The sequence below is a fragment of the Panthera leo genome, chromosome C1 (genome assembly GCF_018350215.1).
Source record: "Panthera leo isolate Ple1 chromosome C1, P.leo_Ple1_pat1.1, whole genome shotgun sequence".
Classification (NCBI taxonomy): Eukaryota; Metazoa; Chordata; class Mammalia; order Carnivora; family Felidae; genus Panthera; species Panthera leo.
Window position 1 is genome coordinate 94,408,694 of NC_056686.1, and position 123,321 is coordinate 94,532,014.

Below are 123,321 nucleotides of genomic sequence, written 5' to 3' on the forward strand. Positions count from 1 at the left end.
AGGATAATTCTACTTATTTGGAACAGTTGCACCTCCTGCCCTCCTTGAGTAGTACAATAGACACAGCAGATGGTAATTACCTACAGTGGAAATTGAGGTCTGCCGAGAGGCTAAGTGGTGTATCAGTGTCACACAGTCGTTCCTTTTCCAAATAGGGACTAGACTCTGTATCTTCTGAATCCTGGTCCAGTGTTCTCTCCTCACACCATAGTAGGTTTTTGTGGGCTAAAGCTATAAACCCAGATGCTCAAATCTTTTTCAGCCATAAAGGGAATCTGAAAAATGCTCAGATACTCCGTGTGTGCTTTCTTAGCTCCAGGTACATCGTCATCAGATCAAGGGTACATTTATAGTCAACCTCAGCTGGCCTGCCTCCTCTTTGATCCTATACCTAGTTGGGTGTCGGAATCACCTGAAGGAGCTTTAGAAATTACAGGTTCCCAGGTCCTATCTCTAGAGATGCTTTAGTCAGTTTGGGATGAGGCCTCAGAAAGTATTTTCAAAAGCTTCCCAGGACTCCAGTCCATGTTCTAAAACCTTCTGAGGTACAGCTAGGTTTAGGAACGGCGCTGGCTCTTAGAACCCGTGAAGAGTAGCAGCATCGCTACAGGTGGTGGGTGGACAGTGGAACATCTGCCGCCCGCAGCGTGTGTCTGTGCTCCACCCCCCGAAAACATTTGTGTTCTTCGTATAGAATTCAGGGGCCTCTGAGGGCCACGCTCACACACACACATTCAAAAGATGAGAGTTTTGAAAGGTAAGAGGCTTCTAAAAGTTTCCCATCCCTATCAGTGTTGAAACAGAAGCTGTCATTGGAAGTACAGAGGGAAGGTGGACCAGGTGACCACTCAACTCCTTTGGACCCTTAAGATTATAATACTCTTTTCTGAAAGGGGAAACGGCAATGCAGCAATCCCTCCACCGTTAGCTAAAGAGTTGAAATTGGTGTCTAAGGGGGCACCTGGGGGGCTCAGTCAGTGACGCGTCCAACTCTTGATTTTGTCTCAGCTCATGATCTCATGGTTCATGGGTTTGAGCCCTGCATCATGCTGTGTGCACTGACAGTGTGGAGCCTGCTGGGGATTCTCTCTGTCCCTCCCCTGCTGTCTCTCTCAAAAAATAAACAAACTCAGAAAAAAAGTTTAGGGATGCCCGGGTGGCTCAGTTGTTTAAGCATCCGACTTCAGCTCAGCTCACGACTTCACAGTTCGTGGGTTCGAGCCCCACGTCAGGTTCTGTGCTCAGAGCCTGGAAACTGCTTCAGATTTTGTGTCTCCTCTCTCTTCCCCTCCCCAGCTCACGCTCTGTCTCTCTCTCAAAGATAAATGTTTAAAAAAAAAATTTTTTTTTTAATTTTTAAAAGAGTTGAACTTGGTTTCTCAAAATAACCAAGTAGGAAGTTGGATGTCTACAACTGAAGGTTCCAAACCTTCAGTTGTGATGGGCAGACAGACCTGCCTATGGAAGCAATGTAGAGCTCTTCACTGGCTTCTGGGAACTGACATCTCCTACCTCGAGTTTCCCTGGAATGCAGATACTTCCGTGGCCAGCAGCCTTTCCTCCCGGATTCTGGAAGGCACACCCAACTAGACCCAAGAACTGCCGCCCTGTCCCAGTGCTGTTGCCGCTTCTCCCGGTATCCCTACCCTTCCTGTTAGAAGCAGAGCAGCTGACCCCCAGTCCAAACACAGCCCCAAAGTTCTGGGCCACAGTGGCCAGGTCTCCCACTCCCCATGCAGATTATTCTCCTATCTTTTTGCCTTGTGCTCCTGGTTTCTCCCCCCAGCGTGGAGGCCAAAGATAACACGTAAACAAGACTTTCATCTTTATTCTTATCTTCCTATGTCCACAGACCTCTTTTACGTGGAGAGACTAAGCCTTTGGGCCACAAGTACTTTCCCTGTTGAGGACTTCATCATAGTGGTTCCTGGAAGAGGGCATTCACAGCAACTTCTAAGGCTCCACAGCACCTGTGCTACTGTGCTGTGTCACCTGCGCAGAAAATGTAGCTTTGAGCCCAGCTCCGTGGGCATGGAGGTCCGAGCCTTCCACGGTCCTGGGAAAGCTGATTCCAGGGATCCCAGACCCAAGACACCAGCTTGACGCCAGACCTGGTTACCAGGACTCGGAAGAAGGCCGTGGGTTCTGGGGGCTGCGAGCTTTGCCAATCCCACCGTGCTGGCAGGGGCCAAAGTCCAAAACTGACCCGTGAGTCCAGTCCCCCGCTTTTGACCACAGCTCTTATTTCACAGTCTTTTCCCTTGATTTCTTCTGTTTCTTCTGTTCCTCGTATTCAAGTATCTTCTGTTGGAAGTAGCCTGTGGGTTCAGAAGCCGGTGTTAGAGGCATATAATCCGACCAGGTGGACGACGATGAGGTCAGGAACGGGGATCAGATATACCCTCTCTGTCTCTTCCACCACCACACCCACATTCCCGCCAGGACTCCCATGTTCTCACAGGCCTCTGGAGATCCAGGTATTCAATTTGGCCCCAATCTGGGGCTACAAATAGAATAGTTAGTAGAAATTAACTCCAGATTAAAACAAAGAGCAAGTTCTACCAAATGGCAGCCCAGAGGCATTTTCTGAGGCTTCAAGTTACTTTGTTCCAACCCCCCTGACAAGACTACATCTTATTTTGTGGGCCTCTAGACACCATGCTGTTCATCCTCGGGCCACACCTGACTTGGAGGCAGTGACCCTCTCTGGGCTTGGAATGATGGGGGCCGTCACCGCATACCTGCAGGAGGGTGCTTGCTCTTCTCAGCTTCCTGGATGAAAAGGGAGAAGAGCTGCGTCTTCACAAACTTCTTCACAAATCGGCGGTTGGTCTTGGAGGTCAGAGCCTTATAGAAGGCCCGTTCTTGGAAACGGCCTTGCCCGTTTGCCTCCCGCTTGATGTAGGAAGCATAGTGGCCCACAGTCTTGACAAAGAACTGCACAAATGGGCCCGAAACATGCTCGTTGAGCTGTTCGGAAGCTGCTGGAGATATACAAGAGGCCGTCTCAGAAGAACCACCCACTCTTGCCTCCAGGTGGCTTTCACCGCAGGGAAGCGGCCAGGGTAGGCCTCATAATTACCAATCAAAATAGGAGATTGGGTACGGGTTCTCCACCCCCGCTTAGGAAGAATGACATCTTGCACTCAGACTGGCCCTAGAATCTAGGCACCTGGGACTGGCCCAGGACTGCTGAGTGAGTCCATTTTAGTCTGGGCAGGGGTGGTCGGGAATCCTGCCCTCAGGCTCTGTGGAGAAACCCAAATAAGGAGGACCAAGGACTTACTCTCGAACTCATTGATCCCCTGGCCAAGAGACTCTAAGATGTCATCCTGAAGCTTGGGTGGTAGGATATCTTTTTCATCACCAACCTAGGACAGAACAGAGCTCAGACGTCAAGCTGTCAGGGAAGCGGTGTCTTCATAGGAGGTGTATCGGCAGATAGCGTGAGGAGGGTGTGAATTCTACACCCCAACTCTACCCCCAAATAATTGGCCATGTAAGAGAGAAACAACAGACACTGCCTCTGGGTCTTGAGTCCGAGTGTAAACATTAGCAAGTCTTCTCTATATCCCTGGGGTACTGGGTTTACAACCCTGCTTTAGAAGCATCAACACCGATCGCCTCATAGAATGGTCTTAGCGTGGGTTCTCCCCCAGCAAAAGCACTTCAACCACGTGGAAGGAGGTGGAGCATGGGAGAGATGAGTGTGATAGACCAGGTGGTGGGCCTGCAGGGGTGTCGGAGCCCAGATACTTACTGACATTAAGAAGGTTCCTTCACAAAGATTCACCAATAGGACCTGAAATAAATAGAGCGAATGGTTTTCCCTCTTCCCATCAGAGACCACAGGGGCACTTACCACCTGCATTTCTGCCTGTGGCCGTACCTGTCAGCCCAAATGGCAACAAGATCGGCAACTGCAATTCTCCTTTCCTGCGTGACACCCTCCTCTCTCACCCTTCCCCTCTTTGGAAACCCCAGTTCCCTTCCTGGGGAAAAGGAATGAGGGTGTAGGAAGGGGGTGGGGAGGAGCGCTAAGGTAGGAAGGAATACAACATGGGAGAAATCACAGCCAGTCACTCTTAATGAAACACGGATCACAGGAATGGCTTCTAGATCTGGAACATTTAGCACGCAGCACACACGATCAGGCTTTGCACATTTTCTCTCAGTTAATTCTCCCCACGGTCCTGTAGAGGCAGGCACTATCCCCATTTTGCAGGCGAGGGAACAAACAAGAAAGTTGTCCAAGGTCTTACGACTAGTAGAGCCCATTTCCAAGCCTAGATGGGTCCTACGTTCTGCATCCCTTTCTCCACCACCCTCCTTCAACTCCCTGCCCTCTGGTCAGATTTAGGACAGCAGTGGATGGCTTTTGATCTTTTGATGCTTGCAACAACTTTCTGTATGATCTCCTGATGTCCTAGTTTAAAAACTTCCTGGGAGCTCTGGACCTTCCCACGGGAAATGGGAAGAGAAGGAAATGAGCCCAGGGCAACAGGAATAGGGAAGGAGAGGTGGTGAGGAAACCATGTGTGTGTCTGCAGGCTGCAGGGAAGGCACGCACAGGGCTGGCAGTTGAGTTCTGCTACCGGCTCCCTCACTGTCCAAGGGGCCCTCGGTCCAGACTCGAGATTACAAATTGGCATCCTGCTGGTGGGATTCCAACCTGCTGATCTGTTTCTTTGATCCTCAGAGTACGTTTAAACAATTGAGTTGGTTTCCAATATTCAAAATGGGAAAAATCACTTAAACTTGGTTTTAGGACTCCTGAAAAGTCAGGAACTCTCACTGGTTGGTCCACATTTCCTTATTTTTTTTAAAACTTATTTTATGTTTATTTACTTTTGAGAGAGAGAGAGACAGAGGCATGAGCAGGGAAGGGGCAGAGAGAAGGAGACGCAGAATCCAAAGCAGGGTCCAGGCTTGAGCTGTCAGCACAGAGCCTGACACGGGGCTCGAACTCACAGATCACGAGATCATGACCTGAGCTGAAGTCAGACGCTTAACGGACAGAGCCACCCAGGCACCCCTGGTTGGTCCATGTTTCTAAAGGACCATGTTCAGATGGAACTGAGTGCAGCTGCCCCCTTTAGGTGGGGCACGTGCTCGACAGTTTGCCATGATCCACAAGCCTGGCTTGGTCATTTAAAGGCCTGCTGGGCCCCCCTTTGCAGTTTGGACTCTTGATCTTGCCAATATGGTGAATGATCCCTTGTATGCTCCGTTCTTCCAAATAAAAGGAAAGAGGGACCGGAAAGTGTGCCAAAAGACAGAGTAGGCACTGTAAATATCCATTATCAGAGGAGAAAACGTTGAACTAGTCCAGGCCTGAGATCACTTGACTACATAGGCTCACATGCCTTCATTCAGGGAAGGCGGTTCATTTCAGGGAGCTAAGAGTATGCATGAAGAATTTTTTTGTGAAGTTGTTCCCCAGAATCTTTCTAGTAATCGCTATATTACGGTCTGTTGAGTGATCCCTTCCAGAGAGCTTATGTGGGCCGCCAGAGAATCCCCCCACAGCGCCAGCGGCCCCTGGCCTTCCCCCTTCCTCAGCCCCTGCCCATTTCACAGAGCAGCTGCTGAGGACGAAAACAGGCCAAGGCTCTTGCACGGCAGGCCTTGGGGTGTCGTCCTGCCTGGCTGTCGGGGAGGAGTCGGAACTGCGGTGTCAGCAAGTTTCATAACTCCTAGGGTTGGGATATTTTAAGTCCTTGCTAAACGTGGGGCTAATACTCTGACCCAGTTAGTCACACGGCAAAGGCTCCTTCAAAAGCCCTGTCTACTCAGCACTTACGAGGAGGGCTGGGAAGGCCAGGGAAGTTAGGAAGGGAAGTAGCTGACTTCTTTACTTCCCAGCAACATGTTGTATAAGAGGGGCTTTGGTTCTATCTGTGCTAGGTTCCATTATTGCCTGTGTGGCCTCGAATAAGTCAACTCAGTTCTTGGGACCTCCATTGTTTCTTACGCAAATGGGGGAAATCTTCCCCCTCAGGCTGGTTCTTGCCTCTTCAGTAGCTTCCTACTAGACCTCACCTCTTCCCTTGGTCAGCCCTTTACACAGAAGTCAATGGTTAGCCAGTGTAGACATCCCTAAGTAACTCTCATAACTGAGATTATAGTAACGTGCGATCTTGGGAACAGGCAGAGTGCATGTTTTGAGTTGTTCTTCCAACACTGGAGATAGCTTTATGCTACCAATGCCCGTTTTCACCACGCAGCCCTCTGGGCGTGTCTGGGCCACCGCCAAGAAACCAGAAGCTGACAAAACCAAGGGGGATCTGGACCTATATCCTCATTAGCCAAGTGAGCTCTGAGGTTATCAGAGAGAGAACTCTTGTGGGGCATCTGGGTGGCTCAGTGGGTCCAGTGTCGGCCTCTTGATTTCGGTTCTGGTCATGATCTTGCAGTTTGAGTTCAAGCCCCGCGTCAGGCTCTGCACTGACAGTGTGGAGTGTGCTTGGGATCCGCTCTCCCTGCCCCGCCCCTGCTCGTGTACACATGCGCTCGCTCTCTCTAAATAAATAAGTAAACAAACCTTAAAAAAAAAAAGAAGAAGGTAACTCTCACTGCAAAACTCTGCATTTATCAAGGCTCTTCGTTTGCAGGAGGGCTACATTAGCTCCCTTGCAAGGAACACAAATGAATTCTAGTGGGGTGTGGTGGTGTATAGACCAGCTGCGTTTGTCCATTCAGATGAGTGAGGGGACACCCCAGGGCCTGCCCTTTGGAGCCAACCGACCTAGGACGGCTGGACGACCCCTGAATAAGCCGCCCCTGAAGCCCAGAAGGAAATCTTCTGGGAGGAGGAAGTAGCCACGTGCTGAGCATCAACCATGCGTTAGGCACCGGGCTATGAGCTTTCCTGCAGGCTCTTTCCCCCAGAACCCCTAGCACTTGAACACTGCCGTCCCCGTTTTGCAGAGAAGAAGCTCAGGCTGAAAGAGGGTAAGCAACTTGCTCCGAGTCACACGGCTGTTAGTGGCCCAGGTGTAGCGGAGCCCAGGTGCGAAGCCAGGTGTGCCCGGCTCCAAGCGACGCCCTCTTCCTGCGGCACCATACCTCTTCCATGGGGCTATCCATAACCTGCTGCCGAAAGCGCATTTGTACTCCGACCATGAAGGGAGTGGGGCAGCAGACAGTGTCCAAAAGGCTCTCGGGGACAACGGGGATGTAGGTGTGCGCCCAGCTGAAGGGGTAGAGCAGCGCGGCGGCAGCGTGGATGCACTGAGACAGGGTGCTGGGGACAGGGCACAGAGAACACGAGTCAGAGGGGCCTCCCTGCGCCTCCGCCACAACGCACCCCCCACGGCCCCCGCCGACGGCAGGAGCAAGTCTAGAGCCGTGTGGGTCGCAGAGCTTGGGACTACCGATGGCTGCGGGGAGGGAGCGCGGGGGACAGAAGCCAGGAGCGGCCGAGGCTCCTCTCATCCAGGATGGGGCCTCTGTCTGACCCTTCTTTTCCCGCCCAGTTGGTGCCCCTTCACCCCTCTGCACAAAAACACTAGTGGCTCCAGAGAGGGGGGAAGAGGAAATGCCTTCACTCCAGCAGCTTACTGAGTGAGCCCTTCTACACGCTCACCGCTGCGCTAAGGATGCGGACACCAGGAAGTACAAGGCGCTGACCCCGCTGAACAAACTCACAGTGTAGTTAAGGAGACAAACGTAAACAGTGAGGCACAGCAGAGAGGCGAAGCCGTGTTTCCTCCTTGTGGCTATCCACCCTCACCCATACGTAGTCTTTACCTCTCACGGCTCCCTCTGGCCACCGGAGGTTATTTAAAGTTAACAGGTTGGTGCCAGAGCGAGCTTGGGAAATTCCTAGATTCCAGGAACCTTTGCCTGGCAATTCCTACCCGGAAAGTCCCACAGAGGTGGCCCCTCCACCCTTCCAATGAAGCATTCCCCCGGATGATTCCTGCCTCGGTCACAGCTCAGGCAGACTCCTCACCACACCCCCCGACACACACACACACACACACACACACACACGGCCCGTTCTCTGTCCTCTCCACTCCTCTCCACGGCTTCTCCGTGGCTCCCCATTTCTCCAAACAACACCCAACCCGAGGCCAATCAAAACACAGATACAGAAACCGTGTTTCAGTTCTTGGAATGGAGCTTGCACTTCCTGAGTCACAAAGATTGAGTCCCTGAGGGTCTAGCCGGGCTTAGGCTGACTGGAAGTCTCCTCCCTGCCTGTGCTTCAGGGGTCTGACAAGCTCAGTGTGGGAAGGAAGTGGGGGGGCGGGGGGGCGGGGGGGAACCTCCCTGGAGAAAGTGAGCACCTGAGAGGCGAGTCCTGCCTGCCCTGGCCCGGGCCCAGGCCAGCAGGCACCTGGAATCACCTTCACTTCCCAAACACTGATCTCAGGGGAAAAGGAGGAAGCCCAGCTCCAGCCACAAGAGAAACTTCGTATTTTTCTACAGGGTTGAAAGTGGGAACACTATTTCCGGAGCAGAAGATGCCACCACTTCCCTCAAGGTTTTAGCCTACAACGAGTGCCTTTTTGGCGGTCACTGATTTTTATAGAATGTTCAGCCCAGAGACCTCCAACCCTACACGCTTCCTTTCCCCTAATACCCATGACATTCCCCTGACCCTCTGGCCTAACATTTGAGCCCCTAACCTAACCTCCTTTTCTTCTTCCCTAAAAGATAGAACCAGGGTTGTCAGTCCAGTATCCTTGGCTTTCTCCCTCCTCAGACATGAATAAAAGGTCAGCCTCCTACTGTTTTATGATATTTTCCTCCTCTTCTATCATATGTCTCCCCATGTCTTTCTCAGACTTGAGGCCCGTAAGAGGTAGAGACCAAGAAACGACAGTCCCCTTCTTTGACTATGTACAGGGATATATGCAGCTGTGAACTTATCATGAAGGATAACAGCTAGCTTTGGCACAGCAAAGGAAACCATCAACGAAATGAAAAGGCAACCTACTGAATGGGAGAAGATTTGAGGATGACATAACCAATAAAAGGTTAATATCTAAAACATATAACGAACTCACACAAGTCAACACCAAAAATCATCACAGTCATGTGATTAAAAAATGGGCAAATGACCTGAATAGCCATTTTCCTAAAGAAGACACACAGAGAAGATCCTCAGCACCACTAATCGTCAGGGAAATGCAAATGGAAACCACAATGAGATATAACCTCACACTAATCAGAACGGCTTGTATCAAGAACACAAGAGATAGCAAGTGGTGGAGAGGATATGGAGAAAAGGGAACTCTTTTCATTCACTGTTGGTGGGAATGGAAAGTGATGCAGCTACTGTGGAAAACAGTATGGAGGTCCCTCCAAAAGTTAAAAACCAAAATACCACAGAACCCAATAATTCTGCTGTGTGTATATCCAAAGAAAACAAAAACACTAATTTGAAAAGCTGTATGCACCCTTAGGTTTACCGCAGCACTCTTTTACAAGAGCCAAGATACGAAAACAACCTAAGCGTCCACCGATCGGTGAATGGATACAAAAGAGTGGATATATACACATACACAAAGGAATATTAGCCATACGAAAACAATGAAATCTTGCAATTTCTTTTTTTTTTTTTTAGTTTTTTTTTAACGTTTATTTATTTTTGAGACAGAGAGAGACAGAGCATGAACGGGGGAGGGTCAGAGAGAGAGAGGGAGACACAGAATCGGAAGCAGGCTCCAGGCTCTGAGCCGTCAGCACAGAGCCCGACGCGGGGCTCGAACTCATGGATGGCGAGATCGTGACCTGAGCTGAAGTCGGACACTTAGCCGATGGAGCCACCCAGGCGCCCCTTCAATTTCATACCAACATAGATAGACCTAGACCTTGTACTATGCTAAATGAAAGAAGTCAGACAGGGGCACCTGGATGGCTCAGTCGGTTGAGCGACCAACTTCGGCTCAGGTCATGATCTCAAGGTTTGTGAGTTCGAGCCCCGCGTCGGGCTCTGTGCTGACAGCTCAGAGCCTGGAGCCAGCTTCCGATTCTGTGTCTCCCTCTCTCTCTGCCCCTCCCCCGCTCATGCTCTGTCTCTCTCTGTCTCAGAAATAAATAAACATTAAAAAAAAAATTCGGAAGTCAGACAGAGAAAGACGAATACCGCCTGAGTTCACTTCTACGTGAACCTAAAAAACAATACAACAAACAGAAGCAGACACAGACCCATAAATACAGGGAACAAACTGGTGGTTGCCAGAGAGGAGGTGGGAGGGAGGATGGGCAAAATAAGTGAAGGGGGTTAAGAGGTACAAACTTCTGGTTATAAAAATAAGCAAGTCACGGAGATGAAAAGTACAGCGTAGGGAAGAGAGTCCACAACATTGTAATAATGTTGCAGAGTGACTGACCGTGACTACACCTATCTTGGGGAGCACCGAGGAACGTATAGAACTGTCGAATCAATATGTTGTACACCTGAAATTAATATAACACTCCGGGCTACGCGTATGCCCGGCAGGGAGGTGGTGCACTGTGTCATTTGATCCTCGACAGAAGCTTATGAGGTAGGCACGATCCTTATTGTGATTTTACAGATAAGGAGACTATGACTTCAAGAAGTCAAGAAACTACCCTAAGGGAAAGCACACAGTTAAAGGTAGAAGAATGGTTTGGACTTGAACCTTGCCCTGCTGATTTCAACACCTGTGCATTCAACCACTACAGATTCCTACATCCCCTAGGGTCAAAGACCATGTCTTATTTGTCTGTATCTTCCTGACGTTTGGCATCTGGCAGACAGCTGACACACAATAAATGTTTGTTGAATGAGTGAAAAAATGGATAGATGAGATGTGTCTGCCATTAAGGATGATGGGCTTGGGGCGCCTGGGTGGCTCAGTCGGTTGAGTGTCCGACTCTTGATTTTGGCTCACGTCATGATCTCAGTTTGTGGGATTGAGCGTCGAGTTGGGCTAAGCACTGATAGCATGGAGCCTGCTTGGGATTCTCTCTCTCTGTCTCTCTGCCCCTCCCCTGCTTGCACACTCCCTCTCTCTCTAATAAATAAATAAACTTAAAAAAAAAAAAAAAAAAAGGGATGATGGGCTTTTGACCTCCAAACCTATATACGCCTTCTTCCCCTCCCTAAGCCATCGGGAGCAGAATCCCATCTGCACCCACCCTGACTGGTCTCTGCCTGGAGCCAAATCTGGATCTTTCTTCACCCTTAGGCAGCAATCAAGTTTGGAGGCAGAAGCAGGGGAATTGCAACAGCTGTTTCTCTAGGAGGCTTAGTGCAAAATCAGACCTGGAGGCAGGAGGGTGGGCGTCAAGGTCCTACAGCCTGATTCCCTTAGAGAACCCTCCGGTCCGTCCCCTGAACCCAGGGGAGCCAGACGGCCCGGGAAGTGGCCCAGCGGCTGGACCCACCTGAGATCTTCTGCCAGGAAGATGATTCTTCTCTCCAGCACTGCAGAGGCAAATATCTGAAGGATCTGCTCAAAACGGAGACAGCGCAACAGAGATCTAAAATCCACGTGTTCTAGGTGGGAGTCCAGGGGCCGTGTCAGGGAGATGAACTGCAGGGGAACCAAGGAGAGAGAAGGTGTCACCACATTGAAACTCGCAGACCCTGGAACGCTGGGTCTCCACCTGCCTCCCCTCCACTCTCCTGGCTACATCTGATCCCGCCTCTCCCCTGCTGGAAGCACTTCGGTGGTTTCCCTTAGCTCTGAGGGTCATGCCGACCCTGTCCCCCTTTCCAGTCTGCTCGTCCTGCCTGAGGGTCCTCACAGGTCAGGTCACCCTTCTGCTTGTCTCCTCCTCCCTCCAGCCCAGAGGCCCGCCTAATTGGGCGTGTGTTTCCATCATTTTCTCATGGAGCATCTGGTTTCTCCCCTTTCGTCACTTTAAATTACATACTTATTTGTGTCTTTCCTTATTTAGCATCTGTCTCCTCCACTAGATTTTAAGCTCCAGGAGGTCAGGAATCCTATTCATTGTATTCACCGAGTTGTATCCAGAAAATTGCATCGCCTGGTGTAGGGCAAGCATTCTATGGAGACTGTGAAAAGGCCTAGCTCCTCCCCTCATTTTTACATAGGAAAGCCAAGGTTCAGAGAGGCAGGCCGACCTTCCACAGTCCCAGGGGGCAGGACTGGAAGAGACAGCCTCGTGCCTGCAGTGACAGCATCCCCGTGTGGCATGGGTGGGGACACAGGGGTGGGGAGGGATGATAACAAGTAGACAGATGGGAGGCCATGAGGGAGTGATACTGGACACACACATGGGAAGATAAGGGTGGTAATGGGGAGAAATGGCCGTTTGGGGCTGGGGGCACAGTCCATTCTAGCACCAGGAACCTTAGCTTACATGTTTTTTTTATTATAGATACAAGTCTTGGTGGCTCGAACAGTAAGTAGGTCCCTGGGAGCATCAGGTTGGGAGGGTCAGAAAACATGGGCTTGATTTTCAGCTCTGTCAATCCTTCTAGTCAGGCCCCGGTCCCGGCCTGGCTCAGTCTGGGTGTGTTAACCAGGGCGGGGGATGGCATAACTGTGACAGCGGTACCACCGAAGCTGGGGCTCACGCACTCCGTAACCCACCTCAGTGCCCGAGTCGGGGATGAAGCTCTTGAGGGTGACAGTCTTCCCGGGGGCAGGGAAGGCCGCCTCTCGGAGGCCCTGCATGAACGGGTAAATGACGGCCACGGAGATCTGGTGCCTCTTCTCCACCTCATCCAGGATCTGCAAGGAAACGGCTCAGAAGGATGCCACCGGGAAGTGGCAGAGAACCCCGTGCGTGCATCTTCCCGCCCTGCACTGATCCAGCCAATCCCCGTGGACCTTCTAGGCTTCCCTCTCTTCCCCGGCAGAGCCCAGTCTGCTGTTTCTCTCCTGCAGGAGGCCTGTAGCCTTCTTCCTTTCACCCTCTCCCTATCAGTCCGTTCCTCCCTTTTCCTGGCACCACGTAACCGCCTTCCCCCCGGCAGTCATCCCAGAGCCAACCACCGCACACAGCGGTACCATGTCTCGTCACGCTGGCATGCTGGGTGCAGTGGGAGCCTAGAACCCTGGGCCTCTTAGGTGTTACTCTGCCCTCCGACTTCCACTGGAGACTCGCCAGGGCCAGGGCCAGACTGCATCCCCGAGAACCCAGCCCAGATGAACACTCCACCAAGCAAAGGCTCACAGCGTCCTGCCCTCACCCTCTGAAGATCCTGCTGGGGGCAGAGCACATTGAAGCTCTTTCGTGGCCACCAAGACATGCCTGTCCGTTCTGAGGCCTGACTCAGGTGCACAGGCCCTGCAGTTAGCTCCAGAAGCCCTAGGGACCTCCCCCCTCAGAGGGCTCATGGGGAGTCTCGGGGCCCCCCTGTAGAGCAGCCGTCTTCACCCTTGTTCAGTGTTCTGCATTTCTCATGTCGCTTCATTCGAGCCTCGTGCCAGGCCCTAAGCCGGGGAGGTGAGCCATCACTGCACGCCCTTGACAGATGAGGAAACGGGAAACTCCCGCCCCCTAACCTGGGGCTTTCCCTGCTGTCCTGCTCCAGCTGCTTTCTTACCTGACCAGAGGGGGAGCGTGGGCTCTCTGCAGGGGAGAAAGTCCCAGTTTTCTCGAGCCCAAGCTCCTCTCTGCCTCAATTTCCCCAAGTGTGCCTAGGATCGACCCCGGCTGTGAGAAAAGAAGTCCACTGAGGGCCCAGGGAGCACAGACAGGTCAGGCGGCCAGGCCGACCTGGAGGCTGAACAGGTCAAACAGGCCCCAAGGAATCCCGCTGCACCTCTACCTTGGAGAACAGGCCGAAGCAGCCGATGCAGCTGATGATGCAGTAAACCTTGGGAAGGCGAGAGCCACGGCCGGCGGGCTGGGGAGGGACAGACAGGCTCCTTCAGTTCCGCAGCCTCCCCAGGGCTTCTCCCAACTGGGGCTGACTGGGCACACAGCTGGTGGCTGGGACTAGGGGACTCATGGGGAAAGGCGGGCCAGACGGAGAAGCCCCTGGCTGTGCAGAGCTTCTGTTCATGGCACAGGCAGCAGGGAGGCCAGAACAGCCACCACAGTCAAAAGAAGATGGCCTTGAGGGGGCCAAGCCCTGCCACCGTCAGCACCAGCACCATGTAGGGCCCGCAGAGAAAGGGAGCAAGTGTGCTGTAGAGATGAGGGAATGGCGAGGGAGGACAGCACTGTAAAAGTGACTTGGAGAATCCTCTTGAGACCCAAGAATCATCGTCCAGCCCCAGTCTATGCTCTGGGAGGCTCTGGGGGCCAAGGAGGCCAGGACTGGGTACAGAAGGTGGAGAAGGGATTAGGCAGGAGCCTCCCACACAGGGAGATGTCAGAAGCTTGGGGAGAGAAGAGACCAAAGCATGGCCAGCAAAGGTCCCCTGGGTGGGCAAGGAGGGGCAAGTGTCCCCGTTCCTGCAGGGTTGCAGAGGGCACTAACATGGCAGCAGGTGCTGGGCCGTGCGCTCCCCGCAACCACCACTGCCAAGGAGCCTTGGCTTTTGCAGCTGAAGCTTGAGCAAGCCCAGCTGTGGAGCCGAGCGGGCTGCAGAGAGGAGGGGGCAGTTCTGAGCAGCACAGACCAAGAGGCGCCTGCAGTATCCAATCTTCCTGCTCCCATCCACGTTGGTCAGAACGAAGGAAAAGGTCTCCCTGAAGAAGAGCACACACATGGTTTGCATTTGCCCACTAGACCCTAAAACAGGAAGGCGGCAGCCTCAGAGAGATGCTGAGCAGGGTCAGGGGGGCAGAGGGGAGCTGCTGATTAATCCTGAGGGTAATAATAACACCAGTAATTTATTACGTGCTTACTGGCTCCCAGCTCTAAACGCACCACCTCGTTTAATTGTCAAAACAACCCTTTGAGGTAGGTTCAATTACGATCCCCACTTGAAAGACAAAGGAACTGAGGCCGCAAAGGTGGTTCTTATCCAAGGTCATTCGACTCAAAAGTGGTAAAGCCAAAATGCGAACTCGGGCAGCCAAAAACCAGGGCTGATGCTGAAAGGGACTTTGCCACATTGTCTTCATTGAAGCCAAAGGCCTTCTGCTGAGTCCAGCTTCTTCCAAAAGCAGCCAAAACATGGCGACTGTCATTCCCAGGACAGGTGAGAGAACCTCGCCCTTCTCTGGACAGAGGTGACAGGCCGGTTGACCGAGTTGGCTAAGATCCCTGGCCTTGGGGGACTCCAGGAGAGATGTTTATAAATGGATTGACTACAGCCCCTCCCCATCAGGAGAGAAGCTGGTGAGAACTGGCATCCACACCAAGTGAGGGAGCCACAGGACCCACATGGCTCACACTTGTCCCTTCTCCCCCAGTCCCAGGTTCCTCTGTCCCAGGCCCGGGCAATTACCTGGGGTACTCAGTGAGCGGTGCCCACTCATTCCCATCTGGGAAGCAGAACAAGGGGATGGCACTGAGCAGCCGTTCCTCCTCCTCCTGCTGGCCCCGGAGCAGGTTCTCTCGCTATAGGAAACAGGGGAAAAGCCCAGTGAATTGTGGGGGCAGGGGCAGGAGGAGAGGGCTTGAGGGCTGGCAGGCTGCTCTTGAGGCTCTAAAGCAGTTTGAGAATAAGCTGTCCTGCTGGCATGGGGGCTCAACGTGCCTCTGCCTGTCACTCTGCACAGGGACTTCATTCAGGGTCTGACCAGCCCCACGGCTGAGTCTACATGAGCCTGAGTTAGACATCAGTATCCTAAGGACCCACATAGGCAGGAAGGGGGCCAGGGCCTCACTTGGTATAGAAAGGCCCAGAGGCTGCCTGGCCTCCTGGAGGGGCCACGTGAGAGAGCCACCACATTAGAGAGGACAGGTGGCCAGCTCAGTTACCAGGCCGGCAGGGTCAGTGAGGATGCCCTACGCCCGCCCCTGACTGCAGTGCGGGAGCAGACATGAAGGAGCCTGGTGTTTGGGCTGTGGCCACAGGCTGAGCCTGCCCACCAGCTGTGTGCCCGCCCCACCCTCTCCTTCCCACCCACCCCAGGGAGGGGATGCCCGCAAGGAGGTCTGGCAGAAGGTAAGCTTCTCTACAGAGAAGGATGACTAAGGATGGAATTTGGAAGAACTAGGAGGCCCCAAAAGGGGCAGAAGAACCAGCCTGGTCTCCTGGCCAGGGAGCCCAGGTCAGTTCCTCACAAAGAAGCCAGACCTAGATTCTGTGGGTGATAACAGGAAACAGGGCTGGGCCTGAAGGAAACAGGAGCGGAGGAGCGCTAGGCGGCTCTCGACCTGAGCCCTGGCACCGCCCCCCTCTCAAACACCCAAACCCGGGCTCCCCCTGCCCCCTCCTTCAGTCCTTACCTTGGGAAACTGGTAGGTGATGGTGGGCTCATAGTCATGCCCTGAACTCTTTTTTTTGAGGGAAACCACGAAGAGGTATTCAAAGAAGTGCTGCCCTCCAGCAAAGGTGGACAGACAGTGCTCCGGGGCCCTTTCTGGTTCCTTCACAGCTTCCCTCAGGTTGTCCTGGCGACTTCCTGAAACCAAGACACCAGACCCCACTTGGTATCTCCGCAGCCCATGCCCCAGGTGGAGCCTGTGTGGCTCCCGGCAAGTTGTGCACCTCGGGGCCGCCAGGCCAACGCTAAGGTCCCCGGAGGCTTCCCCGCTCCTCAGGGCCTGCAACAGGGTCAGAACCAACTGGGCAGTTTCCGTGCCTGCCCTGGGAGATTTGAAAACCCAGGGAGCCAAGAGGGGGACAGAAGCCACTGATTTGGACGCCAAGGAAAGGGACTGGGGAGCCACTTGGGAGGCCCTATGCCCCAGAGGCAGAGACTGTGCCCACCCACAGGTGCCCAGGCCAGTACCTGAAAGAGTAAGCCCTGAGTGGACATGTATCCAAAGCAGAACGGGTCCCAGAGCCACGTGCCTGTGACCACACAAACCCCCCCATGGGGGGGCATGACCAGCTCTAAAATCCAGTAGGGGAAGTATTCTGGTCTAGTCACACGGGGGACCAGGTGGAGGTCAAACTATAAAGATTCTACATGTAAGAAAAGGAAGAAGCATTTCAAGGAAGAAACAGCCCCATCCAAGAGGGTCACCCTAGAAAACAGGAAGTGGGTAATCCAGTCCAGACCTGCTCGGAGTTGGGGCAGCCGGTTGCGGAACAGCCTGAGCATCGTGCCTACCACTTGTCCTTCCATCTTCTCGAACCTGCAGGGCATTGGAGTGCTTCCCTTTCCTCCTACAGACCGGCTACAGAGAGTCTGAGAGAGGGGCCGCTTCAGTCTCCAACCACAACTCCGTGAAGCCAAGCCATGTGCTGCCTTCCAAACAGGGGACGGCAGTTTCCATGCTGAGCACGCAATGGCTGAGCAAGAAGGATGTGACGGGACCCAGGAAGGCAGCAGAAGGCCCGCACCAACAGAGGCAGCATCCTGGCACTGCAGCTCAGACCTCAGCTCCTCCCAAGAGCCCCAGGGTGTGGCGAGAGAAAAGGTCGTGAGCAAACACCTCCAAGGCCCAGCTGCTTTCTGGGCTAAGGGCTGTGAATTCTGGGCTGCGGATTGTGCAACGGGTTTATTTACAACTTCGGGACAGTGAAGAATGCCTAAGAGCATCAGACTGTGGGCACTGGAACTTCACCAGCCCCAGGACAGGGATCTTATATCCCCATAACTTTGACTCCTGACCTTTCACATCTCAACTTGGCCCACTACCGCCCCAAACCCCTGCAAGGCCCCATGCTGCATTCAGGAGTTTCCAGGACTTCAGGACTGCAAGCAAGAGGATAGGACCAAATATTCCCCACAGCCAGCATACCACTGCCTCCCTTGATTAAGATAAATAGACTCAGTCCATTAATTCTCTAAATGGAAAAAAACCGTTCTAGCATGAGAGAGTTCTGGAAATTGATACGAACGTAAAAGCCTCCTCTCCTGGAGGTAAAATAGAGAATAAATCCATCTCTGAGCTGGAGAGTTCCTGATACTTCAGGATGATCTACAGCGATGCATCTCTCACCGCACCTCCCCCCCTCCACCCCTGCAATATATCCGAAGTCTGACTTCTCTCATGGGAACCGTTCCAGGGCTCCAGCAAAGGATCCCACTTCCCAAATAGGAAGCACTGACTCAGGACAGTCTCCCTGGCCTACAGTAGGGGACGGACTGGTAGCCTCAGCAGCTTGAGGGGCATTCGGTGACAATAGAAAGCAACTGGGTGATCTCTGCCCTACCCCCACTCCTGCTCAGGCTTTTTTCCCCGTTGAGCCAGGTCAATAGTTCTGCCCAAGCTAAAAGCAGAGCCCCTTGGGCTCTAGTGGTATCTAGAGCCAGGAGGCTGGGGAAGAGAGAAAAATAACAATAAGTCACCTATGAATGAGTAAATGCCCAGGGTCAGAGAGGACTTTGTCAGAAAGCTGACTCTAAAAGGGGCCAGGAAGCAAAAGCGTTTGGTATCAGTGTTTGCCACTCCAGCAAAGAATTAGCAGCCTGCTGGAGGAAAGTGGGTTGCTTGAAAGGGGGAGATGGCTGCCTTCTTCTTAAGAGCTCCAGATTGGCTTTTGTGGGACTAGTAAAAGCCAGGACTCAGGGGCCCCAGACACGACTCGCGGGGAGAACCCACAAGTAAGGATGTGACAGATTCTGTCATGGTGAGGACAATGACCCAGAATACTCAGAACTGTCACCACGCCTTACAACCTGCACAGACTTGTTGCACAACCCTCACCACCTGAGGAACAAGCATCTTCCTCATACAAATGGGGAAACTGAGTCACAGAACAAGTCAGGGGCTATTCAGGGACTATTAACAGAATCGGGGGGGGGGGGTGGGTAGGAATTATGAGAGTCCCATGTCTATGCTCCTGCCTTTTAGATATAGTACACACCAAACATTCCACAAATGTGGGCTGCCCCCTGTTTGCAAAGGTCTTTGAGAACCCAAATCTTTTCACTGACCATTCCAGAACCTCAGGAAATTATGCCTTTCCCTGAACCCTTTGGGTTGCATTTTCAGCCCATTTCCTCCTGCTTTATCAGCAGAGCCAGGAGAACAGCAAAACTCACAAAATCAAACAAAAGAGATTACCAGACTTTTGGGCTGAAGCCCAAGAAGTCCAGAAAAGGATTGCTTTCTTCTCCCTTTCAAAGAGGTTTATCAACAGAAGAGAAAAGCTGAACAGAAAACATTCATCCTAGGGGCACCTGGGTGGCTCAGTCAGTTGAGTGTCCAACTTCGGTTCGGGTCATGATCTCGAGGTCTGTGAGTTTGAGCCCCGCGTCGGGCTCTGTGCTGACAGCTCAGAGCCTGGAGCCTGCTTCGGATTCTGTGTCTCCCTCTCTCTCTGTCCCTCCCCCGCTTGCACCCTGTCTCTCTCTGTCTCTCAAAAATAAATAAATAAATGTAAAAAAATTAAAAAAAAAAAAAAAAGAAAGAAAACATTCATCCTATTAATATAGGTCATCTCATTTAATCCCTGGTGCCCTGGAGTGCAATCACAGTCCTGAGTTTTTTAGTTGAGGAGGGAGCCACCCCTTCTAGGGAAGTCGAGAGTCTGGTTACACTTGTTCCTCCACCAGGAAGCCCCTCCCACGGCCACCTGACTAAAGTCACAAAACCAGCTAGACTATAGGTAAGGGGACTTTTTAGAACTTTGATGTAGAAGGCTGGCTCTCCCTTTTCTAGCTCAGCTGCTCTCCACTCAGGACCACCACCACTGCCACTTCTTCCCACCAGGATGATTTACACATGCGTGTACGTGCACACACATAAACACACGCACACACACACCTCTTACCACACAACTGCTCTGAGGCCAAAAGGGAAAAGAAGATGCGGGAACTCCCCAGAAAGGTGAAGGATGGCATGGAAGACGAAGAGAGCACACTCTCCTGGCCCAACAGGTGGCCAAGCAACACCGGCTGCTCACCTCACAGCTCCTCCTTGATGCCCAGACACCATGATCAGCCCACTTTGGGGGCTGGGGTGGGAACAATTGGAATGTCTCCTCTGGGCTGCCAAAATCAGAGCTCTGCCATTCACACAGCCTTCTGAGGATTGAGGGAGTCCAGGAAAGCCCAGGCCAGTACTCTCCAGAGAAAGGAGGACACCAGCGAGGTCAGAATGGCCGAACTCTGTGCCAACCCTTGCCGTCCAGAGCCCTGCCCCCATTCCGGTCTCTGAAATAGTCTGGGAGTGGGGGGGGGGGGGCGGGGGGGGGCAGGAGGGATGGCAGAAGGAGCACCTGTGTCTCACCCCAGATCTGCCCAATTCGGGGGCCTGGCGTAGGAAGGGGACTTTTCAACTGCCAATGTTAGAAGGCTGTCTGGGAGTGACCCGATTTACCTTCCAACCGACTCCTTTCTCCTCAGAATGTGCGACCTCTGGGCAAAGTATCTAAAGGACACTTCAGGACTGGCTACCGGCAAGCCGAAATAAATGTTTGTTGAATGAATGAAAACATGAATGAATTCCCAATTGTGTTCTTGCAAAGCCCAGCGCCCCTGCTAGGAAGAAAGGAAGTGACTTCTACTGGAGTCCCCACAACCCTGGACGGGAGGAATTCTTTCCCCCTCACCTGGGGGTGGGGGTGTCAGCGGCCAGGGCAGGCGTGCCCTGTCTGGTTCGCAGGCTCTAAGGCCCCGCAGAGCAGGCGCTCTCCCAGGTCTGCCGGGGGCCACACTCCCCGGGGCCCCGCCGCCCTCAGGTGGGGGCGGTCACGTCGGGGGAGCGGAGTTTCCGAGGAGCGCAGCTGGCGGGGCGGGGCGGGGCTGGGGTTCCAGGAGGGCGCCTCAAGCACACTGCGGTTGCACCACAAGCTTCCTGGCTGGGAGGACACGTGGCCCCGGGGCCCCACAACGGCTTCCTTCGGCCCGCCGCCTCCCCCTCGTCCCCGCGGGCCTGGGCGCCCCTCCGATCTCCGACCCCGGCGCCACCTCGCCACGTCCCCTCCACCTGCGCCCCCTCTCCGGCTCACCTGGCGCCAGGCCTGCGCTCCTAGTGGCCCTCACTCGCCCCCCCGTCGAACCTCCCCCCGCCACCCTCTCCCCCGGCCCCCGCCCCGCCAGCCTCGAGGCCCGGCCCCCGGCTTCCCCGCCCCCGCGCCCCGGCCCCGCACTAACCCCCGCGGCGGCGCTTCAGTCTCAGGCTGGCTCGGAGGCGGTGGCCGAGCCCATCCATGGCCCGGCGAGTGCCCGGCGCCGGTCCCGGGTCCGCGCCGGCCCCGCCCCCAGAGCTCGCCCTTCGCGGACCCGGCACTTTCGCTTTCACGAGGGGGGGTGGGGGGGAGGCCGAGGGCACAGGCCCGGGACCGGGCGGCGCACCTTCCGGACAGCGGGCCAAACCCCGGCGCACCTGGGCGGGCCGCCTCTGCCCTGGGCACCCCCCCCCCCCCGCCCCCGGCGGAGCGGCGTGGGGTGACAGAGGGCGCTCGACGCGCGTCCGGGAGGGGGCGGTGCCACCGCGCTCCCACCCTCCGTGGGGCGCCCCGGGAAGCTCGACTTGCCCGAGCCCGCAGTCCCCAAACGCGCGAGTGCGACGCGGTCACGCCCTACCTTCTCGGCACCGGCTGGGAGTGCCCTGTGGGCACCGGGGCCCTTTCCAGGTGGCTCCACTTATCTCAGAGTCGGCACACCTTCCACCCTTCCATCTCTCCCCACCCCGCAACTGCTGTAGCCTCTGGCCATTTCCTTCTGTGTCCTATGCTTTCTCTGTCCTTGCACCCATAGGGCACGTGTCCCTCGCTCTTTTCCCTATTTCACTTCCCTAAGAACCAACGAGCCAACGACAGCCCTTCGGGCTCCCGAGGAGGGACTGGAGGAACCCTTAGGGATCTGACCCTGACTTGCGTCCCGAGTGTGCTTGGGCAGCTCAGCAAAGTGGGAGTAAACCCTGCCCCGCCAGCCCACAGACATGTGAACGCTAAGGAACAGAAAGCTCTTTGTAGACTATCATGTGATACAAATGTAAGGGATGGTGATGGTGATGGTGATGATGATGGTGGTGATGGTGATGTCAGCTGCAGCTATCCACACTCCTGGTCTAATCCGAAATCCCCATAGAGCCTTTCAGCTCCTCCTCTGCCCTTCTCCTACTCATTGAATTCTGAACGAACACGCAGAGACTTCAAGCTTCAGTTGTCAGACATGAAAATTTGCATCTGATAAGCCCCACTTGCTTCTGGGCCACCTGCCTGGCTCTCCTCTTCCTCCCAGACCTGCCCCTGTAGGCTGGGAAGGGTGGGGCATGTGCAAAGTCTATCTGAAGTTTCTGCATTCAAAGAGGTTTTAGCCTCAGTTTCACTTGTGAGAGGCACAAGGCAGAAGACACTGGCAGAAATATGTCTGGGCTCTATAGAAAGGACGCTCAGACCTACACCTCCTTTCTGTCACCCACGCATGGCCTCCAGGTACCTCTCCTGTCGCAGACAGGGTGGGTGAGCAGGAGTGGAGAATCCAGCCCTGGTATTAAACTGTCTAGTCTTTGCCAGGAGGTTTTAAAAGTTGGCCTCTACTCTGGGCATATGCAATTTTGTACTTAATTACACAGTCTGTTTCTGTTCCCTATTCTCTGTGTGTTCCCACACGCAAGGACACCTCCTCCCCAAGTATCTCCTCTTGGCTGGTGTCTTATGCATCTCTGTGTAAGTACAACAGTTGTTCATGATCAACGTGTCCAGTCGGTTGAATATTGTCGTGCCTTAATTTTCTCAACCTATTTTATGGCGGTCCAGACCAAATCACTTCCTCCCTTTAAAAACAGGCAAAGAAATATGTGCACATGTACAACTAAAAAGCATACACAAATATTCATGGAAAGCCTACTTGAAATAGCCTCACACTGGAAATAATCTCAAGTGTCCATAAACAGTGAAATGGATGGACTGTGGCATATTCTTACAATGGAGTACTATGCAGCAGTGAAAAACATCAATAAACCACTGTGGCACACAACATGGCTAGTCACACAAATGTGATGTTGGGCCAAAGAACCAGACATGAAAGAGCACATAATGTAAGGTTCCATCAATATATAAAGTTAAAAACAAGCAAAACTAATATATATAGTATGAAAAGCCAGGATGATGGCAGATTTATGGAGGAAGGAGGAAATAATGACTGGAAGGATACCATAGGGCTTCTGGGTGCTGGAATGTCCTCATTCTTAACATAGTGGCAGATACATAAATGTGTTTACTGTGTGATCATTCTTTGTATTGTCCAGTTCTATGCATTTTTCTATATGTTTCTATATGTTTCATTTTTCTTAGAGAGAGAGAGAGGGCACAAGTGAGTGAAGGGCAGAAAGAGATAGATAGAAATGGGGCTCACCTGAAGTGGGACTCGTGTTTTTACCTGAAAGGGGGCTCGTGTTCACCTGATTCGGGGCTCAAGCTCACCCGACATGGGGCTCGAACTCACGAACTCTGAGATCATGACCTGAGCTGAAGTCAGATGCTCAATGACTAAGCCACCCATGTGCCCGGAGTTTAATTTTAAGAGACTTTAAAAAATACTCATCAGGACCGTAGGGTGACATAAATGGAGGTATAAGCCAGTTGAGAATGAGAAGGTACGGATAACTGTAGGAAAGTTAATTGTGGCATAGTTAGAGGGACATATGGGTTTGAAGCAGTGGGTTAAACATCTGAATAATGGAAACAAAGATGACCTTTTATATTACAACAAAGAGCTTCTGGAGCCGAAGGTCTCAAATCTCTCCCTTTTAGACAGGAGTTTGTGCTCTATATTTGGATAACCTTGAGATTACTCAACTACACTTTCCTTTTCTAGAGTTTTCCCCAAGAGGCATCAGCTGTGTCTCTTTTGCCTAACTCTGTGTCCCCAGGGCCTGGTAACAGTGTAGGCACACATGACGTAATCAGTAAATACTTGAGTGAATAAATGAATGAATGAGTCGAAGGGTAGTCTGCCCTAAACTTCCATCTCTACGGAGACAGAAAATCACTTGAAACGTTTTGTTCCCCTGGGTTCTACTGAGGTTGCTTAACACCCATTCTGCCTTTTACTTTGCTGGCAGCCTTTGGCCAGAGTTGTATCACATGGGTGGAATCTGAGCATCGTAGCCCCAGTCTCCTTTCTTGAGCCTCGTTTATAGTGGGCATGTGACCCAGCTCTGGCTGGTAAGGACATTATCTGTTCTAGTCGAGGAGTGATCTGCTGGGGATGTCTGGTATGGGTTTCCCTAGAAGGGATGGTGTTTTTCTGCCTCTGGCCATCACTGGGTTTGAGGAGGGCAAGAGCTGTGGAGGCAAAGCCAGCACATGCACAGAACAAAGCCAACGTGCTCTCAGAGTAAGGAGGCAGGAGCCCGGTGTGGCTGGCAGGAGCCGGGAGCACCTCTTGCTACCTTAGGTAATGGCTCTCTTGACAGATTAAGGCAGTGAGCTTTCTAAATACATTTTACATGGCTTCCAACACAAATACACACGCATGTAATATACAAAAACTACAGAAGTTTCACAGGACAATACCACTCCTACTCTTTGCAAGATAGTTCTCCTTTTTTCTCCCATTCTATTGTTGCATTTTTAAAAAGACATAACTGAGGGGCGCCTGGGTGACTCAGTTAAGCGTCCGACTTCAGCTCAGATCATGATATCATGGTGTGTGAGTTCAAGCCCCACATCGGTCTCTCTTCTGTCAGGGCAAAGCCCAATTCAGATCCTCTGTCCCCCTCTCTCTCTGCCCCTCCCCTCCTTGTGCTCTCTCTCTCTCTCTCTCTCTCTCTCTCAAAAAAAAGTAAACATTTTTAAAAAGACATAATTGAGGCACCCTAAAATCATTACACAAACCCAAAAATGTGTGTGACCTACAGCATAAAAAAATTGGGAGTTTTCTGGTACTTTTTCTGCAAACTCTGAAGTCCGACTACCTTGGGTTGGTATCCCAGATCTGCCAGTTACCAGCTTTGTTCAATTGCCCAAGCTTCTTCACCTCTCTGATTCTGTTTTCTTATTATCTGGTGGGAGTAAGAAGGGCACCGACTTCCTAAGGATTGTTGTTCTAAGGATTAAATGAGTTAATATATGTAAAGCAGTTGGAATGGGGAGCCATTGGGAGGTCTGAGCAGAAAACTGACAGGATCTCCCAAAGCTGACTTAGGCATGGTCCCTGCCCTCACAGAGTTTACATTCCTCTGGGGAAAATATAATGCAGAGGTACTGGGATGAAGAGAAACACATAGCGGTCTAGAAACATGAAGGAGAAACTTGCATTTTGGCTGGTAAAATAAAGTCTCATAATCTCCAGGAACTAGGACTGGGAGATAAAATGAATTTGGAAAATTCTATTTGCTTAAAAAATATAATACACTAAGTTTTAGAGCAATGTCAGGTACACGAAAATCGAAAGGAAAGTACAGTGCAGAGCATATTCCCTCACCTTCACCCTCACAATTTTCCCTATTATTAACATCTTGTATTTGTGTGGTACATTTGTTAGAATTGATAAGGCAATATTGATACACTATTATTAAGTGAGGTCTATAGTTTACATCAGTGTTCACTCTTTGTCCCATACTTTCTGTGGGTTTGGGCAAATGCACAGTAACATGTATTCATCATTACAGTATCATATGCAATGGTTTCACTGCCCTAAACCCCGCTCCCAAGCCTATGCTCCACCGACTTACTCATCCCTCCTTCCCTCCCGTGAAACCCCTGGAAACCCCTGATCCTTTTATTGTGTTCATAGTTTTGCCTTTTCCAGAATTCCATAGAATGGAAATCATGCAGTAGGTAGACTTTTAAGATTGACTTCTTTCACTTAACAATGTCTACTTACTTTTTACAAAACCTTTCTAGGGGCGCCTGGGTGGCTCAATCGGTTGAGCATCCCACTCTGGTTCAGGTCATGATCTCACAGTTTGTGAGTTCAAGCCCTGCGTTGGGCTCTGTGCTGACAGCTCAGAGTCTGGAGCCTGCTTCAGATTCTGTATCTCCTCCTCTCTCTGGCCCACCCATGCTCATGCTCTGTCTCTCTCTGTCTCCCAATAATAGTAAATAAATGTTAAAAAAAATTTAAAAAATCAAATATGAATAAATTCCCAGCAGTATGATTACAACATTAACATGTGGTCAACACGTATTTGTTGAACTGAATTACAGTCCTAACCCCTTGATTACACTTAGGAATTTCCTAGTTCTCCTTGGCCAGTCATATAATAGGAACAGACAAGGCTCACGGATTGAACTCTTCATATGTGCAGGCACTGTGTTAAGCATTTTATAAACATTACTTTAAATCAGTTTTACCAATAATCCTTTGAGCTAGGTATTACTATCCCTGCTTTATAGATGAAGAAACAGGCTCAGAGATGTTCAGAAACTTGCCCAAACTCACAAAGCAGGTAGAGTTCACCTTTCATTCACACTCAAATGAGAGCCTTATCTCCAGGTTCCTACTTCCATAGTGCTCTCAGACAGATAGCCTGTGTGATTAGAGTAGGCCAGTCTTCTCATTGTTCCCCAAATTCCCTACCTTCCTTGCTGAGGAATTCCAACTATGTATGAGGGTTTTTGTCATTTATTGTTTCCTATATGGGACAGAGCCTCATCATAATAAGTGTCACAGGTCTTGGAAGTATGGAGATGTAAGTGATACCTCCAGAGGTAAGGCAGACATATAGTCCTGTCACGCTAGGGAAATGAACCCACCATTCACCATTGTAGGAGGAAAGAAGGGGACTCAAAGATCAGGGAGGGCTTTGTAAATCATCAAAGATTATTAGACATCTCTACCTACAATTAGAAATGTTAAATACCTGATTTTCTCCAATGCTTCCAACTTCTGGCAGGGAAGACTTACAAATCTAATAAGCAAAATATTTCAAACAGGTAGACAAGTCTTGTAAATCAAATATTCCAGCCTGCTAAATGTGGTAAGGTGACACAGTACAACCAAAGCAGCATCGCAAAGACAAATTACTCTACCTGAATGAACACAGTTTATCAAGGTATTGATCCTGTATTCATGCCTTTATTGTCACCCTGCGTCTTTGTACAATTTCTTTGTACAATTTGAACTACATGTGTTTCTCATCCGACCAAGGGAAACTTATAAACCATCTCACTCCCATGACTGCAGTAACTGACATTTCAGAATCAGGGTTTGGTCTGAGACTCTGGATGGGGAAACAAGGCTTGCACAATAATTCCAAGAACATTCTAGATGAACCCTTCATTAATAAGCTGAATCCTTCTTACAGTAATAAAGTCTTCTTAGTCCTATACCTTTCTCAGAATATTGTGCATCTTCTATCACTGTTTTGATTTTTTGAATGGTAACCTCTATCTTTTACCAAGGTACCGTCCACATGAATTTTATTTTTTTTAAGATTTTTTTATTTGTAAGTAATCTCTACACCCAGCGTGGGGCTTGAACTCACAACCCCAAGATCAAGAATCAGATGCTCCACCAACTGAGCCAGCCAAGCCTCTCCCACATGAGTTTTAATTGACTAATTTGAATCAAAACTCTCTTCTCCTTGCCTGAATTGCAGTGAAATATTTTTATTGCCTGCTTGAATTCCATTTGTCTTATTAACCACCATATTCTGGCCACTTATTGACAGAAATAACTTAGAATTATAGAAGGTCAAGTTGGAAAAGACTGTATCCGAGGCATTCCTATGCCCCAGGCTGTCCCTGTCAGGCTCTGGCACCTTTGCTGGCACAGTGGAAAATCCCCACCTTGAGAATGAGAGCCTTCCAGTCCCTGGCCTCCCTGGCAGGGGCAGGGGTGGGGTGTAGGGGTGTGTCGGGGTGGTGGTGAAGTCTTGTCGCAACTAGTTAGTGGCTGTCAGGATCAGAGCCCTAGATGGCTCTGTCCAAACCCCTGTCTTCAACCCAATGAAGGGATCTGATGAAGAACCATCTTCTATTGTTTCCCCTTTATTCACTTAATGAGCAGAGACAACAGAGAACAGTGAGTACTTAGCACAGCCCTAGAACATGGAAATGATAAATATTTGTTCACTGACTGATTAATGACACCAACACCCAGCTGTCCTGACCACATTCACCCAAATAACAAAGCCCAGCTTTGTTGGTATGGCTTCCATGACCCCATGTTTCAACCCCCTCTATCCCTGCCCAGCCCAGGAAGGAGTTGAACAACTGTGGTCGTGGCCATCGTGAGGAAATGATGAAAGGCTTTGAAAGACAAACATGTGAAGAAAGGGAGGAAGAGCGGGGGAAGGTCACAGTGGGCAGGGACCTGGAAGGAAGAGAGAAAGGTGGTTGGGTAGAGAGCCTGGGGGGCAGGACTAGCATTACCCTCACAACCATGGGCTCCCATCTGGGTCTCAGAGATGGCTCTCTTCTCTTCCCATTGGCTCCTGCAGAGAAAATCATTCCATCTTAAGTCTTGATCATACTTAAAGAGATGATGTACATAGATGTGTGTACGGACGCACACAAACACTCACATAGGTGCTCATGGGTCTGTTTAACTATATGTAACAAATTGACACCTGTTCCAAAACCGGACTCTACCGAACAGAGCCATTCAAAGTGGGTGCCCTGAGGGAGCCTGCACCCTTGAAATCAGATACCATCTCAAGGGTCAGGGTTAGCCTCAGCCTCAGTGGGTGCCCTCTCCGGACCTGATGAAGAACTGAGAAGGGCCACAGCCTACTTCATTACTTCTTCTCTTCTCAGCTTGCTTTACCTGTCACTCTAACCCCTCTTCTGCAGCTGTCCTTTGCTGAGCATCTCCTGAGTCCCAGACATGCTGCTGGGTGCTGCAGGTTAAGCCATGCAAACCTGAACTCCGATCGAAGGAGGCACCATCTCAGCTCTCAGAGGACTTTCCAGACCCAACGTAACCTGGAGGCTTCTTGCGAAGACCAGGGGAGACCAGTTGTGAAAATGCTCTGAATAAGTGGAGTATGTGAACTAATATTACATCACATATACAGTGGTGCACACAACAGAACTCCCTAGTGTGCTTGCTGCTGAGAGGAAGCTGAAGGTATAATACTCAGCACCCGATGGACCACATGAGAGGTGGGAGGTCTCAACAGCAACCAAGGTGTAAATACGTGGGAAATCATGAGCATCAGGTTCCCAGGGCGAATGGAGCCGTGAAATTAAAAACCGCTTTGTTTTGCTTTTGCTTTCCTCATTATTTTTTCTTTTGGTAATATTCAAGGAAGAACAAAACCCAAAGGAAACCATATTCAGATTGGTACTTATTCTATAGGGGCCCAGACACCAGCCCCCTACTTATCAGTTGCCCGAGTAACAGAAGCCGGGCTGCTGGAGACCTGGGGGTGGAAGGTGGGGCTAAGGCTGTTTACCAGCTTGCTTGGGGAAGGAGGTGGAACCATCACCCACAGCACTAACCAGAGGAAACTGCCTGTTCCCCAAGGTCATAGTAGAGCTTCCTGCCAGAGCACCCGGCATCTGAGTTCATGACTGAGGTGGCCTTCACCGCAAAGTCTTTCCATAGATGGAGATCAGAGGGTTTGTGAATGACCAACTAACTGCCTCCATGCTGCCTGGGGTGGGGCTGCAGGTGGAGAGAGGGAGCACCAGGCTTTTGTTTGGTTCTGGTCTTTTTTTTGTTGTTTTTTTTTTCCAGGCTTTTGAATTTCTGTGTTTAAATCCTGGCTCTTTCATTTGAAAGCTATGGGACTCCTTCCCTGTAAAACAAGGACAGGGTATAATGTCCACTGGCTGACGGTTATGGAACTTTCTCTCCCATCCATTTTAATTTTCCCCTTTCCTTTCAGATCCCCGGGATCCCTTTACCCCCCACTCTTGTGCAACCAGCCCAAACTCAAAAAGGAATTTTGCTTTCTTTGTGTCATGGTTTGCTCTCTGAACCAGATCCTGGGACCCAGCTTTTCAGAATTGAGTGCCAGGCAAGTGCTTTTGCTGACAATAACAACAAAAGTCCTCTAAAAGGAATTCTGCCCCCAGATTTAATATAACATGCATTTCTTTCCCTTCATGGCTCCACCGGTTCTTCCCTCTGCACTTCCCTTTTATCTCAACACAACCTACAATGAATGAGATGGCCAAACCGACAGCCTACCTGCTTCGCAGACTTCATGAATCTCCAGTGCACTGCTCCCCTCACAGGCCATTTTTTAAACAATCTAAGACCGATCATGCCCACCCTTTCCCCCTCCACGTCTCTCCAGTCTTTCTTTCAGGAGCTTATTTAAGAAGTCTTTCAAAACCACTATGCCATCATGCCAACCTGGTAGCAGGGAATATTTATTATATATACCTGCCAAACACGGGGTTGGGGGAGGGTTGTTTTTTTAAGCAAAATTACAAAAACCAATCAATCAATGGTAGAAATCGGCCATCACTCTTCTAACGTTCTTCCTGAAGTATGCCCCATCCACTCTGCTAATAGAACCTCATTTGTTCAGCTAATAGCAGAAATCTTTTGACTGTAGGGAGAGAAGGCCTCTTACTCTGGCCATAAAGAATGAACTGCAATTTGCCTAGACCATACATAGTAATCTCATTCTCCTAAGGTTGGCGACGTGACCCAATGAAATATTAGGGGAAGTTTGCTGGATGTGGCTTCCAGGAAAGTTTTTGCTTTCTTGGGTTAAAAAAGGACAAACTCATCTGGCAGGGTCCTTTTTGTACCTTTGTTATTTTTTCTTTCCTGGAATACTGATAATATGCCTGGAAGTACAGCAGCCACCTTGAGACCATGAGGCAGAAGAAGAGGGCAAAGATAAAATCTGTTAAAGTATGGCTTAACAGAAAGATAGCAAGAGCCTGGGATACTGATGGTAACCTCAAGTAGCTGACCAACCTTGGTCCCACCAGTCATGTGAAACAAATAAGCCTCCATTTGTTTAGGTCGTTGGGCCTTTGGTTACACATACCTAAATGCAATCCTAACTGATACATAGTTCTTGCTCTCAAGAAATGGGTAATGGCTCAGTGTATACAACTTGATATCACTCTTCATTCTAAATCTAGTGCATGAAAAAACCCTGTCTGCTCTACAATCAAAATATATCTCAGGAGTACCTGACTGGCTCAGTTGGGAAAGCAGGCGACACTTAATCTTGGGGTCATGAGCTCAAGCTCCATATGGGGCTTAAAGCTTACATTAAAAAAATATATATCTATATATCTATATCTATGTATCTATATACCTATATATATATCTATATATAGATATAGATATCTCAGATTTCAACCATTTCTCATTGTCCTGATATTAACCTGGATTAAGCACCATCATCTCTCACTCAGAATATAGCAGCATTCACTGAACAGACCACCTGTGTCTAGCCTTTCCCCTCTGTGGCTTATTCTTAATACAGCGACCAGAGAGCTTCCACTGACAGGTAAACCAGATGGTATCCCTCTGCCATCAAAACTCTCCAGTGGTGTCTAAGGTACCCAGAGTAGAAACCAAAATCCTTAAAGTGACTTCAGGGCACCTGCGTGACTCAGCTCCTGCTTTGTTATTATTTTGTACGGTGTCCATCACTCTGCTTTGAAGTTTACTGATATTTTCCTCCTCAAAATCGAATCTACTTTCATGCCCACCCAGTGCATTTTTCATTTTGAACATTTCACTTTGTGGCTCTTGAGTTTCCTTTTGTTCTTGGTTTCTCTCTTCATTGTATTCATGTTTCCTTTACATCCTTGAGCATAGTTACAATAGCTGCCCCAAGGCCCTTGTTTGTTAATCTCTGTCATTTTCTGGTCTGTTTCCATTGACAGATCTCCACCCCCCCCCCCCGCCCCCGCACCTCCTGTGTCACATTTTCTGCTTGTTTTGGGGCATATCTAATAATTATCACTGGACACGGAACATTGTAACTGTTATGTTGTAGAATGTCTAGATTTTGTGGGCAGCGCATTTACTTACACATTGACTTGAGCATTTTGCAGTTTGTGTTTAAGCTTTGTCCGGGAAGGTCTAGAGATGTCTTTGAGGCCCAATGTGCCCTTTACTGAGCATTGAACCTTCTGAGATCCCAATTTAATTTCCTAGCTGCTCAACAAACACTTTCCACCCTGGCCAGTCTTACATCAAGTACCTCCCAGCCCTTTGCGAGCTCTGGTGTTTGTTCAGTATCCAGCTCTCTGGTGGTGGTCTTGTTTGTCCGTCTGTCTGTTTTTGTAACTGCTCTTTGTCTATTCTTCTGGAGTTTCACGCTGTGTAGGGACAGCTTTGCATTCAGCAGAAGATCCAAGGGAACCCCATACAGGTTTTCGAAGCTCTGTTCCTGTATCGCTCCCTTAGCTCTGGTATTCTCCGGCACAATTTCAAACAGCCTCTTCCAACTCCTGTCTTCGCCTTCTCAGCTCAGTGAGATGATCCACCCTCTTTACAGGTTCCCCTGCTTCGCGTTGTGGTCTGGAGTTGCCCCAAGGCAGAAGTCTGAGGTAGCAGGGGGCCTCCCCTCACTTGTTTTCCTTCCCTCAGCGTTCACCGTCCTGCACTCTGTGTTGCCCACTGCCTGAAAATGTGGTTCCATATATTTAAGCTAGATTTCTAGTTTATGGCATGAGGGTTACTCAGTCGTACCTGGAAGTGGCCGTAAACACTTCTTCAATGTGTAGTGCATTTCGGCCTCCGTGTCAGTTCCTAGGACACCAAGTTGAGTGTGAGTCCATTGACATGTGGCCGAGGAATTGAACCTCAGAGTGGGGAAATAACTTGCCTAAAACAAAGCTGTGGCTGGAGCTAGGATAATGCCCAGGAGTTCGGGGCTCTTAGGCTGATCTTCACGCTCAAGCTGTATCACCTTTCCCCAGCTTAGCGCCTCTGAACACTCCCTCCCTCTCAGTTCCTTAGAATACAGACTTCTTCAGCCAGCACCCTCTCCAATACCCTCCCCCAGACTAGCTGGGAAATGTCTTTCACGCCCCAGTGGTTCAGACCATTTAGAAGGACTGAGACCCACTCCATCACAAGCCAGCGGGATGAGCTTTCTGGTTCTCCCCACCACCCACTTTGATTTCTGCTTCAGATTTCCCCCAAAGGCCCCTCTCACCAGCCTGCAACAGGATGAGACCACGTCTGGCGAAACTGTGTTGTGAACAGCAACACTTAGGCAAATGGGATTCATCCAAGAATAACTGAGGTAGAAAACATCTGCTTCTGAGTGTGTCAGGCGACAAGGGGCTGAGGGTCACAAAAGGCCTCTTTGCTCCACAAGTACTCATTCCAGGGACTTGCAGGGGGCTCTCGGCAGACAGGCTCCTGCTGCCGGGGTTCCCAAGGTCTGTTCCCATGCAGACAGTGCTTTTTCCCAAGATCATGCCCTTACGAGGTGACTGAATGAGGTGGGAGTATAAAGGCCCAGGCATTTTAGTCTGAATGAGGCAGGCCAGCTCTGGCAGACAGCACTTGTTCTGGAGCTCCCGGCCAGGCTGGCCAAAGCTTTGTCAGGGTTGCCTCAGGACTCTGCTTCCCCCCTGCCCGGTCCTGCCTCCTCCCCGGCCTTTTGCAGGTGACGATTCCTGGTGAATGATCTGCACCCACGTTCTGGCTCCACCTCTGTTCCGAAGCCAACCTGTGACTCAGGGAACCACCACTGGGGCCATCCAGCCCAGGTTCCCTGCAGCCAGGACCTCAAAGTTAGGCAGTGGCTGCTCATTCCATAGGATGGTCACCCCGATATGACAGGTTTGGGCTCCTCACAACTTTCCACCTCCCTTCTTTATCGGTGTGATAGAAAATTGAAGTGAGCATCCAGAATGTATTGGGAAATAATATTGGAAATTTATTGAGTGTACATTCCGAGCCAGACACCACGCTTCACACATATGGTCACATTTAATCTCCACAAACGATCCCATAGGAAAGGTAACCCTATTATTCCCACTCTTTAAAGACCTTTTCTAGCCTCTGTCTGCAAAGAGTTGGGGCAGGTCCATGGGTAGGTGATGAATGACTATCTCAGGCTCTCTCCAGGGTCTTGGCCCCATTTTCTACGGCATGAGCTCCTGACCGTGGCTTCCTTCTCATCTCTGGCTGGTGCTTACATCCTCCCTTTCCTCCTTCCTCCCTCAGCTCTCAGTTCTGCAGCTCTGGCAGCCCCCGCACTGGCCCCACTAGCAAAGCAGAGGCACTTTCGGTGCCCAAAACCCACCCTTGAAAGTAGGAACATAAGAACTCTCAGCCCACATCCTGTATCTGAGCAAATTTCTCACAGGTGGTTCAGCCCCGGCAAGCCTTTATGCAACATCTTGCAGCCTACCACCAGTCTAGTAACCACCAAATCTGGGCTCCCAAGAGGTCACTCATTCATTCATCCATTTATCAACAATGAACTACCAGCGATGGACCTACTGGGTACAGGGGCTGGCTGGAAGAACATGGATGGACCACCTATTCATTTATTCATGCACTTGCTTACTTGACAATCACTTACTGAGATCCTATTTTGTCTGAAGCACACGTCCTGATGACATGGTGGGAGCCAGAAGCAGTCTAGACCTTGCATTCCAAAGGAAGGGGGGAGGGTTAGAGTCCGTTTTGCAACTACTTTACTAAAGAGTCCAGTCTCACACACAAAGTCCAGAAGGATGTACAAGAGACTTTTAGTTCAGGTTGGAGAGTGACTTCTCATGCAGAAGGGGCTCTTGGACGAGGTGTGCATCTGGGCATCTCTTTCTGTTGGTTCCTCCCTAGTTCGTTTTGGGCTGGGTCTTTCCATTTAAGCTCTTTGGGTGCCTTGCTGGTGTACTCTTCCCACCAAGGAGCAAATATGTCTCTTTGAACCTGCTGTCTCCTCTCTTTCCTTGTAGATGGGCCTCTCTTCCCTTGTAGATGGGCCTTTCTTCGCAGGCCTCCTATGTGTTCCCAGGCTGACATAGGCTGAAAAAGCCCATCCCTTCCTCTGCCTAGAGGCACGTGAACAAAGAGCCCCTTTCTCTTAAACCAAGTTAAGGCCTGAACCGGGCCCCACAAAGCAAGCTGGGGAGGTGCCAGGCCTTAGGAATGCATGCGTGTGGGGACAAGCAAGGAAAATCTATCTGGCCATACTTAGAGTGTTTCTTCCACATTTTTCTGCATATTTCCATTTGACTTTCCCTGGTGTTCTCCTGCTTTGGGGTCCATACTTACTTCCGCACTGAGCTAGGTTATAGATTCATTCCTCTCTCCCTACCCATCCACCCAACTTTCCTGAGACAATCCTTATCCCAAGAAAAGACTGAGGAAGGGGAAGACAGCACCCTCCCAGGAGTCTACCAGGTGTTGAGCCTCCTGCCAACCACCACCAGAGGGCGCTGCTCCCCCTGGCCTCCTGCGGTGCTGGCTCTCCCCCAGTCCAGGCAGGGGGTGCTTCTGAGGCACTGCACAGGCCTCGACCCAGGTTTCTGTCTGGACAATGGCAGTGCCTCCGTTACATATTTCATTTTTATTTCCTCCTTTAGCAGAATAGTCTTCTGAATTTTGACCTCAGACAAATCACTAAAGCATATGGTTTCTGACCAAATCTTGGGTTAATAAGTATAGTTTTCCCCACCTTTAGGGATTCAGGTCTCCCCTTGGGTTTAAAACAGAGCTAGATCTTGCCTTCCCAGGCCCCTGTAAATCAAGGTGACCCAGGACTGGCATTTAAATCCGCCCTTATTAACCAAAAATGGGTGTCCTCACATCTCCACCCATGTGGCGATTCTTAGTTGCTATGATGCCCCTAAAGGCCCATCAGTCACTCTTGTTCTCCATGAGTACCCAGGGTGACCATTTCTGCCCCCGAAACTTCACTGAGGACTGGCTACAGTGTACGTTTCTGACTTTCCTTCTGCACCTTGTCAATGCCCAGGCCCTCTTTCTAAGCCTATCTCAAAACTCACTTTCTTTCTTTTTTTAAAGTTTTCATTTAAATTCCACTTAGTTAACAGTGTAATATTGGTTGCAGGTGTGCAATATAGGGATTCAACACTTCCATGCATCACCCTGTGCTCCTCACAAGTGCCCTCCTTAATCCCTACCTCGTAAGTAACCCACCCCCCACCCCCTCCCTTCTGGTAACCATCAGTTTTTTCCTCATAATTAAGAGTCTGTGTTTTGGTTTCTCTCTCTCTCTCTCTCTCTCTCTCTCTCTCTCTCTCCCCTTGCTCTTTTGTTTTGTTTCTTAAATTCCACATATAAGTGAAATCATGTGGTATTTGTCTTTGACTGACATATTTCGCTTGTCAAAACTCACTGTCCAGAGGAAGCCGGCCTGATCCCTGCCAGAACCCCACCCTGCCCCATTCCATTCACCATTAATACTGCTGTGCTGCTCGGATTCAATCCTTTGCTCCCTCCTCCTACATCTTCCATAGCTCCTGCCCATGTCCTCCTTCCTGGGGTTACATCGGAAGCCATAAATGAAGATTGACAGAGGGGTACCTGGGTGGCTCAGTTGGTTAAGTGCCTGACTCGATTTTGGCTCAGGTTATGATCTCATGGTCTGTGGGATCAATCCCTGCTTTGGGCTCCATGCTGAGCGTGAAGCCTGCTTGAGATTCTCTCTCTCCCTCTCTCTCTGCCCCTCCCTTGCTTGCCCCCTTGCTCCCTCTCCAAAAAAAAAAAAAAAATCACAAAACAAAGATTGACAGATTGAACTCCATGAAAACATTTGTAATTGCACAAAGACAATATAAACAAAACATGAAGAAAAAATGAGTAAATTTTAAAATAAATATGAGAGAGGAAAGATCAATTTATGTAATGCAGAGAGAAGGACAACCCCATAGGGATGGGCAGGGAACTGGGAGAGGCAATACTTTGGTCAATAAATATATGAACAAATAATTGCTCAACCTTTCCTTTTAATAGAAGTTCAAATAAGAAGGCACTGTTGTTTAATATAAAAGATATAAAACACTGATAACACCCACTTTTGTCAGAATGAGGGAAATAGGCATACTCCATACACTGTGGGAGGGAATATAAAACTGAAGCTCATTTTGAAGAGTAGTATAGAAATAGTAAGTGTCTGTTCTTTTATACCAGCTCATCTCGTGGCATTATTGTCTGTTACTGTGAAATGTAGAACCAACTAAAAGCAGTGGGAGAGTGTAGCCACTTAAAAGGGCATATAAACCGATATATCTAAACTGATGACACATACGATGGTTTATCTTAAATTTGTGTGTGTGTGTGTGTGCGTGTGCATGTGTATACAGAGGCAGAGAGAAGGAAGAAAACTAGGAATGCTATATGCTAAACCATTAACAGTGGTTTCTTTAGAGAATGAGTAGTCACTTTCATTTTTTGCTTTATATACTTTCATATCCTCTAGGGTTTGGTGGCAACGCACGTTTGCTACAATTATATTTTTTTCCCATATTTCCAGTACGGGGCAAAAAGGAACAATTTGTTTATTGTTCTGAGGACATAAGGACGTAAGGTATGTCTGAGGACATAAGGTATTAGAAAGCTGGAACCAAATCATATTTATATCTATGAAGTGGTTGGCATAAATACTCCATTCATGTATTTTGAATTGAGTTTCTTTTACACATTTTAAAGGTTGATGCTCTATTTAGCCTTTCATTCCCTATAGTATTATATTTTGTTGTATTTATATATTTGCCTCCCTAAGTAGAGTGCAAGTTCCTCGAGGCAGATGAGAGGCATCCCTTATAAGCTCCTAGCAGTTTGCTGCAAAGTGTAGATTTTCCATGAAGTTTGCAGTACTTGTTGGCTACTGAGTCACTGAAAGTCTCACTTCCTTTCTAGACCCCAACCCCTCCACCCATATTCTCTTCCTCTTCCTTGGTGGGGCTTTGAGTTTAGAACATACTAATATCTGTGTGATTGGGAAAGAGCGAAGGTCTAGTAAGGAATGTCTCCAATTCAGGGTTTGAGTCAGAATAGACAATGTAACAACGGAGTGGAAGACCCGACTTGGGATAGAATCCACACCTCGGAACCAGAATGAGACTTGTTTCAGAAGGAAGTCTGCAGGGGTGCCTGGGTGGCTCTGTCAGTTGGGCGTCTGACTCTTGATTTCGGCTCAGGTTATGATCTCAGGGTTCATGGGACTGGGCTCACGGTTGATGGTACACAGCCTGTTTGGGATTCTCTCTCTTTCTTTCTCTCTGCCCTCTCCTGCTTGTGCTCTCCCTCTCTCTCAAGATAAATAACTTAAAAAATAAAAAAGAAGAAGTTCTGCAAACAATTATCATGACCCTGAAGGTAACAGAATCCAGGATGGGCTGGAAGTGGGCAGTGGGCTAGGAAGAGCAGGACACAGGAGACTGAGGGAGACTGACTGTCTTCACATATTTGGACTTTCCCATTCTTATGTTCCTTTGCCACCTGCTGCCTTGTTTTCTTATCGATTACGCTGGTTCTGTCCTTTTGATGGCTTTCCCACAGACTTTTGAAATAATAACTGTAGTCATTTTGATTACCATTTGTTGAGCACAGTCTGAGTCAAGGGCTTTCTTTTTTTTTTTTAATTTTTTTTTAACATTTTATTTATTTTTGAGACAGGGAGAGACAGAGCATGAACAGGGGAGGTTCAGAGAGAGGGAGACACAGAATCTGAAACAGGCTCCAGGCTCTGAGCTGTCAGCACAGAGCCCGACGCGGGGCTCGAACTCATGGACCGCGAGATCATGACCTGAGCCGAAGTCGGCCGCTTAACCGACTGAGCCGCCCAGGCACCCCGTCAAGAGCTTTCTTTACATGTGTAGCAAACACTGACTCCACCACAATATTTCCTTAAAAATACATCAGTCTGTTTTAATTTTCTGAATCAGAATAAATCTGATCCTATGCCCTTAACTCGCTGGACTGATGAGAAATGCAATCTCAATCATTACTAATGCTCTGTCCCTCCACCCACAGCTGATCTTACTTTAGTCCAGACATTCAGGAGTTCCCATGGTCATTGTTGATATGCTCCTGCATATCAAGTCTACCTATTGCCCTAGAGGCAGGTGGTTTGGATGCCCTTGTCACCCCTGGGTTCCGGGGGTCCTATGGCCTCTTGTGTAGGTAGGAGCTGTTGCTGACCTGCCAGCCAGGCCGAGATGGTCAGAGCAGAGAAGCAGAGGGCTGGAGAGGACTGAAGCCCAGAGTAGTTTGAGATCTCCTAGACTAGACCACTGGGCAGCTGCCTTCAAGCTCTGAGCATCTACGGTTTAGTGACTCCATTCAGGCCTTATGTTACTAACTTGGGCTTTGAAATATCTTTTTGTTTCCAGACTTAACTTATACCACAGTAGGCAGGGTGACCTTACCACATGCTCCTTCTCCAGGAATTCTTGTGTAGGATTCTTGGAGGCTACACGGGGCCCTCCAAATCTCCCCCTCTAGGCCTTCCCTTCACTTCCTCTCAGACCTTGCACTGGGCCTGGCTTTGCTCTCCTGTAGCTGCTGGCTCGTTCCCTGAGGCACGAGGAAGAAAAAAATCATTTTGTTCCAGCAAGCGTGGCCTCATTTGTGCAATCTTGACCCTGTGGTGTAAGGCTGGGGTACAAATGGAGGCTTGTGTATCGTGTGTTTAAATATTTAAAAGTGCTAACTGTTAAAAATCTGATTTATACTCCTACATTAACAAACAGGATTTCACAACAACCTAGAAGATCAGGCTTGAATTCAGGATTCTCAGGCTCCTGAGAATTCTGCACCAGCTTGGGGCAGCATGTGTCCTCGGCTCTCAGCCCACAGGCCACACCCCACTTCTCCCTTTCAGCCTCTCACAGAGCAGAGGCTTCACACACACACTTGGGGGCACCTCAGTCTTGGCACCCATGCTTCGTCTGTACCCCACTCCCACCCCAACACACACACACACACACACACACACACACACACACACACACACAAGATCCTCTGGGCCAGACATGTGTATGCCAGCTTTGGAGTCCACACTCAGGATGATGGGACCAAGGAAAAGGCCTATTCAGACCCTGAAAGTGGGAACCAGGCTATTTGGGCAGGAATCCTGAGTATCTGGGTCACGGTGTAGAAGAGGAGAGATGTGAATTCCAGGTGGATGTGCCTGCCCTTAGAGGAGTCTTCGTTTCATGGTGGGGGTACAGCTGCTGGAGGACCAGAGTGGACCCACCAAAAGCAGAGGGGTAGGCAGCTATGGCCCCCCAGGTCAAATCCAGCCCACTGCCTGTTTTTGTAATTACAATTTTTTTGGAACACAGCTACTCCCAATTTGTTTACATATTGCCTATGGCTGCTTTCCTTCCTTAGTGGTGGGGAAGTTGGGGGTTGGGAAGTTACCACAGACAGAGTATGGCCTGCAAAGCCTAAAATATCTGGCCCTTTATAGAAAAGTTTGCAATTCTTCCTCTAAAGCACGGTGCCCAAAGCAGGGACTAAGGCTGTTTGGGTCTAAGGCTCCTTCTGGGTTCAGACACCTTAATTTCACCATAAATTTCCCCCTGATTCCCTCACTTCTAATCCTTTCCTTCTAGAAAAATGATTTGCTTTTGTTCTTGTTTTTGAGGAAAATGATTTTTAACCTAAACTCTGAACAACACTTTCACAAACCGATTTAATCCTCGCAGCGCCCGAAGGCGGTCATACAGGCCTAATTTGCAGAAGGAGCTAACGGGGACACAGGGAACCTAAGGTCATGTTTCTAAGTGGTGGCAGCAGCAGAATTTCTGCGGAGGAGAGGCTTGGTGATGGCCATGTGATCCAAAGGGGAGTGAGAGCTGGATGCTAGGGGATTTCTTTCTAAGGGACTTTGAATATTCCCTTATGACTGAGAAAACACCAGATGTGCATACTGAGGAACAGGATGACAAGCATTGCTGGGGTGGGGGAACTTAGTGCCCAGACACCCCTAAACACTGCCCCAGTGTTCAGATTTTCTTACCACAGGGTAGACGTTACCGGTGCACTTCTCTGATTTTCTAACTGGTTCAGTGTTTTCATTCTTCTGGTCATCATCACGTTCTCAAGAAGCAGAAGAGCACAATCTGGAATCAGATGGCCTGGGTTCACCTCTTGGCTTTGCCACTGACTTCCTGGCTGTGCAACCTGGGGCAAGCTATCTACCTTCTCTGTGCCCCACTTTTCTCATCAGCAAAATGGGGATAATAAGAATATTTGTCAGCTATCAGCTGATTCTGGTGAGCTATTAGCCTCATTCTTCCCAGGACAGGCAGTTGCTGTCATTTTTTTCTGCATCATTTTCTTACCGGATCCTCAGCACTGTATTCTACGTGTCCCGGGAGGTGCCATCCACAAGGGATTCATCATGGACACTGTCCCCAGGAGTTTGCCTCACACCATCCTATGAGCTAGCCACCAATTTAACCTAAAATGGATCTTGTGCCAGTTAAATGCTTAGCATATTTACTGGGTGACAACTATGTGCCAAGCATTATGCCGGATGCTTTTCACTTGTTATTTATGTAACCCTCACAACAAACACTATGAAGTTAAGAACACTGCAGTTAAAAAAAAAAACAAACACATTTTAAAGTGGAGGAAACGGAACCAGAGAAGCTAAATGCCTTCCCTAGCCCACAGACTAGTAAGTGGCAGAACCCAGGAATGCCTGATCAGCTTATTGGATGGGTTAATTGACCCTTTGGTCCAGTTGGGAATCCAGTGGGCAGATTTTAAGGTCAAGCTTTCAGGACCTGGGTGCCTGCTGGAAGACATCATGGAAAAGAGAAGTTTGGTTTGAATCTTGGCTCTTTCACCTTACCAGCTAGGTGATCTTAGACAAATGACTTAACTTCTCTGACTATCACGTAAAGGTCAAATGAAATTACAGTTTCCTGCCAGTGACCTCTTCACTGTGCAACCAGACTGGAGTAAAGCAGGGGAGCTGGGGGTGAAACTGGAACCATGAACTCTTACTTCCAGCAGGATTGGTGGGGTGCGGAGAAAAAAAGGGGAGGGACGAGGGAAAGGTGGCCCAAGCAGAGCAGGGAACATCTGAGTCAGGACTGTTCCTCCTGTGCCTCCCCCGGGTCTGCTCCTTCCTGGAAGGAACCACCAAGGTGTGGAACAGCCCCCCAGGAGGTTCCTTCAGGAACTCTCCCGTCAGCAAGTTTACTCATGTCTCAACTCCAGGGCTCAACAACCCCACACGAGCCATACTGGTTATTTGAGGACCGAGCGCAATGTCAGGATAGTCTGAGCACTCCACGGGAACAAAGACCGTCAGCACTGATTCCAAAATTAGCTCACTTAAAAAAAAATTACCTCATTACTGTCTTTATTGTCACACCACACCCAAATGTAGCCTGCAGTTCCCTTGGGGAAGGCACCAAGAAAGTTAAAAGAAAAGGCACATTACAGCAAGGGTGCGAGGTCTTGCTCCCAGCGTCCTGGGGACAGCATGGCCACTACCTGTCCTCAAGCTGGTTGCCAAGCTGAAGAAGCTGAGGAAGAATGCAGCTCACTAGAGAGGAAGTGCTTCCCCACTAACCAGCTCCCATGGACATGGGGTGGAGGGTTCTGCTGTTATGCTCTTCTGACAAAACCCGGACAGACGGCAGGCACTTGAACACATGGTTACATCTAAATGCTCGCTAGCGATAAGCAAGTTTTCCTTTCCTGGCCCTTTCTGACAAAGCTTAATGATAGCCTCTTGCCATGACCACTGGCAGGATGTTTGCTGGTAAATTGGCAGTTGCTTAGGTGGAAGTGGCTAGAGACAGCTGTCTGGTCTCCAGGATTGGTTGGGGAGGTCCTGGTGACCAGCCACTTGTGCCATGGCCTGAACCATACATAGCCCAAGAGATATACACGGTCCTCGGTGGCCCCGCCAGTGGAGGGATCAGTGGCAAATGTGGGAAATTGTAGGTTAAGAGTGTGTGGGATATGAACAGGGAGACAGAAGCCAAGCAGTCTTACCACTGAGCTTGTCAAGTAGTCTGAAAGCTCTTGCTACGGGCTTTGTCAGTTATGGTGTGGCATAAATCCACAGCCACTTAGTTATTTTATCATTGGATAACACTTTTTTATTTTGTAAGTAAATGCTTTTGGCAGCGATGAGCTAAGAAAAAGAAATTTAAAGTGTCTATATAAGGACGAACTAAGTACTCGATTTTCATTTTCCAAGGAAGTCCAGACAAATGTATAACTTGCTAAGATGTTAGTTGACATTTGCTCTCCCCCCTGGTGCTGTTTGATATTGCATAAGACCCAAAAGACACGAATCTGCTGAACAAGGATCGGCATCTACCTGAAAAGTACTAATTTTTAAAAAAAATTTTTTCAATGTTTATTTTTTGAGAGAGTGAGAGAGAGAGAAAAAGAAAGAGCGTGAGCGCAAGTGGGGGAGGGGCAGAGAGGGAGATACAGAATCTGAAGCAGGCTCCAGGCTCTGAGCTGTTAGCACAGAGCCCGATGCCCTGCTCTAACTCGTGAATCTTGAGATCATGACCTGAGCCAAAGTTAGACGCTTAACCAACCAGCCACCCAGGAGCGCCCAGAAGTACTAGTTACTCTAAGAGGATTTGACCTCAATACCATGACTTAATAAAGGTAATTGTCAAAGGTGTTTTTTTGTATTACCCCATAAAGCATAAATTTTCATTTAGGTAGGTCTAATGATAGATGTGCCAAATTAATTTCTCTTTTTTTCTATTCCATGTTTTTTGTTTATACATGTGTAAAAGAGGAGCTCTATTTGCAGAACAAACCCACAAGTTATTAAATAACGTCAAATTCATATCAAAGTCATCAGATGCTTCAAATTAAAAATCACATAAGTTACTTGTAATAATGGTTGAATTTTTTTCACCCAGTTCATGAAATAAAAGTAAAGCTTTTGAGGGTTCATTTTGTCAAAGATAAATCATCTGACATTATTGTAAAGGCTATTGTAAATTCAGTTTAAAGCTCAACATTGAAAATGAATGTTTTTTGGGGCAGCTGGGTGGCTCAGTCGATTGAGCATCTGACTTCGGCTCAGGTCATGATCTCACGGTTCGTGGGTTCCAGCCCTGCGTCAGGCTCTGTGCTGACAGCTCAGAACCTGGAGCCTGCTTCTAATTCTGTGTCTCCTTCTCTCTCTGCCCCTCCCCTGCTCACACTCTGTCTCTCAAAAATAGATAAATGTTAAAAAAAAAAGAAAGAAAATTAAATTTTTTTTGTGATAATAATAAAGTCAAGTATTAATGGAGCACAACCTGATGTAAAAACAATATTCTTTCTAAATTAAAAAAAAAAAACAAACAAAACAGAAATGCCCTGGGGATTGGGCGTAGGCCACAAATCACTCATTGATGTGTCCAAAAAAACCCATGATATCCTATCATGCAAAATAAAAGTTGTCAAATTTTCAAACATTTTTATTTGATCTATGGCTGTTTTTTTTTTGTTTTTTGTTTTTTGTTTTTTACAACACTGATGTTGAAATACAAGAAAATGTCCATCAGGGTGGCAATACTTGCTTTCTCTCTTTGCTGCCTTTTGTCTCTTGGATTTTAGAAATGTTTGGACCATTGAAGAATTACTTCTCAGTGACTTTGAAGTGTTCCACAGTGATGCTGAACTTAAAAAAAAAAAAAACACAAATCCTCTAAATTTTGGTTGCGTTTTATTCCAAATCAGTTATAAATATTTTGTCAGAGTATTCAATGGGTGAGGCTCCAAAACACTTGAGCTTCTGAGGTTTTAGTAAGGTGATTTAAAAAAAAAGATTTTGCCCCCTGAAAAAGGCATTGAACAACTCAAATAGATACTCAAATGCTATACAACATACAATTTTGAAATTCTCAAAATTGAAATATTTCAATCTTTTGATGGAGCTACTATTTTTTAGCCACTATTTTTAATTAGATACATTTATTACTATATTAGATTATTAAGGAACTGAATGAAAAGGCCTATGATCTTGCAGAATCTAAATTTGGGGAATTGTTCAAGAGTCATAGAGATAACTTAAGAGTTTTGTCTTAAAAACATATTTGCTTAGAAGCACCTGGTGGCTCAGTCAGTAAAGTGTCGAACTCTTGATTTTGGCTCATGTCATGATCTCGTGGTTCTTGCATTTGAACCTCACATCCGGCTATGTACTAATGTACTGATGTACTGATGATGCAGAGCCTGCTTGGGCTTCTCTCTCTCTCCCTCTCTCTCTCTCTCTCTCTGTTCCTCCTCAGCTAAGCGCATGCATTCTCTCTCTCAAAATAAATAAATAAACTTGAAACGATATATATTTGTTTCAAAACAGTTTCCCTGGATGGAGGTAAAAAGAAAATAGCATCTGTGAAAATATTTGAGTTGAAATATTTAAACACTTGAATAGAAAAAAAAATTACAATTGAAAATACCCCCCATTGAGCAGACTTTCCTCTGAACATCTGGAGAGAGTTGTTCCCAATTAAAAATTTTCTGGCCTACAAACAAAAATCAGTAGAAGCTGTGTTGTGGGCTGAATTGTGTCCCTCTAAAATTCATATGTTGAAGTGCCTCAGGATGGGACTATGTGGAGATGGGGCCTTTAAAGAGGTGACTGGTAGCATGAGATAACTGGGGTGCACCCCAGTCCAGTATGACTGGTGTCCTTATAAGAGAAGATCAGGACTGAGACACACAAACAGGGAAGACCATGTGAAGACACAGGGAAAAGGCAGCTGTCTACAAGCCAAGGTGAGGCCTCAGAAGAAACCAATCCGGCAGTCACCTTGACCTTGGACTTTTAGCCTCCAGAACTGTGAGACGATAAAATTCTGTTGTTTAAGCCATATCTGTGGTATATCTTTATGGCAGCCCTACCAAACTAACACAAATGGTATCAGCATCTTAAAATAATGAACTATGAAGAGCAACTTCAAAAAAGATTTCAGAAAATATTATGAAAAAAAATTAAAAACAATAACACAATATTGAAAGCTCCATTCTTCAGAAAAGTGCCTGTGATGCCATACTAAAACTATGGATAAGAAACTGATTGAAGTTTGTCAATATGTCACAAGAATAATTACTCAGATTTTTTGTTTTCGTTGTTTTTTTTTAATTAAAAAGAAATTTTTTAATGTTTATTTATTTTTGAAGGAGAGAGAGACAGAGTGTGAGTGGGGGAGGGGCAGAGGGAGGGGGAGAGACACAGAATCTGAAGCAGGCTCCAGGCTCTGAGCTGTCAGCACAGAGCCCGATGCGGGGCTTGAACTCACAAACTGCGAGATCATGCCCTGAGCCGAACTTGGACGCTCAGCCAACTGAGCCACCCAGGCACCCCTGTTGTTTGTTTTTTAATCATTTTATTTTATTTTATTTTCATCACAATAGGTGTACTCTTTAATTCCCATCCCCTATTTCACCCAACCCCCCATCAACCTCTCCTGTGGTAACCATCAGTTTGTTCTCCATAGTTAAGAGTCTATTTCTTGGTTTGTCTCTCTCTCCCTCTTTTCTTTACCTTTGCTATTTTGTTTTGTTTTTTAAATTGCACATATGTGTGAAATCATATGATATTTGTCTTTCTCTGACTTATTTCACTTAGTATAATACACTCTAGATCCATCCACGTTGTTGCAAATGGCAAGATCTCATTCTTTTTGATTGCCAAATAATATTCCATACAATAATCCAATAATGGATTCCATTCCAAATAATACACACACACACACACACACACACACACCCCATATCTTCTTTATCCATTCATCTATTGATTGATGGACACTTGGGTTCCTTCCATAATTTGGCTATTGCAAATAATGCTGCAATAAAATAGGGGTGCATATATCCCTTTGAATTAGTGTTTTAGTATTTTGGGGGTAAATGCCCAGTAGTGTGATTACTGGTTCATAGGGTAGTTCTATTTTTAGTTTTTTGAGGAACCTCCATACTGTTTTCTACAGTGGCTGCAATATATAGCTAGAATAATTACTCAGGTCTTTACATTTTGATTTACTGTGCAGATATATATTATTTTTTAGAAAAACATATTTTTGAAAATAGTGTTAATGGAAATAGTTGATAAGTTTATTTGTATAGCAAAACAATCAAAACTAAATATTTCTGGATTTGGAAGTGTCCGGGTTTGGATGTGTCTGGGTGTGGATGATGAATTATGTGAAGGGATTCAGAATTGTTGGCCAGACATTCCATTATACACTGAATGTTCTCTTAGGTCGGCAAAATAGAAGACCCCAGATTTGCACCAAGTGCTGACCCAGCTGTTTTGTAAGCGAGTTATAAAAAGAAAACTTGAAAATATTGCACAGCCCAACATCTCTGGCCCAGGGTTTCCCCAGATTCCCCTGCGAGCCCTGCGGCTTGCACTTTAGCCATCTGTCCATGTGTTTGGATTACTCTCCTCATCTTGAGAGTCCACACACCCCTTATCTCATTGCCCTGGCTAGGCCAGGAAGGAAATCACCCTGGTATTCCCCAGTCCTCAGCTCCAAGTCCCTTCCTTCTGCTTTATTTATTTAACCAACACGTACACGGCACCCTATAAACAGGCCCTGTGCTCACAGCACTCAATAAACATCAACCATCAACTCCTTGAATCTTCGTAAGGACCCGCTGAAGTAGTCATGGTGATTATCCGCATTTTACAGAGAGGAAAGTGGCGCAGAGAGGCCGAGAGCCTTGCCTAAAGTCATTCAGCAGGAAAAGGCATTTCAAAGCTGGCAGGGTGGCCAGGGAGTGCCTGACCTTGCCCCACACTCTGTGCCTTCCTTTGGCCCGACTATACCCCATACCACCCCTCATTCCCAGCCCAGGCTCTGGTCTCTGCATCTTACTCAGAACTGAGGGAAAAGCCGAGTGGAGTAGGTCTGGTGGAACCACCCTGTGATTTAGGACCCCCTCCTCCGACTTCAGTACACCCCACCCAGAACCTGGAGCCATCATGCTGCTCCAGACCGGTCGCCCTCTCCGCGTGGCACGGACCTCGCAGGCGGCGCGGGGAGAATCGAGTGTCGCCCTCGAGTGGCGACTCCGCTCGGCGCCATTCCGCGCGCAGCCAGCCCTCCGCACCCTTCCCGCCTGCGCAGAATGTTCCGCCCTGAGCGGGGCCGCGACAGCGATCTTCCCCGACCCCTAACTTCTGTCCCCCGCAGGACTGGAGCCCAGCCAGAGCGCCCCTAGCGGCGCGCCGGGAGAGCGCACTTGCTGGCACTCAGCGCTCCCTCCCCCTCGCGTCCCGGCCCCCACCATCCCTTTTCTCCCGCTGGTGATGGGGTCCCGCCACCCCATACACTCTCGAGGGATGTCCGAGTGGAGGAGCGCTGGGCTGAGGGGATGGCCTTGGCGTCGAAATCTCCGCTTACAGAGCTGAAGTGGCGGCAGGAAGCTGGCCTGCCGGCAAGGCGGAATGGGACAGAACGCGCGACAGGGTGGGGAGGGCACAGTGATGGAATCCCCATCTCTGTTCCCGGAAAGAGGAAATTAAAGGCAAAGTGACACTCGGTGCTCTGGAGGTGTCCGTGAACAACACCTCTTGCACTTCACAATTCTCGCAGCTACCTGCGCCCTTCATCCACCCACTGGTGGGTGATCTATTGCTACAGGTTGTCAAGAGTGTCTCAAATCCTCTGTAGGCGTAGCCAACAACCCTAAGGTGGATTGAGCTGTCAAGCAAGACAAATGCTGGCCAGAATCCAAGGGAAATACTGCACCTCCAGCAGGCTGGAGGGAGCATCAGGTCCTGCTCGGAAAACGAGTGAAGTGCCCATACCCTCTTTGGGGTGCCGGATGCCCAGGTGTCTGAAGACGCTCAAGGCCACTTGGCCTAGCTCTTGGGGTTCCCTTCCCGCCAGCCCATGTGGGCCACCACGGTGCAACCAGGGGCAGTTACCACCATCCCCAGCAACAAAGGGCAAGTGGGGCCCTGGGTTTTTAAAACCTCCTGGCCAAAAGTTCCAAGTGCCCAGATGCGAGGCAGGCAAGTCTGTGGGACCGGGTGCCCACCCCACTGCCACTTGCTCCCTTCTTGTTCTGCTGTCTCTATTTCCTCACTCCTTCACTCTGTTTTTCTTTTTACATCCCTAACAGAGTTATCATTTGGATGTGACAGGTGGCTGCTCCATCAGCTGAAGCATTTCGCAAAATGTGTTCTAAATAACACTAGCGTTTTGCAAGCTAGTAATAGACTAAACACATTTTGGGAAATGCTATATGTGGCCATTCTGTATTTATGGTAGCCAATGAAAAATAGGAAATGAGTTACACAATTTATAATGCTATATGTGGCCATTCTGTATTTATGGTAGCCAATGAAAAATAGGAAATGAGTTACACAATTTATAATGTCCAGAAAATCATAAAGAAAAAAAAAAACCAACAAGACAATTAAAAAAAAAAAACCACTATGTTAGATTCCAGGAGCAGAAATCTACTTCCCCCAGGATATTTACAAAGAGAACACCGTATAATGTTAGGATGAACATCCTTACAATAAACACCAGGCCTCTTTTATATATGGATGCTCTCTATAGCATCCCTCAGAAGAAAGGGCAGGCCTAAGTCCAAACTACAACCAATCCAAGCAAACCTACAGGAAGCCTGGAAAAACCAGATCTGAGCTCTCTGCTGGTCTCTTCAGAGCTGGGCTGTCCAATACGGTAGCCGCTAGTCCCAGCACTTGAAACATGGCTACTCCAAACTGAGATGTGTGTTTAAGTGTGAAATACACCCCGGATTTTGAAAACTAAGGGAAAAAAACAAGTAAAACATCTCAATAACTTATATATAAATTATGTAAATGAGTAGAGCAGTCCATGATGAAATAATATTACAGATAAATTAGATTCAATAAAACATATTGAATTAATTTTACCAGTTTCTTTTTACTTTTCTAAAGGTGGCTATTAAAAAATTCAGTTATGGGGCGCCTGGGTGGCTCAGTTAGTTGAGCGTCCGACTTCAGCTCAGGTCATGATCTTACAGCTCCTGGGTTCAAGTCCCGCATTGGGCTCTGTGCTGACAGCTCAGAGCCTGGAGCCTGCTTCGGATTCTGTGTCTGCCCCTCTCTCTGCCCCTCCCCACTCATGCTCTGTCTCTGTCTCTCTCTCTCTCAAAAATAAATAAACATTCCCCAAAAAAATTTAAAAAAAATTCAGTGTTACGTATGTGGCTCCCAGTATATTTCTACTGAAGAGAGATGCAATGTTTATTAAACTATGTACTCTAAGATATCAATAAATATACATGATGAAAAGATGCCATAAGTGTAACAACTTGGGAAATACTGTCTACAGTTAGCCCCTTCTTGGTGTGTTCTGAAGGATGGTAATGTAACAAACCTGGGAGAAAAATTCCACGAATCGACATGTTTGGGCAATGCCAGATTAAGCATAGAGGGTTTCTTAGGACTCTTAATGATAAGTGATTTTCTAAGAGTGCTTCTCATAAGTAGCATTTCTGCAACAACCAAAGAACCCTTTTTATCATGAACACAACACCTGTTGATGTCATTCTAAAAGGCAGTTTAGGGAACACTGGCCAGGAGGATTGAGCTCATGGGCTTTTACCCTGGCCCCTAAGCCTCCCTGTATGGCTTGTGGTTTGGCTCTGAAGTCTTTCCTCTTGCTATTCCAGATAATATCTAAACCAATATTTTCACCTGATTGAAAGTCCTTACCCCAGACTTAATGACTCAGCTTTGAGACCACCCTTTTTATATTGGTTAACTCTGGCTGCATCATTAACCACCCCAAAATATAGTGCCTTAAGACAGACACAATTTCACATGCTACAACATGGGTGAACCTTGGGGACTTTATGCTGGGTGAAATAAGCTGGTTACAACAATATGAATACGGTATGATTCCACTTACATGAGATATCTAGAGTGGTCAAAAGCATGGACCAGAGAGTGGAATGGTGGTTGCCAAGGGCTGTGGGAAGGGGGCATGGGAAATTGTTCAGTGGGTAGTACAGAGTTTCGGTTGGGCAAGATGAAAAAGTTCTAGAGATCTGTTACATGACAATGTGATTATAGTAAATGCTACCGAACCATACACTTAAAAATGATTAAGAGGGTAAATTTTATGTTTTCTACCACAACTTAAAAAAAAATAAAACTTAAATTTTAAAAGGCCAGCAATCATTAATTTCGTTCACAATTCTGTGGGTCAGCAGTTTGGGCTAGGTTGAGCTGCGTACTTTTTCTACTGGTCTTGGCTGGCCTCACTCACACATCTGTGGTCGGCTGGCAGTCAACTAGATGGGCTTCCGGGAGTTGCCCAGCTGTCAGCTAGGGCCGTTAACATGACTGGCCATATGTTCCTCATCTTCCCTCAGGCTGGCCCCACTCACGTAGCAGTCTTGGCATTCTGAGACTGTGAGAGCCAAAGTTTCATGGCCTGTTCAGGACTGGGCCCAGAATGCACCAGTGTCACTCCAGCTGCATTCGGTTAATGGAAGTGAGTAACAAGGCCAGCTCCCATTCAAAGGGTGGGGTGAGCATCTCTACTTCCTGGTGCAAAGAGCTCAAAAGCACTGTGGCCATTTTTACAATGCTCCACACTTGCCCATAGTCCCATTTTCCAGAACAATCCATTATTATCTGTCTCTCGTGCTATATATGTAGAGAAGCATCTTCTTTCCCAGACCCTTCTCCATCTCATCAGCATCACAAAGCTGCTTTATTCTTTCCAGTGGTGAATTTTTGCATTATCACTTCTGTTGGGCTTCCCTTGCCCCCGTCTCTCCCTGTCTTTACTGTATCTCTATACCAAATGATGGATATTCTAAAAACAGTGTTCTCTAAAAATGTTTTCTTGACTCTTCACCTACCTCTGATCATTTTTGAGGTGGGGGGGATCCTTATATCCAGATGCATAGCTTCCCACTCCTCAAGCTGGACTCCTTTTTATTTGGCTCTAATAGTTACTCTGGACTAATTTGTCTGGTAGCACTTAATTCACCAGGTCATAATTTTCCACTTATGTTTCTGTCTGCACTGATGACAGTGAGCCCTGTGTCTTGTTTATTCATATAGCTCAGCACCCACATGGTACCTGACACAAGGTAAGCAACCATTAAATCATTATTAAATACGTGAATGAACATTATTGAATGACAGGCTTGATACAGGTGTATTCCCATGGCATTTATTGTGAGTAGAGTATGTAACCACCAGGTTACAGAAGATGGGAACTGCTCCTCCTTCATTTCTTCCTTCCAATTTGTGACTCACCTTTACTGGAAGAATGCCTTTTTTTTTTTTAATACCTCCTACATGGCTCCCCATATGTGAATTCCTTTGGTAACACTCTCAGCATTCTGTCTGCACACACCTATGTGTCCCACCTGCCAGAATCTGTCTCTTCATTAGGCTATTTCTTCTTCGCATGTGCTTTCTGTGATGAGAGCTCTCTCTAACCCCCTTCATGCCCTCATGTGCACTTGAAAAGAATGTGATGGTGCAACTTTGGATACAGTGTTTTATGGATGTCAATTAAAATTAATCATGTGCTCAGATCTAGACACTTAACTTTCTGCTTTGTTCTATTACTATGAGAGGTTCTTTAAAATCTCCCACTATCATAGTGAACTTTCGGTTCTGTCAATTTATATATCATAAAGATTACAAATTTCTATATATTCTTGTTGGATCAACTTATTGTTATGATATGTCCTTCTTTATTTCTAGGATGCTTCTTATCTTAAAGTCTGCTTTGTCTGACAGCAGTATACTATATCTACTTTGTTTGGTTAATGTTTGCATGGTATATTTTTTCCATCCTTCTACTTTAACCTTGCTGTATCTTTGTGGTATGCTTCTTAAAAGCAGCATTACTTAAGCATTTTTAAAATAAGAAAATAGATGATCAATCTTTGATTTATACGTAGAGTATTTAGTTTATTTACATTCATTGTAATTACTGGTATGTTTAGGCTTAAATCTACAACCCTCCCCCCCCCACTTTTTTTTGGCCCCAGGGCCATGGAGCTTGTGCGGGAAGTCACCCTTGTGGGTACAAGTTGTTGGTGTGGCTTGTAACATTTGACAGTGTGGGGGTACAGGCAAGGAAAGTACTTGGGACATTTCATCTTGTTGAAGTTGTATTTCTGGGAAAGCTGGTAGAGGGAAGGTTCAATAATGTCACTTGACAGGAGAAACACTGAGTTCAGGGTGGATTTTTTTCTGGATATTGCAGTCTGAGTGTGGCCACTCTCCAACTGTTTACTCACAAAAACCAGATGCCACTGGTTAAGTGGGAAGCCTTCCCTGTCTTGAATTTTGGCTTTGACATTCTTGATGATGACACTCCTCAACCTCAAGGGTGTGGTCTTGCCCATCAGGGTCTTACAAAGATCTACATCTCTACCTCTGCTGACTGACTGCCTCACTGAAGAGAAAGAACTAAATCTACAATCTTTTTTGACCCACATTTTACATTCTGTTTTTTCTCCTCTTTGGAAAGAATAGCAATTGTGAAAAGGAAAGCAAGGAAGGAAAATCTTCAGATTGCAAACTAGTTTGGAGGCAAATAAATTCTAGTAAAGAATACATAGGGAATTTGAGAATCTCCCCATGTATTCTATTTTAAAAATTTTTTTTAACGTTTATTTATATTTGAGAGACAGAGCATGAATGGGGGAGGAGCAGAGAGAGGGGGAGACACAGAATCTGAAGCAGGCTCCAGGCCCTGAGCTGTCATCACAAAGTCCGACGTGGGGCTCGAACCCATGAACTGCGAGATCATGACCTGAGCTGATATTGGACGCCTAACTGACTGAACCACCCAGGCGCCCCTGTATTCTCCTTAAAAGGTTTAGGTATTCTAGCATCTGATATAACGGCACATGGGAAAGAGAGAGACAGAATGAGAGTATGTTAATCTGTTTCTAGAAGGTACCATTGAAATCATTTGTTACAAATACATGAGATAGGAGGCCAAAGAGATTAAGTGACTTTACCTAAAGCCTTCAGCATGTTAATGGCAGAGATCACACTAGACATGTCCTGACTGCCAAGTCGAGGACACTTTCTCATCCATTGAACATTGTACCTGGGTTAAAGGGTATATCTGCCTCTTGCCCCCCTCCCTCGCCCTGCCCTTACTACTGCTGTGATCTTGGTTCTTAAAGTCCTTTGAGGGGTATGAACAGTACTGCCCTGGAATTATAGGCTGGGTTCTGCCTTTACCATTGAAAGACAACCCAGAACAAAGGAATACTAATAGCCTGCTAGGGCTTTCCAGGAGCCCACACAGGAGGAGAAAACTTTCAAAGAAAGCAGCTCCACTACTAAACTATCACAAAGTTCACGATTGTGAATTTCCTTGAACTCCTCTGAGAGCCCTAAGATCTGGGAGGGTCAGGACCTCAATGCCATTCGACAGATTGGAAACTCAAAACAAATCAGAGGTAGGGCTGAGTCCACATCCACAGGCACCAGCAGAGCTCTGTATATGCTATTAACTGCTAGTGCTCCCTAGCTCACTCATTTTATTTGTAAGGGACAGGAACACTTGGAACATTCTGAAACACAGCTAGAGAAACACAGGACAGAACAATGGGGAGCTGGGAGGGCTGGAGCACAATGTAAGAAAAACCACATTTGCCTTTCCTCCGGGTGTACCTGATGTGCACACTGCCTCAGTGCTTCACTTTTTCTTTTTTTTAATGTTTTTTATTTATTTTTGAGACAGAGGGAGACAGAGCATGAGCAGGAGAGGGGCAGAGAGAGAGGGAGACACAGAATCCGAAGCAGGCTCCAGGCTCTGAGCTGTCAGCACAGAGCTCGATGCGGGGCTTGAACTCACAAACCGTGAGATCATGACCTGAGCTGAAGTCGGACGCTTAACTGACTGAGCCACCCAGGTGCCCCATCAGTGCCTCACTTTTATGGCTACAAGTTTTATAGCAGCCCTTCTCAGACTACAAAACTCAACTGAAATTCATCCAGCAATTCCTAATGCTTGCACTAAGATCGTGTCTAGACAGTTTTCTACAAGGTATGACTTGGGGCAGAATATTCCTGCTCCAAAAGATGCCCTTATACCAGCCTGCTCTTGTAGATAAAATACTCACAATGGTTACTCCTACTAAAATTAGTTCATTTGGTGTTCAATGTTTATTTGGGGGCCTATTTTGCACAGGAAATAGAACTTAGGTGTGATATGAGAGTCAACATTGGTTTGATTAGTGTTCATAAGCAGAGGGGAGATAACGCACATATGCACTATTCTATAATTACAGTTATCATTTTAGGTTGCTTATTATGTACTTTATTTCTTTATATATATTTAGTTCAAGGCTTAAGAACTGCCTTGAAAAGTAGACATTTGTATACCCCTTTTACAAATTAAGAAGCTGAGATTAAGAAACTTCCCCAATTTCTCACACCCAAGAAGTAGTAAATAGGCTTTGAACCTAAACGTGTATGGCCCTTCCACTCATTCCACACTTCTTCCCTACAAATGGTCCATTAGAATAAGCAGTGAGTTATCTGAGTGGTAAAACAAAATGCCAGAGATTCAGAGATGAAGAAGACAATCACTTCCAGAGGTGATGATTGGGAAAGGTGTCATGGTGGAAAGCATTTGGGAGATGGTGGTGGGACTTGGGTACAGAAGGAATATATGCTATTTTCTAGACAGAGGGAATGGCTCCAGCAAGAGCACAGAGACGAGAATGGTTTGGGTCACGTAGAATGGTATAATTTAATATGCAATATTTATACTGAAAAGATAGCAGGAGGCAAGGCAGGAAAGGTACATTGAGGCTAGATTGTGGAGAGTCTGATAAAGGAGAAAGGACTCACCCTATGTGGCAATGGGGAGCCATTAAAGTCCTTACCATCACCACCACCACCACCTCTAGGGACTTGGGGCCATATATAGACTAGATTTAAAAGGAAATGAGGAAATGGGAGTCCACACTACACTGCCACAGATGATAAGCTCTAAGAGCAGTGGTGGTAGAGAGTGGAATGGAGCATCTTGAGAAGGAGGCACTCTGGCACCAAGGAGAAGAGCACTATATCTCAGTGACCAATGGGTTGTGGAGAGTAGAGGAAAGGGATAAGTCAAAAAGACTCCTATGGTGAGTCAGTGACCAGGAGAAATTTGGAACCATTTACAAAATGTGGCCAACAGGAAGAGTGTTGGCTTAGGGGAAAATAAACACCTGGGAAGTGTCACCTCTTAAACTCAGGGTCTGGTGGCCAGGTATGTTATGCTGGGGGCAGCCAAGGCTGTGGGATGGAGCCTGAGCAAAGAGGAACCAAGCTAGGGCCACTTCAGCAATAGAAGTCTAGGATGAAGTAGGAAAAACAGGAACAGGCAAATAAATAGGAGGAAAGGAGATTTGGGGGGCAAAAAGACAGAGTAGGCTACTCCCCTCTATCCCTTTGCTTAAGGAGGGACCTTTCTTACAATGAATGAATGGATGACTGCAAACAATGAATGAATGTAAATTTAGCCAATGCTTCTGCCTGTCAAAGAAAGTGTGAAATAGTCAATTAGTTGCTTCACTATCCAAACAGACTATAGTCCACTGTAAATAAACCATTTTGAATTATGTAAGCCACCCCATAATGGAGCTTACTGGTATGGTTCCTGGGTTTGAGCCCAATCTTTTCTCATAAAGCGAAATCAAGATAGTAGTGGTTTCCCAGCCAATAATGGGTTCTTAAATGGGTTTGAGCTTTGTGAACACTACCAAGATCAACATTTACTTTAGGGGCAATCACAGTAAAGAAGAATCTGTTAAGTCTTGGGAGAAGAGAAGGAGAGTCTAAAAGGCAAGTTAGATGAGGTAGTCTCTACCACTGAGGCAAGATGGCCAACCGCACCCTCCTCCCTGGCAAGAACCACCACAGCTCTGTGCCTATGAGCCACTCTCTCCCTCTTGTTTTTTTTTACCCCTTTAAAAACTTTTAAACAAATTGCCTGAGATGATAGCCTTTGGCAAAAGTACAGGGACAGAGTCCCTTCCCAAGTGATAGGCCTCCCACTGCCCTGCTCTCTCCTCCCCACCCCCCACTCCCCTTCACAAGTCTCAAGGTTATGGCACCTTAATGGTCTTGTGAGTAGAAGCAAAGGGGAGTGAGTTTCCAGGAGAAACCTTGAGGTTTTATCAGCCTCAGTAGGTTGGGAGACTACAGACAGTATTAAAAAGACTCAAAGAGTAAAACAGGAAAAGTTTCCTACTACAAGTAAAGCACTAGTTTACAAAGGCTGCTCTTCCTCTAGTTCATTATTATGTTTCTTTAAGATCTGCTTCTTGTGCTTACAGCTGAGATAGGTATGCATCCTTGGGATGGGCCACCATAGTGTTCTTTTTTGTCTTCATAATTTGGAAATTCAGCATTTGTCTTTCTACTTCAAACAAAGAATAGTAATTCATTTTTTAGAGAGTTTGAAATTACCTAATCACATTTTCAGGACTGGGATCATTGACCCGAAAATCCAAAAGCTGAAACCAACTGATAGTGGCCTTAAAAATGAATGTTAATGATAAAAAATAGTATGGTGAAGCGATGCACACGGTGTCTTTGGCTCTGTTGAAGCATTTTCAAGCCTGTCATCTTACTGGGTCTTTGAAACAACTCTTTTCTGAGAAGTGGACAGGAAAGGCATTAATACCCCATCACACAGACCAGTAAACTAAGACAGAGATTAGTCATATGACTTGTCCTAGAGATACAGAGAGTTCATGGCAGAATCTAAACCAGAAACCAGGACTCCCGACTGCTAGTGGATGGTTCATTTCTCCCTGGGTGAAATTATTACTCAGGGCAACAGCTTTAATTGCTAAACAGACTTCTACCACTATCCTGTGTTTCAGTTTCCAAATGAATAAAATGGAAGTAATAATAGGACTTACCTGATAGGGTTTTGGTGAGGATTAATGAGTGAATTTAAGTAAATTACTCATAGTAGCACTTGGTATATAACAGGTGCTGAGTAAGCATTAGAAATTGCTATTATTAGGATGTGGAAGAAGCTAGAATACATTTAAATCAAAGTTTACTAGCTATAAGCTTTCATTTCCGGCTTAAGGCTCTGATTTTTAAGGTTCATTAATTCTCTTGGAGGGACAGAGCTACCTCTAAGAGCTATCTTCCTGAATTGCCTGCTAATTATGGGTTTGCTGCAATACACAAGGTTCTCATACAGATCTTCTCTCTCCCTTTGACACTTAAACAGGAAAGTTATCTGGAAATCTGTGGTTTCTGAAGCTATGTTTGACTCTCTAGGGAGCTTTTTCTGCAATAGTTTCTCACCTTTTGAGTAATGGGTTCTTCCTATCAGCTGACACTTCACTAACTGGGCCCAGTACTTGCCATGCCTGGGCGGGGGGGGGGGGTTCAAATCTGGGGGTACCAACCCCTGCCTCTGTACTCACTGATCTAAGCCTTTGCTGTGATGTGAAATGAGATCACTATCTGTGAATGCAGAGATGTGGCTCTACCAAGCTTTCAATGACCTAAAAAATAAGTAAGTAGTGAAAGGACCAAGGATCAAAATGTTTTAACCTTCAGGAGTAGTTTGAGCAAAAACTTTCATAGCAGCCGCTAGGCTGCAATTCCAAATAGGCTGACGTGCAGCACACAGTTAAGTTTCAAGCTTGCTTATTATTTCCAATACAGAGGTGATTCTAACATTAAGGGGAATGGCTGGCTCACAGGAGGTGGTTGTCAATTAAAGTCCAGCTCCATTGCCAAGGAAATTTAGAAAAGTCCAAGTACTTGTGGACTCAGATGAAAACAATCTTCCACTTGGAAGCAATTCAAGGCTGGCATTGATGAAGCACTCAGTGTCCTCAGCCAGGGGCTTCACTCCAAAGGCAGTAATTAGAACTGTAGAGACATTGAAACATACCAACCTCAGGCCACCTACTTCAATCACTCTCACAATTTAGGAATAAGGATGAGAACGAAGAAAACCAGTATGAGAGGCTGCATCAATCCCTCTAACAGCTAATGTTGAAATGAATGATCTTTCCATTTGTTCTGATCAGCAAATCTCTGCTTCTTTTTCCTCAGAAATAGTTGACTGAAAACTCTCCTGGCTTTTGGTGGCTAAAACTTTAGAACCGCTCCAGAAGTTTTTTGAGATGACTTCCTACACTGATTTTACTACCAGGTATTGGGACCACCAAGGTGTTCCCTCACCCAGTGTTCTTTGGGTCTCCCTCAGCTTCACTGCCATGGTCTCCACTCCTCAGAACCGCCAGACCTTCGTTGCCTCAATCACCAAATTCCTGCACCCTTACGAGTTTAATGGGTTGGACTTTGAGAGTACCCTGGCTCTCATGGGAACCCTCCTCAGGACAAGCATCTCTTTACTATTCCAGTGCAGGGGAGCCATGTTCCATATCATTTTGGCTGGAAAGCATACAACCAGTCTAAGAAAGATCACTGAGGCTGTACAGAAAACCTAGCTCCCTACAGTATCAGTTGGAGATGAAGGATCCTATTCTAGTGAGGATGTTAAAGAATGAAGAATGGGAAAGATTAATTTAATTCAAAGAGTGGTCATGGAAATCAACTCAAGAGTTGACGTTCATAGACTTTCTCCTATGTACAGGAGACATGTGAAGCTTATGAATAAGCCAAGCAGATTAACAAGCCCAGGCTGATGGTCACCACCACGGTAGCTGCTGGCATCTCCAACATCCAGTCTGACTATGAGATTCCCCCAGATGTCCTGGTGAGTGATGACTTTTCCCCATCTCCTCCATGTGTCACTTGTTCAGGAGACACTCATCTTTGGTCTGCCTGCTGTTCAGAGACCTTGTTTAGAAGGCTTTCTTGAACTCAACACAAACAAAAAAAGCTTTATTATCCAAAGCAAAGTTAAAATATGAGTTTAAATAACTTAAAAACTGGAGGCTGTATTAATTGGGGTTCTTAAAATTTTTTGTTTTTTTTTTAAAGAGCATAGCGTAAAATTTACCATCTTAACCATAAATGTACAGTTCAGTAGGGTTAACTTAATCACATTATTTTTTTTAATTTTTTTTTTAACATTTATTTATTTTTGAGACAGAGAGAGACAGAGCATGAACGGGGGAGGGTCAGAGAGAGGGGGAGACACAGAATCTGAAACGGGCTCCAGGCTCTGAGTAGTCAGCACAGAGCCCGATGCGGGGCTCGAACTCACAGACCGCGAGATCGTGACCTGAGCTGAAGTCGGACGCTTAACCGACTGAGCCACCCAGGCGCCCCAACTTAATCACATTATTGTGCAACAGATTTCCAAAACTTTCACCTTGAAAAACTGGGTCTATACCCAATGAACAGCAACCGTCCCTTTTCCCTCACCCCCAGCCCCTGGCAACCACTATCCCGATTTCTGTGTCACAGAGTTTGACTACTTTAGGTACCTCATGTAAGTGAAATCATGCAGTATTTGTCTTTTTATGACTAACTTATTTCATTTAGCATCATATCCTCAAGATCCAGCCATGTTGTCACAAATGGCAGGATTTCCTTCTTTCTCATGGCTGAATAGTGTTCCATTGTGTGTGTGTGTATGTGTGTATTTGTGTATATTGTGTACATCTGTTGGTGGACACAAGTTGTCTCCGTTATCCTGGTTATTGTGAATAACGCTGCAATGAGGTACGAGTATAGATATCTTTCAGTATCATGTTTTCATTTCCTTTGACCCAGAAGTGAGATTGCTGGTGGTTCTAGTTTCAATTTTTTGAGAAACTTCTATACTTTTTTCTATTGTGGCTGAACCAATTTACATTCGCGCCAACAGTGCACGAGGGTTTCCATTTCTTCACATCCTCACCGACACATTGTGTTTTGTCTTCTTGGTGACAGCCATTCTAACAGGTGTGAGGTGATATCTCATCATGGTTTTGATTTGGCTCTCCCTGATGATTAGTGATGTTGAGCATCTCTTCATGCACCTTTTGGCCCTTTAGATGGATTCTTTGAACATTCTTGTGTATTTTTAAATTGGACTGCTTGGGGGGGGGGTTGTTGTTGTTATTGAGTTGTATGAGTTCTTTACATATTTTGGATATTAACCCTTTATCCAACTTATGGTTTGCCAATATTTTTTCCCATTCCATAGGCTGCCTTTTCATTTTGCTTATTGTTTTGTTGCTGTGAAAAACCTTACTTCTTCGTCTTGCCTAATGTCCCTGGCTAGGACTTCCAGTACTATGCTGAACAGAAGGAGCAAAAGAGGGAACACTTGCCTTATTCCTGATTTTGCAGGGAAAGCTTTCAGCTTTTCACCATTGAGTGCAATGTTAATTGAAGGCTTTTTATTCATGGCCAGAGTTCTCAGTTTTTAGTAATAAACTATACTCTGGCTAATCCAAGCAGTAATGGAACTTATTAGAATATATGTTTTGACCCACAGAATCTCTGGAAAAGTGAGAGAGATGGAGACAATGCTTGTCTACTGTGGGGGTGGCTCTAGTTGAGATAGCACAGTGTCCAACTGTCTACAGCTAATGACACTCAGGACTGGGTGGCAGCAGCTTAGCATTGCTGCCTTGGAAGAACAAGTCACGTCCACCATGGCACTTCCTAGAAGGTGGATTCTCTCACATATATGGCCACCTCTTACGCTGCTTACTTTGAAATCCAGGACTCACACTGATTGCCAGATTCTAGGTCACAGGCTTGATCACTAGCTGTGAGTGAGACAGGAAACATGAGTTTCTGACTTCTAGTTGGGAAAGTGGGATTCGTAAGGAAGAAATGATCAAACAGCAGTAGGTACAGTGTGCAAAGATGTTGGATGATCACAAATGACAAACACCAACTACAGAAATAAAAGGATTGGAGTAAGTAGGCATATTACAGATAAACTGCACAACTTTCTTATTCTAGCAGAATTCAAGAAAATTCTGTCTAGATAATGCTGGGAGGATGCAGGCCTGGCAAGACAGAGATCCCTCAGCACCCAAAATTTTGCACAAATAAGCATAGCAGCCTGGAATAAAATCAACAGGACAGAATCATAGGTGAAGGCTTCTTTTCTAATTCTGCCCATGTTTACCACCAAAACTGCATCTCTAATAATGCAAAATGTTCTACCCGCTCTGAAGAGCTTTATGTGAGGGGTTTTGAAAGTAAAAAAAGGATTCATTGAAGTTTATGTCAATTTTATCAATGTTACTTTTTTCCCCTTCTTACCAAACCTTTATCACTTCTCTTCGTTGAAGTTCTGCAATTCCACTATTTTCGTTTATTTTTACTTTTATGTTTAGGTGTGGTTTTATTTTTTTCCCCTTCTGCCTGATACTAAATGGTCACTTTCAATCTGAGGACTCATACTACTTTTTTTCAATTCTTAGCCTTTATCTTTTTTAAAATCTAAATTTTAGTTTTTGTCAAAATAATACATGTACATAACTTAGGAGCTGAACATACTACACAGTTACAAAATACAAACAGCAGTTTCCTAGAGGGCTAATTCCATCAACTATATTTCTGAGTACTTATTAATATTATGTACCTATTAGCCAATATTTGTACAAATGAAAGAAGAATTGGCCAGACAGAAAAAATTTTGTAAATCACAAGTAGAAATGCTCTTTTTTTTTAAAAAAAGTTTATTTATTTGAGAGAGAGAAGGCGAGGGGCAGAGAGAAAGGGAGAGAGGGAGAGAGAGAGAGAGAGAGAGAGAGAATCTCAAGCAGACTCCACACTGTCAGCACAGAGCCCAACATGCAACTCGAACTCATAAACTGCAAGATCATGACCTGAGCTGAAATCAAGAGTCAGAGCTTAACTCACAGAGCCATTCAGGTGCCCCAGAAATGCTCTTTTTAATAAATAAGTATATTTTGTTTTATTTGAGTTTAAAATAAGAATAAAATAAAATAAAATAAAATAAAATAAAATAAAATAAAACCATGGTAATTGCTGGATTTCATACACTTTTTTTTTTTTTTTTTTTTTTTTTTTTTTTTTTTCCAACATTTTTTATTTATTTTTGGGACAGAGAGAGACAGAGCATGAACGGGGGAGGGGCAGAGAGAGAGGGAGACACAGAATCGGAAACAGGCTCCAGGCTCCGAGCCATCAGCCCAGAGCCTGACGCGGGGCTCGAACTCACGGACCGCGAGATCGTGACCTGGCTGAAGTCGGACGCTTAACCGACTGCGCCACCCAGGCGCCCCTCATACACTTTTTTCAATAAAATTTATTACACTTACTTTCTGAGCACCTACTATATTCCAGGTACAATACTATGTATTTGAAATGCAGCAGTAAAGGAAAGAAAGAAAGATCCCTGTTCATATGGAGCTTACATTTTAGCTGAGGAGACAGATATTAAATAATAAATATAATAAATACATAAACCATGTAGTACGTTGGATGATGAAAAGTGTTATAAAAAGTGCAGAGGAGAGGAGAGGGCCTGGAGGCTCCTCGGGGAGGGGTTGCTGTTTGAAATAGGACGGCCAGCCAGTTTCTTAGGCACGTGACCACTGTGCTTGCTTTAATGCTCTGTTGTTAACGTCACTTGGATCCTTAATCATTTTTGAACCTGGAGTTGCGTGTTTTCATTTTACACGGGGCTCACAAATTACCAGAGCAAATATATAAGAGAGCAAAAATGTTAGCCTTGTGGCTATCTGGGGGACAGTATTGTGGAGAGAAAGATCAGTACAAAGGCCCTAAGAAAAAATTCCTGATGTAGCAAAGGAACAACAGCAAGGAGACCGGTCTGGTTGGAGAAAAGGGAGCAAAGGGAGAGGAGTCGTAGGGGAAGTTATAGATGTGGTCAAGAGAGAGCAGATTGTTTAAAGCAGTGGTTGGCCACCTTTTTCTGTAAAGGGCCAGTTAGTAAATATTTTAGGCTTTGCGGGCCATATGGTCTCACTGCAACTATTCAACCCTGCTGTCGTAATAGTGGTGAAAGCAGCCAGAGACCATGCATAAATGAATATGCATGGCTCTGTTCCAATAAAATGTTATTTATGGACACTGAAGTTGGAATCTTGTATAATTTTCATGTGTCACTAAATGTTCTTTTTATTTTTTTTCTACACAGTTAAAAATGTAAAACTCACTCTTAGCTCCCAGGCTACGTTACAAGAAAATAAGCAATAGGTTGGTCACATTTGGCTCTCAGACAGTAGCTTGTTGACCCTGGCTTAAGGCTTTAGAGAGCATTATAAAGACTTCTGCCTTTACTCTGAAGCAATCAGGAAACTTTGAAGGCTTTTAAGTAGACAAATGTGACTTCTATTTTAAAATAATTTGGCTGCTTTGCTGAGAATGTAGTTTGGAGGCTGTTGCGGTAATCTAGGAGAGAAATGATGGCTCAACGTAGGGTAGCAGCAGGAGGCAGTGGTCAGAAGCAATTGAATTTAGGCTGCGTTTTAAAGCTTTTTAGGGGAGGGTGGTGCTGGGTGGCTCAGTCAGTTAGGCATCTGACTTCAGCTCAGGTCATGATCTCACGGTTTGTGAGTTTGAGTCCCGCATGGGGTGAGCTCAAGCTCCACTTTGGGTGAACAAGAGCCTCGCTTCGAGTGAGACCCACTTCTCTCTCTCTCCCTCTCCCTCTCTTTCCTTCTGCCCCTCATGGGATTCCCTTCCCCTCTTTCTCTGCTCCTTGCAGAGAAACTTGTGCCCTCTCTCTCTCTGTCTCAAAAAAATAAATAAAGCTTTTTTTTTCTTTAGATAAACAGATTTCTTTATGGATTGTATGCAGAATATGGCTAGGGTAGAAGAGGATTCAAGGATAATTCCAGCATACTGGCCCAAGGAACTGCAAATATGGAGTTGCCATTGACTGAAATGAGGAAGGCTGAAGGTAGAGTGGGCTCTCAGAGTACGTCATGAATTCAGTTTTGGACATGTTGAATTAAGATTCCTACTAGTTTTCTAAGTGGATATGTTAAGAAGGCAGTTGGACATGAATGTCTGGGAGGTTGGAATGTAGTTGGTATTTAAAGTCAATAGACTAGGGGCCCCTGGATGGCTCAGTCAGTTAAGTGTCCAACTTCCGCTCAGGTCATGATCTCGTGGTCCGTGAGTTCTAGCCCCGTGTCGGTCTCTGTGCTGACAGCTCAGAGTCTGGAGCCTGCTTCGGATTCTGTGTCTCCCCCTTTCTCTGCCCCTCCCCCACTCATGCTCTGTCTCTCTCTAAAAAATGAATAAACATTTTTAAAAATAAAACAAAAGTCAATAGACTGGATGAAATCTTTAAAAGAGTGAGTATGGAAAGGGAAAGCAAGGAGTCCTAGGACTGAGCTCTGGGCATTCCAATATCCAGAGGCATCAGAAAAAAGTAGCAAAGAGTAATGAAGATGCAAGAAGGATGGATGCACAAGGGAGAACACCAAGAGAGTCAAGTGTCTGGAAAGAGAAGAAAGTGAACAACTGTGTCCAATACTGCCAGTAGGTCAAGTAAAATGCAGTCCGTGAGTTGACCACTAGATTCAACAACATGTGGGTCATCACGAAGAACAGAGGTGATACCCCGCTTAGTGGCAAAAGCCTGAGTGGAGTCGGTTCAAGAAAGAATGGAAGGAAAACAACTGAAGACAGAATACACAAACCGATCTGATGTGCCTCAAAAGAAAGCAAAGAAATGGGTTAAGAATGAAAAGAGAATGGAAACTAGGAGCTGGACTTACGTGTTTAAGCTCCTGCTTCAATGTTAGAGTGTGAAAACTAACCATCTAACACTCTTCCGATACTTATCACCTCCAGATTTTATGTTATTTTCATTTATGCAATAGTTTTTTTTTTTTAATTTTTTTTTTTTTAACGTTTATTTACTTTTGAGACAGAGAGAGACAGAGCATGAACGGCGGAGGGGCAGAGAGAGAGGGAGACAGAGAATCGGAAGCAGGCTCCAGGCTCTGAGCCATCAGCCCAGAGCCCGATGCAGGGCTCGAACTCACGGACCGTGAGATCGTGACCTGAGCTGAAGTCGGACGCTTAACTGACTGAGCCACCCAGGCGCCCCTATGCAATAGTTTTAATATCACTTCCTTTTATAATAGAACTAAACTCTTAGGTTTAAATGAATGAAATGCTCATGACCAGTACTTTTACTACAGCTTCTCTAATACCGGATTCTCTAATTCATTTCCTCCTTTGTTTCATTTTTCTTTGCCATGAAAGGCCTGAAGCTGTAGTCTTCCATTTTCCCGCAGCTGTGAAAATGCCTGACCGTTGGCTTTATATTTGATCAATAGCTTGTTAGACATAAAACTCTGGGCTCACTCTTTTCCTCAAAATTTTGTATTAGTTCTTTTTTTTTTTTTTTTTAATTTTTCTGGCGTTGCATATTGAGCTAGTTCTGTTCCTGTGGCTTTTCTTGTACTTTTTGTCATCGTTGTTCTTCTTGACTGACTTTGCAGCTGAGCTCTTTTTGTAAGTAGCACCATGGCTGCTACAGTCCTTGGGTCCCTTCACATGTGAGAACGCCTGCCTGTTCTTTTCATACTTGCAAAATTCCTTGGCAGAGTATGACAGGACAGGCCGATACTTTCTTTTCTTCAGAACTCTGTAGATGTAGACAAAACCTCTCAGCACCATTTCAAATTCTCTCTGCTTTACCCTTTTACCTTCAGTCACGGTTGCAGCAACCAGCTCTGAATAAGTTTCAATCACCTTCATGGAGTCGTAGTACCTCGCTTCACGCCTGTGTGTGCCATGCACTTCGGGCTTCCCACCTGGGGCTTCTCAGACATAGGCTTCCACCAGAGCACAGACAACTTGCACATGCAGAGGAATTAATATCATCCCTGGGGGGTCAGGGGATCATGGTCTTGCCACTTTCCCTTTCTGGATGGTCTAGAAACACATTTCATAAGACTTCTAAGACAGTCCTAAGGGACTGGGACTGGGACTGGGGCTAGTTGCCCCTAACAATGGTCTACTTAATAATATATTTTTGTATTCGTCTTTCCCCTTTCCCCTGTTTCATTCTTCCATCTTTTATTCATGCTTCCTGGATTCCACTACCAAAATAAATTACTCTCACATGAACTACTTCCAGGTAAACTTAGCCTTAGATAGTAGGCATTGCTCCATTGTGCTCTGGCCTTGAATATTGTTGTGGGGGTGTTTGGGGTCCGTGGGTACCTCCTACCGCTTCATCAACCCATACAGTTTAAGTTATTTGATACATTTTTCTTTGTGGTGCCTGAAGAATTCAACAATTTAATCAAGATATGTCTCAGTTATGATGGTTCTTTGTAAGTTTTTCTTGGAAGACAGCTGAAGAGTGATGATTAACTTCACCGATGCCCTGAAGGCTGGCCTCCTGGAGAAGAAGTTGGCCTTATGCCTCTGGACACCAACTATAGCCTATGGCCTAGGGTTTAATCCTGGCAGAGAGCTGACATGTGAATCAGGACTTCAGCCAGTTTCCACCCAGTAATAGTGCTGTAATCACAAGGGTTAAGATCACACCAGGGAAAGCCAAGTGTTGTCCCAATCGTTGGATACTGAGACAGTGGGTGGAGCTGAAAGCCAAGGTTCTGCTGTTAGAGCCTATGTTCTAATCTCACCAGGAGGAGTTTGGTTCTTCAGTAATTAAGAAGGTAAAAAACCCCAACATCTAAGGCCCAGGATCTCTCTTTCTCTCTCAGACCTAGATTTATAGTCTGCTAGATTGTTGTGGGTTACCTGAGAATAAGACGGTCATGAGAGGATTATTCATTGGAGATATCGTATTGGAGATAGAATGCCTTTAAGGAAGTAATTAAAGTTAAATGAGGTTACAAGGATGGAGCTGTGATCCAAGGGAACTGTGCCCTAGACACTAGATCTGCCTCTGCCTCTGTCTCTATCTCTCTCTTTCCTGTGACAATACAGCCAGAAGGTGACTGTCTGTAAGCCAGGAAGAGAGCTCTCACAAGGAACTGAATCCTGACACAACTTTGATCTTAGATTTTCCAACCACCAGAACTATGAGAAAATAAATTTCTGTTGTTTAAGTTATCCAATCTATGGTATTTTGTTATGGCAGCCCGAGCAAACTAAGACAATGTCCAAACCTAATCTGATGGCTATTTCATGTTTCTTATTACCCACAGAGGATGAGAGTGAGAGAATGCAGATACGTCAACACAAAGACAAATTGCTTAAGCCTAGAGTTCACTCCAACTGGTATGCTAACTGGATTGCTCTCCCAATGCTATAAATATCCTAAATAGAGCCATTCCCAGCAACAGTCCATCTGTTCTCAGCCATCTGTTAGGAACCTAGGAGTCTGAGGACAGGAAGTTTTCTGGTGCTGAACAACTGTGATTTGGGGACCCAATCCAGATATCCCTTCCCACAGCTATTTCTTTCTGTTCCCCCAAACCTGTCTTAGCAACTGTGAAATCAGGACTGCTGCACTAAGGGACAGGTGGAGAATAGCCTGGGTCTCTGCTATCTTTACCTGGCTGTTGATGGTTTACCCAATTGCAGCTTGGCCTATGACCTTTCCCTTGCTCAGGGTCCAATACTCTGCCATGTGGGCACTGAGAAGCCATTCTTACCCTGGTGCTGGTGCAAATGAAGGGCTCCAACTATTGCATGACCACGGAAATGGGAAAGTGTTGGTGCAAGATTCCCACCTAGGTGATGGTCCCAGGTATGAGAAAAATGCCATTGATATTTATGGAGGTAGAAAAAAAAAATCCCTTGCTAGGTAGGAAGGAAACCTCTGAAATCATAGGATGTGGGGTGGTGATGCATTCCCACTCTCTTGCATTAGATCCTCCTAGGAGAATTATCAATCAGGTTGCCCCAAGTTCTTAAATGCAACTCTCACAGATGGTGGACTCTTTTTGTTACTCTTCATGCTACTGAATCTATTTTTTTTCCAAGTTTTTAATTTAAATTCCAGTTAGTTAACATAGAGTGTAATATTAGTTTCAGGTGTAGAATTTAGTGATTCAACACTTACATGTAACACCCTGTGCTTATCACAAGTGCACTCCTTAAGCCCCATCACCTATTTAAACCCCCCCTTCCCCACCCACACACACACATACACACACATTCCCCCTGGTAACCATCAGCTTGTTCTCTATAGTTAAGAGTCTGATTCTTGGTTTTTCTCCTCCCCCTCCATGTTCATTTGTTTTCTTTCTTAAATTCCACATATGAGTGAAATCATATGGCATTTGTCTTTCTCTCATTGAATCTATAGTCCAGAAGTAGGTGCAACTGGGAGGAGCCAGGAGCCATTCTGGTATCTCCTAATGTCACTATCCTTTTAAAATATTTTATTGAGTTATCCCACCCAGTTATCCCACCCAGTATCTGCCAATGTAAGCCCCTGTCAGTGAAGGACTGTAGGTACTAGGCCTAGTAGGCCATGCAGGAGATTTCTTTCCCTCTGGGATGTTACTGGCTCCGTGGTCAATAGAGCTGACTTGGGACCAATGTTGTAGTCATTACTCAGTTATAGTTTGGCCTTTGTAGTGCATCTCCCAATGATGGCCTTGTTCAGCTCCATAGAATGCTTATGTTTATCAGTAAGGAGAACAATCAATGACTGGTTGACCCTGGCTATCCATGACACTTTCTGGCTGGTATACTGTACCCATGAGGGGATCTTCCTCCTTATGAATGAGTATCTTCCTTAGCCGATCTCAACAAAATGGCACCCGCACCCTGCAGAAAGTTCACCCAACCATTTAGCTTTCCACTATTCCCTTCTGGGACTCTGTGTCCATTATTTGTTCTGGATACAAAGAAGTCACCTTTCTATGGGGTAGGCGTCATAACCCTCCTCAACATCACTTGTAGTCTCATCTTTGAAATTCCAAGAACTATCTAAATCATAGAGATATGGAGATGCATAAAAAATAGTACCTGCCTCCAAGGAGCTTACCTACTAGTAGGAGATGTAGACTATAAACAAGTGACACAAAACACAATGATGTATATAATGAAAATATGCATAGGGTTACAAAAAAATCTATTTCCCAAGCACACAGTGAGTGAGATTTGTGTCCGTTTTGTGTAAGAAACTCCATATGAAACAACCACACAATGAAGTTGTTGCAAAAGATAATACAGTCTTAGGCTGCATTAGTAGAAATAAAATTCATCAAGAAGAAAGATAAATACTTGACTAGGAGTCAGCAACTCTGAGCCTCAGTTCAGGCTACACATCTGACTGTTTAATTTCATCAAATTCTCACTCTCCATTTCCTCGTCTGTATATAGGAACAATAAAGTCTAGCTTGCCTCCCTCTCGGAGGAATAGTAAGAATCAAATGGGTTAGAAGAGGCTCTTAACAGTCAGCAAATCTACTGTCTATGACCATCAAAGTCTTTTACTAGGTGACCTTAGATCTCTTCCAGCCTATACTTGAACATCTCCAGAGCAGGAAATTCACCACTTCTGAAACACTTTTGTTTCCTCCCTGCCAGATTCAAATGGTAGCCTTTTTCAAGTAGGACCATTTCTAAAATTAAAAAAAATTAACTTATATACTCCCCTCTACAAACACACAGAGGATAGTAGTGGAGGATTAGTAGTTTTCTTCCTCTGCCAGCTGAGGAAATACAGCAAAAAGCAAGTAGAATTTTCTCACGACTTGGTATTTTATTTAAAAATCTATATTAGAAAACTAACAAATTCATATTTGAAACATGTCATTAATCCGTACACAAAGTCTAGTGTGCCAACTCCACCAGCAACCATAATTGCTCCTTGTCTATCCAAGGATTTCAGATCCTCAGTTTGGGAAGAATAATAATGGCTAAAATGTATTAAATACCTAAGATGTGCTAAGTACAGTGCAAGGTGAGTTACATAGGTGATCTCATTTAATCCTCACAATGACCCTGTAAGAACTATTATTATCCAGAGGTTAGGAGTGAGGAAACCGAGGCCAACAGGTGGAATAACTTGTCTAATGTACACACCTAGGAAGAAGGAGAACCAGGGTTGGAAACCAAATCTATGATTCTAGAGTCCACTTTGGTACTCTGTTCTGTTCCACGGGGAACCACTATGCCAGGCAGGTGTGGCTGTATCATTGTGCCAGTGGTGTCCCTCTTTGTATGTGAATAAATTGGCACTCGTACTTAGACTGACCGCATGGGCCAGTCTCTCATTGCTTTTTTATGTGGTAGCTCTTTAGCTATGCATGTTAGAAATGAAAAAATAAAACTGCCATTGTTCTCAGATGATATGACTCACTACATAGGAAACAAAACAAAAGCATAGAGAATTATGTAAACTAATAAGCATTCCTCATAATGTTGCTGGACTCAAATGTGTATATAAAACTTAATTGCATTTATATACACAAGCAATAAACAGAAAATGCCATTTAAATAATACCATTTATAACAGAGACAGAATATATTTAGTACCTTGGAATATACCTTTTTCAAATGATGTGAAAAACCACTATGGAGAAAACTGTATTACTTTTTAACAGACATTTTAAAAGATGTAAACATTTTTAAATATTTATTTATTTATTTTGAGAGAGTGTGTGTGCATGAGCAGGGAAGGGGCAGAGAGGGAGGGGAAGAGAGAATCCCAAGCAGGCTCCGCACTGTCAGCACAGAGCCTGATGTGGGCGTCGATCCTCGAACTGTGAGATCATGACCTGAGCTAAAATCAAGAGTTAAATGCTTAACCCACTGAGCCACCCAGGCACCCCAAAAGGTGTAAATAGTTTGAGAGACAACCCATATTCATGGATAGAAAGACAGTACCACAAAGATCTCAATTTTCCCCAGTGTCATCCCATGTAATTCTAATCAAAATTCCAATGATGTTTCTCATGAAAGTTGACAAGTGAATTATAAAATTGAAATGGGAACATAAAGCGCCATGATGACTAAGACATTCCTGATGATATAAGAGCAGAGTGTGTAAAAGGAGGTGGGGGTGGTAGGGTGAGATGTGACTAGATAACATTACATGTGACAGGTTTGAGTTATGATAGAAGTGGTATTTCAGATAAGTGTAAGAAAGATGGGTTATACATAAACGATGCTGGTACAACTAGTTACCCATACAGAACAAAATAAAATTAGTCCATACACTATGCACAAAAACAAATTTGATGAATTAAGGACTTAAATTTAAAGGCAACATTTAGAAGTTTAGAAGAAAATAAAAAAGAATATTTATATTCTCAGGGTGGGGAGGGATTTTTTGTTTTCTAATAAGGTACACGTACACACAAAAGTAAGCCATAAAGGAAAAGTTGTATATATTTGACTACATTACAATTAAGAACTTTTTAAAATCATAAGACATCATGAAGAAAGTGAAAAGACAAGACCCTGATGGGAGAAGAAATAATTACAATTCTAAATATATAAAGCACTCCTATAAAGAATTAATAAATTAGTGGGCAACCCAACAGAAAAGTGGGCAAAAGAGGAGCTCCTGGGTGGCTCAGTTGGTTAAGGATCCGACTTCAGCTCAGGTCATTATCTCGAAGTTCATGAGTTCAAGCCCCGCATCGGGCTCTGTGCTGACAGCTCAGAGCCTGGAGCCTGCTTCAGATTCTGTGTCTCCCTCTCTCTCTGCCCCTCCCCTGCTCACACCCTGTCTCTCTCTTTTAAAAATAAATAAACATTGGGGAGACTGGGTGGCTCAGTCGGTTGAGCGACTGACTTCGGTTCAGATCATGATCTCACGGTTTGTGAGTTTGAGCCCAGCATCAGGCTCTGTGCTGACAGCTCAGAGCCTGGAGCCTGCTTCAGATTCTGTGTCTCCCTCTCTCTCTGTCCCTCCCCCACTTTCACTCTGTCTCCTTCTGTCTCTCTCAAATTAATTTTAAAAATTAAAAAAAAAAAAAGAAAAATGGGCAAAAGACATGAGCGGACATTTCACAGAAAAGGAACACAAGTGGATAATAAATGTTTAAAATGTTTAAAAATGCTCAACCCTATTAGTCACTTGAGAGATAAAAACAAAAACTATCTACCACGACACAAATTTTAAAATCTGATGATACCAAGTTTTGGCAAAGACGTGGAGTAATGGGAATTCTCCTACATTGCTGTTGGTAGTGCAAACTGATACAAATACTTCAGAAAAGATGTCTAGCTAAATAGCAAGTTTTAAGATGCATGTTCTGTTTCACGCGGCCATCTTATTTAATATAAACACTGGAGGGGCGCCTGGATGGCTCAGTCGGTTGGGCGGCCGACTTCGGCTCAGGTCATGATCTCGCGGTCCGTGAGTTCGAGCCCCGCATCAGGCTCTGTGCTGACAGCTCAGAGCCTGGAGCCTGTTTCAGATTCTATGTCTCCCTCTCTCTGACCCTCCCCTGTTCATGCTCTGTCTCTCCCTGTCTCAAAAATAAATAAAACATTAAAAAAAATTTAATATAAACACTGGAGAAATTTGCAAATATTCACCAAGAGACATGTTAAGAGATGCCTGTAACAGCATAGAGAGGGAAAAGCTGGAAACAACCCACATGTTGCTCTATACAGAAAGGATAAGTGAATCGAGGCATATTCATTTAATAGAACACCATAATAGAATACCATACAGCTACAAAAATAAGAAAACAGCTGCTACTTGTAACAATGTGGATGTATTTCGAAAACTTAATGCTAAGCTAAAAAAGCAAGAAATAGAAGAATACACTTGGCATTATTTCACTTAAACAGAGTCAAAACTAATGAACATATTAAAACTAATGAGGATATTACTAATATGATAAAAATTATAAAACTATTGAATATATTATTTAGGGATATAGGTATATTTGGTGAAATTATAAATAAAGCAAGGAAATGGTTACCACAAAATTCAGGAGAGTCGCTCGCTTCAGGGGAATGACAAACACTGAGTACAGTGTTATATAAGGACATACAGAGTAACACTCAAAGATAATATTATCACTTTTAAGCTGGGTAGTGGAACAAGGGTCTTCATTTTAATATTTTTCTTTAAATGCACATCTAAACTCGTGTGTATGGTACAATTTGAGAGTCTAAAAATAATGCTTATTGAAAAACATTAAATAACATGGAAGGATACACAATGCAGCCCTTTCAAACCTTTATTATTCTCTAAATCTTATAATTCTTGCCAACACTCAAGTGCTCAGATGGGGTGCAAGCTTGATAAGGACTCACCTGGAGCTCCTAAGGAGATATTAAGAAGGGGTGTTTTATCTGCAGGTCACGAATGTAGGACAAGAGGCACCCAATTCAGTAGAAAATATCTCACTAAATCTGAACAGCAGCAGATCTGATAGTGCCAAACAAGATAACCCCGAAACTACTGGCTTTGCTATTTTTGCAAATCCTTAACTTAACCTTGATTTGACACAATTCTGGCTCTTTATCCCAACCATATTCTCCTGGGTGCCTTGGGGGAATGCCTTTCCCAGTTCAACTTGGACCACCAACTAGCCTACTTAATATAAGGAGGCAGTGCAGTGGAAATACTAGGAGATTTCCATTCTGGAGGCAACTACCTTGGCACTGAATGTTGGATCTGGTGCTTACGATTTGTTGGATCAATTTTCTTATCTACAAAATCGGGGTGACAGTAATAATCATTTTTATGGGCTAAATGAAATAATGAAGTAGAACCTTCTGATGAACATTCATTATTTTTCAGTCACTCAGTATTCACTGTCCCCACTCTTTTACAATTCCATTTTGTGATCATTCCTGATGGAAATTTAAATCCAAGTGCCCTGTATTTTCCCTAATCGAGGGCCAGATACAAGCTCAAAGCTACACAGACTATTTCTCCCGGGACTTTGGGTCTTGTGTGGAATGATGCATAGATAAAAAATAAAATTAGGGTTTATTCTAAGGCCTCCTCCCACTCCACTCCCCCAAGAAAGGCTTGATTTCTGTCTTCTCTGAGGCAGCCCTACATTCTTATCTTTGATTCTGTGAGCTTCTTCATATTTTTCCAATATACCAATCTGTGCTTGTTAGAGTTGGTTTTAGTCGCTTGCAAAAATAAGTTCTTAGTGATATAAACATGCAGAACAATCTCTGGCACATAGTGTTTGTTGATATTATTATTTTCACAACCAACACCCCCACGGCAGCATTTCTACTCGACCTTCTCTGGTCCTGCGAGTAGAAACTAAGCGCTCAGGACCGAATTATCGTTGGGTGAATACGTACAATTTTGTTTCTAAATGTGATAGAGAAGCCAGTCTGCATTCACAGTAAGTGGGCTAAGGTGTTGATATCCCATGATGGGCACCCATACACCCACCAACTACATTCCAGGTATTGTACAAGACAGTAGCATATACATGGTACAGACAATATGTACTAGAGTACCTAAGATATTTCAGAGGAAGACAAGATCACTGAGCTTCAAAGAGAGGGTCTGAGCTAGGCTTTCAAGAATTGGAAGAGTGGGCAGGCAGTAAGAAGAAGGAGAAGACATTGTGGCAAAGAGTGGAGAGACAGTATAAGCAAAGGCACACAAGACATGTTTGGGGACAACAAATAGACCATTTTGGCTAAAATGGAAAGTTATGACCATCCTGTCATAAATGGTAGTGGATAATGTTTAGAAACGTTGATTGGAATTAATTCCAAACATAAAATTCTAGACATAGTCAAATTGTTAATATTTCTATTAAAAGAGATTCCTTTCAATATCATCACCGTCTTCTCTACCCATCGGCAACACAAAATATTTTTTTTAACATCTTCTGGATGTAATTTGGAACTATGGAACACTAATGAGTTCTTATTGACCTTCAGAGGGGACATTTTGGAAACCATACCTTCTTAGATAAAATTATCATATAGTCATGACAAAGTCATTCCTAAGAACAGGTGTGGGTAAAATGTTCAGAAAGTAGCACCTAAAGATGGAAAGTTTGTACTGATTGTACAAATTATACATGAAAAATTCCATGAGGAAAAAAGGTTTTAAAACAGTTAATAACTTCTAAGGGTTTTTATTATTTACTTTCCAATAAAGACATGCTTTGATGCCAGGCACTAAATGTCCACAACACAAAAACGTAATCAGAATGTTTAACCAGATGCTTATCAGCCCTGGGAACTGCCATAAAAGCTATTAAGCTGGTGGTTTCCATTGTGATGGTCTCCACCACCTTATTAGGGGTCATAGCATTGCTTTGTTGTTACTGAGCAGAGAAAGTGGTGGTTGTGGGGGAGCGTAGGTTGCAGGTCTAAGGTGTAGTGTCTGTAGGAGCGGAGATCTGTTGATTTACTGATTAGCTATATACACATCTGAGTTCATTGCTCTCCACTTGGAATCCCTCGTGATAACCTGGGACTCAGATGGTATAAAAAGCAAATCCAGGCTCTTTCTGCCAGACCAGTACCAATGACAGCCATGGCAAAGCTTATTCTCCTCACAGGTGAGTCTCCAGTCAGAGACAGAGACTTACTCTTACCTGATTTCCTCTTCTCTCTGGATCCGATAGCCTTCGCATTACGCCCCTAGGCTCTTCCATCATTTTAAATTTCCAAGAGAATCCTGACATACACAAATCATATTCTCTTAATTTCAGTTGACTCTAGTAACATTTCTACCCTCATTGATACCATGGGCATGCTCCTAAAAGAAAGGCTTGTTTTCTTCCAATGCTTTGTCTGACTTTCTCATCCCTTATCGATGGTTTCTTGTTCTCCATTCATCTTCCTGCACCGCCTCGTTTTAATTGCTATTATTTTTATTTACATGCTTGCGTCCTTGGTCTAACTTTTCCAGGTATCAAAGTTAGTAGGAACGGGGATAGAATTATGCAAGTTATCTATGTTCTGCTGTTTTGAGGGTTACTTCTCTTTTCTCCCCTACTATCCTACTGAGTTGCTAATGTATCATAAAAATGTCAGCTAGAAATTCAGTCATTTAAAGGGGTTAAGTGAGTAAATTGCTTAGAGCCAAGCTATAGCCGTAGTTTATTAGTTGTTCTAGAGCTGTGATTTACAAACTTTTTATAGTTTCAGAACCTTTTCTAAATGAAAACTGTAGTTCAGTGATGCCCGAAGTGCTCTGGTGGAATCAGGGAGAGGCATCTGGAGTCTTGCCTCACAGTTCATGGTTCTTCTCTTCTACTGTAAGGGCTCCTAAAAGGTGGTTCTAAAAAAAAAAATCCAAGCTCCAGGAGATATTGAATTCACTGCTTTAGAGGATGCCTTGTCTGTGGAAGGCTGTACTCCCCAGTTCAGGGAGGTGAAGCATGGATGGATGTGTACTCATTGAGTACAGTACATTCTGGGTAATTTCAGTAAGTACATCTTCCATAGATAGTAGACTTTGAACTCTGCATTCAGTGACATTTATTACTGACATGGAAGGTGGAAGAAGAGAGCACCGTGGCCATTTTTGACTAAGAGGAGGGAAGTGTCAATCTATTGGTGCCTTCACTGAAAAGCCTACTCTTCGGCATAATCCACGAGTGTCACTGGGCTATAACAACCTATGGCACATACGACGGCACCCAAGGCCTCAGAATTAGATTCTACAGGATATAAACAATTGGTACAGAGCACATGTGTTTTCTTTCACTCTAGGTCTGGCCCTTCTGCTGAGTGCTCAGCTAGGTAAGTCATGAACTCTGTCTTTTACCTTTTCCTACCATAAACCACAAATCTTTATAAATTACTCATAATGCAATTGTCGATTAAAGTATTTTTTTAAGTAAATCAAGAGATAGGCCACATGAGGGAAAGGGAACTACTGTCTACTTCACAGATAGATGGGTTTGACATTGAGAAAATCTGTTGTTTTGGATTGGCTGTCACTGCTATTCTCTTTAGCATGGCCACCGGGCATTATAAATTGGTATTCACCGGGCTTCACAGGACTACCGGACATATTTTCATAAGTGGTTCTTAGGCTTAAGATCCCCAAATGAATCTGTTGAAGTGGAAAATAACCAACTCCAAGTCAGTCACTAGTTTCCAAACTAGAATCTTTGAACTCATCTGCAAGGGTATTTACATTCAGCACCACCACACAGAGATCAGGCATTGAGGCAAAGGGAGGGAAACAGAGGCGGGGCCAAAATTCACAGTGCATTTCAGTGACACCTACATCAGGTCATTGTTTTCACTTCTTACTACTTTCAGGTTCTGCTTACCAGCTGACATGCTACTTCACTAACTGGGCCCAGTACCAGCCAGGCCTGGGCGCTTCAAGCCTGATGACATTGACCCCTGCCTCTGTACTCACCTGATCTATGCCTTTGCTGGGATGCGGAACAACGAGATCACCACCACTGAATGGGATGATGTGACTTTCTATCAAGCTTTCAACGGCCTGAAAAACAAGTAAGAGAGAGGGAGATATCTAATTTGGTTATCTCCTAGGTCAGTTCTTCCCAAACATAAATGTGGAAACAACTCATGTGGGATCTTCTTAAAATGAGTTCAGAGACAGCAAGACTGAGGTGGAGACCAAGATTCTGCATTTCAAACAAGCTCCCGGATGATGCTGATACTTCTGGTCCAGGAACTATACTTTAAGTAGCAGACATATAGATAACATAACACATTGCCTTCTCTAGAAGGTATTCAAAATATATCAGGTCTGTGTCTTTGATTCCCTGTCAATATCTTTTTTTTTTATGACCCAAGAAGCTGCAAGCCATCTTAGCTACTCACATCAGAAAGCAGGAGGTAGAAGATACTGAAGATCAGACATCACTGAACTGAAAAAAATCAGAAGTGTCTACTGTAGTTTAAAAGTTCTATTTGTGTAAAAATGAAACAAAACAAAGAAACGATAACCCTAGTATCTTCTAATTTCTGATTTGTTCAATTTAGCTATTTCTAGGAGAAAAATAAGGCTATAGGCCATTGCTATAATCAGTAGTGGTATTGTCTTGAATGTAGCTACTAGAATTTAAGTTATGATAAACAGGAAATAAACTCCTTTAGAGTGGTATTTCTTGAGGTGTGATCCATGGACTGTGAATCAAAATCACACGGGGCACCTGATAAATATGCAAACCCTCTCCCAATCCAAATGAATCAGAATCTCTGAGAAAGAGGCTAGAAACCCAGAATTTTAATGTTTTCCCGTTCTGACACTTGCACTCCATTCTTGTATGAACTGTTTGAGAACTGCTATTCCAGAAAGTGTACATAACTTTAAGCAATTGATTTATATTCATTATCTTGGAGGCTGAGAAAGCAATTAAGCTCAAGCAATATGTCATCTGATGGAATAGAATATGATTCAATTATGCTTTTAAGTTTTATATATATTATTGCTATTCGATTCCTAATTTTACAAAATCCAGTCCCATAATTTGGACTTCCCTAAATAATTATGAGTGCATTTATTATTTTTTTTAATGTTTATTTATTTTTGAGAGCGAGAGCAAAAGCAGGGGAGGGGCAGAGAGAGAGAGAGAGAGAGAGAGAGAGAGAATCCCAAGCAGGCTCCATCCACACTGTCAGCGTGGAGCCCAATGTGGGGCTTGAACCCATGAACCGTGAGATCATAACCTGAGCCAAAGTCAGATGTTCAACTGACTGAGACATCCTGACATCCCTTGAGTGCATTTATGATAACAACACAATTTTTTTTGTCGTTGAAATATAATTAACGTAATTATATCGGTTTCATGTGTGCAATACAATGATTCAACAATTCTATACATTACTCAGTGCTCATCATGATACAGTGTACTCTTGGTCTCCTTCACCTATTTCACCCATCTTCCCCACCAGCCCCCCACATCCCCTCTGGCAACCACCATTTTATTCTCTATAGTTATGAGTCTGGTTTTTTACTTGTATCTTTTTTCTATGTTTATTTGTTTTGTTGATTAAATTCCACATGTTTGAAATCATATGGCATTTGTCTTTCTCTGACTGACTTATTTCACTTAGTATTATACTAAGTATTGAATAACAACACAATTTTTATAAAGAAAGTCTTCAGTAGTGAAGGAAAATTATCCTACAGAATATCTTATCAAGGCAACATCAAAGTATATGACCAGACCCAATAGTAAAGCGATGTAATTTTAAATAGAAGGATTCATGGATCTTGAAGTTTCTCTTTTCTATCCTTTGCTTTATAGGAACAGCCAGCTGAAAACTCTCTTGGCCATTGGAGGCTGGAACTTTGGAAATGCCCTGTAAGTCCTCTGTGGGAGAGCCTAGTGTTCATTTGCTATTGAAAACAAGCTGTGTTTCTTTAGACTTCACAATCTAAGACAGGGTATGAAGGATCCACATTAAACAAACAGGCTACTGGAATAAATTACTCTACCAGAACAGCAATATTAAGGTAGAACACAATTTATTTTATATGTTTACATTTAGATGGATATTCTGAGATTCCATTCACAGGGGTTTAGTTACAGAGATTTCAAAACAACCTCTTCTTAGAGTATTTCAAAAACACAACCCCTGCAAAGGGTGTTATAGTGCTTCTATTTACCTCCTGGGGGAAGAGAAGAGAAAGCCAGGCAAATAAACAAGACTTTCTGAAGGTATATGAACTTGGGGGGCTATCTGGAGAGAGAACACAGTGAGCCGGGTAACCATGTGTTCAAAGCAACAAGCGCAACCTAGGAGAAAGCTCAGAGCCGGGTGGATCACAAAATAAATGGAGTGCTGAGATTCCACGGCTGGCGGAATACTGATTACAAAGGACAGGAGAAAGCCAGAACCATACGTACATCTGGGCTGTGGGTCTCCGTGAAGGGCTCTGAGGCAGAAACATAAAAGTCTGATTTTACTACAAGGTGTTGGGACCGCCAAGGCATTCCCTCACCCTGTGTTTGTTCTTTGGGTCTCCTGCAGCTTCACTGCCATGGTTTCCACTCCTGAGAACCGCCAGAACTTCATTGCCTCAGTCATCAAATTCCTGCGCCAGTATGAGTTTGATGGGCTGGACTTTGATTGGGAGTACCCTGGCTCTTGTGGGAGCCCCCCTCAGGACAAGCATCTCTTCACCGTCCTGGTGCAGGTGAGGAGAGATGTGGCAATCTCTAGCCCAAGAAGATTCAAAGCCTATTCCTTCCAATGATAATCCGGTGGTTCCCAAGTGCAACTAAACTGGAATTTAGAATGACAGAATCTTCGCGTCCCAAAGATTCTTAGCATGCCTTCATTCGAAGCTTTTCATAAGGATAACAACAACACGTGTGTGCTACATGCCAGGCACTATTCTACTGTATTCTACTATTCTAAGAATTATAACTCATTTCACCTGTACATCTATTCTATGATCTAGATACTATAAGTACCATAATCTGTATTTTACAGAGGAAGCTAAGGTTTAGGTAACTTGCTTCATATCACACGCCTAGCAGGTGTCATAATTACCCATGCAGTCTGGCTACGGAGCCCACTGCTTCTAACCATTACACTACGAGACTGTCTGTTATTACTGAGCACTTACTCACTCTGTCCCAGACACTGGGTGAGGTGTCAGGTTGGAGATAAGAATAAGATAATCCTTGGCTTTAGGGAACATGAAATGAGGTAGAAGGTTGGAAAACAACCAACAATTACAGTATGCTTTGATCAAGCAGCACAGAGGCAACCTAATTCTGCTCTGGGGCAGGATCAGGAAGAGTTTCCTAGAGAAAGTGATGCTTGAGCTCAGTCTTGAAAGCAACTAGTATTAGCAACGAAGCAAAGATGGGGACTGCACAGATGAAGACAGAGGGACGATTGTGAGGCCACACATGCACAGGAATAAAACCATGTGGGACTTGTACATTATGTTAAGGAATTTGGACTTTACTCTCAAGGCTATGGGGCAGCTTTGAAAGTAGTGGAGAGATAGGAGGAAACTTGTGTTCTAGAAAGACAACTTTTGGCTTAACCATGGAGGACAAATCAAAGGAGGTAGGAAGGCAGGGATAGAGTTAGGCTATTGCAGTAAGTCAAGCAAGAGATGTCAAGGGAACCGAACGGAGGACAGAAAGGGCAAGTATGCAAGGATACAATCAATTGGATTTGGACACCGATTGAAAGTGGAAAAGAGAGGGCTTCCAGTTTCTGACTTTAAGGAGTGCCTTGTTGTCCTGTTAACTAAAATGTAAATACAAAAAGAGTAGATTTGGAACAAGGAGGACTCATGAATTTGTCTTTGGACATGAAGAATGAGAGGAGTCTATAGGACCTCCTATAAGAATGCCCAGTAGTCACTGAATGAAGACCAATCTAGAGCTCAGGACAAAGAACCTGACTTGATATACTGTATTGAAGTCATCAGAAGAGGAAGATAATTAAGAGATCACCAAGGAAAAGTGAATGGAGGAAGAAGATCCAAGGATAATTTTTAAATTTACCCTCTCAAAATAGAGAGTTTCTTTTTTTAACTTTTTTTTTTCATTTTATTTATTTTAGAGAGAGAAAGAGAGAACATGATAGCAGGAAAGAGGGACAGAGGGAGAGATAATCGTAAGCAGACTCCACACTAGCATGGAGCCCCAACGTGGGGCTCGATCCCACAACCCTGGGGTTATGACCTGAGCCAAATCTAGAGTCAGATAGATGCTCAACTGACTGAGCCACCTAGGCAAGCAGAGATTCTTCCTATACTATTCCATACAGCAGATCATCAGCCAGCCTCCAAGGGCTTCAATATTAAGTAACTCACTAGTTGAAAAGTCAATCTACTTATTTGTTGAACAGCTCGAGAGATCAGAAAGAACATCTCTATTCTTAGCCGAAACATGCCTCCAATCATAATTTATAACTTCCAGTCATTGGTTCTAGCTCCACCCACTAAAGTAACCAAGGAAAAAAACACCTTCTGTAATCTATCAGTTCAATATTTGCAGACAGCTACAACATCCCACCTATAATTTCTCTTCTTCCAGTTTAAATATCCTACTTCCTTTAACCAGTAACACATGACAGTTTTCAGACCCACCCTTTCGTGGAACACACTCTGGCACACCCTAAGAACACAGTTATAAAAACTGAACCCAGTCCTCCGAATGAGATTAGAGTCATACAAAATAAAGGTGCTAGGGCTGAATGGGAACCTATCACCTGGCTGTAGCCACTTCCCTTACTGGCCAAATCAGCATTTCATTTGATGGGATGTCAGTCCTCTAAAGTAGTTCATTTACTGGATGAAGGGAAGCAACATCTATACTGCTAAAAGCTGGATATAAGTTCCTGCAGCAACTGTGAGTTCAAAGTATAGTGATATAAGTGGAGCTCTGACTGGTCATCTGGGACCTGCATTCTGGTCATGACCTGGCTACTAACTTGCTGTGGGACTTTGGTGAAAATGTGTAATTTCTGTTCATATTAGATACCACTAAAATGGACTGGTATCATCAATACTATGCACGTTATCGGGATATTGAAAGACTAAAAAGTAAGATAAAACACATGGAAACATCTTGAAAAAGAAAAGCATTATACAAACATACCTATTATGATTATTCAAGGAGCTAAAATCAGATTCATAGATGACCTACAGTGCTTGCTTATTCTATAGGAAATGCGTGAAGCTTTTGAGCAGGAGGCCAAGCAGATCAACAGTCCCAGGCTGACGGTCACTGCTGCAGTAGCTGCTGGCATCTCCAACATCCAGTCTGGCTATGAGATCCTCCAGCTGTCCCAGTGAGTGATTCCCCCTATCCTCAAACTCCTGTAGCAACCTCTTTTGCAAGGTAGACTTGTCCTTAGTCTGACTTGCTATTCAGGGACCTTGTTTAGGAGGCTTTGGAAGTGGTATCGCTTGCCTGCATATGTGTGGAAGATGACCATCAGAAATGTTTTTAAATCCCTTACCCCACCCCAGGTACCTAGACTACATCCATGTCATGACCTATGACCTCCATGGCTCCTGGGAGGGCTACACTGCAGAGAACAGCCCCCTGTACAAATACCCTACTGACAAGGGCAGCAATGCCTACCTCAATGTGGTAAGTCTCTGCACGCATGCACATGAAGACCAGAGATGAGGCTGTAAATCACATGGAGATTCAGGGACAAAGAAAATTCTGCAAATGTCTCACTTGGATAACTATGCTCCTTAGTGGCTGATCATATCCCATTAACTATGATTTCACCAAAATGTTTTGAAGAAATATTACCTATCTGTTATTAACATCGTACAATTTTGCCTGTTAGAACAGTAAACTAATGTCACTAAGCATTGGGTCATCAGCTGGGTGGAGTCTCTGGCTAACCCACTGCCATTGCAGGATTACGTCATGAACTACTGGAAGGAAAATGGGGCCCCAGCTGAGAAGCTTATCGTTGGATTCCCTACCTACAGCCACACCTTCATCCTGAGTGACCCCTCCAACACTGGCATTGGTGCCCCCACCTCTGGTGCCCAATTAGAGACATGAGAAAAACAAAACAAGGAAACAAGTGTCTATTTTTTTCTTTCATGGGAGTCACATTTAAAAGATTTGAATCTCTTGATTTTTTAAAGATCTGTACCTTCCTGAAAAATGGAGCCACTCAGGCATGGGACACCCCTCAGGATGTTCCTTATGCCTATCAGGGCAACCAGTGGGTTGGCTATGATAATGTCAAGAGCTTCGATATCAAGGTAAGGTCAGCCCCTCTGCCATGCTGTGGGCCCAGCCTTAGTCCAGGGAAGTAAAATGACCTCTGCTGTCCTCTATCCTTAAGCAGGCTCAGTGGCTTAAGGAGAACAATTTTGGAGGTGCCATGGTCTGGGCCATAGACCTTGATGACTTCACAGGCACTTTCTGCAACCAGGGCAAGTTCCCCCTGATCAATACCCTGAAGAAAGCCCTTGGACTGCAGAGTGCAAGTAAGTGACAACAGGAGGATGCCCAGGGTAGACAAATGCTCCTTCTCTAACTCAAAAGGCAGCTCTAATATCTGCCCACCCCCACTGTCCAGGGAGTCACTTCCCATTTCACCTCACTGCTCTTGCCCAGCTGAAACACAGGTGCTGCATTCTTTCCCTACCCTTGAACTTCCAGGTCAGCCATGTTATGCTTTTATGGCAAGCCAGACCTACCTGGGTGAGTTTTCTAGGTCGGCTAAATCTTAAAGGAAAGCCTCAAGAAATTAGGCTGACTTTCAATATATAAGCATTTATTTTCTATGAACCCCTCCCTCATTAATAGTCTCTTTCAGCCCTCCTGGAAATTGAACAAGAGCCTTCAGCACTGCTCACATGTTTCTAGTCTGTACTTCAGGACAAATACCACGTCCCTAATTTTTTTTCCAGACTTTTCTCCCAGAGGTTATTGGCTTGCCACATATACCCAAATCCTAAGAAACAATTTGGTACATACTAGTGCTCAGTGATTTTTTTTTTTTTTTAATGATTTTGACATCATTAAGAAGAGAGAACGTTTTCAATTTAAAACTGGAGTGGCTTGAAATTATAGCTCTTCCTAATTCCTGAATATGGAGTAATCATGTGATCTCCTCGCTGGCAGGGATCCTGAGCTAACAGCACTCCACCTCCAGACTTTCGCCTCAAGGCCACTAGTCTCCTCACCTCAAGGCAATCTGGGTGCCCCTTCCAGGTCCACTCATCTGCTTTGTGCTATTTCGGGTTGCACCGGCCCTGCTAAGCCAGTTGAGCCCCTAACCTCTCCTCCCAGCGGCGGAAGTGGGACCGGAAGTGGAAGCGGGAGCATCTCCTCCGGAAGCACCTCTGGAGGCAGTTCTGTGGGTAGTGGGTTCTGTGCCCGCAAAGCCAACGGCCTCTACCCCGTGGTGAATAACAGAAATGCCTTCTGGCACAGAAGGTACGTGAATGGAGTCACGTACCAGCAGAATTGCCAGGTGGGGCTTGTCTTTGACCCCAGCTGTGAGTGCTGCAACTGGGCATAAACCTGACCTGTGCCTCCATTCCCGAGGGTTCGGAACAGTCTCCCTTGCTTAGTGCATCTTGCTCCTGCCTAGAGTTCTGCAATAAAAGCCATCAGTCAAAACATGAGTGTCCTTGGTTTTAAATGATTTGGGTGGAAACCTTTCTAGATGTGAAAATACAGGCTGTGCAGGGGTTGGAGAGCAAAAGAGTGTGTAAGGAAGTGGGGGGGTAGCGACAACCCCACAGTCTTCTGTTTGTCTCAGTTGATCTGCGTGAAGGCTGGAGGCTGTCATGACGGAGGAAATGTTTGGATATTTGGTGCTGGGATGGGATGAGGACATGAAGAAAATAGGTCCGTAGCCTGGTGACTGTCCTCGGGAAAGAGCCAAAGTGACTCTGTGAGACCAGGGAGCACAGGCCTGTGTGGCTTGCTCAAAAAGCAGAAGCAGGGGGCATTGTGTTCACAACTGTTAAGATCCCAAACCTGGCCCAGCACCTTCTAAATTGGCAGCTTTGGGAAGATCTGTGAGATAGACTCCTTTTGAAATGTCTGCCTACCCCATGGGCCAGCCATGTCCCTTGATCAGGAGATTTTCCCCTTCTTTGAAACCATGGCAGTGGTCACCAACTGCTGTGCTTATACTGCATGGTCTCCTTGCCTGGCTTGGCTGATTGACTAGGATGGACATCAAGAGGGCCAATCAGATTATTAACACTTGAAGTCTGCAACAGACAAGGAATGGCTGTCACACCCTGAGAGTGGCTTGTTTTCGGATGCGTAAACTCAGGAGCTATAGTGAGAGACTGCGGAGAAGGGAAGTTGCCCTGGGCACACAGCAAGAAGAAGACCAAAGGAGAGCTACAGAGAAAAGCCACCATGCCAGTTGGAGAACACTTACAGATGGCTTTCCACCTTTTGATTCTAGATCCTTCCTGAGACTTAGATGCCTTTCTGCCTTCAGACTCTGGTGAAGCACCCCTGTCACTATATGATAAATTCCTCTTTGCTGCTTAAGCTGGCTTAACTTTGTTTCCTTTATTGCAACTAAAAGAATCTATAATAACAATATAATGACTCCTTTTTTCTGGCAGGCTTGCAGTATGTTAAACTCTGTTCTAAGTGTTTTAGCTGTATTTTATTATTTAATTCTCCCAGCCACCTTGTGAGGGAAGATAACATTAATTGCTGGAAACTGAGGCACAAAGGTCACCTGCCCAAGAACACACAGCTAAGTTGCAGAGCCAGATCCCAAGCCAGGCAGGCTGGCTCCGGAGCTCAGAGTCCTAACTACCATACTTTATTGCCTCCCTTGATAGGCCTCAGTGTTCACATAGTTGGTGGCCACCTTGGTGGTAGTGATGAGGCACATATAGCTTTCTGGGTAATGACCACATAATCATGAGCTCACAACACTTATTGATTATTATGTGCCAGGTAATGTTCTAGGTATTAAAGATACAGTGGTAAACAAGATAGGGACTCTACCCCTATGACGATTGTATTTTGACGGTGAGAGTGTTAGGCAAAAAAGTGTAACAGTGACAGAAAGTGACAAGGGGCAGGAAGTACTTTAGTTTGGGCAGTACAGGAAGGCCTCTGTGGGGCAGTCCCATATGAGACAAGCCTTGACATTCAAGAAGAGCTGGGCATTTTGAGATCTGGGAAGAGGGCATTTCAGGCAGAGGTGCAGCAAGTACAAAGTCCTTGAGGTGGAAATGAACATGGCACGTTAGAAAAAAGAAGACCGAGGTTGTGCCAGGGTAGTGGGCACAGGAAAGAAACAGGCAGGGGTCAGACCACACCAGGTCTTGCAACATGGTTAGAAGTTTGGATTTTATTGTAAGTGAGCTGTGCAGCCATTGGAAGTTTATAGCAGGGATGGAGAGGTGGTGATATGCTCTAAATTCACCACTGAGAAGACAGAGCTGGCATAGGGTTACAGAATGTGGGAAAATCACACTTGTGGGTGATGATAGCTGATGTATTGACTTCTGAGTGCTTACATGACATGCTTTGGAGATCAGAAACATAAATATGAGAGTGTCGTCAATAAGGAAGTGAAAGCAGAAGTCAGTAAAATTGAGTGTTATAATTAATGTAATCGCATCTCTAACCAAAGAATAAGAGAGTCTAGAGTAAAATAGAGCATAGAATTTGGGCGGTCCCTTTGGAAGGAGTTTCTATTTAGGTCAGTGCTATGGCAAATAACACTGAGGGGACAGGAGGATGCAAGGAACCGGTCTTGGTGAAGGACATGAAAGGGGCCATTGACTCCGAGGAAAAGCATCTTTGAACAACACAGTGGCCAGCTGCTAGATTAGAATGGTTTCCCAGACTAATATCTTTTTCCAATGCCACTATTTTCTCATAAAGATTTTTTTTTATTTTTAAAAAAAATCTGTATTTATTTTTGAGAGAGAGAGACAGAGTGCGAGCAGGGGAGGAGCAGAAAGAGAGGGAGACACAAAATCCGAAGCAGGCTCCAGGCTCCAGGCTCCAGGCTCTGAGCCGGCAGCACAGAGCCCGACGCGGGGCTTGAACTCACGAAACTCAAGTTTATGACCTGAGCCGAAGTTGGACCCTTAACCGACTGAGCCACCCAGGCTCCCCTCCCATAAAGATTTTGATTCTGTCACCATGTCTAGAATGCAGAAATTACTGCAGCCAAAAAAAATGGTGCCCTGCCCCCCCCCTTTTTTCCTGCTACATTTACATATCAATTAGTAATTCAAATGAATGTTTACTGCATACCTGCTACTTGCAAGAAGAGGACAGGCTCAATCCAGCTCTAGAGTCATGACGGTTCTTATCTCACCTCCTTGGACTCATCTCACTCCTGCCCCTGGAACTATTTCAGCCTCTTTTCTGTGTCTCAAATAGTCCAGGTATGTTACTGCTTCAGGGCCTTTGCACAAGCTACAGCACTTTCCCCAGATCTCCTTTTGCCTCTGGACCACCTTTTCTTCAGGCCCTTCCTTGAAACCAGCTTCTCAGTGAGGCCATTCCTGACTGCACAACCTAAAATTGAAACCTCCTTTTTTTCTTTTCCCCTTCTGTGCTTCTTTTGCTTTTTCTTGGTATCTGCAATATCTTACATTTTATATATTTACCATTTTTATTGTCTGCCTCCTCCGCTAGAATTAACCTCTAGGAGGACAAGGATTTCAGTACACTACTATGTTCCCATTGCCTAGAGCAGTGCCTGGCATATATTACAAGAGTTTAATAAGTATTTGTTGAATAACCAAATCCATGAGGGCAGGAAGGGAGACAGGAGCTATCAAGGTGAGTGTTCCAAGCATGAGACTAGGTACTTCGTATAGGTTATCTCCTGTGTGGTGAATATTGTCCTCACATTATAGGTGACAAAATCGAGATCTTGTGAGAAAAACTTGCCCTAAATTATGCAATTAATAATTAGCATAACTGAATTTTTAAATGTTTATTTATTCTTGAAAGAGAGAGAGACAGAGCATGAGCAGGGGAGAGGCAGAGAAAGAGGGAGACACAGAACCCACAGAGCCTGATGCAGGGCTTGAACCCACCAACTGTGATATCATGACCTAAGCGGAAGTTAGACACTTAACTGACTGAGCCACCCAGGTGTCCCTAGCAGAGCTGACTTTCGAAGTGTGGTCTTTATGTTTATGTAGCCTTCTCACCAGAATGTTGCCCTTCAGAAAGCAATGTCACAATGACTTCTGGAGGGCTTCAAGGGTGGGGCTGCTGCCTAGCAACCAGTCTTAGTCACACCCTTCATTTTCTTGGTTAAAGTCTATTTGTGTCAGTGGTGACTCATGGAGCTGGTAAATGAAAGGGACAGGCTGGCTGAAAGTCCCTCCGAGGGGGGCATCTGGCCCAGATATTCTTGGAGATATTCAAAGTCTATGCCATCCGATCCATTTGGGAACATAAAAGACAACCGAATCACATCATGGATCACCCAGCCATTTCTTTGGAAATTTGCTTATGGTAATCATGTTCCTAAACTCTAGTACATGTATGAAAACTCATTCCTTCCATATGGGAATCTAACTGGAAGGAGCTGGGATATGCATGGGATGATATAAGAGCCCTGATCCAGGCAGGGCTGGGGCAGTGGTCCTCTCACTGAGTCCTGAGCCTTGATAAAAGATGGCACCCATTCAGATGAAAAGGCAACATTTTAATTTTTTTTAACTGGCACAAAGGTACTCCTGGAGTTAGCTGTAGCCCTGGGCAGGGAGGTGGGAGATTGGAAGTGCATTAACATCTGTTAAATGCCAATTATAAGTCAGTCATTTGCTGTGGAAGATGTGTCCCTTGTTATCTCTTAAGTTCTCATGGCAGCCTAAAGAGGCAAGAAATGATTAGCGCCATTTTACAGACGAACCAAGGCTAAGTAACTTCCAAAAGTCATGTAGCCAGTAAATGGCATACCAGTACCTATCAGAAACCAGTTCTGAGAGTCTCAAAGCCTATGTTTATTCCTCTACTACCAGACAAGAAAGACTGGTGCTTAAGAAAGTCTGGAAAGTGGATTTAGAAAGTCTATTTTCTTCTCTTCCTTCTACCTTCTGGAGACACACCCATACTCCAGCAGAATCCCTATTCACTGGATCAGGGGATCTCAATTCTATTTGGATCCAAGTCCTGCTTTGAGTAACAAATTATTTTGTAATACCCCCTTTATTATCCTAAAATTAAATTCATGAATAACACAACCTACCACACATAATTTCAGAAATAACATGATGCCATAATTGTAAAGGCAAAAAATAATTTCTAATAAAATAATATGCATTTCAATATATAAATGCCCAGATATAACTACTTTACAAGACAATGAAGTAGTCAGACTCTTGCACCATATAATAAATAATGAATAAGTCTAGAATTAAGAAAGAAGGCTAAATGCCATTCATACAAGCAGTTTAGGAAAACAAATAAAGCAGATTTATAAGTGGATGCCAGAACAAAAACTTGTTAGGAAAAGTGATAACACTCTAGACTTCCCGGTTCCTGATAATAATAAGAATAGCTTTAGTTAATATAGGGATAATACTTGACAAATTAAACTATTGAAGTAAAAAAAGGAAAAGGGGTTTGACTATGTTATTTTTTAAAAGAAGTAAGTAATGTTAATGTGCTTCCTCTGGGATTGCCAGATTTTTAAAAATATACTATTTTATCATTCTATCATGCATACCAAAAAAAGCCCAAATCGTATTGGGCATCAGTGAGATATGTAGGGTGAACTCCTCAGTATAAGCAGTACTCAGGTCAGAAATGGAACACCTCTGGGGTGCCTGGGTGGCTCAGTCGGTTAAGCGGCTGACTTCAGCTCAGGTCATGATCTCCCAGTTCGTGGGTTCGAGCCCCGCGTCAGGCTCTGTGCTTACAGCTCAGAGCCTGGAGCCTGCTTTGGATTCTGTGTCTCCCTCTCTCTCTGCCCTTCCCCTGATAAAGCTCTGTCTCTCTGTCTCTCTCTCTCTCTCAAAAATAAATAAGCATTAAATAAACAAATCATAAAAAAGAAATGGAACACCATTATCACCCGAAAAGCCCTCTTCATACCCTTTCTGTTTTTCCTTCCACCCTCCTCTAAAAGGTACCCCCGTTCTAACTTCTAACACATAAATTAGTTTTGCCTATTTTTGAATTTATGTAAGTGTACTCATACAGTATGTAAATGTTCGTGTCTAAATTATTTCATTCACCACTGTGAATGTGCAGGGTGTTGTTCCTTTTCGTTGCCATATAGTATTCCTCCGTATGAGCATTGCACAACTGAATTTTCCATTCTACCATTAATGGACATTTGGTTATTCCAGTTGGGACTATTATGGATCATGTTGCTTTTAATGTTCTTCTACTTGTCTTTTGGTACACAGTTGTATGCATTCTTGCTGAGTAAACACCAAGGAGCAGGAGTTTTTAGGTCGTGGAGATGTCTATTTCAGCTTTGGTAAATACTGCCAAAGAGTTTTCCAAGGTGATTGTATCAATTTCCTTTCACACTAAAAGCTTATTCAAGATTTCCAGTTGTTTCACATCCTAGCAGCACCAAGTGTTACCTGTCTTTATAATTTTAGCCATCTTGTGGATTGCGCATTGTGGTTTAAATTTGTAATTCCTTTATGACTGCTGAAGTTGAGCATTTGTTATATGTTTACTGATTATTTGGATATTCTTCTTTCTGAGCTTCCCATTCAAGTATTTTACCTATTTTTTTATTAAGTTGTTTTTTCTTATTGATCTGTAATTTTTTATTAAGTTGTTTCCCCTTATGATCTGTAATTTCACATTGATTGCTAATCTGATCTTTATCTATCATAGATCAACACTATCCAATGGCAATATAATGTGAGCAACGTGTTTAATTTTACATTTTGAATGCCACAGTAAAAAAAGAGTAAAAAGAAACATGTGAAGTTTATTTTCCTATGTTTTATTTAATCTGATAGATCCAAAATACTATCATTTCAACATGCAACCAATAAAACATTTATTAATGAGATATTTTGTACTGTTTTTCACTTGAAGTCTTTAAAACCTGAGGTGTATTTTACACTTACACACATGTCAATTTAAATTAGCCACATTTCAAGTGCTGATAGTTAATATGGGTAGTGACTACTGCATTGGATGGACACTGCAGGTCTCGATGTTTTTGGTGCTTATATCTTCCTCCATATCTTGGCTTAATTTCTCATTTTTCTAATGGTATCTTTTTTTTAATTAAGTATTATGTTGAAACAGTTTCAAACCTAAAGTTGCAAAGACAGTACAAAGAATTCTCTTACCTCTTTACCCCAGTTCTTCAATTGTTAAATGTTCTCTCTATCACATGCACGCTCTCTTTTTCTCTCCGTATATATATACATATACATCCAGCTGACCTTTGAACACATGAGATTAAGAGTGATCACTCCCTACGCAGCTGAACATTCACATATAACTTTTGATTGCCCAAAAATGTAACTGACAGCTTACTGTTGACTAGAAGCCCTACAAATAATATAAAGAGCTGATTAACGTGTATTTTATATGTTATATGTATTATACAATGTATTCTTACAATAAAGTAAGCTAGAGAATATACAACATTATTAAGAAAATCATAAGGAAGAAAAAATACATTTACAGTACTATACTGTAAAAAATCTGCATTTTACATTGTTTCTCATCTTTTATACTTTTTTCCCTGTATTTTCTGTCCTTTTGCATCACCAAGCTTCAAGTCTGAATATGTTCTTCTGATTCATTTTCCTATTTCTTTCGTTTTTTCAGCTTTTATAATCTGCTTTTAAACTCATGCATTGAATTCTTGCTTTCAGAGATGGCACTTGTTATTTCTACAATTTTTATCTGATTCCTTTTTATTGCTTCTAGAATTCTCTGGGGCGCCTGGGTGGTTTAGTCAGTTAAGAGTCCAACTCTTGATATCGGCTCAGATCATGATCTCGTGATTCGTGAGATCAAGCCCTGCAGCCAGCTCTGCCTGCTCAGGATTCTCTCTCCCCCTCTCTCTTCCCTTCCCCCACTTGCTCTCTCTTCTGTCTCAAAATAAAGAAATAAACATTAAAAAAATAAAATTCTCCAATTTATCATTTAATTTTCTTGAATATAATTATCAGCTTTAGCCCCTTTGCTGAACTGATTTATCACTTAATGCAATATATTTTTAAATGAGACAAAAATCTACTTAAAACATTATACCAAAAATCAAATCTATTTATCCCATTCAATTAGACCACTGCAGCAGAGTGGGTGGTTTCCCAGAATAATAATTCTTTTTTTTTTTTTAATTTTTTTTTTAACGTTTATTTATTTTTGAGACAGAGAGAGACAGAGCATGAATGGGGGAGGGTCACAGAGAGAAGGAGACACAGAATCTGAAACAGGCTCCAGGCTCTGAGCTGTCAGCACAGAGCCCGACGCGGGGCTCGAACCCACAGACCATGAGATCATGACCTGAGCCGAAGTCGGACGCTTAACCAACTGAGCCACCCAGGCGCCCCAGAATAATAATTCTTATAATGGCCTCATACATAGCCAAATGAGGAAAGTAGATAAACTGTCTCATAAAACTAGAACAATCTGCATAAATATTAGGCATCCTCTTGATGTTATAACTATGGTTAGACATGTATATGATGGGAACTGCTGAATTCTTAAAAGTCTTCATCAAAACTGGCCACAATATAAAACTTTGCCTAAATATTCTTCAGTACTAAATAATCACCTGCATAGGTTCCTTTGCACTTCATCATCATTCAAACATCAAATCCTTGATAATCCTTAGAGTTACCTGAAGTTCTACCTTCACTTCTCAATTTTACCATCACACTGTTGCTTATGCAGGAGATATATGTAGCACATCGACAGTAATATTTATTTATTTATTTATTTATTTATTTATTTATTTATTTATAGAGAGAGAGTGAGCAGGGAAGAGGGGAGAGTGAGGGAGCTAGAGGGGGGGGGGGGAAGAAGAATCTCAAGCAGGCTCCATGCTCAGCGTGGAGACCAATGTGGGGCTTGATCCCATGTCCTGGGATCATGACCTGAACTAAAATCAGTAACCGAACGCTGAACCAACTAAGCCACCCAGGTGACCTTAGACGGTCATCTTTGATTGTACTGTGTTTGGATTGGCAATAATGAAAAGTTGATAAATTTGCATCAATCAGGATGCAAACTGGTGGACCCAGTTGTGTGTTATATTAGTAACATAAACAGGAAGATTGATGGGGAAAATTTCTCTTTCTTGAGAAAGAGATCTTTATTGACTTTTTTTTAGTGTCTGATCAACTTTTTCTTTTAGCCTCTTACCTTGCTTTCTCTTTCTTCCTATGTGTACCCTGCAGTTTGGAGGCTTACTCTAAAATCTCAGTCAAGTACAGTTACTTTAAAGTCCATGTTTGAGAACTCCAATCTCTGGATTTCCTTTGGGTTTATTTCTACTCTTTTTTTTTTTTTTTTTTTTTTTGTATGAGTGGCTGTTTTATGTTGAATGCCAAACATTTTGCATGAAAAAAATCATAAAAATTAGTTGAAGATTTGGATGATTTCTATTCAGAGATTATTTACTTATTTATTTATTTATTTATTTATTTATTTATTTATTTTCTGGTATGCAGTAAGGGTACAAGCAGATCACCTTAAAGCAGTATGGAGACTATATAGATATGAAGCTGGATTTCAGGGTTTTTTGAGAGCTGGTCTATTTCTTATTTACCCTTATTCCCATAGTTTATCTGTATAGGGTCCCAACTAAAAGCCCAGGGTGTTTTCCAGTCTCCCATCCTCCACGGCCAACCTAATTTTTGGTCCCCAACTTTCAGAGACACACATGTCCAAATTTCCGCTCAAACCCTGTGCTTCTCGGCCACTCTTTGATTAGCCCATGTTGAAAGGGAACATCAGTACTAACTGTGGCTCACCACTTTGGACTTCCCCCTCTCTTTGCAGTCTTGGCCCTTTATATTCTTCCTTCCTTGGTGTATCTTGGATGTCTCCAACTATATCTTTTTTATTTAGTCCAGCTTTTCTACCTGTTCTTAGCTGGAGTATTAGTCTGAAGCAAACTAGTCCACCAATGAGAAAACTGGGTGCCAAAATATCCAAGTACTTTGCAAGACATGTTTCATATCACTAATAATGTAAACACTAATTTCAAAAATACTATGAGTACCTAAAAATATTAATATTACCTGATGGGGCGCCTGGGTGGCTCAGTTGGTTGAGTGTCCAACTTTGGCTCAGGTCATGATCTCACAGTCCGTGAGTTCCAGCCCCATGTTGAGCTCTATGCTGAGAGCTCAGAGCCTGGAGCCTGCTTTGGATTCTGTGTCTCCCTCTCTCTCGGCTCCTCCCGCTCACACTCTGTCTCTATCTCAAAAATAAATAAACATAAGAAAAAATTTTAAAAAATATTAAGATTACTTGAAATATTAATGAAAGTGAAAATGACCAAATCAATACCAATATTTTTACATTTTATTTATCATCAGTGTTACTGCAATTATATTTCGAGTAGACAGAATGCTTAGAGTAAATTATACAATAATTTTGAGATCATATCTTTGTTCCATTTATAAGCTTTGTTTCTCACACAACCTTCTTCTCTATTATTGGGCTTTCTGCACTATTACTTGTAAAAAATTTTCTTAGTGCTGTTATATATAAGTCAGGCACAACCAATTATTCCTGTAAAGTCCGGCAAGATATCTGAATATTATGTAGGACATGTGACAATTCACTTTGTGACTGGGCAATGCACTGCAGAGGTGGCCAGCCTCCCTGGCCCAGTGACCAGGAGCATCCCCACAGTAATTTTTTTTTTTAATTTTTTTTTTCAACGTTTTTTATTTATTTTTGGGACAGAGAGGGACAGAGCATGAACGGGGGAGGGGCAGAGAGAGAGGGAGACACAGAATCGGAAACAGGCTCCAGGCTCCGAGCCATCAGCCCAGAGCCTGACGCGGGGCTCGAACTCACGGACCGCGAGATCGTGACCTGGCTGAAGTCGGACGCTTAACCGACTGCGCCACCCAGGCGCCCCTCCCACAGTAATTTTTGACAAGCAAAATGCTTCCGCAAGTTTCCAAAAAAAAAAAAACAAAAAAAAAACAAAAGCCCTGCATTAGATGTATAAAATCATCCCTGCAGACAATTCTAGCCTGGAATACATGTGGCTTACAGGGTCATCTTTAGAGGCTAAAGGGTAGCACGAACGAGCCACGTGTGATAACTCCTAAAGCTATCCAAAACTCAAAACAGGTTAGTGTAAATATTCAGGACAAAGGTAAAGGCAACACGCACTCTGACATTTCTTCTTGGGTTAGGATAGGAGCGCTCATGAGGGGGCTGGAAACTATCTTCATAACCTCTTGCAATTGTCACCTACCAAGTACCAGGACCTGATTGCTTTCATCCTGTTTTCCCAATCCTGCCAACAACCCTGTAAGGAAGAGTTTTTATTCCCAATTTGGACATGAGGAACCGGGTACTTAAAACACTGAAGTGACTGCTCAAGATTTTAAAACCATCAGACACTTCTGTGATTCCTCTGCAGTCCCACTGCTCCACACAAGGCTGCCAACCGTTTTAAAGCCCCGTGCGTGCCCCACTTAGAGGTAGAAGGGGGCAACCTGCGGGGAAAACTGGATCTAAAAGGGGCCTAATAGGGAACTGTCTAGGCTACACTCCATTTAGTCCTCCATTCCCCTGCCGTAGGCATGGCCCTGGGAGCCCTCTTCAGCAGCACATCCCCGCCGGGTGGCCCAACTTCCAAAGCCCTTCCGCTCAATCCCACACCTGCACAGCCCCTGCAGCCGCGTGTCCTACAACCCTTCCCTGCACCTGCGCCCAACGCAGAGTTCACACTGCTCTGGGACCTAGGGGTGCGCGGGAAGGCGGGGCAGGGGGAGGGTCCCGCGCAGCTGCGCAGGCGCACGCGGCTCCCGAACAGCAGCGCAGGCGCGCGCGGAGCCGCTTCCCTTGCATTCGCGGCGCTCCTGCGTTCTCTTAGCACCGCTGTACATAAATGCCAGCCTGGCTGCGCACGCGATGTGCTTCAGCAAAGCGGGTGCGCGGGGCTGATAAGGGAGTCAAGGATAGAGGGCAGGAGGGAAGAGTGGGGAGGCTGGCGGGCGAGAGGATGCAGTTCTTCCCCTCCACGGGGTTCGGTCTGGTTTTTGTTCTCTGTCCGGCCCAGTCCTGGTCTCGGCTTCCACACACCCCACGCGCTCCCTAAGCGCTCACTTAGACCCAGGGGCCTTCCTCATGTGGAGTTTCTCCTCTTTCTTGATCTTCAGATTCGCTGGATAACTACTCCTTTGGAACATGTCAACAGAGGAAGCTCTTTCCTCAATACTACCCCCCAAACTTGTTGGGGAACAAGTTTATCCCTCTTCGAGGAGCGCCCCACAGAGGGCCTGGATGTTACATAGCAGAAGATGTGAGTATTCACCTTCCCTTGCGTGGGTCTCAGCTCCCTATTCGAGGACACCCGGGTTGCATGGAAGAAAAACACGTGATCTTTGAGGTGGCCGCATAGGAAGGTGCCCTCGCCCTCTAAGGCCAGCTGTCAGATCCAGTGTCGCAATTAAAGGACTCTTGTCTCCACTATCAACACCCACCAACCGCAAGCCTCTCTTTATATAGTCTTTTATGTAGTACTCACTCCATTTCCACCTCCAAACGCCTCTGAACCAATGCCTCCCATTAGTCCAACCTTGGTACCTTGCTGTGCTGCTAGGTCATGAAATAACGTAATCTGACCAAGGGTGGGATTAGGGCAAATTCAGCTCTGTGGAGCCCACAGGACTGGATTCACTGGAATGCACAAGTCATTTACTCTACGTAGCCAGCCACGTTTCCTTGCAGATGTATCTGCCTTACTTTATATAATTGTTTCTATAGTCCTCACTCACAGGAGTAAAAAAGAAAGAGCAACTTTTGCAGAGAAGATTCAGATAAGAACATTTTGAGTTCACTCTGTTTTGATAACTATAATATTCATTATGTGTTTTCTTTCTTTCCTTTCTTAATACACTACCTGAAGATGTATGGATTGGCATACAACCTCTCTAGGATCCCAACCAGTAGAAAAGGATATACTTTTGGCGCCAGGACAGCTGTGAGGTTTAAGTCAATCAACAAGGTTAGAAATGGCTGAATGTGCTTTGATTTTAGTGTGACCCTATTTGCTGCATGTATTTGCATCCCAGAGAGAACAGGGTGTTACCCAAAAAATATCCCCTGCAATTCAAGAAAAATATTTAGACCAAGGCTGTTAAGAAATATATCTGAAAAACTTGGATGTTAGTATCTCAAATGTGTATCAGAGCCCTGGGAGAGTGGAAAATGATCCTAGAAAGAACTAGTACCAAGACAGGGCTTCAGGGCTGACACAGATGATGTTACAGAAGCTTTGTTTATATGCATCCTATCATCTTGTAAGAAAAAAAACAAATTCCTACCTTTTAACCCTTTTGTGTGATTGGATTTCAAGTCTAAATGTCTTCAGTATAGGATCCTAATCTGTTGTTGAACATTTTTCTGACACTTGAGCTCAAGGAGAGGGATATGGATCTAAGAAATCTCTGGGTGGGATGACAGACACAGCAGGTGCAAGGAGTCACCTTGGTCCTTTCCGCCTATAGGTGTCTTTCTACAGCCTCAGCATATGTGTCCCCACCCTCATCTTGGGTTTCTCCCTACTGTAGGTTTAAATCTGTAGCTGCAGTAGTGAAACCATAGTGATACATGAACAGAAAGAGGATCTGTCTGTTTTCTTTAATTAGAGGCTTTGTATGTGTGTGTGTGTATATATATATATATCACCCTCTAACATGTTTATCTTTCTCTGAAAAACAGGACATGATGCTTTACCCTGGCATGTACCAGACTGCACATCCTCGGGAGCAAAAACACAAACAAAATTTTGCTCCATTTAATACCTTCTTGCCTCGATTTAGGACAGACTCAAAGGACACTTATTATCCTGGGTATGTCTCCTCTTTCCTGGAGTCCTTCAACAAACAGCAATAGGAAAGGACGTACAACGGAGAGGCTCCTTCCAAACCATGTCAGCTCAATAAGAAACCACCTGTGCATCTTTAAAGAGCCAACCCCTTACCTTCCAGATCTCTGGCATTGTAGAATTCTAATTCACAGTGGTTCATTCAGTCAATGTTTATAAACGTGCCAGGCACTTTTAAGGGTTCCCGAGGTTTTGCTTAGTTAAACCCATCACGCAAGGCTCCTCATTCCTTGGACCCTACACTCTGGAGTCCAGACAGATGAGAAGTAAATAAACATGAAAACATCAATGGTAATTAGGACAGTTACCGTACAATTGAGTAGTCAGACAGTGACACTTCTGAGAGTGAACTTATTAATTACACCAAAACAGTAGCCACAAGCTAGGACTGTCATGGGCACACCAGACAGTGTGGCGAGCTGGCGATGTGCTATGAAGACAGTAACCGGGTGATTAGATGGATGGCGCTGCTTTGGCAAGGATGTCCAGAAAGGTCTTTAGGGGAACAGACACATGATCTGAAGTCCGAGTGACAAGATGGTGCCAGGCCTGTGAAGATCTGAGCCCAGGGCCCAGGGCTTCCCAGGCAGCAGGAACAGCAAATGGGAAGGCTGTAAGCTGGGGAGGAACCGGTGGGCGGAATGAAGAGAGAGGCTGGTGTGGCGAGGGTGTGCTAATAAGCAAGGAGGAACTGAATGCAGGAGGAAGGCCAGGGCTGAGCACGTGGCCCTTATAGACCAAGTGCTTCAGGAAGCCATTCAGCATGTGTGCAACTATGGGGCAGAGGGTCAAGGTCTTTGCCTGATTCATGAGAAATCCAAGGATCAGAGAGTGGGTGTAACTTTCTCAAGGTTGCATGAAGGAAGTGAAAATGTTGACTCTTGGCCCCCATGTCCATCCTAAGTGCTGTTTCCAACACAGTGAAGAGTCTACACCAAAAACAAAGCGTTATGAACAAAAGCAATTATAAAATAATGCCATGTCTATCAAAATTTAACAGCCTTCTCATCCTGAGATTGCTGATTGGATTATCATTACACTTTTACCACCAGTTTCAAATCATGAGCAGTACTTATTCATGACTGTGGTAGATCTCTTTTTCTCACCCACCGCTCCTGGGATCTTTTGGTCTCTCCACCAAGGATACTGAGTTGCAGAAATATTTTTTAAACTAGAGTCAATGTTAATCCCAACTGGATGGCAAGACTAGATATCATAATCTTTCACAGAAATACATTAATAGGCAAGCAAACCCCACACTTGCCCCACATTAAAAAAAGCTAATTGGGCTATTTCCTTTTCTCAAGGAGTTAGGCCAAGTTCAGGGATGGCTGTGGTACTGATGGAGTTTGTATACAGTCACTAAGTCATCACATGTGATGCTTTGTATTTTTATTTCTAGCCCTGGCACATACAACCCAGAGATGAAGCCCCCCAAAAAAATCACCTGGCCAATGAAATTTGGATCTCCAGACTGGGCTCAGGTTCCATGCCTACAGAAAAGAACCCTAAGAACTGAGGTAATCGGACTGGACTTTTGTGGAACCCTCTTCCTTATGTATCAGGGGTTCTTATCCAGAAGTGTTTGAATGAGCTACAGGAAGTCCTTACTCCCGGGACAGTAGATGCACATATTAGATTATATTTTTGAGAGTTACACAGTTTCATTAGATTTTTAGAGGTGTATATGACCGAACAAAAGGCACATTTTCTCCCTTAATCCTCAAATGCTCTTCTGGTGTAGGAACAGAACGATCCCTAGATGATAGAGGAGGAAAAACAGGCTCTGATGGATTAAGTGATGTGTCCAGATTGACATCTTTTTTTTTTTAAATATGAAATTTATTGTCAAACTGATTTCCATACAACACCCAGTGCTCATCCCAACAGGTGCCCTCCTTAATGCCCATCACCCACTTTCCCCTCCCTCCCACCCCCCATCAACCCTCAGTTTATTCTCAGTTTTTAAGAGTCTCTAATGGTTTGGCTCCCTCCCTCTGTAACTTTTTTTTTTCCTTCCCCTCACCCATGGTCTTCTGGTAAGTTTCTCAGGATCCACATAAGAGTGAAAACATATGGTATCTGTCTTTCTCTGTGTGACTTATTTCACTTAGCATAACACTCTCCAGTTCCATCCATGTTGCTATAAAAGGCCATGTTTCATTCTTTCTCATTGCCAAGTAGTATTCCATTGTGTATATAAACCACAATTTCTTTATCCATTCATCAGTTAATGGGCATTTAGGCTCTTTCCATAATTTGGCTATTGTTGAAAGTGCTGCTGTAAACATTGGGGTACAAGTGTCCCTATGCATCAGCACTCCTGTATCCCTTGGGTAAATTCCTAGCCCAGATTGACATCTTGAATCTAGATCTCGTAACTACTAAGCCAGTGCTCTTTCCATCACACCATTTGAGTATTAGATCACCCAGGGGCTGTAGACCATTCTGGTAAGAACATGAATTCATGGGACAGACTGCTTAGGTTCAAGTACTAGCTCCCATATTTACTGACTGTGTCATCTCGAGCAATTTTACTAAGCCTCCATTTTCCTTTCTTTATAATGGGTATAAAGCAACTAAAAAAATTAAGAAATAAATAAAATGGATATAATAATAGAATCCATCTGATAAGGTTGTAAAGATAGAGATAAGGTAGAGAAGCATCTAACACAGTACCTATAACATAATAATAATAAACTTTCAATCCATGTGAGTTATCATAATTCTGGGGGTGCCGGGTTTTTTAAAGAGGAACCTTGGATTAATTCTACAACTACGTATTAAATGCCTAATGCATCCACATCACGGCCGCTAGACCTATGAGTAACATGGAGGAATCAAACACATAATCTTTGTGTTTGAGAAGTTTACCAGCTCTTCTCAGAGATTTGCCAAGTAGAAAACAATTCCTAGCATGACAGCAGCAGAGGAAGGTGACAGAGAGTAGCTGTACATGCAAACATTGACAGCATCCCTGAGACGAGGCTCCTCTGGGGTGGGCTTCAGCCGGGCCACACCGGCAGCGACGAGCCAGGAAGACCAGACGTGGAGGGCTCTCATTAGAATATTGACCCAGACAATACTCCTTCCTTGCAGCTGTCCACTGACAAGGACTTCAGAAAGCACCGGAACCGCGTGGCCTACCTAAGCCTGTTTTACAACTGAGGAGCTGTGACTGCCTTCACGAGGTCCTCCTGACCACAGATCCAGGACTGAGGACAGAGTCGCTCTTCCCCCTGCACTGCTGTGCTCTCTCCTCTGCCAGCATGGGGCCCGGGGAGGGAGAGGGCTCATAACTACCGTGTGAGAGGAGAAAGACCGCTGCAGAGCTCTGTCTCCATGTGCTGGTTTGTCGTGTGCGTACGTACGTAGACGGGCCTGGGGGTTCCTGCCGAGTGTTCAATGGGGTGGCTCCACTTTACCGACCTACTCGTGGGTCCCTGTCCTCACGCTCTCGTTCCCAGGTTCCAGTCTTATATATTCTACCACTAGCATTGGGAAGAAGGGCTGGTGGCCTCTACACATCAAGGATTGGATGGCTTCCTTGGGTTTGTACTTGGCCATGCTACATACAGAGGAAACATACAGGCAGGGTAAAACATTTCTATTTTACGATCTGTCCCAAATTTCTGAGTTCCTGGCATGGAGTAGACAGGTCCAGATTTGTTGCTTTCCCAGACTGACATTAAACTCACTGAATCAAAAATTTGCCACTTCCCCCTACATCATCTATTTCATTTGTCAGTCATCATATAAATTGAGTTCTTGCCATGTATCCGAAAGAGTGGCAAGGACTGGGGACATAGCAGGAGTCAAAATAACCTCCTCTACTGGTCTGGAAGCTACAGAAGCAGTGCCCTGGCGTAGATGCATTCAGGGAATGCCTGACCTGCTGGAACACCCCCTCTAGGCCTCTGGAATGCTCTTTCTCTCAACCCACAGAGGACCTCAATCTTTACATTCTGGGATTAGAGCATGTATAAGAGAGAGAAAACAACAACCTGAAAAGTCAGGCCAAGGGAGAAATGGCATGGTAATATCCAAACCGAACCTTGGCGTGTCGAAGCTGGGGGCTGGATCTCTGCTCCCTGCTCCTTGCTGGAGAGGACCCCTGGGTACAAAGAAGAAGGGAAAGGGCTACGGTCTTTGTGACTTAACAGCTCAAAGCAGCGCTGCCTCATCTCTGCTGCAGTCCAGCACAAAGGCCTCGGGACCGCCACTGTCTGCATAAGGTCTGAGCCTGCAGGGGTCTACTTATCTCTGCGAAACTGGAGTAGCTGTACAGGCAGAGTACCAGAAATCCAACCTAAGGCCTGCTTCCGGGTCTACATTTGTCCATTCCCAAGGCCCCCACGCAGCCTATTTTGTTGCCAGAGCCCCCACCTGCTGTGGCCAAGTTCAGTGAAGTCATTACTCACGAAATCTTCTCAAAAAGATAATATTCTTCCGAACATGGCTTTGATGTGCTGGCACACAGAAGGAGGCCTCGATCAAAACCTCCCATTAGGATGGCGTGGAGAGCAGTTCTGGCATTTCTGGTGACATTTTCATAGTAAGAATAGAGTCAGAGTGGAGCTAAGAAGGGGGGAAGCCAAGAGCTCACTACTGTAGGTTGGCTCTAATTCTGGTTTGGTGAGTCAGATAGAAAGAGGTCTTTCATATCTGTTTAGATGTTTCAGCCGTGATTATGAGCCTAGGAAAATGGCCAGAGTTCTAGAGCAGAAGCTCTCCCAGGAACGAAGATGATGCATCTAGGGTTGAGTCTGTACAGATGCTGGCACCTGGGGAGCCCCAGCTGCGGGCTGCGGAGCAGCAGAGGACCCCTGCCAGCAGAGCCCTGTTCCTCAAATATCGGATCCTACGTCTCTCCTCCACTAAAGCCCAGTATGGGTCCCCTTGACTAGAGAATCAGGTCCAGACTTTTAGCAAGGCCCTGCCCGTCTGACCACAGCCCGCCTCAGCAGCCTCACTTCCTGCTATCCTCTCTGGGTACCTGTGTCCAGCCAGTTCACATTTCCTGCTGCTCTACGACTCCTCAAACTGTCTCCAGCCTCCGTGCTGCCCTATGCCAGTTTCTGCATGAGATGCCTTTCCTCACACTCTCTACCCAGTCAGTTCCTACTCATACCTCAAGGAGAAATCTAACACGGTTTCCTTTGTGATCCCTTCCCTTTTCCTGCCACTCTCAGGCACCATTCACCGTAACAGCCTTGATCTCACTTGTATTGTCATGAATCTGGTTGCATAGCAGGCATTTGCAACACATGTCAGATCTGGGGATTTAAAGAAAAAAATAATCATTCTGTTTCCTCCAGATCATAATCGAGTTGGGGAGGCAGATGTGCAATGGATAAAATACAGTGCACTCTATAGTGCACTGTCAGCGGGACAAAGTGCTGTGGGAGGAAGGAAGGGGGAGTAATTACCTCCATGTGGAGTGGGGGCTGGTAGGCAGGGGACAAACAGAAAGATGTCTGGGATCAGGAAGATTTTGCTTACACAAATTGAGATTTTGATTAATTATTATGAATAAATTAATGATACTTCACCAGTGATGATGCCATGAGAAACAGTCAAATGGAAGGAAAACTCTAGAGCCTGTTTTACAATTATATCCCAAATATAGGCTGGGGTCCCATGTGGCCACTTTCTGCATGAATTCACATTTAAAAAAGCACATTATAACTGCCAAAAACAATTACAGGGGAATTCCAATCTTTCTACTCTTGAAGAACATTAAAAAGCCTCTAATTTGCAAGCATAGGCAACATTTCTCAAAATCTTTATCCTACGTTCCCCTCCACAGATGTTGTTGTGAAACATCTCCACCAAGAAATTCCAAATTCCAAGTCTCTATTGTCACCTCCCCCATCCATAGTGTCTATCCCTTCTCTCTTCCCCCTTACCTCCCCCCCCCTTTCTTAAAATGCCCATTACACCTCATTTCTTTTGCCTTTTTTGACCCACTGGGCTCTCTCTCTCTCTCTCTCTCTCTCTCTGTCTCTCTGTCTCTCCTGCACTCTCTTTTTTTCTCTCCCCAGTCCCCCAGTCTCTATCACATAAGATACAAGAATCAGACGGGCAAGATTTTTATTAGTGTGATGGGGACAGCATGATATACTGGCAGGTGGGAAACACACATATTAATCTTGTCCCCATCCTACAATGATAGACAGTGTGGAATAGACCTCAAGCTGCAGGGAGCTTCTGTGAATTGCCAAAAAAGTCTGTATCTCCCATAAGAGAAACACAAGAAAGAAAAAGCAATGTCCAAAGTGCAGACATTAGGCTCCATAAGATAACATCGTATGTTGGTAGAGGGGAACGATGCGATGCCGTGGAGAAAGGCACACCTCCGTCCACCACCACCACCCATGCACATCTGGACTGAGAATTCTTTGCATCTTTCTTCCCAGATATATCTTTCTAATTACATTTCTGGAAACAATTTTGAGTCCCAGAGCCACACCAGTTCTTAGCTCCCCAAAGGCAGCATTACTGCGGTCGAAGAACCCACTGCAGATGATTGCTCATAACCTACCGTGGAGGGCAAGTTCAGCTACTGGTCTTCCTGCCATCAGAAAACCGCTCTGGAGCCAGAGGCTCTACTTGATAGAAAATCCCTAGGGAGCCAACGCCACGCCTCATTTATAATTGCATGCGTCCATGGCTTGCACATAGCAGACTTCATCACGTGGCAGCACAATAAAAGTATTTAATACCTTGAATCTGGATCTCATTTTAACACTAACTGTATGACTACCTGTCCACACCTCACTTTCTTCCACTGTAAAATGAGATGGGGTTTCTAAACTCAAAAGCAGTCAGGCCCAGGCAGGTAAAGTGCATATGTGAGCAGCCTGAGAGCACCAGTAGTGATAGGGGGTCTGTGAAAAAATCAGATAATGTCAACATACATTAAAGCTGTGTTGCTAACCTACAAACAAAAACAACAACAAAACCTACTGTGTTGTCTGATCAGATTTGATTCAACATTAGTTTGAAATGCTCACTAAGGTTTTTTTTTTCTTCTCTAACATTCAAGAATGGAGAGGAGAATGTGTTGGAAGGGAGAGTGCTGGGAGTGCAGTTCGCCTCCGCCACAGTTCGCCTCCGCCACAGTTCCTCATGTAGGTACTACTGTGCCCTTAACGTCTGTGCTATGGATCCTCACTCTGAGATCTCTGCTCCCCTTTTCTCGCCCATTAGTCAATTCACTGATTTCCCAAGGAGCTGGTGCTAACTTTCAATTTAGGATAAACTAAGCAGAACACAAGACATTTGGAAGGAACAGCAAAGACATTTGGAGATTATTATAATTTATTATTTACTGCAAGTAAGACTCTATTATTGCACAAAAGGGTCAGACTAGCCTAAAATGCTGCTGTCGGCTGAGAGAGAAGGGCAATCCCCAGAGTCCTGCAGGGAGGGTGGAGACTGCTTCCTCCTACTAGTCTAGGCAGAGAGGGCAAAGCCCACCCTGTTGACGGCCATGTCGTAGACAGTGTAATATTCCCTGAGGAAGACATCTCCCAGAATCCACAGGGGCTGCCCATTGGGGGAGGGCAGGTAAGTGACTTCAATGCCGAGTGTGCAGTAACCATTGTTCTGAAGAGACAAAGGACATGACAATATAACTAGTTGCATATAAAGGCTTTTCTGCACTGGAAGTTCCCATCCTATATTCCATGACACCTGCGGGGGTCTCTGGCTTCTTGTTCACCCTCAGCCCTGCCGCTGGTGACTCCCCAGAATACCAAACACCTGTTTGGGCCCATCCAATCCCATGTCCGTGGAGCCCAGAGTGCATACGTACGTTGAGGACATAGGTAGAGGGAGGCAGAGGTAAAGGAGACCCGCTGATGACGAAGGTGATGGTGGGCATGCTCTGTATGGAGTTGCAGTTGACCACAAACTGAGAGAGAGGAGAGGCAGAGCTGTAGCGTGCCAGGACACGGGGGGCCCAGACAAAGGGCCCCAATCCCCCTTTCCCTGTGAGACTTCCTTCCTGACCTTCCAGCAGAGGCTGAGAGCATGGAAGGCAAAGCCCGATTCCCAGGCACAACACTGACCAGGTGCTCTGCTTTCCTGGGTCTCCCTGAGCACATCTCAGGTTTGGAATGTGTTGGTACGGCCGTAAAGAGTTAGGCTCATTCCAGAACAGATTTCTACCTTCAGAAAGTGCAACTTACAGAGAAGAAACACAGGCCCAGCCTGTAAAAGCATGCTCTCACACAATTCATATCCCTGCTTGTGTGCACCTGTCCACGTACTCATCACACACACACACACACACACACACACACACACACCCTGAGGAGCCAAGATTTGGTCTGACCAAACGAGACTCTTGCATGCTGGAGGAGCAAACTGCAGAAGTGTGTACAAGGGGAGCAGGGGTGGGGACGGGAGGCTGCTCAGATAAAAGCCAAAGGAGTATTTCTAGGTAAAAAGAAATCTCGGTGGAATGGGGAAATGTGGTATGCCTGCCTCTATCGGCACACGTCAAATGACACTGGCCACACCAAGGTGAAATGTGCTCCTAGGGCCTGCAATGGAACGGCCGTCCCTCCTGACAACCATTCAGCCCATACTCACAGTCTGGTTGGTGTTACTCCCTCCCCTCACCCCTCCTTGCTTTGAGGGTTCATGCCTGAAAGGCCATGCTGTGTCCCCACCTGTTCTGTCCTGCCAGGGGCTCAGCTCCCCACAAATCCTTCCTCCTATCTCTCATGAGCTCATTGCACTTAGGCTCCTGTGCTGAGGCTGCCTAGATGTGCAGAGGAATCTTGGCTTCTGGTTACTCACATTGCCGTTCTGATCTTGCTGGGCTCCTGTTGCCTTCACAAAGGAGTCCAAGTACTGCTGGGGAACAGTCAGTGGGAAGGTCCCCGTATCCACAATGCCCTGGCATCCCTGGGAGCAGAAGCCGGTGGCCTGGTTACCGATGAGAAACCTGAGGGGAACACCAGTACAAAGAGAGTCGAGCATTTCTGACACAAAGAAGTGCCTTTTTACCCTAACCTGCCAACCCTGCTCCTCTGAAAGTATGCCTCTCCCCAAAACTCAGGATATACCTCGGAACTGCAATCCACGTAATGTGATTTTTGTGTCTTTGTGATTATCAGAGTAACATCCTCAGTCTTGCTCTGGTAACTACTCCAGCTCTGACTGAAAGCTCTGGGGAGGCAGGGAGCATGTCTTGTCTTTTTTAATCTACCTATATGCGGCCCGGCACATAGTGCCAAAGAGCTAGAGCTGGGAATCACTTCAAAAATACACATTGGGCACCTACTATATACAAAGCATTCGTATAAGAATTATGGTGATATAAAGGTGAGTCAATTATATTCAATGTTTTTAAAGAACACATTCTAATGGACATGTGACAACACCATACATTAAGCCACAGCTAACACCATAAGGCAGTAGCTGGTAATCTCCATAACGTGGTTGTATGTGATTCGGTCCCTCTTTCCTCATCCAGCTTTTTCTGCTACTCTACGCTTCCTCTTCAGTCCACGTATATTTTGGGTGTTTTTGGTGAACTAAGGCACTTGGACATAATGGTGAACAAGACAGACACAACAGAATTAACAGAAACACACAGATGGAGTTTGATTGCAGCCCTGGTGAGTGCTTGATCTAGTCTGGGTGTGGGAGGCATTTAGTCAGACAAGGATTTTTCTGAGAAGAAATACTTAAAGTGTGAGTGAAATTGGTCCAAGTGAAAAGATCCCTTTATTCCAGGCACATGAAACTAGTTGTCAGACATCCAACTGCTCACCTGTCTCTCTACCCTTGCACTGGCCGGTTGCACTGTGACTTACCCAGAGATGAGGAGATACATATTAGGACGAAAGCTGGTAAGACTCTGGGACTGAAAGAGAGACTGGGACCCTGAGAGGCCTTTTCAAGGGAGGTAATAATTCATCTGGGCGCAGAAGGATGTGCAAGGACACAAGGACCACTTCAGGTGTTATAGTCAAAAGAGAAGAAGCAAGAAAGTCATGGCGAGGTGCAAGGACATGGTCAGGTCCGTGCTGCACATCCGGAAGTGGTGGGAAGGCTGTTCTGATAGGTAGGGCTCAGCTGTTGGATGGTCTCGACTACTGGCCAAAGACATGTATCTTTATCTGGCAGTGATGGACATTTCCTGAAGGCTTGGGGTGTAGAAGTAACTGATTCAAGAGGTTTTTGCCATGACAAGAACAGGAGATAGAGTCACACTGGAGGGACACTCTAGGGGTGTCCATAATCCATAGGAACTTTCCTCTGTACTTACTCATCGATGGCAATCTGCCAGTACAGTTCCCGGGTGACAGGAGTCCAGACGATCTCACCAGAATAAAATTGGGTGTCCACACCTCCCAGGATGAGTTCTCCACCATACTCATAGGTTGGTTGGCTAGGGAGAAGAGGAGAAGAGCGTGAGTTCCTACAACACACATGGCCAGGCAGCCCCTCCCTCCCCTCTCACTGTCCCTCTCTCCTTCAGACACAGTGGAACCAGAGGAAGAGGGGTCCCATCCTCTTCAGGCTCCGCCAGGCTTAAGGCATAAGGGAGAGGAGCTCCTCTCCTGCTCTTCAGGCCTGCTCTTCAGGCTCCGCCAGGCTTAAGGCATAAGGGAGAGGAGCCTCCTCGGAGGAACACCCAGAGTATCAGAGAACTGGAAACACAGACTATGCCCATAAAAGAGGCGATGGGATTGGAAACCAGGCCTGTGAAAACAAACTCTAAAAGCTTCCCAGGGACACCCTCCTGAGGACAAAGTGAAAAGAAGAAGAAACCCCTCAGAGAGTACCTGGAGGGGGCCTGACAGACAGAGATCTCAAGTGGGCAGTGATGGGGATGCTCCTGTCGTGCTCAGGTTGGTAACTAGACGGTGTTAAGAGGATTCAGGTCTCTTCTGTTCCCTAACCTGGGCCTGCCAGTCATTGAACATTTGGACTCAGGTGCCCTGAGGATCATTGTTTGGGGAAAAAATTAGTAAATAAAGTTCACCATGAAAGCTCAAGACCAGTAGAGTAGGATAGGTCTTGGATTTGTGACCAACGTATTTGCATTTGAATCATGGCCTCACACCTACCAGTGAGTCAGTGAGTGACCTTGCTCAATAGTGACTACCTTTGAGCCTGCATTTCCTTCTGGCAAAAAGAAGTCAATAAAATTTTTGAAATAAGAATTGTTATGAGAACACTTTGGAAAGTCAGATGTGTATTGTAATTATCATTTCATTGTTGTTCTCTCTATTACCAAATGATCATCAGGCTAGTTCTATGGCTCTACTGTTGTTACAAATCTAATACAACAACTTCAAATTTTTTAATCAAAAGGTGAGGGGCTACAGTTCATTTTTTTAAAATTTTTTAATGTTTTTATTTATTTTTGAGACAGAGAGAGACAGAGCATGAGCAGGGGAGGGGCAGAGAGGGAGACACAGAATCCGAAGCAGGCTCCAGGCTCTGAGATGTCAGCACAGAGCCCAACGTGGGGCTCGAACTCACGGAGTGTGAGATCATGACCTGAAGTCAGACGCTTAACCAACTGAGCCACCCAGGTTCCCTCAGTTGATTTTTTAAAAAAGAGTCATCTTATGACTTATGGCCTGAATTAAAAATTCTTCTAGTGCATTTAGGGGCACCTCAGTGGCTCAGACAGTGAAGCATCCAATTCTTGGTTTCAGCTCAAGTCATGATCTCAAGTTCACAAGTTTGAGCCTTGCATCGGGCTCTGTGCTGACAGTGTGGAGTCTGCTTGGGATTCTCTCCCTCTCTCTCTGTCCCTCCCTTTCTCATCTCTCTTTCTTTCTCTCTCAAATTAATAAATAACCTTTAAAAAATATTCTTCTAGTGTATTTAAATAAAATCCCCTGCAAAATGAAATAATAAATGTTCAGAAATGCATTGATTGCATATAGCAAGTTATACTTGTCAGGAAACTTTAAAACCTGGGCTCTGTGTGATGTTGACTTGTTGAAAGCCCCTACAGCAACTCATTTGCACCTACCCACCCAGGGCAAGGGTGCTTACCGAGAGAAGTAGAAGCTGAAGATGGGTCTGGTGAGCTGGCCCTGCTGCATCATGCTCTGAAGGACGGTTGGGCCATTCTGCACCGCCAGGTTGGAGTAGGCCATTCCCAGGATACCATCAAAGTATGAATAGTAGAAGGGGTAGTTGGGCTCATTCTCACTCATGCCAAACACCTGGTTGTGGATGACGATGTTCTGGACCTGGGACAAGCAGAAAGAAAAGATTCACAATTCAGGTGGACAAATCCTACATAGACTTAGGTGTCCAGGGAATGGAACCTAGACCCTTTTTTAGGGAGAAGAAGTTGGCTTCTTTCACGCTTAGCTCAATCCTAGGGTGGGGCACGGAAAATGAAGGGATGACAACATGACCCAACCATGTGTGTCTTGGAAAGAATGTGGGTGTTGGGGAAGTAGAGGCCATTGTTTTCTGGGGTGGCAGTTTTCATTTCCAAGGACAGTGTAAGGACAGTGGCTGGTTTTATATTGAACCGTCCATGTGCAAGAATGACATAGGACCCATGGGTGCTTGATGTAAAGAAAAGAAAATAGTGAAAGGAAGGTCTTCAAATATCCAGAGTGAAGTCATGTGGAGGAGGAAGCAGATGTGCTCCAGGTGGTTGAAGAGGACAGTTAAGACCAGGGAGCAAAGTCATGGGGAGGCACAATGTAAAGAGCCTGCAGCAGTCAGGACTGCTGTAGGGCTATCCCAGTCTTGGGAGAGAGGTTTAATTATATGGCCAGTGGTGTTCTTTCCAAGAATCAGCTTCTGGGAATTTGTACCTAATTAGTAATCATGGATATCACTGACAGCTTAAGGCTCTAGAATAGGGGAGCCAAATGACAGACCCACAGGAGGATAAGAACAGCACTTACAGTCACAGTGTCATATCCCAGGAGCACAGTCAGGCTTCCAAAACCATAGGCCAGTGTATAGGTTTGCTCACTATTTCTGAAGGTGGAAGACGTTCTGGGGTTGAACTTGTTGTGATTGGCTGTGGAAAAACAGAATTAAATATTAGCAGCATTCGTGGCTCTCCAAAATACATATACAGCATTCGTGGCTCTCCAAAATACATGGCCTGGGACCATCAGACCAAGCCTGGGATTGGGCTTCAGCCTCAGACTCTGGGCTGAAGGCAATCAATAGCCCCAGAAAAGTCTGTCCCCTTGGGAAACAAATGTTGCCCCAATTCCTTCCAACCTACCATTTCCTGAAGCATGGGTCAACTCAAAAGTGCCAGGAATTGGGGCCCACAGGAGAGAGCTGAGGAAAGGGATCAATAGAGAAAGGAATGGAAGCCCTGGTCTACTTCTTTCGCTTTCTAGAGATGCAGCACTTGTGAAATACAGACCAAGAGCAAGATTTCCAGATGTTCTGGATTTAAGGAGGCTAAGATCATGGATATGCACCAAGACTAGACTTGGTGCACCATCTAGACTTGGATGATGGGCTTGTGCTTAATCCTGACTCTGCATTGCCCTCTGCTCCTATCCGTGGGTGGGTGGTGATGGTGGTATACTCACAACAGGCCTGGCTCTTGCAGTAGGTGGAGGGCACCCACAGGTTGGATGAACCCGTGTCAAAAAGGATCAGGAAATTTTGTGGTGGTGTCCCAATGCTGATCTCTCCAAAGTAGTAATTCTGCAAAGAACAGTTTATCACCCGTATTAAGCAGCCAAATCTTGTCCTAAGAATAGGGAAGAAGTTGACTCACTAGAAGCCACATTTTTCCCAAATAATTTCCTTGGGAGAGTAAGTAGCTTCTCCTCCAACAGGTTCTTCTTTCCATCTGGAGTCAGATTCTCTCAATATTCCCCACTTTTGTCCCTAATTGCAAACCTTTGACTAGCTGAGTCTGGCAAGACAATTTCTTCTTCCAAACTGTTTTCTACTTTGTATCAGGTGATACCTCCATGGATTTACCATTTTATGCCCGAACATGCAAAGCTGGAGAAGCAATCACTTTCTCCTTTCCCAGTGTTCATCCACTGTTACAGGGAGTATGGCCGGAGTTGCAAAAGATGAGTCCGTAAACAAAGCGCAGTTATGTGAAGGTCCTCATACTCGAGTCAGAATGAGGCCCCGACTCCAGAATGAAGCTTCTTTTTATTAGGATAATTGCTAAAGGCTACGTGCATAAAGTCAGCTAAGCAAGTGTGTTAATGAATCTAATGGTTTAGCTTTTCAAGGTTGAATTTCGAGTTAATTGGTTTCTATAACACTAGGAAGGGTCAGGTGTGAAGGAGGATCCGGCCCTGGACAATGTTAATGTCTCTAGTTGTTCCTTAGGAGCTGCAGCCACATTCCGCTGTGTAAACATGTCCTAAGACCTTGCACCTTCTCTAGCCATTCCCTTTTGAAGTCTTTTCCTTTGATGCTGTCTCCTACGTCTCCCACAACCCATCTTCCCCACATCTCTCTCTCTCTCTCTCTCACACACACACACACACACACACACACACACACCGATGTCCCTTTTTCTCTTCCAGTGTCAAGTATTTCCCCACCATTCTTCTCTCTCTGGTCACATAGTAGCCAAGGTGCCAGGAAATCAAAAATGAGGGTAGCATGGAAATCAAGAGAACTTCACTGAGACACAATTTGAGTTCTCAGTGAATTTTGGCCAGTCATGTCACTGACCTACCTCTTTATCTACTATCTATAGAAAGTGGAATTCGAAATAGGAGATCCCTAGATCTGACACTCATGTAACATCTCACTAAAAACAGTCCATGGGACACCAGTGTGTTGAGATGCCCTGAGCAGACACTGCAGTCTCAAGAACATGCAAATACTTGCTCTGAGCACCAGTGTATGTTCCCAAATGGGGTGGCCACTTTGCCTGTGCTTTCCCTCTTTCCCCTACAGCTCATCACTAGGACTTCCTTTCGATTGCTCAATTGACTGCAACATGGTCATTCGGAATCTCCTAACCATGTAAATGGGGCTTTAGAGACTGAGCCAGTAATGACAGGAAAGAAGGAAGGAGAGAGAATATGATAGTGTTAAATGGTACCAACTCATAACTTCTCTGGATACTTTCCTGAGGAAGAAGAGACTTGGGTTTAGTAAAAAGTCCAAAATCAGAGCTAATGAGAGGTCTAAATGAGTATCTGAGAAGAGTTATCAGCCAAGAGTTATGGACACCACCTCGACCCTCACTTACATCCAGGTAGTTGGTGAAGGGCTCATAAGCAACAGCATCATTATTGAAAAGATACTTGGCAGCTGGATCAACCTTTGGGTGGTTCTTCAGGAAAGTCTGTAGTACACCCCGCTCTTCCATCACCTGGCGGATGGACTTGCCTTTCTTCAGAATGATTCTGCAGAGAATAGGGCAAAAGGAGTGACCTTCACCTTCCCCATGAAAGCAATGCCTTCATTGATCTGATGTGGGTTTTCAAACCTTCTTATACTCTACTCAAGAAGAGCCTCTTATAAGAAATCCTCCTGGACTTTAGTGAGTTCTGACCACTGCAGTCACTCCAGCGTTTCCAGCATGAAAATGCACTGCAATAGGTATTTGGGGTTTTCTGCTTACATATTGCTTACACAGAATAAATTTCCATTTATCCAAAATCCCTCCTGTAAACTAGGGACATATATACTGTATCCCTTTTTCTTAGCCAACAAAACACCAACCTACCTTTAATCTCACAACACACACACACACACACACACACACCATCCGTCCACCCATCCATCCACCCATCCATCCATTGTAAGTCTTCACTCCCTGTGGTTTTTGGGTACATGTGTCATGACACAATCTGACTGCCTTTCCATGAGATCTATAGGGGAAGGCCTTTGCTCTACCCTAGCTTGTGATTCTCCCTCAGGGCTGGAATTTACAATGAAGCTGAATCCCCATACACACCTTTCCACACCCTCCGAGAGGTGTAGACAAACCAACACCAAGACCAGGATCTTCATTGTGCTGATCTCAATGGCCCAGAGACACGTAGAACACAGTGGCAGACCCAAGGGTTGGGACACACAGAGAGAGATTGGATCTCTCTTTTATACCTCCATCTCCCTGCACTTTTCACCTCTAGGCACGTAGGCTTCTTAACCTTTACACCAGCTTGTGGCCCTACATGTTAATTGATTCTGTTTGTTTTTCCCTCTGGAAATATCATGGCCTTTAATATTCTCTCTGTTGGCAATTTAAAAAGCAATTAGTGGCTTTGTTGATGGAATTCACAGATTAGGATGTGATAGCAAATGTGAAATACACTGGGGACAAGGGATCCTGGTGCCCACATCTACCGGGAAATGGGTGCTGGCAACTTCTGCCAAAACAATGGAACAATTTGTGCTTTGACTCCAAAGTCCATGTGCTTTTGGGAGATTTACAATAGACTCTCCACTTCTTCCCCTTTTCTTTCTTGTTCCTCTCATCAGACTCATCTATAGTCTCCTGAATGCGATTCTCACAGTCCATGACACTGATCTTTATTTTCTATTTCTTAGTTCACAATTAGCCAACACTTATGGAATACCTACTCTGTGCTCACCTCTGTGCTAAGCTCTGGGAGCACAAAATAAAATCAGAAATGGTCCTTGTATGCAAAGTCGGCATCCTGTCAAATGACTGACAGCCTAGCATTCACATATGTGTTGAGTGAACAAGAGGGAGAAGAACAATATGATAAAGCAAGCAGAGACAAGGAGTGATAGCTTCTGGAAGGATGGAAAAGCCTTCAGAGAAGAGGTAACATTTGAGGAAGGATCTTGCCAGATGGTAGTTGAGAAAGTAAGGAAAGTGGAAAATCCACTGGCGGCAGAAGCAGAGCCTGGACAACGGCACCCAGGAGTGAAGTGCTGTGATGAAATCAGAGAACATCGTGACCAGCGTGGCCAGAAGAGCAATTTTCACCGTGGCTCCTCGGAAGCCAGGACCCAGCCCAAGAACCTGCACTGGGGCTGAGCGGTCCTCATCATGCTAACTGTCGCTCTGGAAATTATTTTCTATTCAGGACCCATCGCAACGGAAAGGCCTGTAATGCTAAAATCGGAATACTCTTGAATCTGCAAAACTGTATTAAAGCAACGTATGTTCAGTGTCCACAGTATTTTAACTTCTAGTCCATTGAACTATTTGTTATCATGCTCCATACTGATGGAGCACACCTTGGAGCACCCGGATCAAACTCCTGGAGCACAGCACTAGGTGTCTACACAGACGTGACCAGATGGTGAGGCAGACCCGGTATGCCATGCTAAGCAATATGGGCTATATTCCATAAAGAGTTAAGGAACCATTAATTTTTTTTAATCCTGGAAATGACACACTTAATACCTTCTATACACACTTTACTAGCTTCTAGATTGTAGTGTTTTAGAAGCATGTGGTAAAAGTAGCCAGTTTATAAAATGATTCCCTGCATAAAGTTGTGGAGGCAGGAACTTTGTCATGAATGTACTCCTGAAGGCTCTGGGCTATGCACAAAGCCAAAGAGTCTCCAATTTCATATCTATGATTTAATGTTTCCTTATAGAAAGAAATTCTTTTTTTAAACCTTTTTTTAACGTTTATTTATTTTTGAGACAGAGAGAGACAGAGCATGAATGGGGGAGGGTCAGAGAGAGAGGGAGACACAGAATCCGAAACAAGCTCCAGGCTCTGAGCTGTCAGCACAGAGCCCGACGCAGGGCTCGAACTCACGGACCGCAAGATCATGACCTGAGCCGAAGTCAGCCGCTTAACCGACTGAGCCACCCAGGCCCCCCAGAAAGAAATTCTTAAACAGAAACTTGAAGTTCTACGGAAGATATGCTTATAACAATAACTCTCACTTATTGGCTTGCACTGGACACAAATTTAACTTAACCATTGTAACACCCTTAGAGGCTGATTCAACTGCCCCCATGATCACATAGTTAATAAAAAAACAGGGCTGGGACTTCAAGTCTGGTTTGTCTGAACTCAACCTGTATCTCAGCACAGACCCTCCTCCAAGCCCAGGGCGCTTATGCTCTCTCTGCTTCAATGTGCATGAAACTGTAGACTTTAACAATAATAATAGAGATTTATATTTGATTGAATTTTCTGTACAAAAATATTCTAATTGCTTTTCTTCCATTCTCCTAGTTTTTCTTCCCACCTGCAGAGAAAATGTAACCCTGTATGCTGCTGCCCCCTGGTGGCAATATTCCTAACTCAACAAAAACAGGGTTTGGGAACCTTTTATGTAACTCTTCAAAGTCAAATGAGAAAGTGACAACAGCTCCTAATATGGTGTCCACAGATCACCTTCCTGTGCGGAGACAACTGGTGCCTGCTCATTAGTCATGCCCGTGGAGTTTGCGTCCTGCCCCCTTGCCCACCGCGTCAAACCTTGCCAGGCGTTCCTGGGACTTGATCGTACATCTGTGCCCCTGGCCAGCTGCCATTCCTTAACACTCCAGGCTCCCTTACTGCACTTACCAAGGCTTCTTTGCAGCGAGATATTAGTACATGAGCTCTCAGAGTCTGTTTCCTCAGCATGAGATGAAATGTCGGTGAAGCACAGACCAGCCACTGGCTGCTCCCAGAGGTACATCACTAAATGTACTAAGTGTCATCACTAAAATGTCACTAAAATAGACATTTAGACCAAAGCTTCTGAGAATCCAATATGAAAACCTTGGGTGTTAGCATCTCAAATGTGTGTAAGTGTCCCGGGAAAGTGGGAAATAATTCTCAAAAGAAATGGCTCCAGGACAGGGCTTCAGGGCTGACATAGATGATGTTACAGAAGCTTTGTTTATATGCACCCTATTATCTTGTAAGTTAAAAAACAAATTCTTACTTTTTAGCCCTTTTGTGTGATTGGATTTCAAGTCCAAATGTCTTCAGTATAGGATCCTAATCTGTTGTTGAACATTTTTCTGACACTTGAGCTCAAGGAGAGGGATACTGGATCTAAGAAATCTCTGGGTGGGATGACAGACACAGCAGGTGCAAGGAGTCACCTTGGTCCTTTTCCGCCTACAGGTGTCTTTTTACAGCCTCAGCATATGTGTCTTTAGGTAGCTGAACCCCACCCTCATCTTGGGTTTCACCCTACTGTAGGCTTAAATCTATAGCTGCGGTAGTGAAACCATGGTGATACATGAACAGTGTGGACACCAAGGGCAGGTTGCCCCCAAATATGCCATTTTGACATATTGATTATTTTAAATAAAAGTTACTTAAGCAACAGCTGGTAGAAGGAAATTCAGATCCCCCTCTGTCCCCCTGAGAGCAGGAAACCGATCTCCTGTATTAAAAGTACCCTCCCTAAGGGCACCTGAGTGGCTCAGTCCACTGGACGTCTGACTTCGGCTCAGGTCATGATCTCGCGGTCCATGAGTTTGGCCGCACGTTGGGCTCTGTGATGACAGCTCAGAGCCTGGAGCCTGTTTCAGATTCTTTGTCTCCCTCTCTCTCTGTCCCTCCCCTGCTAACGCTCTGTCCTTCTCTGTCTCTGAAAAATGAACAACCTTAAAAAAAATTTTTTTAAGTACCCTCCCTGTACTAAGAAGTATAAGGAAATCCTTATCATCAGAGATAGGGACTTTAAAGGTGAGAAAGCTGTAAAAACAAACTTTGTTATTTTTTCAAATCTATTACCTCAGCCTGAATTCTGCTTACAAGTCTCTAAGGCTTCTGAACACCTGCTTTCTTTATCCTATCAGTCCCTCACAACCTTATTTTCTCACTCTAAAATGGACAGACACTGCCTGCCTTGATCATTTCTTTAGGTTTCAATCTCATTATTAGGCCCCCAAGTGACTTAATGAAACTTTGAGTTTTTTACTTCTGTAAATCCGTTTTATGTAAATTTGATTCTCAGTCCAAAGGAAGACTTCGAATGGTAGAGAAAGAATTGTCCCTTCCCAGAAGCAGAAAGAAGATAATTCTGTCTTATCTACTTTGAGGCTGTATATGTATATATATGTATCACCCTCTAACCTGTTTATGTTTTCTGAAAAAAAGCACATGATGCTTTACCCTGGCATGTACCAGACTGCATATTCTTGGGAGCAAAAACACAAACAAAATTTTGCTCCATTTAATACCTTCCTGGCTCGATTTAGGACAGACTCAAAGGACACTTATTATCCTGGGTATGTCTCCTCTTTTCTGGAGTGCTTCAACAAACAGCAATAGGAAAGGACATACAACAGAGAGGCTCCATCCAAACCACGCCAGCTCAATGAGAAACCATCCGTCCATCTTTAAAGAGCCAACCCCTTACCTTCCAGATCTCTGGCATTGTAGAATTCTAATTCACAGTGGTTCATTCAGTCAATGTTTATAAACGTGCCAGGCACTTTTAAGGGTTCCCGAGGTTTTGCTTAGTTAAACCCATCACACAAAGCTCCTCATTCCTTGGACCCTACACTCTAGAGTCCAGACAGATGAGAAGTAAATAAACATGAAAGCATCAATGGTAATTAGGACGGTTACTACAATTAAGTAGTCGGACAGTGGCGCTTCTGAGAGTGAACTTATTAATTACATCAAAACAGTAGCCACAAGCTAGGACTGTCACGGGCACACCAGGCAGTGTGGTGAGCTGGGCATGTGCTATGAAGACAGTAACCGGGTGATTGGATGGATGGTGCTGTTTTGTCAAGGATGTCCAGAAAGGTCTTTAGGGGAACAGACACGTGATCTGAAGTCCGAGTGACAAGATGGTGCCAGGCCTGTGAAGATCTGAGCCCAGGGCCCAGGGCTTCCCAGGCAGCAGGAACAGCAAATGGGAAGGCTGTAAGCTGGGGAGGAACCCGTGGGTGGAATAAAGAGAGAGGCTGGTGTGGCGAGGGGGTGCTCAACAAGGAGGAACTGAATGCAGGAGGAAGGCCAGGGCTGAGCACGTGGCCCTTGTAGACCAAGTGCTTCAGGAAGCCATTCAGCATTGTGCAACTGTGGGGCAGAGGGTCAAGGTCTTTGCCTGGCTCGTGAGAAATCCAAGGATCAGAGAGTGGGTGTAACTTTCTCAAGGTTGCATGAAGGAAGTGAAAATGTTGACTCTTGGCCCCCATGTCCGTCCTAAGTGCTGTTTCCAACACAACAAAGAGTGTTGGGCAATTTTCTTGGAAAATGTTTCTAAGTCTCCGTGTTCCTTTCTTTAAAATGTGTATAATAATAGAATCCATCTGATAAGGTTGTAAAGATAGAGATAAGGTAGAGAAGCATCTAACACAGTACCTATAACATAATAATAATAAACTTTCAATCCATGTGAGTTATCATAATTCTGGGGGTGCCGGGTTTTTTAAAGAGGAACCTTGGATTAATTCTACAACTACGTATTAAATGCCTAATGCATCCACATCACGGCCGCTAGACCTATGAGTAACATGGAGGAATCAAACACATAATCTTTGTGTTTGAGAAGTTTACCAGCTCTTCTCAGAGATTTGCCAAGTAGAAAACAATTCCTAGCATGACAGCAGCAGAGGAAGGTGACAGAGAGTAGCTGTACATGCAAACATTGACAGCATCCCTGAGACGAGGCTCCTCTGGGGTGGGCTTCAGCCGGGCCACACCGGCAGCGACGAGCCAGGAAGACCAGACGTGGAGGGCTCTCATTAGAATATTGACCCAGACAATACTCCTTCCTTGCAGCTGTCCACTGACAAGGACTTCAGAAAGCACCGGAACCGCGTGGCCTACCTAAGCCTGTTTTACAACTGAGGAGCTGTGACTGCCTTCACGAGGTCCTCCTGACCACAGATCCAGGACTGAGGACAGAGTCGCTCTTCCCCCTGCACTGCTGTGCTCTCTCCTCTGCCAGCATGGGGCCCGGGGAGGGAGAGGGCTCATAACTACCGTGTGAGAGGAGAAAGACCGCTGCAGAGCTCTGTCTCCATGTGCTGGTTTGTCGTGTGCGTACGTACGTAGACGGGCCTGGGGGTTCCTGCCGAGTGTTCAATGGGGTGGCTCCACTTTACCGACCTACTCGTGGGTCCCTGTCCTCACGCTCTCGTTCCCAGGTTCCAGTCTTATGTATTCTACCACTAGCATTGGGAAGAAGGGCTGGTGGCCTCTACACATCAAGGACTGGAATGGGTTTTGGGCTTGCTTGGGCTTCTACTTGAACTTGCTGCATACAGAGGGATATTTAAAGGCAGGGTAAAACATGTTTTAAGAGTGCATCTAAGTTTCTGAGTTCCTGGCATGGACTGGCCAAGTCTGGATTTCTTTGCCTTTCCCAATTGATGCATATTTCACAGAACCAAAAATTCCCCACTTCCCATTACATCATCTGTTTCATTAGTCAGTCCTTGTATAAGTTGAGTCTGAGTGGTGAGGACTGGGGACACAACAGGAATCAAAATAAGCTCCTTTACTGGCTCCTTAGACAGGCCTGAAGTATGCAGAGGCCTCCCCATGAGGCTAGTAGATTGAGTCTACTCTCTCATCTGAGTGATTCCCTGAAGCCTTCCAAATTAGTCTCGGGATATAAAGGTCAGAACTCACAGCAGCCACATTCAAAGTACTTATCTAGACATTCTGTTCTGAGAAGCCCTTTCCTTCCAATACTGACTGAAATAACTCCTTCAAGATAGGCACTAAGTGTGGTCCACTTTGTCTTTTAATTGAAAGGTCGTGGGGCGCCTGGGTGGCTCAGTCGGTTAAGTGTCCGACTTCAGCTCAGGTCACGATCTCACGGTCCGTGAGTTCGAGCCCCGCGTCGGGCTCTGGGCTGATGGCTCAGAGCCTGGAGCCTGCTTCCGATTCTGTGTCTCCGTCTCTCTCTGCCCCTCCCCCGTTCATGCTCTGTCTCTCTCTGTCTCAAAAATAAATAAACGTTAAAAAAAAAAAATTGAAAGGTCGTTAGTGCCCACTTAGTAATTAGCAGAAAGGTGACAAATCTGCATGTGTCTGAATACCAAAGACCCGAGAAGTTGCCAATGACTACAGAAAATCTTTAGTACTAGTATGACAATGGTCTCTGAATTTTCAGCCCAGGATTTGAGTGTGAATGCAATCAATTCAAATTGGAAGGGAGATCCAATTATTTGCCATCCTTGGGCTAGACTATTGGAATCCTTCTCCAGCGATTTCCACGGATGGAATAGAATTGAGTATTTGCTTTGGGGCTGTGGGAAAGATGATAGCACACACTTCAAAACCCAAAAAGGAAATTCAGATCGATTTTTTTTTTTTTTAATGAAAAGTGTTCCACAGTCATTTTCCCCAGGCTGCTTGTGTTCAGAGCTGTGAGGGGCCAGGATATAGGATCTCAAGAGTAGAAGGATAGCAAGAGGAGAGGGATTAGAGAATGACAGAGTTTTCCTCAGGGTATTGTAATTCCTGAATTAGTCGTGTCAGTTATGTCATAGTACGTCCAGAAGCCAGCCTTACACACGTAAGGACCGGAGACTGGGACAGAAACTGAGGATCAGAAGTGCTGAGCCAGAAAGTCCTCCCATAGGGAACCCTATGATGAGCTTCTGTGCAGAGAAACCATTGTTTCTACAGTACTTTTTGACATATTCCTGAAGAAGGTTTTATAGGCATTATTGCCTTGCCAGTCATTGTCTTATTGGATTAACAAAATCCCCCAAGAGAAAGCCGCTTTCCCAAAAAACAAACTCTCCCCAATCCCCTCCCTCTATCCCCTTTGCCTATGATTTGAGGCTTTTCTTGGTTACAGAGTTGAAATGATGCATGCCACTTTGATCCTTGGATTCCACATGCAGGGGACTGTTGTATCCTGAACATCTGTCCCGTTACTGTGGAAGTCATAGGTCATCACACTGATGAAATCAAGCATCCTTTTTAAAAATTTTAATGTTTGCTTATTTTTGAGAGAGAGAGAGAGAGACAGAGCATGAGCAGGGGAGGGGCAGAGAGAGAGGGAGACACTGAATCCAAAGCAGGCTCCAGGCTCTGAACTATCAGCACAGAGCTTGACATGGGGCTTGACCTCACAAACTGTGAGATCATGAGTCAGAGCCAGAGTCCAACACTCAACCAACTGAACCACCTAGGATCCTGGAATAAGACATTTGGAGCCATCAGGATCTTGGGGGCATTTTCTTATAGACAATTTAGGAGCAAGAAATGGTAGCAGTGGGGAAATTCATGATGTCAAGCAGATATCCATATGGTCCCACCAATGTGCTTCCTGAGGGCCTCCAGGGAACAGTTTATCTTCGGTGACCCCCCCCCCCCCCCCCAGCCAGATGGCTAAACAGGATGTCTCCTCTACCTCTTGAAAGAAACAGGGTAAACTCAAAGCAGAAGCTTAGGAAATGTGAAGTGTTAGGGCATGTGTCTCAAAAACATGTCTCTAGGTCCACGGGAATCACAGGTGAGTAACTCTCTTACTGCTTTGTCGATAACAGTTTTCTTCATTTTA

The 123,321-nt window shown here is 45.3% G+C and overlaps 4 protein-coding genes across 13 annotated transcripts; 2 read left to right on the forward strand and 2 right to left on the reverse strand.

Annotated features, from left to right (window-relative positions):
* Positions 1–1,808: 1,808 nt before the first annotated feature.
* DENND2D (DENN domain containing 2D) lies at positions 1,809–83,906 on the reverse strand. Of its 9 annotated transcripts, XM_042953395.1 has the most exons (15): positions 83,868–83,906; positions 78,266–78,312; positions 77,835–77,921; positions 28,188–28,249; positions 16,247–16,422; positions 15,300–15,412; positions 14,526–14,595; positions 13,727–13,804; positions 12,543–12,683; positions 11,368–11,516; positions 7,069–7,246; positions 3,761–3,802; positions 3,287–3,371; positions 2,742–2,984; positions 1,809–2,318 (listed from the first exon to the last, which is right to left on the reverse strand). In XM_042953395.1, exons 4-15 carry the CDS (start codon positions 28,207–28,209, stop codon positions 2,242–2,244), a joined length of 1,374 nt encoding a protein of 457 aa, XP_042809329.1. In that variant the 5' UTR covers positions 28,210–28,249; positions 77,835–77,921; positions 78,266–78,312; positions 83,868–83,906; the 3' UTR covers positions 1,809–2,241. The 9 variants fall into 9 exon arrangements, with proteins under 9 accessions (XP_042809329.1, XP_042809326.1, XP_042809330.1 ...); XM_042953392.1 differs by lacking the exons at positions 77,835–77,921; positions 78,266–78,312; positions 83,868–83,906 and adding an exon at positions 40,700–40,793; XM_042953396.1 differs by lacking the exons at positions 77,835–77,921; positions 78,266–78,312; positions 83,868–83,906 and adding an exon at positions 28,677–29,016.
* Positions 77,797–86,376, forward strand: CHIA (chitinase acidic). Its single transcript, XM_042953399.1, is given in 9 exon segments — positions 77,797–77,932; positions 79,696–79,752; positions 80,423–80,588; positions 83,088–83,212; positions 83,394–83,517; positions 83,800–83,978; positions 84,023–84,155; positions 84,239–84,383; positions 85,143–86,376. Coding segments are annotated over 9 exon segments (1,287 nt in total). The 5' UTR covers positions 77,797–77,855; the 3' UTR covers positions 85,424–86,376.
* A 2,807-nt stretch (positions 86,377–89,183) lies between these two features.
* On the forward strand, positions 89,184–102,281 carry PIFO (primary cilia formation). 2 transcript variants are annotated; one of them, XM_042953401.1, is made up of 6 exons: positions 89,184–89,376; positions 97,209–97,351; positions 97,958–98,056; positions 98,773–98,903; positions 100,341–100,458; positions 102,038–102,281. In XM_042953401.1, exons 1-6 carry the CDS (start codon positions 89,202–89,204, stop codon positions 102,104–102,106), a joined length of 735 nt encoding a protein of 244 aa, XP_042809335.1. In that variant the 5' UTR covers positions 89,184–89,201; the 3' UTR covers positions 102,107–102,281. The 2 variants fall into 2 exon arrangements, with proteins under 2 accessions (XP_042809335.1, XP_042809336.1); XM_042953402.1 differs by lacking the exon at positions 89,184–89,376 and adding an exon at positions 96,891–96,979.
* Positions 102,282–106,373: 4,092 nt separating this feature from the next.
* Positions 106,374–114,910, reverse strand: LOC122227784 (pepsin B). Its single transcript, XM_042952502.1, has 9 exons — positions 114,855–114,910; positions 114,144–114,300; positions 112,501–112,618; positions 111,850–111,968; positions 110,975–111,174; positions 109,227–109,349; positions 107,750–107,897; positions 106,758–106,856; positions 106,374–106,549 (listed from the first exon to the last, which is right to left on the reverse strand). The coding sequence occupies exons 1-9, from the start codon at positions 114,908–114,910 to the stop codon at positions 106,397–106,399; spliced, it is 1,173 nt and encodes a 390-aa protein (XP_042808436.1). The 3' UTR covers positions 106,374–106,396.
* Between the last annotated feature and the right edge of the window lie 8,411 nt (positions 114,911–123,321).

What these genes read in the sequence shown, in the direction of transcription:
- DENND2D (XM_042953389.1), bottom strand. Translation starts at nt 17,508, where the DNA reads ATGCTCTTAGGCATTCTTCACTGTCCCGAAGTTGTAAATAAACCCGTT. An exon ending in GCTTCGGCCTGTTCTCCAAG is followed by an intron (nt 12,684 to 13,726) that starts GTAGAGGTGCAG and finishes GTTTCCTTGCAG; the next exon opens with ATCCTGGATGAGGTGGAGAA. An exon ending in TCCCCGACTCGGGCACTGAG is followed by an intron (nt 11,517 to 12,542) that starts GTGGGTTACGGA and finishes GTTCCCCTGCAG; the next exon opens with TTCATCTCCCTGACACGGCC.
- PIFO (XM_042953401.1), top strand. Translation starts at nt 89,202, where the DNA reads ATGGAGCTGGTAAATGAAAGGGACAGGCTGGCTGAAAGTCCCTCCGAG. An exon ending in GGTTTAAGTCAATCAACAAG is followed by an intron (nt 98,057 to 98,772) that starts GTTAGAAATGGC and finishes TCTGAAAAACAG; the next exon opens with GACATGATGCTTTACCCTGG. An exon ending in AAGGACACTTATTATCCTGG is followed by an intron (nt 98,904 to 100,340) that starts GTATGTCTCCTC and finishes TTTTATTTCTAG; the next exon opens with CCCTGGCACATACAACCCAG.
- LOC122227784 (XM_042952502.1), bottom strand. Translation starts at nt 114,910, where the DNA reads ATGAAGATCCTGGTCTTGGTGTTGGTTTGTCTACACCTCTCGGAGGGT. An exon ending in CTGCAAGAGCCAGGCCTGTT is followed by an intron (nt 111,969 to 112,500) that starts GTGAGTATACCA and finishes GTTTTTCCACAG; the next exon opens with CCAATCACAACAAGTTCAAC. An exon ending in TGGCAGATTGCCATCGATGA is followed by an intron (nt 107,898 to 109,226) that starts GTAAGTACAGAG and finishes TGTTCCCCTCAG; the next exon opens with GTTTCTCATCGGTAACCAGG.